Source organism: Pagrus pagrus (genome assembly GCF_965226575.1).
Source record: "Pagrus pagrus genome assembly, chromosome: 6".
Taxonomy (NCBI): domain Eukaryota; kingdom Metazoa; phylum Chordata; class Actinopteri; order Spariformes; family Sparidae; genus Pagrus; species Pagrus pagrus.
This window is the reverse complement of record NC_140190.1, coordinates 30059377-30181272: the sequence shown is the minus strand read 5'-3', so window position 1 is coordinate 30181272 and position 121896 is coordinate 30059377. Positions and strand designations below refer to the sequence as shown.

The following is a 121896-nucleotide window of genomic DNA, read 5'->3' as shown; positions in this document are numbered from 1 at the left end:
GACTGCACTGTGCACAGGAGGGCTGGGCTCTGTGGGAATAAAATATTTGCTGTTAAAGTTATAGCTAGAGATTCAAGTTCTGTCAGTGTTTGCCTGCATTTTAAATGGCAGCTTCACTGCCAAGTCTTAATCTAACCGACACAAACGTATGAACCCATAGACCATAGACATTTTGCTTCATGTTTTTTTTTCTTTTATTAATTAGTTTTTCAGATTTACCTGTGAAGAGAGATAATGAGGTTGCTTTGTTTTCAATTTCCATTGTCTGCAATACTTATGATGCTTGTTAACCTTTGTAGGCAGATTATTTTTGATTAACGGGGTCGGGGTTGTTGTGTTTTTGTGTTTTCCCTGTCTGTCTTCCCCCCTCCCTTTTTCCTCACCTGCTCCTGTTTACCTGTGTCTGTACCTGTGGGCGTGGCAGCAGTGTCGACAGTAGCATAGAGGCGCACCTGCAGATCATTCCACCCATCATCCCCTGCTAAAAACTCCGGTCTCATCTCCACTTCGGCGCCAGATTGTTCCGCCAGTTACGGTGAGTGCCTCTAACCATTGTGTTAGCTTTGTGTTTTCTGTGTTTATACGTTCCACGGATCTCTTCGTGTTATTTCTCTGTGAGCTCCGTCTCATGTGATTGTGTGTTTTACTACCTCGTGAGCAGAAAACTCCAGTGCTTCTCCACTCACGCTTCCAGAGTTTCACCTGTGCAGCTCCCAGACGACACTGCTTGCAATGATTTCATCTTTTGTCCATATTGTAAGTCACAGTGGCAAAATGTTTACATATACTCACAATATCTTCAAACTTTTCACCTTTATATACAGTATGTGACTATTTCTGATTCTGTTCGTTTATTTATTAATGTGTACCGCAAAATCCAAGAAGGGCAGACTGTCTCCTGACATCTTCCCACATGAACTTGGTGTTATTGTCCATAGCATTTATTTGTTCTGTGAAGGCTTCCACTTCCCTTGTTCTGATTTTGAACCAGGTATCATCCACATACCTGAACCAGTGGCTGGGAGCAGTTCCTGTGACGGTAATCAAGGCCCTGCTCTCAACTTCTTCCATGTAGAGGTTGGCCATGGCACAGCCGTGCTTCTGTCTGTAAAAACCTTCACTGTACTAGAAGTAGGTGGTAGTCAGACAGAGCGATTAAGATGGTGAAGCCACGCCTGCTACAGGACAGCACTCTGTCCAGCAGAACCAACTTCACCCCAGACCACATTTGTGCCTTACTTACGAGTTTATGCTGTTCAATACAGCCAGGATTGCACAGATTTGTACATTAGGGAGACAAAACAACCTCTCCATAAACGAATGGCACAACACAGGAGGGCCAACTCCTCAGGTCAAGACTCTGCTGTCCACTTACATCTGAAGGAGAAAAATCATTCCTTTGAGGACAACGATGTAAACATCTTGTCCAGAGACGACAGATGATTTGAAAGAGGAGTAAAAGAATCCATCTATGTCAAACTGGAACAACTGTCTTTGAACAGAGGAGGTGGCCTAAGACATTACTTATCACCCACCTACTGTACAATGCAGTACTGAGTTCCCTCCCCAGACAGCTTAACAACCATTCACACCTGGGCTCAACAACCCACATGAAGGCTGGTTGAGTCAACGACCCACTCACAGATGAGAGGTGAAACGTCTTCAAGAAACTGAAATAAGTCCAGATGCCTGCAATAGAGCACTTAGAAGTCTGTCAACAAGGTTAAGTGAAGGATAGCTCTGGGCTAAGAATATACAGTTTGAAAAAAGTCCAGTACAATCACTCTTTCTATATAAGTCTTAACTAAATCCACAAAAAATCCACAAACAAACAGCGACATATATATATATATATATATATATATATATATAAATAATATGGCACATTTTCAAAAATGCCATATGTATAATGTTTACATTTGCAGCTTTAACTCTAGTAGATTCTATGAGCTTACAGATGAGACAATAAAAGCAGGCAATAAACAATAACACTTTTTAAAAATTAATATCACCTCTACTTATCTCAACATCCCCAAATTCAGATACATAAAACATTTATTTACATAAGAAATTAGGAACTTTTATTGGACTTAATTACTGACAACACATTCAATGATAAGGTTTCTAATCTTAAAAAGATGAGATACAGGAGTTTGACCACTGTACTGTAAAACTTGAATGAATTAATAGCCTGCAGTTGCATTAATGAGAGAACTGGATTAACTAACCATCATATTACCTAAATTGCCTTTTCGTACCAAAATAAAGAAATGAATCTAAGTAGCTTAATCAAAGTCTCTGGAGGCCCTGAGATCCAACATATTTTAAAAGACTTTATTTACACCCTCAACACAAGCTCGTGCACCCACCTCAGACGTTTCTTCAGACTTCCTTCAGCTTTGAAGCTACAGTGAATATTGCTCCTTTAAAAAGGGTGTAAATAATATCTTTCAAATCAATTTGGGATCTCTGATCTTCCAGAAACTTGGATTACACAGGATGAGCTGTATAGAGGCATTTTATGTTTTTGATTGGTTATTCTTTATGTTTTAAAAGAAGTCTCCAGCTACTTCAGTTGTTTAGGACAATGCTACAACACTGTTTTGCTGTGAAGCTCCAGAAATGTTTTGTGGACTACGAATCTTCAGCTGACTTTCCATCGAAATAACTACATTTTGATTTTTAGGTGTCAGAAGTGGGATTCTGTTGATGTGAGATGGCTGGACTAAAAGGAAGAGTGCACGCTCCCAGCACCTCCCCAGAAACAAGGGTGAGAAGTGGGACCTGGAGGCCTGAGGTGGGGTCGCCACACAGCAGGGAATTGAGTGAACTAATAGAGAGGACTCGGGAGAAGTGTCTTTCTGGTTAGAAAATTCCACTGTGATTCTCAGAATTATAACTTGATAGGTTATTGGTTGATTCTGGGGAAAGACCAGGGTAGGAATAAAAAAGGATTCTGGTTTTGGTTGTGTGCATGTGTGCTTCAGCCAGAAACATTGCATGTTGATGGTTGAAGTGTCCACTTGCAGGTGTTTGAATAATGAAAGACTACTTTCTCCTGTTGTCGGTTCACAAAAATAGTAGTGGTCTCAAAAGGCCTCTTCATCTTTCTTTGCCGTATGATAAATGACAAACCCTCCAGAAGTTATCAGAGAACTGTGACATACACACAGATGCTTCAAACAATTTATAGGTATAAAACATTTATTTCACTTGGCTGAAAAAACATCCAAGCCACCAGTTAAACAGCCCATACCATAACCATCTTACTCTTCATTAAATAAAGTATCAAAGCCAGGGGCCTCATTCATAGAAACGTTCTCACAATGCTTATATTTGATTCATAAAAGATACTGAAGATGAAAAAAACTTGCCTAAAGAGGTCATATTATGCTGATTTCCAGGTTCATACTTTTATTTGGGGGTCCTAGTAAAACAGGTTTGCATACTTTTTTCAAAAAAAATTCAAAAAACACATTATTTTTCTCATATGGTGCGTTTCTGCATCACCCCTTTTCACACTGTCTTGAATACTCTGTTTTAGCTACAGAGTGAGTAAGTTATTATTTTGTAACTGTCTTTAATTGTAAATTACATCACAGTAGCAACTGTATGTCTGCTGACTGACTGGAGTGTATATATTTTATAATACATATATAAATATATATATTTATATCACGCCCGTTACAGTGATGCACATAAGTTAAGGAAGTAAAGGCTCGACTGTTGACTAGGCGTTTAGGCAGTGCAGGAGCAGTGTTCTCTGTAGGAGACAGTAACTCCCTTTGACGTGGACTTTGCAGACCTTTTACATCGACAAAAATGTTACATAGCACAATAAAGGAAAGGCAAAAACCCCAAAAGCATCATATAACCTCTTTAAGCAATTTATGCACATGTGATATAACTCTCTGCACAAATGAGGGTTTAGTCAGAAACAGCCACAGACCAAAAGAGAAAATCTAACTTTTTGGATGACAGGATCACAGCAATGTTAGAGGACAGTGAAGCCAGGCAACACGTATCATACGCTGGACTAAAGATTGGGTTTGGGGTTGGGGTTGGGTTGGGTTTTGTTTGAAGGGTTTGGGATTGGTGTGTAAATGATCCATACAACCAAAATGTTTGGAATCAGTCTTGCAGATCGCATCAGCTGGCAGCTGCGACTTGGCTGCAACATAATCCTTTGGGGCAACTCAGACCATCAAAGCTTCATCCACTGGTGTTTTAAATGTCTGGCAACATTACATAAATAACAATTCCTTTAAAACTGTTAAAGTGCAGCCACTTTTTAAGTAGAACAGTTTAAAACAGTAGTGCAACAGCAACTTAAATAAATCTAGGAATAATTAATTCCCTAAACTTACTCACAGAACTTGTTTGCTTGCAGCACCACACTTTGAAGGGCAAATCTTGGTGGCGATACTGTGTCACCCAGTGTGCAGACTCAGCAAAGACATGGGGCACACGTCTGAGGTCCAAATGTCATTAATAAAGCTGACTGCCTGCACGTCTTTCAGTCTACATGAAATTTGTTCCCTCACTGTCTCCTAAAGTTTGGGGAGAGCAGTTTCGTCGTTCTCTTTCGCTTCATGTGTCTTCAAATGCTTAATGTGGTTGCTGGTGTTGAAATTGGCAACGCTTGAATGCATGGCCCTTTAGTACGGAAGCCTTAAAGGGCCATACATTCATACATTTTATTTCCTCCTTTTTCCCGTGATAACGAGTTAATTTTGTTTGTTTTCTCGAGATCTTGTGTTATTATCTCGAAATAACAACAGCCGTTTTCCTGAGATAACGATATAATTAATTCAAGATCTTGAGATAATGACTGTGATATGATAGGCCTTCATTAGGCCCTAATGAAGAAGAAATAACCTACACAGGTAGATGGCCATGGTAGGTTTAACCTTTTTTAATTATTAAATATTGTGTAAGTAGGAATGGCCTTATAATGAGACCCTTTGAGGAGGTTTGAGCTGTCCATTACAGAAAGGATTATCTGGAACACCAGTTCGGTACTGAGCACCACCAGCACAGCATTAAATGCCAAGTGTCAGTTCAATCGGGTATTTTCCTTGTGGGAGCTGTGACTATTTCCTCAAGCTTAAAGTAAATACTTGCACAAACTTTACAAACTTGATTTTGTTCAGCCATTATACATTGATGTAAAACTTTTACTTCTTTCCCAGTGAAAAAATACAGCATTTTTTTCATATTCTGATTTAAAGGTTGATCACAGGAACAACTACCGCTCTCATCGCATTATTGATCAGATGCTGGAAATCCTTACTGAGGTAATCGAGGATACTCTGGCGGACCCTGCTCACAGTGCAGCAGCCCTATCAATTTTCTGCATTAATAAAGCTTAACTCTGTTTGAAAAACCCTACGTTTTGCATCTCTGAGCTTCTACTGTAGTTGGAGCAATAGAAGCTAGTATAGATATAAATAACATGGTATGGGATGTGATTATACATTGTTTTAATCGAGATTACCGTATTTCAGACTTTCCCCTTCTCAGAGCCTTTTTTAAAGTTATCTACATCAAATCCCTTATGATGCTATACTTACTGTTGTTTTTGTTTCATTCAGATACGTGGATAAAAAGGGACTGGTTTTTAATCAGTTCCTTGACATTGTGACAGTCAGTGGCTGACACCATTGACACTGCTGTAAAAAATGTCCTGCAAATCAAGCAGGTGCCAATAGAGAGAATATATGGGCTCGGCACTGATGGCGCAGCAGTCATGACTGGAATGATCATTTGACTATTTAATGTTAGTGTGTTTTAAGAAAGAAATGTAAATGCAATTTGTCTTGTTGTGTTGACATGTAAACACAGGGCGTGTAAATGGGGTTGCTAAGCAGCTGAGCAACAGCCACCCCACAATCGTTGCCGTGGCCTGTGCCGCTCATCGCCTTGCCCTGGCCTGTAAGGATGCCTCAGATGGTGTGAAGTACATGTCAACTTTCCGGGACCACCTCCAGGAACTGCACTTGTACTTCCACCACAGTGCTAAACAGGACAGTACATATGCTATCATTCACAGTTGGTATTTTCCATCTAGTCAGTACTAACCAGTACTGTCAATGTAAACTGACATAACACTGGTTTATTTTTTCCAGGAGGTGAAAGACACAAGGTGGCTGTCTCAGTACCTGGCCATTGAGGCCCTCCAAGAAAACCTGTGCTGGCTACATTGGCAGAGGGGCAGAGCTTCGCTGATGCCTGGTTGCCAAGGGCCTGTACACCCTTTGTGCAGCCTACAGGTTTGTGGCATCGGTGTACCTTCAGTCAGACATCTTGCCACATCTGACACGGCTGTCCAAAATCTTCTGAAGGCCCAATGTCAACTTGCTCCACATCAAGGAGCAGGTGTGTGATGATTCATTTTTAACTTTTTAAGTCTATGTTTATGTTACGGCCTTCCATATTGTTGTTTACCATTGTAAACATTAAACTGTAAGTGGTTATATTCACAGTAATTTAATTGCATTTCTTTAACTTAAAGTTCCCATCACAATTGAGACCCTTAGACGCATCAATGATGCAGATGAGACACCACTCACTGGGTCCTTCCTGTCCTGTCTCCACCAAGACCTTGATAACCCCCTTATTCTTGACACCTTAGCATCCACCATGAGTAGGAGAGGAACAGGAGAGGATAGGGTTTTGAGGACTTGCCACGGGAGGACCAGTGGACAAGATTTGTGAGAGAAGTAAATGTTTTCAAATTATTTTTATTTATATATCCGAAAAATCACAATGACATTGCCTCAGTGGGCTTTACAATCTGTACAGTGAATGACATCCTCTGTCCTTAGACCCTTGATTTGAGTGAGGAAAAACTTGCCATATTGAGGAAAAAAAACTTTTAACGAGGAAAAAAAGATGGAAGAAACCTCAGGAAGAGCCACAGAGGCGGGATCCCTCTCCCAGGACGGACAGACATGCAATAGATGTCGCATGTACAGAACAGAACAACAAAATCACAATTTACAAATTGCATTGACAGAATATCTGATACAAATTATATAATATATGTAAAGTGTGTGGATCCAGGAGATGACGGAGCAGGCTGAGGCATCGCCAAGTGGTGCCCGAGGCACACAACCTCCTCTCCACCGTGGTGACCTGGAAGAGGGCAGGCCACACAACATAATTAGCAGTAAAACAGAGAAGATCAGAGTGAAGAAACATCAAATTTTACAGAAATACAGATATAAAGAGATAATAAAACAGAGGAGAGCAATGATCCAGTGGAGCCCAGAGTATGATGATCCAGATCTGTCAATATGTGAGGCAGCAGGAGCCAGGAGAGAGAGATTTTCCCAGAGGCCCGTGGTCCATCAGAATGGAGTCTGAATGAAAAGAGAGCAGGAGGAGGGGAAAGCTATAGAGAGTGGACAGTGAGAGGGCGACACAGCTTGCAGCTTGTAGGAACAGAAAACAAAAAACTAAATGAGAGAAATGCAATGTTAATCAGAATAAACAGATTGTTTCTCGTCGGTCGACAAGAAATGTTTGTGTTTGTTTGTATTGTTTTCACCCAGATTAGAATATCAAAGTGTGTCAGGTCTTAGATTGCATGTGCTCTTTGATTTGGGATTCAATAGTTTCAAAAAGAAGAAAGAGAATCCAAAGCACTCCTCCGATGAATTAAATACCCACATTGAAATGAAAACTTTGTTTGGAGTCTGGTTTTAAACTTGTGCATTTGAACATGCCATTTTCAATGAGGGTATTTTAATTAATTACAAGAGTGCCTTAGATTTTATGCTGTTTGGGAGGTTTATTTTTCTTTTCTGCTAATTGTAGATTGCCTTACAATCAGCCTTACATCAGTGGACTGATACACAACCTGGAAAGCAGGTTCCAGAGTCTGAATATCATGTGGTCCCTAAACACTGAAGATTTGGGACCACTGGCAGCTGCACTCAATGATGACGACAACAACTCCCACCTTCAGACCCTTGCTGAAAGGTTTCTCTCTGGGAAGGAGACCTTAATACTCCAGGAGGGGCAGTCCTTCAATGAGCACATGGAGGAGGGGCATTCAAAGTAAGTGAATGATACTGAAATATTGCACCGTGATCTTCATCATAAACATTGTATCATGTGTCATTCTTCTGCTGTCTACAATTCCCCAAATCTACCTTATGCTCATCATTACCATAAACCTAATACACTTACCATTATACTCACCTTCTGGGAAACTTCTTATAAAAAAAGATTACAAAACAAAAAAAAACCCAACGAACTAAAGACTTACCTGTAAAGAGAAATCCAAACAATCCTTGCACTTGGTCTCAAATGACTTTATATTCGGTCTTAAGTGAAGTCTTAATAAGTATTACATTTTACTTGCACACCTTGTTTAATTTGTATTGTCTTATTTTCAGACACACTTGCGGGATTGAGAGATTGAGATTGCTCTTCATTTTTTATTTTTCGGAAAAAAAAGTACCTTTTTTAAAAATGTTCTTGTACAGATTGTGTATATATTTTTAGTATGTTTTAATTTCTAAAAAATAAATCGGTTCAAAGGTCAACACTTTTGCTTCATTTGTTTGATGGCTCAAATTAATGCTTTTGATTTTGTGTTTTGTGTGAACCTCATTGTATACTTAGCTTGCTGCTGACATTTATTTTGGCTAGAACACTGTCACGTACTTGCATACTAGACAAACCCACTTAAACTGGTTACCTTTGTTTTTCTTATGCAAGTTCGTCAATCTTTTGTTTGAGAAATAAGGTTTATCTTGTTTTTTATTTGGTGTTTAACAGCTTCTAAGCAGGGTGGTGCAGCAATGTTTGTATCATTGCTGTTGTCACTGTATATTTTCAGGTTAGTCTCAAAACAAAATATTGTTAGTTATTGTTGCCACCTAGTGGACAGAAGGAGAGACAGCCAAAGAGGATTCAATCTCACAGATCTAACAAGAGTTTACAGGATATCCAGCAGAGACCACTGACCTTTTTGTATAGTTGGCAGCCGTACTTGTTTTGGCTAAAATGATGTCTCAGACCTTATTTGCATTGGTTTTGGCTGTGTGTTTTACTTTGACAAGTGTGTTTTCTCACAGCTTACTGGAGTTATGCATTAACATTTGCCAAAATATTATTATTATAATTATTATTGTCATGAACCAGCTCTGAGTTCAGACAAAATATGAGAGACCACACCAAGGTTTCAGTTGATTAACAAAGGAGTTTATTGTACAAACTAAACAACTATAAAAGAAAAATAAAATAAAGTATGTATGTCAGTATTATCAATGGTGTTTGAAGTGTATGTAAGTGTAGTGCAGTGCAGTGTAGCAATTAAATCTAACCAAACAAAAGCCCTGCATGTTTGGAAGGAGAGAGAGGCAGAGATGACTTGATAGCCAGGTTATATAGGGAGGAGGAGCCCTGATGTGGATCAGTTTCCGGTGAGGCATCTCCTCCCGACACGCCTCCTCAATCACCTGCACAGAAATGGGTTAACACACAACAAACTGGACAGGGTCATCACATTATTCACAAAGGAATTAATAGATTACAACAAAAAGTCTAGCTTTGTCATCAAAGCAGATACACATACTAGACTACACCACTTACCAGCATTCAGTTTTAATATGCTTACACATCTTCAACAAAAAAACAGATATAATTCTGTAAGTCAGAAATAATGTAAAGCCCAAAATATACAAAACAAAGGATCAATTTGGCCACATTAGAAACATTCTTCTCCTTCCACCTTCCAGGTATCTTAACTCAAGTAGAGGCATCGTTTTGTGCACTGAGGATTTGAATTTTTATTTGCTACCCCAATACAACTGAGTTGAATTTTGGTTGTTATGCATAAGTCATTGAAAATGGCATTTCAACAATGTGCTTTTCAAGAAATTGTCCTAGATCCTGTGGGTAATCCAAAAACTTCATTGTGAACACATTTCATTGGGACTACTGTGCTCTGAAGCAAACAGAAACAGCCCTCTCCATTTTTACATTGTAAGCATATTAAAGGTCCAGTTTGTAAGAAAGCTGATTTTTGAGTCTCTTCCCAGCCTCAAACCAGCAAAACTCAAAATACATGCATGCTTTTTTTGAATGTTTACACATACAAATGTGAACTTATAACTTTCAAGAACATCTAGAAACTCATGTACGGGAGATATAAGACTTGATCTGTAAACCCCTCACATTACCAGATAATCTGGGCTGAACAATGGTATTAACGAGGGTCGCAGACCAGTTTTCTCTTCCAATCTGAGAGAATAAGTATGAAATTGGTCTTTAACACCCGTAGTCTGAGCTCGGCCTTAGGTTATGCAAACTGCTATTCCTTGTATCGAGAGTGCTGTTTGTTTATAGGCCTGTAAAAATGTTGTTTAGTGGATCTTTAAGAACAACAGAGTAGTATAAAGGCTTTTGTGGCTCCAGAGGAAGCTGCATGTAATCTACTAAATACCCACCAGTGGTGTCACTCATGGGCTAAATTGCTTTGTGAGTAATGAAGGCGTCAGGTTTTGAAGAGAAGAATGCGTGGAATAAAAAAAACAGGGGAGATTTATATGCCTTTTGCTGACAGTATTTTCAGTGACCTCTGTTTTAATTAAGTGTTAAATATCCTTGTGACCCATACGCTCCTTATTCCACTTCTCCTGAAAAGAAAGAATGTGATTCTGTGTATTCTACTGAGACTTCACACAGAAATAAACAAATCTTGGATATTTAGTTGAGATGAGGCTGTGAAATGATTTAGGTTAACTAACTGAATTTTGGTTAGAGCTGGATTTACTCTCCTTTTCCTGTTCCCAGAGCCTTTGCTTGCTTCAAAGGTTTGATGTACACTGATAAATGAGGCTTGTTCAATGTGAAAATGTCGATGAGAAAAACAAATGTAAAAACATTACATACAAAGCCTTTATGTAACAATGCAAAACCAGAACTAAAGTCTGTTTTCTGGTATTTTTTGGGGGGAAAGAAAGCTCTGTTTCTCAGATGGGAAGCTGACTGGAGAAGGAAGTAGTATTTGAGTGGGATAAACCTTTCAAACTATAAGTTGTCAGACAGGAAGTAGTATTTTGTAGGAATGAACCTTTCAAATTATAAGTCAGGAGACAGGATGTAGTATTTTGTAGGAATAAATCATTCAAACTATGTTATTAGACAGAAAGTGGTATTTGAGTGGAATAAACCTTCCAAACTATAAGTTGTTAGACAGGAAGTAATATTTGTGTGATATACTCGAGGATTTCAAAGAAATGGAATCTAAGACACATCACAAGTGTTTTCTGGTGTGCTTTATTTATTTGCTTATTTATATTCTACATTGATTAATGTCTCATTAAAAGAAAACTTGAAAAAAATAAAATCATAAATTCAGAGAAACAGATTCAAATTCACAAAGCTTTTCCCTTTCCAAATGAGACAGCCAACAACCTAGTGACAAACATTAACCAAACTACCCATCTCTCAGACAGAACGAGGGCAGTTAAGCACTGACTGTCTTCTCTGCTCTGCCGTTGGCTCTCCATCAAGCTGAACTGTGCATTTACACATATGTGCACAACTAAGTGAAGTCCTGTTTGTTACCCCTGAAAATAATCCCATCTTGAATAAAAGCTTTGCACTTCAAGTACAGTCTGGTGTTGAACCAGTTAATAAATGAACATAAGAATCCACTTCAGTCATAAACATGAATCATTCATAGGTAGTATTCTGTTGTTCGTTATGCCTTCATGGAAGGTGAGAGGGCTACTCCAAACTGCCGAAGCAAAGGCGAGCTAGTGGCACGAACGCATACAGAAGGAAGTCCAGTCTACAGTGAAAATGTACCAGAGATGTGGCTGAATGTGGCACGAGTGGGGAAGTATTCAGTCATTGAGATATTCTCACTTTTCAGGGGAATGAGAGTATGCAGCGTTGTGTTATATACAAAATAAATTAAAGTGGTGTGACTCAACCAAGATCTACATGTATTTTTTTTAACCTTATTTCCCAGAAAGAATAACATTTTTATAAGACTTGTACATTAAAAGAAAGAAAGAAAATCTGTATTCACAAAAATATATAATTAGAATAATAGCATTCAGTCTACATTTTGTTTAAAGTTGTTTGCTAAATCTTGAAGAAATAGGCCAAAAAGTGCATAGCATGCAACAAACCAGGACATGACATGACATGACAAACTGAACACTGGCAGGAGAATAACAGCATCTGTTTGATGCTAAACTGATTGAACTGAGTTTTACCTTCACAGTGATATACATGGAAGTTGTAGAAGTGATGTTGTAGATTAATCTCTAACATTTTGGATTCCCAGTATGATACAGGTGGTTCTGTGACCCTGGCACCATAGAGCTAGAGAGTCCTCATGGGTTCAGTCTGAAGTTTTCTGCTCTACAGGACAGTGAGCATGCTAGCAGGTGGTTTGTGCCTCGAAGGCAACAGTAAAAAAGTCTCTTTTTAATCCTGCGGGCGTCACACTGTTCAGGTCAGAGCTACGAGCTGTGGAGCTAAGCTAACATCAGGATGCGAAGCAGAGAGTAGTTATCCAGTAGCCATACAGGTACAGCAGCATTGGTCCAGTGTTGGGCTCCAGGGCCCTACATTGTCAAAAGGCATGCTGAGGGCCTCACAGTGTTTCTGAGAAGGGAACGGAAAAAGGGAGATTCAGGTTTGAGCTTTCCAGATGGTGAAGATTTGGTGATTTACACTGAGAATAAATAAATCTTTATGTCGGCTAACAGGAACATATTGGTCTTACCTGTCTAGCTCTCTGGAGAAGGAGCATGTGTGGAGTGGCACTTGTTTTTCTGCAAAGAGAGATAATTGAATGAACGGTTTGTGTGCCCATTTATAAGGACCTCCTAACCTTTTTTTTAAAACTTATTTACAATAACCTGTGTTGTGTCACACATGTTGTTCCACAGGTGAAGAAAGATGTTCCTTGCTCATAAGTCACACCAGTATCAAACATATATTGAAGGAGTTTTATGGAGTCTGGAATTATTGTTGAGAAAAAAAATTACATTTGAAATTGATGAATTCAATTTTTAGTTAATTGATGCCCAATGTCGGGGGTGTCCAGGTGACCTAGGGATCTAAGACATTGATATTTCATCTCAAAGCCTCTTCAAGTGAAATTATGTCTCTCCCTCTTCACTAATGTCCTGTCACGTCTCTACTGACTGTTAAAGTTAAAAATGTCCCCAAATACTAAAAAACAAACATAAATACATAGATTATTTATGAATGCTATATTTTACTTTTCATGATTAAATTCGCAAATGTTTTTGCATATCATTCAGTTTAATCTCAAAGACATCTGTGTTTGGCTTTCACAATAAGGGCCTGTTTATACACAACACAACTGTTTAACTAGCTTTAACTCTGTCAGTTCACACCTGGCATTAACATGCTTCTCGACATGCATCTCAAGTGACCACTTGTGATTGGATCTCGCTGTCCTCTATATGCAAATAAACACGTTCATCCCTGGCACAAACAGACAGTGTTTCATAAAGTTCAAAAAGTTTCTCAACTCAACAACTCAAAAATTTAGCAATTTTTGAAGGGAGTCTGGGGACTTTCTCCATGGACATCGAAGAAGAAGCCTATATTGGTTACTGTTTACTGTAATTGTAAAATGTCACATGTTTACTGTCAATAAAATGTTTCTTCCTTTATAAATTTAATGTAAATGGAGAAATAAGTGGAAACTATTCAAGCAGCTGCTAAATGTTGGCAGGTAAGACGCAGACAGGCTGGTACAGCGACAAAACTGACACTTTTCTACAAGAAAATAAAATATATTGTGTATTGTAGCGATTAAAAAGAAACATGAATGATTTAGAATTTGCTGTAGCTGTTTTGCAATGTTTGTTAAGCGTCTCCTTACTCAACAACCCCCAGAGAAGCAACAAAACCTCTGATTGGCCAGCTGTTGTGTTTTGTGTTGTGCTATTTGGACAGGAATCCTGTGTGTTCCAGGCAGCAACTCTAGTTAACAGTGCATCTTAATTAAAAACACTGATAATCACCTTCTGATTTAGTCGATAGTGCAGACTCCGGTCTGACAGCCAGGGGTGTCTGAGCGACTCGGCCGCACTCATCCTCCAGCTTTTACTCTTCACCAGCAGGCGGGTGATGAAGTCTTTGGCCTCGTCAGAGATGTCCGTAAACTCCTCCTCCTCAAAGTTCCACTGACAGGCCAGGATGTTGTTCAGCGTTTCGTTGTCATCATCCCCCAGAAACGGTGACAAGCCACTGAGCCTGGACCAAGAGGAAACACAGGTCAGGGATGCTACTGTGTGTCTTTTTATGCTGTTTGTGTGTGTGAATGACCATGCACAACTCACAACATGTAAGTGATGACGCCAAGGCTCCACATGTCTGTGGGGAATGAAACAAACTCGTAGTTGATGACTTCAGGAGCTAAAAATTCAGGCGTTCCAAAGTTGACCCTCAGCTTCTCCCTGGGTTTATACCTGTCAGAGACACAAGAGCAGAAACATAAGAGACATATCTCAGACTGAGAAAGTCATCTAATGAAAGCTTTAAACTGTAAATATATGATAGATTTTACCTCCTGGCCAGGCCAAAGTCAATGATTTTAATCTTGTTAGTCGCTCTGCTCACGCAAAGAATGTTCTCAGGCTAAAAAAGAACAAAAGAGAATGATTATAGATAAGAAACACATATAATTCAGTTAAACTGAGGGTTTAGTATACTGCTTCTTAGACAAATTCCTCTCTCTGGGGTGACAAATAAGAGAAATATGTATGTATAAGGGTTCTAAATAAAAGCAGGTTTACCTTGAGGTCAAGATGTAGGATGTACATCTTATGCATGTACTGCAGCCCTTCACAGATCTGCCGTATAAACAGCACTGTGTCCAGCTCCGTCAGGTTGTAGTTCTCATCAATGATGCGGTCGAACAGCTCCCCTCCCTCCACACTACGGCACAGAAAGAAAAAAGGCTTGTAAACTTTGTTGTACTCTTGTAAATTTGTAGTACACCAGCACACCTGATGGCACCCTGACTTACTATTCCATGACCAGAATGATGTCATGGCGCGACTCAAAGGCGGCGTACAGCTGGATGAGGTTGGCGTGGTTCAGCTGGTTCATCACCTGGATCTCATTCCTTACCACGTCCTGAGAGACAGACGGGACACATTGTCATATAAGTCTTACAACACACAAATAGTACAGTAGGGATAGACAAACAAAGTGTAGTAAAACATAGAAGTAGATTGGAGTGAATTTTGGTGTTTAAGACTCACATTTTAGCACTTTTTAGTGACAAATCAGAGTTAGATTTAGCTGAAGATGAATTGAAAAAGGGAGAAATTAAGATCTGCTGAATGCATCACAGGCTCTAATCATTTTACACACTACTATGTTCAATTTTGACATCAAGACAGACAGACAGGCAGACAGACAGACAGGATTTGACAGTTTTGTCACGGACGATCACAGACAGCAACATGAGCCAGCAGAGGATTTGCCGTGTGTTTGGTGGGCTTTTGGTCGGCTCTGAGCTTTGTGAATGTCTCAGATGATAATGTAACCACAGAGCTATGCTCAGACATCTGACCTCCCTCACATCACTTTCAGATGACCCAACGCAAAAAAGACACAATGAGGCTGACAAATTGCCACGTGCCCACATCCTCTGGACTGTTGAGCTGCATCTATTTTTAAGATGATCCTTTATGGTGCTTAGCAATGATAAAAGTAACCATCCATTAGACTGTCTGGGATAACAGGCATCCCAGTACCATTGTTGAGCATGTACTCTGTTTTGTATGCAGCATTCATCGGTCGATCGTTACTGCACCTTCTCTTTCTGGCTCCTGGCTTTGATGATCTTGGCAGCCAGTGTCAAACCAGACGAGTTCTCCATGCACTTGTGCACTTGTCCGAAACGCCCCCTAATGAAAGAAAAGCAAACACAGGTCAGTCAAACACAGACATACCAGAGACAGAAGTAAATGTGCTAGAAATTGGAATTTGGATTTACAAAACATTTATTCTAGCAGTGAAAGGATTATATGATCAACAGGAAATCATCGACAACAGCTTATGTCTTACGAGCAGTGTTGTTAAAACTACGCAAACATCATACTTGAGTAAAAGTAAAGACATCATGCTAAAATATTACTTGTTTGTTTAAGAGCTTGATATATCTGATATATATCTTTTTTTAATTTTTTTTAATTTTTTTTATTTTCTGACTTTTATGGACCAAACGATTAATTGTAAAAATAACTAAAATGAAGTGGTAATGAAAATAATTATTTGTATACACACCTCATCATAATAAGCTCCTTCAGTCACACAGTGATTAGGCCTCTATACTGTGCCATTATGTCAGAGATTTGAGAAATGTGTTTGCGTGTTGAGGGGTAATCTCCAGTTTGAGAGACAGGATTTAGCACTGGTCTATTACATCAGAGCGGCCCGCTATTTCGCAAGTTCCCCCCTGCGGCCCTTTAGGGGGCAATAATAAGGTCTTGGAAAAAACTATTAGGCATCCCTTCGCAGGGTGTGAGATCCTCTGTTATTTCATTAGAGACGACCGATGTGTTGAAGTGACTGCATGAATAAAAATAAACTCTTGAGAGCTGTGGTTCACCCTTCTTACTCACCCTCCCAGGACCTCGTCTCTGTTGATTGTGTAATAGGTGGCTATCTGATGGGGTTTGGGAGTCACAATGCGGTGGTCGAAAGGTGCTAACGGAGGAGGGCTTGAATCTGAAGAAAGCATAAAGACATATAGACAAAGATTAACACTGTTTCACACTGAAAACAGTGTGAAACAGAGATGGAGGAAGAAGCCTCGGACCCCCAGAAACAAAGTGGATCAAAAATAGCAGCATGCCAATGTCTCATTATCTGCTCTGCCAGCTGTGCCGACTGACATGTTAGTGATGCTTCAACAGGCATGGTGTTATGACATTGGATCTGCTTCAAAGTAGGAACAAAAAGTCAAATGTCACCAACCGAGTTATATCTACATGGAGAGCCTGCTGCACACAAATATGGCACAGAAGAGGATTTGTGTCAAACAGGGCCCTATCCAGAATTTTGGACATAATGAGGTCAGGAGTCCAACATACATCTTTTATGGATAAAATGTGTTGACTAAACTGCAGGCGTACAGTTGTAGTGTTTGATAAGTTGTGTACGTTTTCGATTGAAGAAATGTATCTTTGTGTTTAAAGATCCTGTATTTCAATGTAATCAAGCCTTATTTGTGACATCACAAATTTTTGGAAGCTGCACCGGCACAACTTTTGAAATGACATATTTTTGCATAATCATAGATTCTGGATTTCTTTAATAAGAATAAAGGAGTAGATGTAATTTTAAGGATTTTTAACAAGATAATAGAACTTTATTTTGTAAAATCCATATCAGAAAAGCATTAATAGCCGTAAAGTCAAGTACAGTGTTTTTATACATCTTAAAAAATGTGTGGAGGGGATCTTTAAGCAAGAAACTGCATTCAAACCTTATAATATTCCACATCTTTGATAAATTATGAAAGTAGGTGATTTAAAACAAATGTTGTTTAACGTTGAAGTGTAATACATGTTAATATATCACCTTTTCCTTCAACTACACCAAAAGAGTTTATAAAGTTATATCAGAAAATAAACAGGATTGAAGCTTGAGCCAAATGTTTTTCTTTCAAAATAATTCTGCAACCGTTGTCATCAAAATTGAAGCTTACACAAGAAAACAAATTGCAAACTTGAATTGTTTCACATGCATTCATGCAAAGTAAAAATGTCTCACCGATAATAAATTCCTTCACTTCTCCCTCCTTCCCCTCATCTTCCACCTCTGTCTTTACTTCTTCTTCAGACTTGGAGGCCTGTGGCTCGCCCCCCTCCACCACCTGTCCATCAGCATTTTCCGCTTTACTGTCCTCCACTCTGCTTTTTTTGAGGTCGTCCTTCACCAGGTCTTCTTCTGTGACGCGACGTTTGCTGCAGGTGGCCACATCGCCGACCTCCTCAGAGCTACATGTGTAAACATAAAAGAAAACATTGAACACATATTTTACTTTATTCAGTTTTGTTTTATTTTTCTTCTCCTTCCTCCACAGAGTTTGCTCTTAACTGATCCCTCTGACGTGCATGAATAACATTTTAAAAAGAAATAAAAAAAACAGCTAGGAATACCTTTCCTGTGGAAGGAGAGAAGTCTTGCAGATGTCTGCGATGACACTCTGAGCTGTTTCTGATTTTGATGACTCTTCTGCCTCTCCTTTATGCTTTTTCTTCCCATCATCCTCCTCTTTTCCAGCCTGATCTAGACTAACATTGTCTGTCTTTCCTTCTTCCTCTGAGTCCTCAAAGACATCCTCCTCCTCCTCTTTCTCCTCTGTTGCCTTCTTCCTCTCCTCTGACTGGGCAGTGGAGGTGTCCAGGATAAGCTCCTGTCTTCTTCCTTCACTTCCTCTGTCGTCCCCCCTCTGGTCGTCAGCCTCTGCTTTTCCATGGGAATGCTCAGTGTTCTGCCTGTTGAGCTTCTCCACCTGTTCCGGTTCATTCAGCGAGGACGTGTCTGATGTGGGAAAAACAAACAACAAAGACATTTTTAAATGAATGACCCTGGCATGGATACAATAATTATTCAGTTATTTATAACCACACCAGTGGCTCTAGGGATGCCAATGTTAGTCCATCAGTCAGTCAGTTTTTTGATCCATATTGAAATAATTCAAGAATTACAGCAACTTCTTGTTACCCAGAGAATGAATGACTGTTTTGATTCGTGGATATTCCATGTGGCGCCATTAACTGGTCAAAAATTCCACTTGTCAGACACATAGCATAATGATGCCTGAATGCCTGAATCCATTAGTCTGTGCTGTATTTTAGATCTTTGGTTCTCAACCTCAGGAGATAATGTCCAGGGGTCACTAGATGTTTGTGGAGGCAAAAATAAATTCACATGTTTTAGATTGGGGAATAGTTTTTATATACCAGAGATGTAATTTGCCTCTTAATAGATTTTATTGAGTGTGTTTGTGAGAGTCAGGGTTTGCTGAGTTTCTCGTGTGGACACACACACACACACACACACACACACACACACACACACAAAAACAAACCTTTTTAGTATTTTGGCACTTTCAGGATTTTGTGAGTTAAAAGTCTGGGGTGGAGGTGGTCATGAACACCAGCCTGATTTTTCTGGGGGGTCACGACATGAAAAGGTTGAGAACCACTGTTTTAGATTAATGCTAACACTACGTAGCGTAGCGTAAAGAGCTACACATCACCGTTAAGGAGAAGGTCAGGGTGGATGAATGGGTCAAACCAACACTAGACTTCCTGTTCGTGTCCAGTGTGAAATTAAGAGTCAACTGTAAGTCAACATTAATTAACATACTTATTATAACCCATTATTATAACCCACTCATGTTGTTTTAGTAACAGTGACAGTGATTTTGGGAGTCGTTGCTGACCTCTTCAGTCATTTAGCTTTAAGGATGTATTGATTTTGATTTCTGTACTGGCTTAAAAAAATCTCATCTCGTCCATATCTAATCCAGCAGATAATCAAAGAACAAACGTCTCTGCAGAAACTGTTTGAACCTACCTGAAGTGTCCTGAGGTCTCCTCTTCTTCTGGGCCTTTAAGCCCTTCAGGCTCAGTTTGGCTTTATCCCTGTCATCCTTTGCCTTGTTGAAGAGAAAAGAAACAAAGATCAAGTATTAAACAATGAATCCACACAGTGAGCGATGCACACAACACTTGCGTGAGGTTTTATATTTCCAGCAATTATTTTTCACTTGTCAAAAGCGCCAAGAGTAATCTATGGTAATGGAGCCAGTAGTCTGATTTCTGAAGGGAACAACGTAGTCCTATACTGTACAGGTTTCCATTTGCATGCCGAAGTGTTTGTTAGTGTTTCTATGGTTGCCCCCATAACTCAATGTTCTGAGGGACAGAGGCCTCCTCCTGGAGCAAGAGGAAAGGTCACATATCATCTGTAGCAGACGACACGCTGAACCACACAGGAAAATGTTTTATTCACACTTTCCAACATATATTTTACAGTTATTAAAGAAGATAATACAAAGGCAATATCAATAAAAGATAAATCTTGATGAATGACGCTGATATTAATGGTGGAAAAGAAGTTCAGGTGACCCCTTCTGGAGTTTCCATGTTATTTGATACGTCTGGCAGAGGCTGCCGGTAATGTAATAAATCTGTTTTCTTAACCACAAAGCCATTCCTAAAAACAGCTTCTGAATCAGCAGAATTCAAGTATGTAAGATATTCCATCCCACACACAAACATAAACACACTTCCTGCAAAGGCATGGCAGTAAACGTTATGCAAAAGTCCTCTGGACATTCTTCCTATTACATCAAAGATAATAAACATGCACAATGTGACGCAGACTATGTATGGCTTCATAAGGATGCCAGGCCGTCTAATCAATCAATGCACTAGTGTCAGAAGAAGCCAGACAAGTGCTACTCTGACGCTGTGCAGCTGCAGTCCAACCTGCTGCTGATAAAGTCGTAGTTTGGATAAGATAACCAGTCTGACTCAAATCATTTACACCTCAGAGGCAAATGACAATCACTGCATGAAGGAAAATTACTTAACATTACAGCGAACGATGTGTTAAAGTACAGTGAAGCTATTTATAGATTTACAAGGAGCCTTATCAGAGCTAAGAGGAATGAGCAGCTTCATATGCCAAGACAGAATTTTAAAAACCTGTTAAAAGGTATTTTAAGATGTACTGTTTGTACTCCAAATGATTAAGGTTTTAGAGCCACGTATTTATAATATCACTGCCAACAGGTCAAATATTATTTACAACCTCTAAGACAGCAGTTAATGCAGCACAATGCAATTAGTTCCTCTCACTATTTTACCATTAACGACATAGCACAGTGTAACAAAACCATGGGGACATTTCTCTTCTTCAAAATGTGGGAGAAGAGAACAGAAAACAGATGGAAACACCTTTGACTTTTTTTTACCACTTCTTGCGGAAAAGCTTTGCTTGTTATTAGAGCAGTTTTTTGGGGCCAATGCTGATATATTGGCAGATACACACACATTTTTTGCAATGATCCCTCAAATGTGGTTATCAAGCACTTGTGACAAAGTGATGTAACAGAGGCAGGATATTTTAACAGATTAACTATAAACTTTAATGTCTAAAATTACATCATTGCACTGAATAATATAAATGATCCCAGGCATCTTTTTCTGCGTTATAATCTCTAAAAAAAATAGTTTTCATATCGTTGCATATCGGGCATATACCAGATACCGATATATCTGTGATACTACCCACTAACATATTGGTCGTTCTTACTTGTATTGTTGTCAAACCTCTCACCTTCTTATTAGCCTTGCATCCAGGCTGTTTAAACAACAGCTCCACCAGCCTGGAGCTCTTCACCACTTCCCCAATGAAGCTGATCACCTGCTGGGTGCCCTCCACCAGCTTCTCCACCCCCTCCAGCCTGCGTCCCTGACTCTCCATCCGCTCACTGGCCCTCTGCATGGCCCCACACAGCTCCCTGCACAGCTCAGCGCCCGACCCGCGTCTCACCCCATGGCCCTCCTCATGCATGGAGGCAATATCTCGACCCATACCACGGACGTCCTGCGACAGGCCATCCAGCCGGGTCAAAACGGTCTGCTGCATATTGAGCAAGCGCTCCATCTGGGAGCTCAAGGAGTCCATTCTGGTCTCCACACAGCGCAGGGCGGCATCGTGAATGGAGGAAGCTGATGATGAGGAAGAAGAAGGTTGGGACTTGTCCGATCCATTAAGAGAGAGCTTCCTTCCACCAGGCTTCTGACCGTGAAGAGGGTTTGGGTCGTAGACTTTGGCTAAAGAGTTGACAAGGCTGGAGCTCATGACTGATTTACAGCAAATGTCCTCACAAACAGCAAAAACTTTTCACTCACAAATTAAGTCTGTTCTCTTTCACGCAGCCTCAATGGAAACAAAAACCATATTACCAAGACAAAGCCACAGGTGGAAGAAAAGAAGCAGAGGGAGAACAGAGGTCTCTCCCTCAACACTGCACCACAGAGATGAGTTTTAAGAATAGCAAATGGCTGCTCTCCAAATTAAAGTGCAGCCCCCTGTGGACGTCAGGGATTGAGTGGCCAGTGATAAGAGCCGGGGGCTCGGGTGTGCAGTTGGGGATTGATGAGGGTTAGGGGTAAATGCTGGAGAGGAACGCTATGTGACATTCGAGACACTTCAAAAGCCCTTCAGTCAGGTGTCAGAATCCCAAGAATCTGGGACTGAAATATGAAGCTGTAAAAAGTAAGACAAACAAATAAAATGTACAGCCAATAAAAAAGAACAGAAGATAGAGGAACAACAAATCTGATCATTAACTGGTACAAGTTTCTGCAGATGTACTAGCATAAAGTGTATATTGCTCCACATGGATCGTAATTTCAGATTCAATGCAGACGTATAAGGTTTTCACATTGTTCCATAACAGGAAGTTGGGTGACAGGTGCAAGCGTGTGCAAGGCCCCAAAAACTTTATTAACCAGTTGTACCCCGCCCTGTTAAAGACACAAGCATTGAGGGTATTTCTGAACCTCGTTAAATGCCACACGGATCTCATGACTGATTTGTTTTTACTCAGAGGATGTGTCAGCAGAAGGTTGCGTAATTACCAGACCGAGACTTTCTCACAAAAAATAGTTTTTTACTTTTTAATGTTGGGAAATTGAATTCATTTTTCTTTAGATACTTATAATAGCACTTTTCATACTAGCTACTAAATCACCCCATTTGATTGGTATATTTGTCAATGAGTTTTTATTATATACCAAAGGTCAAAAAAGTTTTGCCAACCAAACTATTATTTAAGGCAATACCTAAATCCCTTGTTCTTTGGTCTCAAGGTTTGGAAACCTATCTCCAAAAGACAGAAGCTCTCAGAATCAAATTGTTAAATGGTCAAGTTGGCTGATTGGTGAGTCACAGCTTAACCCAGAGTCCCTGTACATCAGACAGTTAGAGCAGTTATCCAGTTTGATTTCACACAGTGAAGTTCAGCTTCTTCTCTCTGGACAGATGTTTTTGTATACCCAAAAATGACTTTGTTCTCGCAGCTATCACTCAGGTGAATAAGTCAGAGTATCATTTGCACAGATGCAAGAGAAGCTTAGTTGTTTGTTTTTTCTGATTTTTAAAAAAAATGTATTCTTGTGGCTATTTTAGTTGTTTATTGTTAATTCTGTCTTAATTAGTAGAGCCATGAGTATCTTTAACAGGTTTCATAATGCTTCTCTATCACCATTATTGATGTAAAATTTGTGTCAAGGTGCCACCCTTTGTCTTCTTGAACAAACTAAATTTACCTATGGCTACAAATAAAGTAACATGAACCAGAATTTTTTTTTTTAGCTTATGATTTTGTTATTGAAAGGAACAAGTACACAAAATGGACCAGTGCTGCATCTCACTGCGCTGTAGTCTAATTCAATATCGACATATAGGGTTTTTGGTTTTACGTATTTTATTTATTGTTTAATACGGCTGTAAAGATGTACGGCTGTACTATGTTTGTTTGACACATTTTGGAAATCTGAAAAAGATTGGTGTCATTTGGAGTCGGAAAGAGTCGACAAGCTTGCCAGCATAGGCTCACTGTCCATGCAATGTGAGGGACAAGACAACATGAAGAAAACCGGAAACAGCTGACACCACTGACACCTAAGAACTGCTGATACACAGGAGAAGAGGATTGTGGGAGAGGAAACTTACTGCACATGTGTTGTTGCTGAGACTTTAAGAGGTTGAACTGACACAGATACACACATGGATACGACACATCCCTTGGTGTTTTTGTACAGACACAAACGATTGACGCTCATTGAGACGTGTCTGACCGTGCACGTCAACCTCAAACCTTTCCACGTCTCAGTGCAGCGATATCTGGAGGAGGCAGGGTGACAAAGAGCCGGCGCCTATATACTGGCTACCATCTGTCAACACCGGAAAAACCTGACCTATACTCTGTCCCTAGCACTGTTCCCAGTACAGACAGCTCGTCAGCTGTCAGGTTTAACACTTGTGTCCCCTGTGCCAATTTACCAGCTAAGGTGAAAATGACAGAGGACACTGTGCAAGTGCAGACAAAGTACAGTACATACTGTGGAAATACATGTTTTTTCTGTTGACGGACAAAGGAGATCACAGATCAGGAGAGGAGTTTTCAGAATAACCTGGAGTGTAAACATTAATAATACAACGCTTTTGTTTGTCAGAGTTTGACAGTCTGGTGCACTACAGCTATCCAGGGATTTAAAGGGCCACTTCACCCAGACTTAACCCTAAAGAATGTATTCAACAAGGCAAAACATGTCTGTCCGAATGCAAAAACACAGTAACTATTAGCGATAATTCACAGATCCTTTTGTGAATATATTTACTGAAAACTACTTTTTACTGATATTTGCCAGCCAGCTTCTCTCATTGAGTTATGTGGATTACTGCAAGTAAACATTTTCTATTCTATTTAGAAAAGACAGTGCTGTTGAGTGGTTTCAAGTGCCATCTGTTGTCAAGCAACGCAAACTAAATGCCACAGATCTACTGTATTTTGATGAACATACTGTAAGCAGCAGATCTCCAGCTTAGTGAAACTAAGCACACCAATTCATTTGACTACTAACACACCTAAACGCACAGTATGTGATTTCATCCACAAGGGGTTGCTCAAAGAAACAAACAAAAAAACAGTTTGATAATGTTGTGAATTAGCATGGGATTGTGGGAAATGTTGTCTCATCGTTAAACAACCACCATTGCTGATGAAAATCTAATCAGACATGCTCATAGACAAGGTAGCCTCAAATGGCTACTCACAATTGTTGACCTTCCTCACTCTCTGACGTATCATCTGATGTTTCCCCAGATGTTGTTTTGACATTTCAAAGCAGCGTTCATTTACTTTTTGGACACTTTGGGTGAGTGGAACAAGCTATAAACAGAACATATAATTACTATATAAAGTTGTTACGGCAAACAAGTTAGTAAGCAGTTGGCAATTAACACCTCTAGCCGACACGATGCAACATTAGCATTCACTTGGAGTCAAGTCCAATATTCACTCTTCTTTTAGCTCTGTTTTAGTCTTCATCTTTAACCTATCTGGCTCTGTAGCTGCTTGCTGCTTTAAATGAGAGTGATGAAACCAGTGATACCGAATCAAAACAATATGCGACTGATCACACAGAGACAGGTTGCTAGAAACATCACACCACCAGTCATGCTGTTCCTATGGTACAGCATGACTGGTGTGCTTGTCTCTAGCACCATGTGTTGCATTTTCTAGCGGTTTTAAGAAGTTAAAATATTCTCCACTTTTTCGAGCAAGGCCGGAGTCGTTCATTAATTATACATTTGATCACCAGTCCTGCATGCAGTCGTTCTACAGAGGTCGTTCTATAGATTAAGTGTCTGATCACTTGTGATAGATGGCTGATACATTTATGGACACATATTTGCATAATTAAAACAATCCAGCAGAATAGATGTTATAAAGAGTGATGAGGGTGGTTGTTGATTGAGCAGGGTGGTGGTTGATTAGTCTGGGTCTGGTGTTGAGGGCAGTGGGAGGTTTAACTGTACCCTGTTGGACACTCTCTGAAATCTCCACTCAGAAAAGGTTACATGGTAAGATGACAGCCGGTGTGGTATAGAAGCAATGTTTAGGAATGACACTGACGCAGCCTCGCCACTCTCACTACATATAGAGTTACTCAGCAGGAAGACACAGACAATACATAGTGCTTATTCTAGCGCCACAGACAGTCCAGTCATCCAGGATCACTTCAGTGCAATGTCCTGTACAACACGAATGCATCAAGCTTTAGACCAGAGACACAATAATAGACTGTGTGACACGCAACAAACATGGCTCAGGCTAATAGCTGCTGTTATGGAGTCCATATTCAACAGTCAACCCAATCACCAGAGTAAATGCTGGCAGTGTATGTTTCTGCAAACCAGATATGTTGAAACTTTACATTTCTTTAGGTTCAACTTTCAATTTTATGTTGTGACAACACTGTGCTGATGGTGTGGTTAGGTTTAGGCACAAAAACCACTTGGTTAAACGGTTAGGAAAAGATCATGTTTTGGAAATTCTGATGTCCTATTAAAAATATTCAGTGGTTTCATGCTTACAAGTTTTAAGTAAAAAGAACAATATTTGCCTCTGTTGATGTAGCAGAGAAGCACAAGTAGCTAAGTATAGTACTTGATTCATGAACTAAGTTGCATTCTACCGCTGTCTAGTTATAGACTTGCAATTTTGGTCCACCTGACAACAGCTCAGTGACAACTCTCCGATCTCTGCCTGGGCCCTGGTCCAGCTCTGGGGCCCCTGAATCATCCCGGGTTTCCCTTCAAATGGCATCCCTGCCCACAAAGAATTTACCACACCATCATCATGACTCAACCCACAAAGCCCCTTACAGACACCCAAAATAAGTGCATTCAAATATTCCTTCTCGACTTATAAAGCCCATCATTCTCCAAGTTCACCGCCAGCCCGTTTCACTTGAAAGGCAAAAGAGTGCCAAATACTCCAAGTAAACTCAGGTGTCATGGACAACTGTGTGGAGGACAAAGTACTGAGCCTGATTATATTCCTCTACTTCTATTTCACTGATTAACAACAGCAGAAAAAATATCATTGCATGCACAATTTTAGAATTTATAGTTTTCTTTAAAAAATTAGATTTAGTTTTTTTTCTCTTTCTTGGTGAAATAGCATGAAAAAATAGAATAGAAGAGCATAGAAGACAGATAAGATAGACTTGATGAACAGGTATAAAAGAAGGAGAGGGGAGTGACATCCTGGATTTAAGGCTGCTCCTGGCTTATGTCCAGTCGCAGAAAAGGAAATGGTCAAAAAGACTAAGGCTCGGATCAAGCTGTTGCACTCGACTCGGCGGACCGTGTTCTGAGCTGACAGAGTGCAAGAATACAGCTGGAAGAAGAGAGGCGGAATCTGTGTATATATCATTGATGCTTGGTGCTCACACACAGTCAAATGGACAGTGTTTAACTGTTGTCGAACTTTAATGTAAAGAATGTAAAGAATTTGATAACACCATTGTTATCATCATCATTTTGTTCCCGCTGTTTACAATTAACAATATTTAAATGCACATTATGTAATTCCTGCAGCTGGAGGTCTCTCAATCAAAACAGAACAAAATAAGTAAGTGGTGCCAGATCATGTTGTCTTTTTTGTAAATAACAACAATTGCAGAAATGTTCATAGACGAGGTAATGCTTTAAAGTTTTATAAATGCAATTTTCTTTATAATTACTGTTGACAGGTTCAGTATCTTTGGAAATCTCTGTGACTAGACTAAAATTCAAATAAAGTTAAATGGGTTTGAACATTGCAAAAGGTCAGTGAACAGGACTTTTTTGCGACATGAAATGCTATTTATGGAATGACTGGAAGGTTGTGTAGCTGCAGAGTTTACGTCAAATTTCCCTTTACATGACGTATAATTCCTTGGCCCTTTTTCCACAGCTGCTACATGACAGATGTCTGGTGAGTTCATCATAATGGAAAGAAGGCTGCACATTATCTCTGTAGCTCCACCTGCTGCTTTACTATCTCACAAACCTGCTTGTGTCACCCCTGGCTGATGACAGACTGTACTTTCACAGTTCAGCTGCTGCGATAACGCTCGTTCAGCTCATGCTGTTATGACCTAGGACAGATACAGCGAAATTCCTTTCATGGAATAGATGTGCTGTGTGGCGTCAACAAAGCGCCACACAGCGTGTGTCTGTGTCTGTGCTGGTGAGGGTGATTTGACCCTGCCCATAAATACATACATAATTACATAAGCTATACACGAGTATGTGCAGACTCCTAAGTACATGAACACAAACCAGCTTCCCTCGGTTATTGTGAGTTTGCTCCTTGCAGTCAGTGTTACATAACATGAAGACAACTGGGTGTGACGGGACTAGTGTTTGAAAGAGGATTCAGGATAAATGGTGACATCTGACCTGTTGGAATGAGTGTCAATCCCCCCTGCCCCAAAACACGCACACAAACTCAGGCAACACAAAAACCGGAGCATAGTGGAGAATTTAAGCAGAGGATCTCATGTCCACCTCAGTCTCTCAGTGTCATGGTGTAAGCACAAACTGCTGGTGAAAACTTGCAGCTTGATTAAAATAATTTAATCGAAAACTTGTGCTACTTTAACTTTAATGAAATCATGCCCAAAACTTAGATTTTACCATTACTTCAACGGTCTGGGGGTAAAGACAAGAGGACCAAGTTTTGGTCTTTGGGTAGACAGGACTCTACACAGCTGCACTGCCCTTGAGCAAGACACCAATTCTGACCTTTCAGCCTGACCTCCCTAGAGGATTGAAAGCAGAAAGAAATGTATGCCAAACAGCTTCTGACTGTCTGAGAACACCTTGTTTTGTTAACAAGTACATAATCTCTATATTATGTAGAGTAATTTGTAAATTGTACCTCCTTAATGCTACAAAAATATACAATATAGAGTAATTCATATACACGTAACAAAGGGGTGCATTTTTTTAGTTTGCGCTGGGGTGAATTTAAACAGCAGCAACAAGATGATGATGATAATGGGTCTGCATGTTCATATTAAAAGTTTGACATCAGGTTAACACTAGCCATCAACTGCGTGTGAGAACCAAGCATCAGTGATGTAAACACAGAGTCCACCTCTTTTCGTCCTGCTGTATTCCTGTGCTGGCGGGTCATAACACAATCTGCCAGTTGGGTGCAACAACTTGATCTGGGATGCTGTGGTGGAGACAGGTCTCTCTAAAGATGTGGGCACAGCAGCCTCTAAATTTCCGGTTGCTTGGCCAGCCTGAGTCCAATTTATCTATTTCTTTTGGAAGCTGGATTAGGGTCCCATCCTGGATATTTCCCCTCTCCTCCCTGGGGGGGTCCTGCTGGTCAGGTTGGGTGGTTGAAAGATGCCGTGGGCACCAATCGTCTCAAAGTCCGCTGCTCTTAATCCATAACCTGAGCATTCTTCTGTTATGCTAATAAATGTATTTGTATCATAGGTAATACTTGTTTCAGCAATAAAGCCGAAGGAAAAAAAACTGTTCAAAAACAAAAACGTTGCAAAATTTCACTACTACCACTTTCTACTTAACTTTACAACATCTGTGCAAGAAATAATGTAATTTTACTCCATTATATTTATCTGGATTTAACTGACAGCTTGAGTTACCAGTTGCTTTACAAATAAAATGTTATACCCACAGAACATATGGAAAGCTTATCAAATTTGTCTTGTTATAAATCAAACTAGCCAACAGTTAATGTAAGTGCATTTGAAATGATTAGTTGATTAATCCATGTATTTATTGACAGAAAATAAATTAACTATTAATTGTAACTTGTTAACTGCAATTTTTCATTTTGACATTTAATGGTTTCAGCTTCACAAATGTGCAGATGTGTTATGTGTAATTTTTCATTTTGACATTTGATGTGCATTTTTCTGATGATACTTTAACATTTTCAATAACAGGACTTTTACTTGTAACAGAGTAATTTTACAGTGTGGTATACTTTTTACCGAAGTAAAGAATGTGCGTACTTCCTTCACAACTGTTAATCACCATAATAATCCATTAATGTATTTCTGTAATCTTCACTGTACTTTCCTTTTTCAGTTGAGCATGCGTGTTTGTTTCATATGCTATCTCGTCAAAGTTTTGTTGGTTTATTGAGCCTTTTTTTTTTCGTTTTTACATAATTTGTGAAGTGAATCAGTCAATATGTGCAAGATTATATTTGCACGATGGGCCTTATAAATGTATTGCACTGTCTGTACTGCATACAGTAATATAGCTCTGACAACAACAATGGCAACATGATGTTCCTTGTACATAAATTGTCATTTCAAAAAGATTAAGATCCCTTTTTAAAATTTAAAAATGTGGTATATTTGAAAAAAGGCAGCCACAATGCCAAATGTAAACATGCAAATCATTCATGGGCTATGGCGTTGTAATTACAAGGAAGAGGCATTTCTGTCTTGCCACCACTGGATGGCAGAAGAGGACCACAGACTCCCAACCCTGACCCCAACAAGAGAGCCTGCTAAAGAAACGCCTGTGAATCCAGAAGCAACGGCAGAGCATTTTGTTGGAGGGTCATGCCCAGCCGTTCTCTTGTTACCTTGAACCCTGACCTACTAACCCCCGACACACACACACACACACACACATTTACCCATGCAAATCCAACATGTCAATCTTTGCTATGTAAGATCTACTGTACATGGTGAAAGATAATAAACACCACCTGCAGTCAAATATTAGACTGCCAGCGGTGACAACACGTTGGCTTTAAGCTTAATTCAGCTTAATTTTATCCTCTCTCGTTCACTACCTCTGTATTAAGTAACAATACAAAAAACCTGAAGAAGCATACTTTGGTTTCTGTTTGCCTCAGCTCCTTTTCAACAAATAACACATCCTATTCATGCTTACCCTTTTAAAAACTCAAACTCAAACGCTGTTTTTCTTTCAACTTGTCATTCATTTATCTATGAAAATCAACATGCTCCTATACATTTGCCCAGTGAATACTGTGTCTACTCATATTTTTATTTTTGAATGATGCCTCCATACACATATTCTTCCCACTGCAACATATATCCAGTGCACATTTTATAAAAGGTCTAATTACCAGTAAGCTGACTTAAGTCATACTTAAATGTATACCTAAATGTTTTGGCTAAAAGCATTTGAATGCCTTTGAGACAACCTTATCCAGACGTTTAACTTTTACCAAATGTATCTCAGTTTTAACACGCCTGCATATAATCCAAACCGTGCTTAACATAAGTGGTGGAAAGCAACTAAGTACATAAACTCAAGTACTGTACTTGTAACCTAATTTTGAGGTAATATTGTTAGGGTTATGTTAAGGATAAAGGTTAAGAATTTATTTTTTCTGCACCTAACTGCTTACCTAATGCTTCTACTCCACAACAATTCAGAGAGAAACTTTAAATTGTGACTGCAGGACTTAGCTTGCTAACTTACTATAGCTATGTCAATGCTTGTAACAGAGTAAGCTATTTCTACACTGTTGTAGTGTTACTTTTACTTGATTAAATAAGTAAGAAGTACGTCTTCCACCACTGATTGCTGTTATACAGGTTTTTAGCCAAGAGTATAACATTTTCACCTGAGACATTTTGTTGATGTATTTGCCAGCCTCCAGGATTCTGCTACCTCCGCCATTTTGGATTCCAGCTGATCTCGTTAACGGTCCGCGGGCTTTTGCAGACCTTTGTTTATCAGTTTTGGCCACCTCCTCCAGACAGGCCACCTAGCAGTCACTGCATTTGGTGGCTAAGACTGTTGGACTCTTCTTCAGGATTTATTCACCAAAGGGAAACTCCTTCACTTTACTAAGCTAAGTACATCTGCCAGTACTGACATTTTTATTTGACTGAATGTCTTGGCTCAATTCCACTGATGCTCCTGAGCTAACCTAGCATACTGCTAACGCTAACCATAGCATTTTCACAGCATGGGCGCTTTTAGACGTTTGACAACAGGAACAGCTCATTAAAGTCACAATTATTTCATTTTTTTACTATTGCTTAATAATCATTCTTATTTTCCATTCATTGTGGTGTAATTGCTATTCAGCTCTCTACCCAAGTCATGGTTATTTATGCTGTAGTAGAAATCACTCATTTAATCACAGAACAAAATATAGGGTTACAACATTAACGCATAGAACGCTTTCCCCTGGAGAAATAAGGACATCAACAACAGAGCACATCCAGACGTACAAGACAAGTGGGTGTAAAACTTGTCCAACAGAGGGCATGTCCTTGCCAAAGGATTGAACTTTGCAGTAACTCCAGAACAGATATCGATAGTAGATCTCATCACAGCAACAGAGTCAGAAACAACAAGTTGGCAGACACAGAGACAGAACAGCAATGGTTGAAGGTATCAGCCGCTCCTGTTAATGCAAAAGCACCCCCTCCAACCTCGCTTCTGAGGAAAGGAAGGCCCTGGCGTCACTCAAAGAGACTGGAACATCACCATCTTGCCGGCAGACAAAGAGAGATGCACTTTAGTGCTAAACACAGCAGACTACCACACCAGAGTCACTGATCTGCTTAGTGACACTTACACCTATGAGACACTGAGGCGAGATACTACCAGTAGCTACACAAAGAAGGTCATAGAATATCTGCAAAAACTGGAAAAGGACAAAGCCACAGGCCATTATATTACCGACTGTACCCCGGGGAAGCCATCCCATTTATCTATGGACTCTCCAAGATACACAAGGAAGGAGCACCGCTCAGACCCATCATCAGCAGCATTAACTCAGTTACCTATAACATATCCAAGCACCTAGCCAGTATCCTAGCTCCTTTGGTAGGTAACACTCAACACCACATCAAAAACTCACAGGATTTTTTCCAACAAGGTGAGAGAAATAACACTGGACTCAGACAAAACAGTGGTTTCTTATGATGTCACCTCACTTTTAACATGCATTCCCACTCAAGAAGCTGTTAAGATGGTGAAGAAACGCCTGCTACAGGACAGCACTCTGTCCAGCAGAACCAACTTCAGCCCAGATCACATTTGTGCCCTACTTGACCTCTGTCTGATGACCACCTACTTCCAGTACAGTTAAGGTTTTTACAGACAGAAGCATGGCTGTGCCATGGGCTCACCGGTGTCCCAGTAGTGGCCAACCTCTACATGGAAGAAGTTGAGAGCAGGGCCTTGATTACTGTCACAGGAACTGCTCCCAGCCACTGGTTCAGGTATGTGGATGATACCTTGTTCAAAATCAGAACAAGGGAAGTGGAAGCCTTCACAGAACATATAAATGCTGTGGAAAATAACATCAAGTTCACGCGGGAAGAAGTCAGAGGAGACAGTCTGCCCTTCTTGTACTGCGCAGTACACATTGAAGAAAACAGAAGCCTCAACATTGAGGTGTACAGAAAACCTACACAAACAGAACAATACTTGCTGTTCGACTCTCCTCGCCCACTGGAGCACAAGCTGGGGGTCATCAGAACCATAAACCATCGGGCTGAGACCGTGCCCACAAAGGAGGAGAAGGAACAGAAGCACATCAGGGGAGCACTTAATACCTGTGGCTACCCAAATTGGACCTTTGTCAAAACCTCTAAGAGCAGACAGAGAGGAAGAGACGGGAAAATGTAACAACATCATCATTCCTTATGTTTAAGGAATATCTGAGAAACATCATATCCCAGTTCACTTTCCAGTTGTCTGCGATACAGCAGTTAGAATGACCATGACCTGGATGACTGAGAACCTTCAACAACAAAATTTAAAGTGTAAAAAATACTCTAGTTTACCACACAGTGAGCAACATTATTAAGAATACATTTCTGACAAAAGGAAAGCATTGAATAGAGTGGTTTAGTGACGGCGTATTTTTGTCAGCTAACCCAGAAGTTAGCATCACCCAGATTCCCTCTAGAAAAAGTCTGTGAGATTTTTGAATTGGATTTTGGATTATCTCAGAAAACAAGCTCTGTGGCAAACAAAGTTTATGATATTAACACGCTTTGTTCAGTAAGATAATCTTCACAGATGAACACCACTTTTGAGATTTTGAAGTGTAAATTAAGTTATTAAGGTCTTATTACACAATTAGTATACATGTTGTCTATAATTGATAATTGATACATCTACATATTGTAAACTTAGAAATAGAATAGTTTGTAACTGAAGTCGGCCTGTAAAGACAGATTAGTAGATGAGTCTCCGTGTTCGGTGTGATGACGTCTGATGTTTGTGACAACTTCTGTAGCTAGTCTCATTTAGCCACTTGTAAGCAAACGCTGTTTTTAAGACACATAAGCGCTTTATAATTCAATTGTGGGGTATTTAATGATGTATTTTATGTCATTTGTGTGTGTGTATTAGGCTCCATTGCACTGTGCTGGTAATGAGTTATGCAAACGGCTGAAAGTGGACACCAGCCGAGACGCCAGAGGAGTCCAGGCGAAAACAGCACATTCCTCCGGAGTCCTCATACCAGAGGAAGAAAAAGGGAGCCAGCAGAGCTAAGTAAAATGTAGGTTACATTTCAAAAACAGACATACAGTCTGTGTGGAAATGTAAGAGCAAGATGCGTCCTTCACACTCTCAGCACTGAATCCATTAATGTTTGCCTAAGCCAGTATGAACTTAAGGAAATACAGTATGCATGTTTAAAAATACAAGGTTAAGGACAAATATATATACGTATAAAAAATAGGTGTGTCTGTCAAAGGGGTAAACTGGTAGAATAGGTGTGACATTAAATAAAGAATCTATGGTTCACTTTGCAAATTTGAAAAAAACAACAACTTTGATTTGAACTTGATTGAATTCTATCATAAAATACATATTTCATTCATATTTCACAGGCGTTCATTTATGCCACTGTAATGAGAATTTCTTTATGGTGAGTCATAGTACAGGTTATCTTCATCAACAACAGCTTGGAAAAATATAAGTCTTTGCTTACTTATAGAAGATTACTAATTTAGAAGATCTTTATGTTTTAAGTGAATGTTACTGTAATAAAAAAAAAAACCCTTTATTTTTTCTGCACATTTTATACGTATCTACATATAGTACACTCTTGGGATTTTGGTCATTCTGTTTTCAGGCATACCCTGGAATTGTGGATGTCCTCCTCACTGCCCTGCCTGTCCAAATCATCCAGTTTCAGCAGAAAATACAGACTTAAGATGCCTTAGTTTCAAAATGTGAGGTGTCTGTCATTTGTAGGATCTATAAAACAAACATTACATCAATCCATCACATGAAACTATCACTGGCTCAGTTTGTCTATCCCTTGTCTAGTTGTTTGTGTGCTAATTTGGTCTGAGCTATGTGAGTGTGAGAATCTGAGGCAGGAGAAGCCCTTCTCACATTAGTCATGCTCACACGCATTAGCACAAGCCACAATTAACTCTCTACAAGCCTCATACAAAACCATTTGTTTGTATACTGTGTCTCCCTGGTTTAAGACATGCGTGGAATAGAACTCTTTAATGAGAGAGTTTCTATTATTTGTTTATTTTTAAGACAAAGACTTAAATTATTTTTTATAACACTTTTCAATGAACAGTTGAGCCCATATAAATGACACAAAACTACAATAGTATTCTTCTGTTGCTCAGTTGCTTATGTCTGTTATTGAGTGTTGTCTGCCTGGATATGATATGGATGTTAGAAAAATATAGATCAGGACAAAGATAATGTAGAATGATTGTTAAATGCTGCACCGCAAAAACAGGAGGAGCTCAGTCTGATCTCGTTCTCAACAACCCACAAAGATACATAGAAACCTATGAATGAGACATGGCTTACAGAAATACAGTTTAAAGTAAGGAAGGTTAAAGAAGTCAGCTGAGGAACAGGGTTGTTTCAGCACCTTGGACAGGTCCCACAGGATTTACCTGTTCTGCACCCAGGTTTCAGAAGCCTTACATAAAAATTCAACCTTTACTTTGAATGCGTTCAGACCCGTCTGATCTATTATTTATCACAAGTAAATTCATTATAAAACCTGCCCTGACAACATATTGTCACATTTGACTTAAACTGTCCGGCTTAGTAGAAATGATAAATAGAGTTATAAATCTAGTGGCAATAAGCCCCCTGTCAGCTGAGGCAGGAAGACTGAGACTAATAAAAATATTGAGCTGACACTGACAGGCTTTAACTGCTCAAAGCACCACAGCTCTCACACTTTATGAGGAGTCAATTACATCTGCTTCCTACTGGATTATGTTTACATAATAAACCAGTTTATATCAGACACAGTATGCTTAGTGTAGAGGGCACCAGCTCGTCTGGATGAAGTGGCACAGTTAAGTGCTGTTGGACAGAATTTAGATGTCACCGCTGATGACAAGTTTGTGACGCATGTTAGGTGACGTTATGTTTTCCACTGACTCTCTTGATGGATGAACTACTGCTTCACTAGCCAAAGACTATTGTTGTTGCATTGTTCTGTGAAAGCAACATTTTAAGTACACAACAGCAGAAATGTTATAGATGCCAGTGATGATCGCCTCAGCTGATTTGAACTGTACTCTGATTAGTCAGTGAAACTCTACTTTATCCAGGGAAAGACCAGTTCTGAAATCTGTTCACATCACAAAAAACAGAACCCCTCTTCTCAGAGTGAACGCAGGCGAGGCCACCCACAGACAACACCAGACACTTAAAGATATCATACAGAAAATACATCTAATTGTAGACAACCATTTTTGATTCAAGTAAGTAAATATCCCTGGATCGGGATCTTTTGCAAAATTGCCCCAAGTGGTCAGCCAGATTTCCTGCTACCCCACAGACAAACAAAAGGAAAACATCAGTAACAGCTTTGGTCAAATCTGTCAAAATTGCAGGAAAAGGAATGATCTAGATTGCATCACTTTGGCATTAAGATAGCATTAGTGTCGGTGATAATTTGATAACATACTTTACTTCCGGTTCATGCGGGCCTGCAGCATGTCAGTCTCTGCCATTATCCTCAACATGACAGCTGAGTACAACAGCTGTAGTACCTGTAAATCTGCAGGCGATGCGGTCTTTCCTCTCTTCTTAATGGAGAATAATTTCCACCACTGTCGCCACAGGAAAGTGGCAACCAGACACACACTCCCCAGTATCCAAATATCTTTATCCCTTAGGAAGTTCTCCATGATGGAAGCCTCTTCCTGTCCCTGTTGTCCGCCTGCTGTCTGTCTTATTTCAGCCTCTCGGCCGCCTGTGGTGTAGGAGTCTTAGGTGGTGAGCAACAAGTTGTTGACATGGGGCGAGACAGCAGGCGTTGATTATGAAATACCGGTAGTTGGGCTTCTGTAGCTCTGCATTGAATGCTCAATCTCCTGCTCACTACAGACTTGGACAAGTACAGGGGGGTCTGTGCTGTCAAATCACCTGCCCACCCAACCAACCATTCACTCTCCAGCCGGCTTCTTCCCTGCCGCCCACCCCAGGACCAAAAAGGAGAGAACACGCTGTCTCTGAGAAGTGAACGTGACAGGTGGTGTTGGGTTCAGGGTGTCGTTGCTGTACGCAGAATCAGATGCCTGCTGCTGCTGGTGGTATGTTAGAGACCCCTGCGGTATCCTTTAACTTCAGACACAGCACTTCATGCATGCATGTAGCCTCCTAAGTATATCTGTCCGGCAGTCACTTTGCCTCTCTATACCTCACAAACGCACACAATCATGTGCATGCACAGTTGCAGATGCATACAATTGCAAACAAGGCAACAGTCACGTGGACATGTAAACAAACACCTGCATCTGTGTGGGGCTAAGTTTATCCTTTCTGTGGCTACGTGCAGCGCCAGTGAAAACACAAGTGTGTTTTTCATTTAACTACTGTGTCCACAATGTGTGAAAGACAGAGAAAAAAATGTAGGACTTCTAAATGTTATTGTGCATTAATGATAACAACTATAGAGCTAGGTTAAAGAAAGTAAAATGTTTGACTCTGTAAAATGATTAACCACGCTCTGACGTAGAAGGAGAAAGAGATAGATTGCTTAATTCTGATATTAATAAATAAAAAAATTAACCCAAAAGACCCGACAAAAACACTCCAGACTACAGTCAAGCAGACCGGATCCCTCCCCATGCACTGCTGAATTTGTCTGTTAACAGTATGAAGGACTTTTAACCTTGGAGCCTTTACACTTTATCTGTGGTCTTTGAAGTGATGTGCTTTTTGTTTAAATATAAGATTATACATTTTTTATATTTCATATTAAAAATATATATATATATAAATAGCAACTTATATTTTATTATTTTCACTTGCTGAGTCATTTATTAACATTTAGAAGTCCTACACTTCAGAGAGTGGAAACAGCATAATTGTAAAGTAAAATGCGAAGACAGCCATTTTTAGCATGTTGTCAGAAATGTGCTTGCTGTACATTTTTAAGATTTTCAAGATCGGGGGGTTCAAGGGTCAAAGGGGTTACAGAGCAGGAGCCCTGGGAGGAAAATTATCCCCCAGTGGGAATCTGAGGAGAACCTCTGCAGGGAGTGACAGTTTGTTAATGAAGCTGGTGGATGACCTCCATGTCATGGATCACTGGGTATTAGTTAAATTATGAAGAGGTGCGTGGATGAAGGAGAACAGAGGGAGTAGCCGGACAGGTGGTGGGGCAAAGGTGCAGCTGAGGTCAGAGTTCAGAGATAGGTGGCAGAGTTGTTCACTGGGCAATAGGCTGAGGGTCTGAAATTACACAGGTGCCTCCCATGTAACTGGAACAGTTCCCTGCGTGCTGGCTGGTGGTCACTTGGAAAGCACCACTGATTTATAGCTGGACAACACAAAAGATTCCCAACATAATGTAGAAATACCAACATTTTCTGCAACTTTCCTTTACTTACGGTATAACTAATCAATCAATCAATCAACTTAAAGTGTAACTCTCACCAAAATGCAACCTAGGCTTTTTTTGTGAATGTACACCAGTCAAACCTTCGTGTAAAAGCATAATTACAAGGAAAAAGCCACTTTTAAGATTTAACATATTTTTGTTTTCGGGGCAAAATCATTTTCAATTGCGTGCTAGGGGCAGCTGTATGGTAGCATCAAAATCGCTATTTTTAAAACACTAAGAAGACTCGACACAACATGAAACTTTGCTCGTAGTATCACCAGGGTCTCTACACATGAACACGAGTATTGAGAACATTGTTTGTGTACACAGAGTTTACTAAAAAGAAGGTTAGCAGTCACGTTAGCAGTACTGTAGCTTGCTCTGTTCGCCACCGTCCTGCCAGTCAAAATGCGTCGATCCCCGAGTGCGACGTAACATGGAGGAGAAAGCTCCATGTTACGCCGTACTCGGGGATCGACGCATCTCGACTGGCAGGACGGCTACTGCTACTGCTAACGTTAAAAATAGCGACCCGAAAACAAAAATATGGTAAATCTTAAAAGTGGCTTTTTCGTCGTAATTATGTACTCGGGTACATTCACAAAAAAAGCTTAGGCTGCATTTTGGCGAGAGTTACACTTTTAATTTGAAGTGCAGAATCACCATGTGGCATGGACCCAAAAAACTTTAAAATAGGATAAAACATACACGCAACAGCTACACTGATATTAAGCAGCTTCTGGACTCTCTATGGAGATATATAGTGTGCAGGTTCAAATGCCAGGTAAAGGTTTTACTTTATATGTTTTAATATATTTTCAATAAACCTCTGAACTGGTAACTTAAAGTGGAAATTGTGATACTGAGAACTTCAGCTTACATTGTTTCTTGTTGAAAAAAAGAGGCAACTTGCTTTGGAAAAATCATATTTACCTTCATACTGTATATTGAATAACTATTGCCATTTTTATACTGGACAGCAACCCGCCATTTTGGCTGTCCTTTTTGCGGCTAGGTCCGCGAATTTAGACAGACCGCGGCATATTGGGGGTCTGTTTTGGTCCGCCAATATGACGCCTCGGAGGGTACACTTTTTGCCGCCTCCATTGCTATGTAAATCCAAGGCGTCGATGTGCCGGCAATTGCATGACATGGGCGGAGGTGTCGATGACGTGCACTGTTGTGCGACCCACAGCCGGGAGTTTTAAAAGCAGGAAACAGCTGATCACAGCAGTCAGTTCATCACATCATCAGTGGACATCAAGATGAGCAACTGGAAAACCGCTGAGATCCTGGAGATGCTAACCATCACAGCCGAGAGAATCGTCAATAACCAGATCACTCGTCACTGTTCACGCCCGACTTCGTGCTTCAGGTCATGTCACATGTTTACGCCTACCCCAGTGGTGGCTTTTTTGCAAAGGAGGAATATTACACCTCCGTTTCACATAGACAAGATGGCAGTTTGCCGCCTCTACCTGGCTGCAAATGTGGCGCATTTTCTAACTAAAAGGGGCTTATATCTAGGTAATTTTAGATTTTGCCTTTGGTTCTTTGCAGCTCAGGTACCTGTGTAGGGAGGACTAAAACTGCCAAAATCAAAAGTAAATAAACTAATATGCGATTAAATGTATCAATGAGTAACATTATAAATGAATGTAGGTATTAATTAACTTATAAAATGTGAGATAAATTGATATTTCTGTTTTAACTGCTTCTATTATTATAAACCTTATAACCAATTCCCTTATTTATTTACTCTCCTATTTCACTTTCCATTTTATTGATGTATTCAATATTTTAAATGTATTTATCAATGTATCTATTTCTGTATTTCTATATTTATTTATTTATTTATATACTATTTTCCCTTTAAATTGTTTTCCCATTTACGATTTATCCACAACTTTTTAATTTCTCGATTTTCTTTTTACATTTCTGTATACATTTTCTGATTCATTATGGCAAATGAGGGGGGAATAAATTTAAGACTGAACACATTAATAACACATAGAAGGAAATGGGAATTTCATAAATATATATATATACAGTAGCATATATTTATGTCAAAATATATGAATTAATGCTTACATTTATTTTTCATATATTTGATGCATTTAATGGCACATTTATTTATTTATTTATAGGGTCGTTTATTTATTTATTTATTTATTGTATTTGATTTTGGTTTCAGTCCTCCATACCCATGTGCTACTGTTTAAGCACTGTATAAATAGCTGTATATTTTGATTCTTAAATCGTAGTTGGGGGTTCACTGTTTACAGTCACTGCACTTAATAGTTTTGGACTTTGATAACAACATGAGTTTCTGAAATTAACATGTTCTCTTGACATTAACAGCAACTCATATCACTGACCTCTGTATTCATTTTCTAAATGAGTGAAGCAAACTGGCCCAGGGTCGCCATCTTGTGGCAACCAGATCTGTGTTGTTGACCAAGCTCCAAACATTCATTTCAGTCTGCGGTTTGTGAGTTGAGAGGGTTCAAACGCACACGATAAAGAAACATTAACAGATCTGCAGCGCCCTCTAGTGAGCTTGTTGGACAGCACTCCACCTGTCTGGGCATGATGTGCCTGTCAACAGGTGCCAAGAGCCAGAATAGTGTCTGCTGTTGGTTATTTCAGTTCCCTTCTTCCTCCCCTCTGCACAGACTGCTGCTGATTGTGGTTCAGGTTGAACACATGGCAGCATTACCCATAGGGGGAATGACACTGTGACACGCATTCTCACCCAATGACACTCCCATAAATACCAGCTTTATGATGGACTTTAACAGCTTAGCAGTCCAGTTAATTCAGTAGCTAATTATTTGATGCTTAACTGTCAATAAAAGGAGAGTTTAACTTAAGATTGTGAGAAATGTACAGGTGTATTTTCTTTGTTTGTTTTTTTTACAGATTGGGTATATTTTTCAAAAGCATTTGAGTTGTGTTATACCTTACAGGTAGCCACTGGTTTCCATTATGTCCACTATGGAACAGAAATGAACCAAGTCTGATGTGTTGTATGACTTGTGTCAAAATTTGATCAAGTATATCCAATTAAATACTGCAGCAAGTTGGGAAAGTTTAACTGAGTAATATAGCTGCAAAGATTAATCAATTAATTAGTCAAACAAATAAATCGCGATCTATTTTGATAATCAATTCATCGGTTTGAGACATTTGAGGACATCGTCTTGGGCTTTGGTAAACACTAATAGACATCCTTTTTTATTTTTATCATTTTCTGACATTTTATTGACCAAACAACTAATCAATTAATCATGAAAATAAGACACAAATTAATCAATTTACTGTTTCCAGGAATCAGTGATGTATCTCTTCGCCCTGTTCAGTTCTCGGGGAGTGAGTGTGGTTCTGTGTAGTCGATAACAGTGCGGAGAATAAAGGCGGCGCATGTTACCTGCTGGTTTCCTCCTTCCAGCTCCACATGTTTAAGCTCCCAGAAGCAGCGCATGGTCTCCACCTTCTCCAGGTGACGGTAGAAGGCCAGTCGGCCCAGACGGAGGCTGTTGCTGCGGTTGCGAATGGCCTTAAGCCCCTCCATCTTTTCAACAATGGGGGACATAGGTATCGGTGGTGGTACAGCGGATGATGGGAGTTTTGCATTCTTCTTGCCAGACTCATTACACAGAGTCTTCTTGTCCGACCTGAAATAACAAAAAAAAACAAAAATGTCTTTATTAAACTTTATCCATTAAAATATATTATTACATTCACCAGGAATCCTTCAGCACAACACTTTGACAATTGTCTTTTTCGACACAAAACTTGTGTGGATACAGCTGGATACAGCTTCTGAAATGTGAGAATTTTATGCTTTCAATGGTTTAAATCTTTATACATTTTTTTTAATAGTTGAACTTGTTCAAAGGGTTCGATATGAAAAGTGTGAAGTCATAGTTTTTGCTGTGATTTGGCATGGTGATGTTAAACTTTAGGAAACTGTTTTGATCATTTGGAAAATCAATAATGAAAAGAATCTTTAGTTACAACCTTAATCTCGGTACCAATATACCACCCTGATTCCAAAAAAGTTGGGACACTGTGTAAAACTTAAATAAAAACAGAATCATTTGCACTTCCTTTATGATAAATAAATTGAAAACAATACAAAGACAAAATATGGAATGTTCAAACTGCTAAACAGTATATTGTTTTGTAAATAAATGCTCATTTTCATTTAAATGCCAGCAACACACGAAGTTAGAAGAATCACAGCGTCCCAATTTTTTGGGAAATGGTGCTCTAACATGTACAGTATAATGTGATGCTGCAAATAACGTTCAACTGAGAAAAAAATCTATAGATAAACTAATTAGTAGGGAATGTCTGTTTTTGGCTATCAAATACATGAATAGTCACAATACTTGATCCTGTAAATCCAACACTGCCATGAAGCAGACCTGCTCACTGATTCACAACATTGCTGTCACTTGCTTAATGCCACCAATAAAATTAAAAGGATCTCTGCTCTGATATATAGCAAAATCTCTTGCCTAATCTCTTGCCCAACTCTCATCTACACTGTTGAAATAGCAGTGCGCTCCATATGCTCCATAGTGGTTCAGTAGCTCAGATCCAAATGGGATGACTGATGATGTGCCGGAGAAATCCACCCTGACGCCTGCTGGCGACAGCTGGCTTTCTGCTGCGCTCTACCTGTTGAGCCTCTGGGGGAGTCATGGAAGATCACTGGGGATATTTATACCTCCAGAGTGTAAATGTCCTGCCTTTGCTTGACAATTACAGAGGTCAGAGAGTGGCTGTAGTTTCAACATGTTGCATGAGCCCCTAATGCAGACCTTATGTAGCAGCCAGGGCCGTTCTTCAGCATCAGGGGCTTTCTCAGGGTAGGATTTCAACTCCAGTGCTATAACTGAAAGAGTGGCCAGGGATGCACCTGTCACTGTTTTTTATGTCGGCCTTTTTACATTTGGTGATTTATTTACAGTTGTCACCGCTTCTATAATTGCTTTTTACTTTGATTTTTAAATGTATTTTCCTGTGAGTATGAAGGAATGAGTATAGGCTGCAGGCGCATCAACTGTGCAGACACAGTTGCACGACTCTATTTTCTAAAAATGCATGACACAAGGTAGAATTATTGCGTTCATGACAGGATATTTTCATAATAGTAGATTTATAAAAGCTATAACAAGTGTCTGGACAAAGTTTGAAAATGTAGTGTAGATTGTAGCTGTTTATGAGACCATTTTTGCAAAATGTCTAAAATGAATATTTGTGTAAACTCATCTTTGGTTGGAGGCGTTACCACAAGAGGTCAAATGTACCCTGCAGATTTAGAAGTAGGCACTTGATCAACAATATACTGATTAATTAAGATGTTTGCCAGTGCCGTGATGCATACAAACATGAAAATTATTCACAAGTGTGCACCTATAAATGCCATAAGTTCAGTCGGTTTTGCATTAAGTGCAATAGATAACTGCAAGCAGAGGTACGAACTAAGTTAGCTGTACTCATGTATTACTTCAATATGCATTTTGGAAGACTTTCTACTGTTGCTTCAATACATTACAACAGTAATTACTGTACTGTACTTTATTTATGTGATAATATGTGATTTTACCACAAAGTTAAGTGAGGCCAAAAAATGTTGTTCAATAAAAAACATCTTTGTAGCTTGATGTCAGTGTATCTGGCATGCAATCTTCCAACTAATCCCCAGAATTTTAATGAGTGATGTACTATATGTTCCAGGCACGTTAATGCAAAAACAATTAAACACTTTCAAAGTGACAGTTTTTCATTTAACATGCAACATTTCTACAATTAATTGTCTATGACTAGACCATTGCTAGACATTTTGTTGAGTTGTGTACTCAAATGATCCCAAATGATTAAATGTTCAAACCCAGCAAATTGCATCATTTTACCCAAGATAATGGTGCAATTCATTCAAGAGAGAATCAGGTAGTGAGGAAGGCAGTCAGCAGACATGACTAAACATAACTTGAATAAAACTTTAAAACATTAACTTGAGATTTTTATCAGCAATTTTTATGAGAGACCACTAACAGCAAAAATGGGGTACTGTGTGTTTAAGTATATTTTACTGGAAAAACATTTGAAATTTTCTATGAAAAAGATTCAAATGCAGGTGATTTATTTGTAGTATGTTTACATTTATGTATTATTACTTTTCCTTAGTAAATGAGCTGAGCACTTCTTCCACCCACAGTGAGACACAACAGTTGTCCGACCTGACCACCACCCAGCCTGTTTCTTTAAATTTGGTGTTTTGAAGAAGGCCTTTCAAGAACTCTCATGCCTGTTTTGACGGTGTCGTCTGGAGCTGAGAAGGCTCACTGGAAAGCCCTGATGCTCCTGGGAGGCTGGGTGACCCGGGGTCACTCACTTTAAAGGGCTTTATTTTGGGTGCTCAGTAAAACAGGGCGAGGGTCAGAGGGCACGCTATCACCAGAAATGGAAAACCTCCATCAGTGAAAAACCGTTAGGGGGCAGGAGGTGTGTTGCCGGGCAGACAGGACTTAAAGCTGAACAGATCGCTTTCAATTTTGGTCACTTTGAGTAATTGCAGTTGGGGCTTTAACCACCCGTTACATAAGGGTATTGTGTATGGTATGTGGCTGTGTTTTTTGTGTTCATGTGTGCTAGCAGTCGGTGTGTCACTGTCCAAGCAATGCTGTAGTTTGTGTATGTTTACTTTGCTTGGCGGCCCTCAGTAATCCCCCTCTAAAAAATGGCAAGGGGGTTCCTGTCTGTCTTCTCCATCATAATCCTTCCATGTAACTGATAGGAAGATCCGCGTGTGTCTCATACCTCTTAAAGTAGCAATGAATCATGAAGACCCTGAGGACTGTGCGAGTCCACTGGTGTATGTTTGGATGAGTAAAGATCAGTTGAAAAATAAATGGAGGGTGTGCATCGTTCACATCCCCGAGACATATAGTATAACAAAAACATGTAATAAAAATAATATAAAGATAACAATTAATGTTATACTTTTCAAAAAACAGTCTAAAAATGCTTGACGGACATATAAACAAAATGGGATAAGTTAAATGCAGTCAATAAATAGAAACATTGATAAAAGACAGCAAACAATAATCTTAAGAATAAATAAATGAATACAAACATAGAACATAAAGAAAAACTCTAAACGGCAGTTTATAACATTTTAAAAGAGTTTCAAAAGAGGACACTGTGGTAGCTTGTCTGATTTCCCATGAAAGTTTATTGCAACTGTGGACCCCTATGGCAAATTCTCTACCACCCTCTGTCTCAAGCCTTGCTCTAGACACGGAGAGCAACAGCTGGTCCCTTCAGATCTGAGAGTACAAGCAGGGGCGTAAGGGATGAGAAGGTCAATAATGTAGGAAGGGGCAAGGCCACTTTTAAAAACGAGCAATGAAAATGTCAATCCTGAAGACCATGGTTTACCAGGATAATGAGGCGAGAAGATGGGAAATGCACTTTTATTTTTCAAGTTCTTTTAAGAACCCTAGCTGCAGTATTTTGTACAAGTTGTAGGTGGTTGATTATTTTCTATGGTGAATAATGAGTTGTTCTAAAGTAGATGGCTGGCAACAAAGAGGAGACATTCCTGACTGATTCCGAGAAGGTACTGGCACTAAAGTAAGATATTAAACAGTCAGGAGCAAACAGCCGGCCAAGTTTTCCAGTCAATCAATCAATACATCAGGATCAGCTGTTTCTAATGCAGCAGAGATGTCTAGCGGCACCTAAAACATACCACAACCAGGATCTTAAGTCATCCTAAATTCATAGTCAAGGTGAGATTTCTTCAGAAGGGTTGAACAACAGCCAGTTTCAAAGTTGGAGGAACAACTACTGGAGATAGGCAGAAACTTGCTTTTCAAACAAGAGAGGAGGACGTAATAATCACCCCCAGTAAATCTGACCGGGATACCAGATAAAATGAATTTTAAGTGTGATACGCCTTAATTTGTGATGCAATAAACAGAAGTGGCATCATTTGGTCTGTAATGCTGGAAACTTTATAGACCACAAAGGACAAAATGTCTCACGTCTCTGAATAGAAGAGACTTCATTGCAATTACATGACTATTAAAACCTGGCAACATGCATCAAATATCCGAAAATCTATTTATACTAGTTGTCTTTGGACAACTGGTCTAATTGGAGGGTACATCAGGATCAGGATACTTTTGGTGTTGAAGAATTATTTCTACATGTTCAGGACTGTGGCCAAATGCTGTATCAAAGCCTGTATATAGCTGTGGGTTCATTGAAACGAACTAATTGTACAAAGTACAAGCAGGGAACAATGGAGAGTGTTAAAAACAGACACACTATGAAAGATGGTAGCAACCAGTGACAACACAACAATCCTGTGTCCATTTTGTGTCCATTACAATGTCTTGTAAAGGACACAAAATGGGACTGTTATAAAGAGTTTAATAACATGTACAACTCCCTTGCTTGCGCTTTTATACATTATATCATGTGTATTTCACATGTGCAGTAAAAGAAAATCAGGTTAAACAAGCAGTTTCAAAGGTAGGTTTACACAATTGTGCTAGTTCTTGATTATCAACAGCTGTTTGCAGAAACAGCTTTGCTTTACAACTTCCTAACTCTAACGCTTGTTTGTGTTGTTGACTATCTTTATAACTTACAAGATAAAACATAACTAAATAAGAGACTTGTGGATTTTTTGGACGGTGTGTTTTCTTTACTGTTGACAGACATTTGCCTATTCCTGCTTTCACTCTCAGAGCTAAGCTGGGGTAAACAATGTCTCGGGTAATGTATCTCTGAATGTCTTTACCCTAAAATATGACTAAACCCTTAACCCTAAAAATATCAGTCACATTTTGAAGGACATCATTTTGTCCTTTGTGGTTTTTGTGGGATATTTACAAAGCTAATGAGTTAATGACTTTAGAAAATATATTATTAGTATATAATTTATGTACATGAGCAATTATTTTGGTGAGTATAAATGATTCTTACATAATTGCAATCTCACTATCAACCAAGATTATGATTTTAGCCATAATTAAGCAGCCCTAACCTTCAAATCTGTGTGTATATGTAAATGATTGTAATATTTATTTTAATCTGACACAGCAGTGGGTCTCGGTGTGGAATAACACCAGCTTCAATATTGCACAATGAGTCAGGGTGAACAAGTTTTGCCCAGTCAAAATTCCATGTAGCACATTCTGAAATGAAAATCTAGGAATCATCTCGGCTTCTGCTGTGTGTATCCACTGCTAGGTAAACAGACATAGCCATCGCTCTCAGCTAAGATAACATGAAGTGGCAGGGGGAGACACAGAGTCTGCTGCACGCATGTTTGCTAGTGTTGTGTGCACGTCTTATGTAAAAGTAATCCAAGGCCTAACTCTGCTATGGTTTGTTTATTACATGTGAGCATGGCACAGAAACAGCAACAAGGCAGATTAGGGGCCTTTTTTAAGTATCAGGCCATGACAGAGGGTCTAGTCGCATATGGCCTGAGTAGGAGGGGCAGCCTCGAATGGGCAGACTTCACCCCAGGGTGCTATCTCTCTCTCAGGGGCCTCTGATGTCCTGGTTTAGTAGTCGCATGGAAACAGCCATCAAAGCCTATAAACCATAGGAATGTGGAGGAGGTGTCTCTGAGTGTGTGTATGGAGAGAAGAATAGACTAGTACAGAACGTCATCATCCAACCAAATTTGTCTTTGATCAGGCAACGTGAGCAAAGATCAAAGTTTAAATATCAAAAACTAAAGTCATAAAACATAGTAAAGACATACAGTACACATGAGGGGAAAATACATTGAAAGGGGCCTCGAATCTAGGTCTCTAAATTCCCTCTGCTAAAGGACGCGATGTTCAACTGCAACCTCGTTCACCAAAAAAAAAGAAACATGTTTCCCAGCTCACATTCCTTCATTAGAGAGGATACTCAAGTGACAGTAACCACTTTTCAAATTAATAGGACTTAGATTAAACATGTTGACTGACCAACACGATAATATCAAGTGATCAAAAGGTTTATTTTTCTCCATCTATACTCGGCATTCCCTCCTTTCCAGCCTGCCAGCCGCCGCAGCTTCAAAGCCAAGTCATGATCAACATATCATCACCATTGCTCTCTGAGGTGTCCAATGGAAATAGTTGGACTGAGGGTGTTCTCTTAGGACTGGGCCAAATTGATAATGAACCCAGGCAACCCTGAAATTCTGCTTTATGTGCTATAGACCACACGCACAAACACTTAAGAGAGAACATATAGGTACAGTAAATCTATAGAAGTCTCAGATACACGTGCACACTCACACAAATACGCACACAAGCTGCAAAGCATGCACAGATATTGTGTGTCATTTGTGTCCTAACAGACATATTCGATGCCCACAGCCCCTCCAATCCTTCACACTGACAACAACTCAGCAACCTCTGCAGAAGAGTGTAACTGTAGAACTTCCACTCAATGTACTTTTCCATTTCGCCAAGAACAAAGCAGGGCTCTTATTTTAGTCCACTGCGGATAGAATTGCATTCTGTTTTGCACCACAATTATGCATGAATCGGCAGTGTATCAGCGACTCGGTAACCTATAATCTATCAAATGATTTTCTTGCTCTTTTAATTTGGGTGATGATAGATGATGGTTTTGTGCAGTTTGTTGAGCTATTGTACACAAACCTACATAATGACACATCTCTAACAGAGAAAATCTCTTATTCGATGAGTTCCACAATCATAATATCAAAATATAGATTGAAGGTTGTTTTGTTTTTGTCTTTCAACTTTTTAAATTAGATGAGAAGAAAAGTCATTATTGCTATTATTTCAAAGCCTGGAGTAAATGTGCGCTAAATGAGTCAGTGTGTCGGGTAACTTGACAAGTGGCACCTTGCACTGGGTGAAACTGATACCACAGGGAAAAGAGGTGTTAGAATTCAAAACATGGTTATTATGCGGGTTTAAGATTGCTTTGCATTTCTGAAGAGTAACACAAATAGTGACTGTATGCAGGTCAAAAATGTCTCTTGAACGATTCCAATTATGGACTATGATAATAGTCATAAAATAGAGTTGCACCAAGACTTCTGTCAGCATGGTAAAAAGTAGAACCCCAGAACACTCACCCTTGGTAGTTGGGCAGATTTGCAATCACCAAAACCTTCTTCTCCTTTCCTCCCATGTCTCTCATGGGTGTGATGGAGTCCGTCACTCCAGGTTTCGTTCCACCACAGGGTTTATGCTTTAGGTCCTGGTGTTGGATGCTCCCTCCTCCTTAAACAGACTGATCCAGTGTGACTGGCAGACAGACAGATCAGGAGAGACAGCTCAATGGGAAGCTCTGGCTGCTTGTGGCTCTCTGTTGTGGGAGCCACAGACGCCCAGGGTTAAGCACCAAAGGGGAGGGGGGGGGGGGGTTGGTGCGTGAGAGGAGGAGGAGGAGGAGGGTTTGCTGCTCTGGGACCCAGGGACCACAAGCAGGGACAGAGCAGAGGAAGTGTTCCAGGGAATGTGGCTTGTTAAAATGGAATGAGTGGCATGCCAGAGTGCCATGTGTCTCTGCAAGAGGAGGGATGATAGACTGAGAGGGGGACAGAGATACAGCATGGGGGGAGGTTTTTTGTTTTTTTACAGATATTATGAATGAGATGTGATTCATGATTTGTGGAGATTATAATTTTTGCATCACGATTTTCATGTTCACCAAAAAAACAACAAAAAAACAAAACAATCTCAACAATGTGACGTTTGTTGAGGTCTGTACCAAACATCTGGAGAACAAGATTTGTAGACCAGCATCTCAGCAGCGCTACAGTATATCATTATAATACTGTTTGTCACACAGTTTACATCTTGTGCAATTTGGATATTGCACTTAGCCATTTTGCCATTTTTGATAATATTTCCATTAATTGGGTAGCCCTGATATCCTCCTTGTCATTTACTTGTTGGTTGAACAGGTATGAACTGATGTTTTGGTCACTTGAAAGCAGTAGTAACAAGCTGTAAACACAACAGTGGCATATTATCACCTTTTAAATTGGTATGGCTAACTTGTGAGCAAACAGTTGCTCATTTAAACATCCCACAGACACGTGGGACATTCGCAATCATTTAAGTCCAATATTCACTCTCTTTTTAGCTCTAGGTTTCCACCAGCTCTTGGTCTCACTATGTTCACTAGTTAGTCGCTATCTTTGTCTGCCTGCTTTTTGGTTATAAACACTGCCTGCTGTGGCTTTTCCTAACTATGCTGATGAGAGCAGTCAGAGTGAACCAATACAGTAAAGCTGCTGACCAGAAAACAGACACAATGACCTGAAAGACACTAAAAAACTCTATAGAGTTGATGGGAACTGCAGAGTAGGGTGATAATCTGTCTAGTCATTTGAGCCATTGTCGACTTGAATAATTTGAATAGTTATCATAGCTTCTTCTTCAGACCTATTTTCAAATATTGATTAAACAGTTCAGTACCGAATCAGCCTCTTGGATGAGAGGTAGAACATGCTCATGAAACTCAAGCAAGTCCAGTTGCCTTCATATTGAACTCAGATAAAGCATGACCTGGATGACTGAGAATCTTCACCAAACGTCTGCAGCTGTAATTTAAAACTGTTTAACCAGGATGGAGGGACAAGCATTGCAAATTTGCTTTGAATATAAATGCTATTATACATTGCATCAGTCTATTCATCTGTCCCTACAATATAAATATAAATCAGACCTCCAGACTAAAACTCTCTATCTCCCAGAGTCAAAATGTTGGTACCTTACTTTTTAATTGTTTATCAGTCATAGTTGTTGAAGCACCCTAATACAGCGCTCAGCTCAGTCTGTCATTTGCTAAGTGAGAGTTATACATATTATACATTCAAAAATCCCTTTCATCCCAGACGCGTTCTGGAAAAGACCTCTGTTTGTCCTAAACACATTTTCTGTCGTCCCAGGCACAGACAGGACGATATTAGTCTCGAGCCCTGATATAAATAAATAGAATAATAACAAATAAACACATGAACGTTTACATAAATTCTTAGAAGATCATATAAGTTCCTTGTGTACTGTAGGTGTACAAACAATAACTGTGTCATATTAGTTAAACCTAAGGATGATCTCACAGGACACACAAATACAAAATCAAATTCACTGTGGGTGATTATAATGCTCATCAAATAACTCAAAATCTTGCTAAATATTTTAGTAGTACTTAATTTCAAAATTCACCAACAATTAAGAACATTTTGGAATGAAACACAAGTTTCTCAGATGCACTGGCCTCTCACAGGATTGTCTCATTATCATCTGTTGTATTTGTCATCATTATCTGTTGTTATCCCGACCTTCCAATTAGTGAGCTCAGTCTTTAGTCTTCGGTCCTGACACCGAATCCCCCTTTGCTCCTCTGTCGCCCTCCTGTCCCTCTACCTTCTCTCTCTGTGCTAATTGGTCACACTGGTGCCTGTTGCTGTTGGGTTTAACAGTGCTTTACGTCGTTGCAAGAGTGTCGCCCTGGGCCAAATGTTTGTATTCCACTTGTGCTATATTTAGCTTACACTCAATTAGATTATCTTGGGGCAACAGTACTGTTTGCCACATGAAATGTGACCTACACAGAGTACTGTCACTCTCTATGTATGTCACAAGGAATAAAGGTTTCTAATTCATTCAACTGTAAAAAGATATTGTGACTTTTTCTGTTAGTTGCAGCTCTAGGAACACTCTGCCTCATAACTCACTGTGAGATAAGACAAATTATGACAGACACTCTTCTCTCAAGCCCTGAAAAGCAACATACTGTAGTCTATGTCTGAACACCATGATCAGACTAATGATAACACAGTTAAAAAGACAGCTGCTGGCTGACCTGACCACCAACACCTGCCTTTGCCCCCATAGTCTGATTTAAACTGGGTCTTTCAAGAGGCAGCATGTCTGCTTTTACACACAGCCACAAAACATCTGTTATTCATTTATACATTCATACATACAGTAAATACCATTACATACCAATTTGACTATAAATACCAAAGTTGTCAGGTGGCATGATGGTGTTTCTTCGTATTAACGTATTAAGAGTAGTCTATTACATTTAAAATGTAATTTATTAATGTGGATCAATGTAAATTAAGTTGAAAACTACTTTTGTAGAATTATGAAACAGGTCTTTTTTTCAGCTGCTGTCATTTATTGTTTTTATCTTTTCAGCTTTGCGCAGAGTGAAGAACATTTAGGATTCATTTTTGCATATTACTTATCCAAAAAATGTTTTTTACACAATGACAAATTCAAATAGATGCAAAATACTATAAAGGAAGGAAGTTTAAAAAAAAAAAAAAAACGTGTGACATTACAAGTTTATAATAAAAAAAATAAAATAAATTAAACAGATTTTGCAATCATACATTGTATGACAGAGCCAAACCATAGTTTCCCAGACAGGAAGTCATGGAGCAGACACACTGGGTGACATGCAGTGTACAGTCAGAGTCAGAGTTATTTTCAGCCTTATATTCTGCGTAAACCGTCTGGTATGGTTGCGGCACAGTTTTAAAGATGTATCATATCACGACTTTTTGCCACTGACATCGCATGAGGTGTAAATCTCTCAGGCGCTGACTGCACGAGAGCTGCAAAAGAAAACATGCACACTTTTGGAGGCTTGACGGGTGACACTGTACACTTGACACAGATTTCCAGAGGCTGCGCTTAATCTTACCTGGAATCTCAATCAGGAAGGCAGATTCCTTGATGATCCCTGAGAAGGTCACAGCTGTGTGGGCACACAATGAGGTTGGCATGCCAGCAGACCACAGCGTGTTGCAGAGGCTACTTCACTCAATAGACAGAATTGAGGGCATCCATGTTTGCCTTGACCTGAGGTGTATTCATGGAGGATGGTGATGATCAGTACAGTACACTGACATGATCTCATGTCTCGAAATCTGCAGCATATTTATGGTTGTGCTGCCTGGTTACAGTCCAGTGATGAAGGAGTGGTAAATAAATAGACGGGTAAAGCAGGAAGTCCATTTGGTGATGAGTGCCTTTAACAGAGTTTCCTCGAGTGATAGTTGGTCCTCCATGTCGGAAAAAGACAGTTCTTGGGTACATTGATTTCTAAATTACCAAATTGCGATCAGGATGAATACATTTATATGTTATGTCTTGATATTGTGGACAAGAGACAAAACAGGAGCCAGCACTCCTCTGTAAGCACCCAGTATTTAATACCTGCCAGACTGCCACAGGGAGGAGCGGAGGAGTGTTGAGATAAGAATCATGCTGATCTAACTTGGACTTAAGGCTGCTCCTGGCTAATGTCCGGTCGCAGGGAAATTAAATGCATGACATGGGACTTAAGCAGGCTAAGGAACAGGAAATTCAGAGACTGTTGTGACACCTGTCTCCACAACACAATCCCGGATGAATGATGTTCATTCTGTAAATTATGGTTCATTTAGAGTAAAACTGATGATAAAGCAGGGTACGCTTTAGGGTGTGGCTACCTTGTATCTGAGAAGTCGCAAGGGTGGCTCGTCAGGTTCTCAGTCATATCCAGTCAGGATATCCTCCCCAGCACCACCCTCTCATCTAAATATGATCCCTTCTTGGTCCAAGATGGCGATGACCAAAATGACAACCTGGAGGCTTCAAAACCAATGGATGACATCACGGAGGATTTACACTTAATGTAAACACTCCTAACCTCCACATGTTCCTGACTTTCTAATGATGGAACACTGTGCATTACTGCTTACTATACTCATGTTAACAAGAAAACCTATACTATAACTTATACTTGTAATACGTGTAATATACAAAGCGTCTCTAGCTGATTGAATTGACACTGAACTCTACAAACCAATGCCTCTCTAAATCATAGACACATATTGCACGCTTGTGCAAGTGTTCAGTTCGTTCTTGGACCAATTTGGTTCTTGGCTTTGGACCTTGTGCTTTGCTGAATAATCCTTTGTGGATATTGCATATAACTATAGCATCTGGCAATGATTACTGATGGCACAAAATACCATCTAAGGTACAGTATATATTCTGTTGCAGCAACATCAGATGTAATTCTACAAATAAGAGCATGTAATTACAAACAAGCTCTTTGACGCATGTCTAAGTGCTTTGCTAAATAGCCAGAGAAATCTGAGCAAACACCGAATTAGCCGGTACACAGTGTTCACCCTCTGTTGGCTCACCCTAGGCTGCTGAATCATTCCAGAATCTGTATCAAATACATGACACCGTATTTAATTGCATTGAAGCGGAGCTTTAACGCAAGAGTTATGCATTAAGATGAGATCAGTATTGTGAATATGCAGCTAAGGTAGCATCTGGTGATATGTGGAGAACTATTCATGGTACCATGTGTTCAGCCTGTATTTAGTCAGATATTAAAGACACGCACATACTAAGTTGCACTAATGAACCGGCCATACATGAACTTTTCACCCTAACTGCACAAATTTAAAATCAAGCTCCACAGAGTAATGTTTTTATGTTAACAATAAATCAAATGACTTCATGTAATGTGACCAGGTGATGAACCACCAGAGAATTATCACCAGACTCTGCAGCTCTACATTTACTGTATGGGTCGGTTTCAGCCCTCCATTTCCAGAAGTAGCGGGCAGTTTGTTTTTTGTTTTTTTAGCAAAATCCACAGTACGCTACCTGCTCAGTACCAAGTTAGAGACAAGCTGGTGAGGAAAGTGGAACATCTAGCAGAGACAGAGATTTTTCTCAAGAGTTAATAGAAGAGTGAATTGACTTGGTTTTTATGATGACCTGGCAAATATAAGCAGTCATGGAATGTAACTAAGTACATTTAATCAAGTTCTGTACTTGTACTTGAGTATTTCCATTGTATTGGCAAGTATTGCACTTTTTATTCCACCACATTTATTTGATAACTTTAGTGACTATTTACTTTAGAGATAATATGCTGCATCAGAGCCAAAGTAGCATATTTTTATCTCATTTTATCAGCAACCAGGGGAAAGAAAAAAGTGATTCCCATATTCTAATGTATATACATACTTTTCTCTGTACTCAAATACACTTATTGCTTGAAAATTATTTAAATACTCAAGTAGATGTAATATCAGTTTCCGTCAGACTTTTACTCAAGTACTATTTGTGTGGGCAACACAAATTACTAAAGTAATATTTGAACACAATATCTTTACTTTTAGTCAAGTTTAACTTTGGGGTATTTTTTTATTCTGAATCTAAGTCCATTACTTCAGTACTCCTGAGGGAAATATCTGGCTCTTTACCTGCTAAATGCTCCACTATGTTCCTCATAGGCTCAAAAGTTGTCTGACTGCTGTTTGGTGCTGAGCAGGTGGTGTACAGTGGATTTATACAACTTTTGTTCCTGAGAAGAGCTGCCTGCTGCAGCCAATAACGTCACTACGACTACAGCGATCACTTTCATGTTGTCACATTATTTTCTCGTTGTTATTTAATACATTGTGATTTTAAAAATATAGATTATCTCTGCTTTAATTCACAGACAAGGTCTGATATTGATCTGCGAACACCTTTCCAAGATGTTAAACTACTCCTTTTGTCTAGCTTAAAAGGCAAAGTAAGGCCGGAGTGGGTGACAAGTCAAACTTTGTTACCTCTGGCTTTGTCCAAGAACTCAGACGACTGAGGACAGCTCAGGGTTGGGATCAAGTTATATTTAATGTCCCATAAATTCATGTTCAGTACAGGTAAGCTGTTAGACCTTGACTTAACACTGACAACAACCATTGTTGTGGAACAAACAACTCATCACATTGCATACATTTACTTCTCTCATGCATTTTTTCCATAACACCACTTTATTCAGACTTGTGTTTTCCCAGCTGAGGCCTCCTGTGTCGCGGCTGCCGCAGCCCAGCAGGCAGGCTTTAGAGGATACAGGCCTGTATTTGTTTTGTAATTGTGGGCCATGGTCCTGACGATTTATAACTGTTTAGCTGTGGGTTTGGGGCATTAGAGTCTCTTCCATGTGCCCCCTGAAGGACAAAGGTAAAGTAAGTTAAACAATGACACACACACACACACACACACACACACACACACACACACACACACACACTCACCGCTCACCCCCTGCCTTCGAAAGCTGGTAGGCTTTCATCTCACCCTCGTAAATAAGTCAGAATAACAATGATGAGATTTATGAAAGGTCAGATACCAACAAGCCCTCTCTCCTCCTGTAAGCTGTAACATTATGAACATGTTGTCCAGAGAAGTGTGCCACCTTGGAATTGTAGGTCAGTTAAAGGCACAGTATGTAAATCCAAAAAGCAAAGTATAATAATAGACTGAATAAGACATCTTCAGTGTTTTGATTCTGTTTTTAAATGCATTTAATGTTAAGTGTGATTGACAGTCGTATAATATCTTCTGTTGCTGTTGAGGAGCATAAAAAAAAATTACATCTAAAATCATATATTTCTCATCAGTTTGGTGCCCTTTGGTCCTCAAAGTTTATAAGATGGAAAAATGACTTTATATGGGTTTTTAAGTTAAACATTTAAAAAACGGGTCAAGATAACAGTTACTTTCCGGTGGGTTTAACTTTTACTAATGGAGCGTAAATTGCTTTGACTCTGAAAACTTTAATTTAACTTTCGCGGAGATCCCAAAGTTGGCACACGATATGTAGAGAACATTTCTTTTGATGCACTGGTGTGGCCATAAAAATGGGTTTATGTAATAATTCATTCAGCATCATATCTTTAAAATTAAGTGTTGGAACAAGCAAATACAGAATATACACAGTGACTTTGTCAAACATTGTGAATATTAGTGTTTTGCTTGAAACCTACATAAAATAAAACATAAAATAACAACAAGCTTAAAATATCGATATATATCAGTGGTAAAAATCACCCTTGACAGAGTTTGTACATCGGGTGGTTACATTTGAGATCCTGACACTACAGTTAAGGAACAAAAATAATATTCCTTAGCTGTGCAACAAGTAACTGTAGCATTTAGCTGCACATGCACTTTTCACGTGTATTGACATTGTCTTCAACCGCTTCAAGGCTGTCTTTGGTTCCATGTACAGTTTCGTCTTACGAATGACATGGCTCATATGTATGTGAACAGCTCGGGGCCTTGTGATGATGGACCATGTTGACAGGACGAAAAGATGCTGCTGCTAATGGAAATGCCAATGTCAACTTCAAGAACAGAACACCTCAGCGAGAGGGAGGGACTGAGACTGACGTGTGAGTTTCCCACTCACTCAGAGGGGAGTAAAGGGGAGGACAAGCTGGGTCCTCCCCAGCTTGTCCTTTGGTGGGGGCCCAAAAAATCTGCAAATCTGTTTATCCACATGACACAGCCACTCTCAACATCAGGCTAACAAATTACAAATATTGTAAAGATGTTGTAAAGCATGTGTGAACGTCATTAACATATGTGAAATATAAGATACTTCACCCTTATGACCTTTATGGTACCTTTATATCCAATTAAAACAGTTCCATGCTTACTGTGGCAGTGTGAGATGATGCACTGATAGTTTTGTAATATTCAGATGCACAAAGTATGTACTGAGGAGCAGACAACTCGAACACACACATCTTGCCTGTGACAGCACACCCCTCTGGCTACCTCTAGTGGAAGACAGATGTTAAATCCTCTCCATATGTGCACTTCTTCAGGCTGATTTTTGTCCCCTGCAGCCCCCAAAATTAGCACAAAACACCAAAATACTTTTTTCACTTATTTCAGACATTTTAATCATAATATTTTAAAAGAAAATGATAATTCATTTCAATGTCGTTTTCAATTTCTGCTTAAGCAATGAGTACACTTACACCTTGTCTGATCATTTTGTGATTATTTAAGCTTTTTTTTTACTCTTCTTTTTCCACTCTCTGATAGAAGTACATGTATGCAGTATTGAGCACCAAAAAGCATCAAGTATTGCATATTGTTTCAAGTTTTCAAGTTTCAAGTTTTAATGTCAGTTTCTCCACATGTATCAGATATACAGAGGAATCGAAAAGACGTTTCTCCCTATCCCACGGTGAGAGAAATAAAGAACAAAACACCGCACAGTCGGGACAGAGAGGGGTCGCTGCGTCTACACGCGCCACCATCTTCTTCTTCTATATTGGCATCAGATACTTGGTCAGATTTTTTAAGCTACGCATCGTAGCTCTTTGATTAAATATTTCCTGCTCTAATTTAGGAAACCTCTTCAACTTCAGTGTTGGGCTGCACAATATATTAGAAGAAATGTGATTATTTTGACATATATTATGAAATTATTACGTTAGCAAGAATGATCATTTTTGTATTCTGAATTCGTGCTCGCTAAAAACTGGCAATTAGTTATATAAAAGCTGCAATTTGTAAGAAGGCTGTTTTTTTGAGTGTCATTCCCAACTTATCAGTTGACACTCTGGGATTGTAGGTCTTATAGCGTCAGTATTTGACAAGTTGGGAATTCTTACAAATTTGAGCTTTAATGCATTAAGCAGTATGTGTCATGGTCCTGTCATTTTGGTTTCATTGTGTGTGCGTGTGCACGCGTGTGTGTGTGTGTTATATATGTCTGTTCTGGTTTTGTGTGGTTTTGGGTTCCTCCGCCTCACCTCATCCCCTCATTGGGTTTGTTTGTATTTAAGCCTGTGTCGTTCCCTCACACTTGGTTGGTCTGTACCGTCAGACATGCAAAAGCAGGGCCTAAATGCAGGCATAGGAGCAGGGCGCTTCAAGACAAAAAGCGAGCTTTAATGAATGCTGATAACCAGTCCAAATAATAAAAAAAAAACAAGAAGTGCAAAGTACAAATCATGACAAAATACAAGGAACAGAAAACCCAGAAACATACCACGGGGAGACACAGGAACAGGCTCAGGTGAACAAAACAGAACGAACTGGACAGATGTCCCTCTTTAGGTTTGTCACAAACGGATGGGGTGCAGGTGGAGTGAGGCAGAGAAACAAAGGTGAGGGAAATGAACGTAAAACCACTAGAAACAGGAAGGGGCTGATAGGCTTGAAAAGCTGTAAAACACTGGAAGGAGGGAAAGGCAAATAAGGGAGATGCAGTGCAGGAGTGGAGGGAGAGCAGACGGGGAAAGAACTTAGGTAACAGGGCTGGGCTAATCAATCACATTCAAGACAGATGTGGAGGGAATATCAGGCTGGTGAGGAGCACGAGAACAGGAGAGAAGACTAAACACTGGAAAAGGGCAAAAGACAACACAAAACCAGAAAACACATAAAACAAACACACAATGAAACCAAAATGACAGGACCATGACAGTATGGCATGATTTGTTAAATAGAACATGAATATATTTCACAAACTAAAGTGGGGACGAGTATTCATTTGGTAAAGATATGAAAAGCTCAAGCATCACATTGGTCATCATAAAAGAAAAATCAGGTGTAAGGAGGGAAGGTAGGATAGTGGGATAGTTTCTATAGTGGGCCAGTCTATGGGAGGGTGGTGATGTAACACAGAGTCCAAAGGTCGCATAGAATCAGAAATGTTTATCATGTGTCAGTGGTTGCCAAGGCTACACTGTAAGCCCTCGTGACGGGTGGAGATGACATGTAATCTCTACGCAGTAAATCATACAGACACACCTTTCTACACATGAAGTGTTTCAAAAGATCAACCTCTGATCTGTCATGGCTGAGGCGGCTTACATTTACCCTGCAAGCTTATGTGCTCTTTATGAAGAAATAATGCTTTTGTACCTTGAGCCAAAGTGAATAGAAACACTTGCACTAACTGTCAAGTCTAGTGAGTGTAGGACTAAATGAAAAATCTGCAAAACAGAAATCATAGAAAAAGAATGAAACGTTGAGGAAAATAACTGTACAGACAAGTACAGATACTCGTGTAAAAAAGACTGGTAAAAATAGAAGTACTGATTCAACTTCTTTACTCAAGTAAAAATAAAAAGTATCCCTCTGAAGGACATTTCTACCGGTCATTTCTCGTCAAAGCTAACTGAAGCTCATGTCATATTAATATAATTCAAAGACTATTAAACTTAAAGGTAGAATCAGTGGAATTTGTCCCAGCTGTTCCTAAACGCATCACAAAGACAGGTGATTGTTGAGTCTCATTCCCAGGACGTCAAATAGTCACATTTGTGGTTGGAAAATCCAGGCTGAGCGCTGCAGTGTCTCCGCAGATACAAGACACTAATACCCCTTTTCCACTGGTCAAAAATCCCACTTAAACCTGCAAAGATCAGGCTTTTGTGTGCAACTGGAATGTGTAAACGCTGCATTTACACCCGGGTCAATTGACTCTGCATAGACCCGGGTTTTTATCACCTCAGCTCGGCTCAGCTTTGATCTAAACGTAAGACCCGTGTGAACACTCTAAATTCATCTGTGCGCAGTGATGGTGCGTTATCAACATCTGGTGGTGGCATGTAAATAAAGAAGGAATTTGGGATGCGGTCTATCAAGGACGTTTTATTACTGGACAGTGTTGGAGGTGGAGACCCGTTCATTCCTATGAAAGCTGCTCAGTGGTGTTATGAAGCCAAAAAACCTCTGCTTCCCGGCTTCGAAAATACCTGCATCGCCGACTGAGCCGGCTAAATTCTGGTTTAGTGCCCGGCTAACTTGAAGGGGGTTAAAATAATTGAATCGTGCAGTTCTTCTAGACTTTCCAAATGTTACTGGACCAACTGGCTCAAATCATGATAGTGAAACAAGTCATTTTGCTGCGGTTGGGACGCTTAAAATAATTTATCTACCGTTTTACAGACTCTTCTTTTACAATGGCTCTATTGTTGTTTTCTCTTCTGTTATAACTGTTTCCGGCGCATTCGTGACGTGAAACATGACGTCAGTGACGTGCAACGTGCCGCTTCAGATAAAAAGTACAGACGGGCTGCCGTGCCTGCTGATGTGGGAATGGGGTCAATAGGCGATTTTTCGCGGGTTGACCCGTGTTTATAAAACCTGTGTAGACCCGCTAATTTTGGTGGAAAAGTGGCATAACACGCATTCTCTCCCCATTCCAGTCTCCCTCTCTGTCTGTTTCGTCGTCTCGTCGTTTCGTCTCGCTACCTTTGCTGGCCGTGATATGCACTGATAGGTTAAAATCAGTCTTGTGATGTTGGGAAGGTGGCGTACAACGAAGCAAGAATAAAAAATAATAATAATAGTATAATTCCCCTCAAATGCATTCAAACTAAAGTAACGAAAATGTAAGGAGTAGACAGAACAGATATTTGTATTCAAATTTAGGGAGTAAAAGTAAAAAGTTGGAAGAAAATAAATAAAATAAACACTTGAGTAAAGTACAAATACGTGAAAACACCTACATAGGTACAGTAAAGTACCAGTGCATTAGTACTTTGTTACTTCCCACCTCTGGTGATTTTTAAATACACTGAATTTTGTACAGTGTGGCTGCACAGAAATGTCAGGTGGGTGGGGCTCTGCTGGGGGCAGTTTGGACCAGTGACCTCGTATTTGTCAAATCCTGTTTACGCCCCTGCCTTCATCCATGTGCAGTCATTTGAAGGCACATATAACCAACCGCAATAAAACCTTTATCATTTCGACATGAGGAGTTGGCCTATAGCAGGCAGAAATGTGTCACATGTTGCGCAAACCTTTCCGCCGCCCTGTACGTGCTCATTTGTCTCCTCCTAAGCCATGATGGCATGTATTGTCATCAGCCAGTGCCTTATCGCGCAGTCACGCGTCCCTCCCACAGAACTACCAGTTCGTGTTCTGTATAAATGAGCAGCGGTGGGTTCCTGCCGTTATCCGCAAACTCTGTCCCGGGACACTGGCAGTTTTCAGCTCTCAGGGGAATTTTACGAACTTCCGCCTGCGTTTACTTTCTGCTTTCACTCTTCCACTCGGTGCGTGTGTGCGGGCAGAGCGTGCTTCAGACGTTACTGGAGAAAAATCAGGTAGGATCGTTTTATCAATCGGACTCCGTTCCACCCGCACAGCACACGCACTGGGTTATATACAGCATATCTAGACGGGCATGGTGCGTTCACGGTAGCATGTGTGCTCTTTAAAGCTCGACTTGTTTATTTCCGGGTTTGCTTCAAACACTCAAGAGAACACTGATACTATTCAGACATTGGTAAATTGAACATATGAGGGCAATATTGTTTATAAATGTGTTAAAAAATCTAAATAGGGAGGTTAAAAGTTAGATAAGTTTAACAAAGTACCGTAATGATCTTTGCAGACGACACCCACATTGTGGGCTGAACTTCAAGGGTTGTTTACCATCACTGTGTCTTGGTTGCGCATCCATGTGACCATAATGCCCCTGGAATATATATATATATATATATATATGTATATATATATATATATATATATATATATATATATATATATATATATATATATATATACATACATATATATATATATATATAAGGGGGTTATTAAAATGAATACAAAAGTCTGTGTTGTGGGTAAAATTGCAACACCAACCCTCAGGTAGATTTTGTTGTTACATTAACAAAAGTGGAAGAATAGATGAGATGAGCCTGCACACTAGATAATGCTTCCAAGGATATGTAGTGTGAAAATTTAATGTATTACCTCCATCTGTCTGGGTCATCCTGCCAACACACCCAGGCACTCCTCCTTCATATCATGGGCTGTATTGAAAAAAAACAACTCATGTAGAATCTTGTATCAAATTTATTGGAATTGGTACCGAACATCCAAGAAACCCTCAGGATACTTGGCAACATGTGTTCTTTCAGAAGTTGTTGCAAAATGGTCACAAGCTTTAACATGATTTTGGGTGTGTTGGCATGGAACGACCCATTTTTCTATTTTTCACCTGTGATTCTGTCCAGAACCTACAGTGTTCAGTGTCTTTGGAAAAAGTGTTCTGGGGGGCATTTTTGCCTTTATTTGACAGTTGACAATAGAAATAGACAGAAAACAGGGAGGGAGAGAGCAAAACAGATGATATGCAAACATGGAAAAGAGGATTAACGTTCTATTACCGCTTAATTCACATTTCTTAATGTGTGATGTTTTATGGCTTTTTAAGGAAAATATATCAAAGTAAAAGTTTGTGTCAGATAGGGTTGCAGCGGTGTGATATCTTAACTGTACGATAACCATCTCAGAAAATAGGTTCATGGTATCACCATATATGGTATTACACAGTATTTATTAATATTTTCATAATATATCGGTTACAATGTCATTTTAAGAGAAGGGAAACAGAAGCTCACGGTATATTATGTCCTGACAGTCATGAAACTTGATATAAACTTTAAATATATGTAGAATAGAATACTGTGAATAAATTTACACGTACGATTAATGTCAGTTTTTTGTACCATGGCATAGCCAGAAAGACACGGTTTATCACTGCAACCCTAGATACTAACACAATTTAGGCATTTAAATCTTTCTGAAATATATTTTGCATTTGACATTATGTACTGATGCCGTTTGCTTATTACAGGAAAGCTGTTCAATATCAGTCATGGCCACCATCAGCAGCTCAAACACAGCCTTTGCCTTGAAGCTGTTCCACACTCTGAGTGAAGCGAATCCCACCGGAAATATCTTTGTTTCCCCGTTGAGTATCAGCTCAGCCCTTGCTATGGTTTACCTGGGTGCTAAAGGAGACACTGCTGCACAGATGGCACAGGTCAGCACACTGACTATTTATTGCATGCATGCACTCACATCATCACATGACGTCTCTGCTTAACTTATAGCACACATATAAAAAGTGTCCACAATAAAATGTAGTCACCCTGGCCTGTATCCATAAATGATCGTAGTCCTGAGGTTCAGGCTATTGCCCCAGGTGTGTCTGCAGACAGAGAAAGTCTCATGCCACGTGTACTTTGTACTTCTAAAGAAATGCCTCTAAAACAAGTATTGCACTATGTCCTCAAAAGCAGGAAGTTGTACAGTCAGGCCAGTTCCACATTGGCACGATTTCAGTTCATGAAACTTGTTATTCTTTTGAAAGGGCGCTTTAAATCCTCAGAGCTTAGTTCTTCATTTTATTTTGATTGATGACTTCTGTGGTGACAGCTGTAGTTGTAGACTGACGATGAAGAATGACTTACTGAGTAAATACAGAACACAGAGCAGCTTTGAGAATTAAGACAATGCACTGTATTGTCAAAGTCATTCCAAAATAATAGTTGTAACAGCTTGATGCTGTCAAAAGAGCATTAGTGAGGTCCAACACTAAAGGTGGGACCAAGTATCAGTACGACAGTATATTTTATTACTTCCTCTTGTGATACATTACTGAGAGAGGAGAGCTCACAGGAACTGGGAAGAGCTGGTCTCTAAACTTCTGGCTTTGAGGCAGGAACCAATCAGCTCCCTGGACAACCTACACTCACACAACCAACCACACATGCAAACACACATGCAGGTAACAGAGGGGCATTAAAGCACATACAATAGAAATGTTTATATGACCTCTAGGATCATAACAATTGATATTTTTATTAAAACATGCAGGTACTCTTAACAGATTCCCCTGGCAATTTGACTTACCAGAGTCACTACTCCACAGCTCCTTGTAGTGTAAACATGATTTACACAGATTGTAAAGATTTAAGTGAGCCCAGTTGTATTCTTCCTTTAACCATTACAACTCCACAGCTATACTGCTTTCTGGCAGTTCAGCCTTTTGCCAGTTTATGACTGTGTTCCATTGGAATGATGACACACATGGACAAGCTGCAGTCGGTGTGCGTGTTAAAGAGGCACTAAGCTAAGACTATATACACTTTTTCATACCTTGTTTCATCTCACTCAATTCTGTGAAACTGACACCCCAATGCAGCGAAGGTTCATGACGGAGGTGTTAGGTGGGTTTTGTGCACAGGAAGGAGCCTGGCCTAAGCTGTCGACACAAAGTTGAAAGAATACTGTTGTCTAAAAGATAATTATATACTGTAGCAGTTAGATTTCCCTTTATTGGAACAGAGGGGCCTAGCTCAAACAAAAGAAACCCTGCCCCAGAACCAAAGTACAGAAAAGTATCGGGACATGCCTATCTTCATACTTTTGTACAGTTTACAGAGCAGGCACATAAGTTAATAACATTAAAACATGAGACAAGGCTAAACATGACAAAAGACAACCATTAAGTTGAAGAGTTTTTTAAATTTCATTTTGCCACTGTCTAATAAACAGAGGGCCTGGCTCATGGCTCATGGCTCAAGAACTGTGTAATGTCCTTCTGGTGTGGTTTTTAGCTTCATTTTCACATTATATCTGTAACACAACTTTTTGATCCCAGAATAAAGTCTGTTGCTCCAACCTTTCTCACAGGCACTCTCATTCAGCTGTGGTGAAGGCGTCCATACAGATTTTGCCTCACTCAACGCTGACATCAACTCACCATCTGCATCATACATCCTGAAACTAGCCAACCGTCTCTATGGAGAAAAAACAGCCAGCTTCCTCCAGGTGAGTTTTCCGTTTACACTTATCACAGAAGATACAGGTGCTTTGATTGAATCTATATGACAGCATTGATAAGATGTTATATGCTTTCTGCAGGAATTCCTCGATGCCACACAGAAGTATTACCAGGCAGACCTGAAGGCTGTGGATTTCATCGGGGCAGCAGAGGCGTGCAGAGGGGAGATCAACAGCTGGGTCGAGCAGCAGACAGAGTGTGAGAATCTTAATTAGATACAAAATCATTCTAAGACAAACTTGTAGAGCAATCATTTGATAGGGTGAGTCAGTGTTCAATGGTTGCTTTGTCTTTGCATTTCCTTTCAGATAAGATTAAAGATCTTCTGAAGCCAGGTACAGTCAGTGCTATGACAAGGCTGGCTCTGGTTAATGCCATCTACTTTAAGGGAAACTGGATGCACCGCTTTGATGAGGCAAACACCAAGGAGATGCCCTTCAAAGTCAAGAAGGTGAAAACTAACATCTAAATTTGCAGATGTAGAGACATACATTTTGAATGCCAGAAACAGCCAGATGTACAGCTGATCACCTTCAGAAACTACATATAGGCTTTCTAACGTGCTCTGTTCACCTTGATTTTCTGTATATCTTGCATGTCAGAATGAGAAAAAGCCGGTCCAGATGATGTACCTGATGAAGAAGCTACCCTACAACTACATCCCTGAGCAGGGTCTGCAGATCCTGGAGCTGCCGTATGTGGACGAGGAGCTGAGCATGTTCATTTTGCTGCCTGAGGAGTCCAAAAACGGCCCTGACCCTCTGCTGATGGTAAATAACCTAGAAAACAACTACCTCCATAGAAAAGGCAGTTTTCAGGTTCACTTTGCTTGTAGAGTTTTCTTGCAAACAAACAAAAGTTACCAAGACGAGGTGGTATCATTGAGCCTATTTTTAAAGAATTTAAAATCCTGCATTATTAACATAAATGTTCATAAGTTGCAGTCTACTTCTACAACGACTTAATTTGTGCATTGCAGCACATGTATTTTGTGGTACCACCACCTGTTGATAAGTGGAATAGTGTGCCACCATGGGCAGGGTTGTCAATTGGGTCACCCATTTGAGCACACATATTAAATGAAATTGCAAGTACCCTCATTATTTTAAGTGTTCACTATAAAAAAACAGGGACCCACTCTTAGAATAACAGCTCTGTGGCTCTAAAACTTAACAATGAACCTTTAAAGATGCTATAATCAATATTTTAGATGAACAATGGATCCAATGTGTAATGTAAAATGTGTCTTTTGTAGTAAGCATAGTGTTTCTTGACAAGCTGACATTGTTTAAAGTTTCTCTTCACATATTCCTATACCTTCAGCATCAACTGCTTCAAAAATCCAACTTATATAAAACACTTTGAGGATCAGGTGATTTCTTCAGCCAGTATAAAGCTGCCTTTTACAGCTGCATCATCTTTTGCTTTAACTCCTGTGAACATATTCTGTTGAATAAAAGGCAGGCTGCCTTTTAAATTCTTGTACTTGTTGATCCTCTTGGCAGGTTAGGTTACTCGGCTCTGTGTTTGGTGTGAAAGTGCCACCACTTTGCTTTGGCACAGCCACTGCCTCATTACAAAGAAGTCATTCAGCTTACCTTCATCAAGCACAAACGTGTATTTGCCCTTCAGTCTCTCATTATTACCTTCTCTGTTCTCTGACGTCTAGTGGCTAGACACCCTCAGCGCGCAGATAACAACATCTTGGTGCACACATTTTATGGACACCTTACTTCCAAACCGTTTTGTGCAAATTATATTTTTTGTAAGTTCTCGCGGGAGACAATGAGGGAACAATGAGGTGCTAAGTCAGATTCAGTCAGCATGGCCTTGAGTTTTGGAAAGCAAATGGAAGTGAATACCGTATTTCCACTCATGCAGCTCAAGGCAAACTGACATTGGCTGCGTTTCCCAGATTCGTTAAGACGCTCTTAAGTGCTAAGATCTTCTTAGGAGCGCTCTTAAGAACGCTGTGAAAGAAGGATGTGTTTCCCAGAGTCGCTCTTAGCTTAAGAAGATCTTTCACTAAGAAGGAAATGTAAGATCGAGCTGACCCACTCTTAACAGCCTTCTTAGCGACCAAATGCTCAGTGATCAAGCCGCGTCAGGGAAATTTACATCCTCCACTTTTCGAAATAATAAAACAATGCTCAGTGTTGAAATGCGCTCATAGCTGCGGACCACTGGCGCAAGAAAAAAAATAGAAAATGGTAGATGAAAAAAAACCTTTTTATTGAATTACACGTTTAAGTTTTCCACACACATCTGCATATATGAGTTTATAGTACTACACATAAAAAAAACAACAACCCTGTGGCATTTCACAGATATCAAGGGAACAGATGTATTAAACTCAGCTGAACCTCATCCAGAGAGGCTTCACCTGCTACTCTATAGGCTATATATGCGTTGCCAAAGTCCGCGCGTGTGAGAAACCATGGTTGCAATACAGCACATTCTCGCTGCGAACCAACAGCGTCGCCGTGCGCGAAGCCAGACGGTTTACATAAATGCATACGTGCGTCACACTTCTCCGCACCGGACGTGCTGTCAGACCGGGCTGTCCAGGCAAAGTACCGGCTGCCCCGTGCGGAGATCCAACGGCTGATCACTCGGTGTCTCCACACATCCAGAGAGCAACCCGCTGCAATTTTGCCCTCAGCCCGGAGGTGCAGCTCCTGGCTGCGCTGCGTTTTTACGCAGTGGGGAGCTTCCTGGAGGTGGTCGGGGATGGCACCGGCCTCAGCAAGGCATCGGTGTCACGGAGTGTGGCAGCTGTGACACCGATTCTCCTGCGCCATGCCCGGACCCACATAAAGCTGCCCACCACACTGGACGAGACAACAGCAACTCAGTCAGTTATTATAGGATTTCAGAAGAACCTACAAGCTGATGCATACAACCTCTTATCATGAGATTAAATACAGTGTATGTTTTTTGTTCCAGCTGGAGAAAGCGCTAACACGCGAGAAGCTGGATGAATGGACCAACAGGGAAAACATGGACGTCCACTCAGACGTCATCGTTCACCTGCCCAAGTTCAAGCTGGAGGAAGACTACGAGCTGAACGAGCCCCTGTCTAAAATGGGCATGACAGACGTGTTCTGTGGGGCGAAGGCAGATTTGTCCGGCATGAACGGTGAAGGAGGACTCTTCCTGTCTGCAGTGGTCCATAAGGCCTTTGTGGAGGTGAACGAGGAGGGGACCGAGGCAGCAGCAGCCACAGCAGGTATGGTGGCATTCTGTATGCTGAGGGAGGAACACTTCACAGCGGACCACCCCTTCCTCTTCTTCATCAGACACAACAAGACCAAGTCCATCCTCTTCCTCGGCAGGTTCTCGTCTCCTCAGTAGACAGAACCAGAAGAGGAAGACGTTGGATCAATTCAAATAAAAAGAAATGAAAAATCCTTAAAATTGAATGCCTTATATTTTGGGATGTTTTGTGAATTAAAAGGAACGGTTCAGCCCAAAATGAAAATTCAGTCATTTCCCACCAACTCCCATCCCGATGGGATGCAGCATTCTCCTAAATGTTTAAAACATAAAAACAGAACTGATAAAACACGTAAAAAGGCTCCATACAGCTCCTCTGCTGTCCTCCAAGTCTCCAGAAGCTCGTTATCCCAAACTGCTTTGAAGAGACACCACTAATGCGTTTATCTTAGCAGCTACAGTAAAGATTTCATCTTAAAAAGGGTGTTAATAACATCTTTTCAAACAAATTTGTGAACTTTTTTTTGCATTTTAAATGTCAAAATGATTAATGGACTACAAAACTTCACTTGCCCCTTTATTGGCAGGGGGATGAGTTTGACTGAATTTTCATTTTTGCGTGAACTCTTCCTTCAAGAACGTGTTTGTTTTTTGGGGGGGTTTTTTCTGCCTTTGCACTGAGATCATAGATGTAGCTATTCAAATAATTACTGAGTGAGTTGGAGTGGTTTTTGGTTGAATTAATGGGTTGTAATACTGGAATTAAGTCAACTGATCATTCTATGTAAGTGAAAAATAAAGCGCCACACGTTTTGAAATGACTACAGTGTAAAAATGGAGAGGACTGTTTCTGTTTGCTTCAGAGCACAGTAGTTCCAATGAAATGTGTTCACAGCAAAGTTTTTGGATTACCCAATTACCCACAGGATCTGGGATAATTTCTTGAAAAGCACTTTGTTGAAATACCATTTTCAATGATTTATGCATTACAAACAAAATTCAACTCAGTTGTATTGGGGTAGCAAATAAAATCTCACAGACATATTTCAAATCCTCAGTGCACAAAAGATGCCTTTACTTGAGTTAAGATACCTGGAAGGTGGAAGGAGAAGAATGTTTCTAATGTGGCCAAATTGATCCTTTGTTTTTGTATATTTTGGGCTTTACATTATTTCTGACTTACAGAATTATATCTGTTTTTTTGTTGAAGATATGTAAGCATATTAAAACTGAATGCTGGTAAGTGGTGTAGTCTAGTATGTGTATCTGCTTTGATGATAAATCTAGACTTTTTTTGTTGTAATCTATTAATTCCTTTGCAGTTTGTTACTTGATTTACAATATTTTGGTGAATGTTAATGCATAACTCCAGTAAGCTGTGAGAAAACACTCTTGTCAAAGTAAAACACACAGCTGCAAACTATACAATGAGGTCAGTGGTCTCTGCTGGATATCCTGTAAACTCTTGTTAGATCTGTGAGAGTGAATCCTCTGTGGCTGTGTCTCTCCTTCTGTCCACTAGGTGGCAACAATAACTCACAATATGGTAATATGGTAACCAGTTTAACCAGAGCTTGTCTAGTATGCAAGTGCGTGCCAGTGTTCTAGCCAAAATAAATTAAAAGTCAGCAGCAAACTAAGTATACAATGAGGTTCCGGTTCTCTGTTGTACAGTATGTCCTGTTAACCCTTGTAAAACCTGTTAAATCAGGTTTGGTGAGATGTGAAAACACACAGGCTGTACCTCCCTTCATTCTACCGAGGAGCAACAAGCTGTTGTCAAAGGAAAATAAGGTCCCAAGAGCACTGTTTGAAGGTGGCAGGGTCCGCCTAATAAAAATAAAAAGTAAAACAGTATGAAATTGTGTTGTCCTTTAAGGTACGTTTGTTTATTCAGTCATGAAAACAAAGAGAGTTTGTTTATTTAGTTTGTTTGGGCATAAAAGGTCAATGAAGATCTTTCTCTTCTGATTAACATCTCGTCCCCAAAACTACATAGTGCTGGGCCCTTACATAAATTGAAAAAAGAAGTTGTGAGTGTTGAGGTTGTGTCCTGTCCCTGTCCTGTTTTCTTGCTATGCGGAAGGGGTATTTTTTATTATAAAAATAAAAGTTGAAATCATATCAAAATACTGTAAGAAAAACAACTTAGGAGCGTGTGTTTTGTTCTCCCACTTTTATAATAATTAACGCCTTTTAGAATTTGAGCCATTTTGCGTATATTTGAGACGTGAAAACGGAAAAGCTCTTTATTTTGAAGGGACTGACCGGAAGCCGAGTTTTACATTTCATGCCGTCTTGTTTCCTCCTACGTGTTAAGTTAGGACACAGCTAACGGCTGAGGACAACGTTTGTCCGGCTCAGAGTTGTTTCACTGCACTAACGTGTCACTCAGAGGAAAAAGGAAACACGGTTATTTAATTTACCAGCGGTATCGTTGTCACAGTGTATCGAGCTATATTAATATAACACTCGCTGGGAGGAATTGAGTTGAAAGCGGATGCCTGCTAGCTAACATTAACTTTGGCTAATAACGTTACCTAGCTGCAGTTCTACGGAGACCGGTCACCTGTGATGAGAAGCAGGTAACAACTGACAGACGAGCCTTGGGACGTTGTTGTTGTACATTAACCGAATAAAGAGGTAAGCTAACCGTTTTACTTTGGCCTGTCTCACATTTATTTAGTCATTCATTTTTTACTCAGGTGAACACAATTTCCAAAACAAGACTAATAATTAACTAGTAATTGTTAAATTACAAAATAATGGTGAACTGTTTCAGTGCACTGATTTGGGCTGTACAATAGATACAATATTTATCGTGATATGAGACTATATATCGTCTTATATTGTGGATATCATTAAGTCGTGCTATGTCTTTTCCTGGATTACTTTACTACAGTAAAGTGATGTCGTTTTCTAAACTTACCAGACTGTTCTACAACTAATACTCTAATGCTTGCCTTTACCCAGTCATTATATCGCCATTTCCGATTATTATTGATCAGGAGTCTCTGTGAAAACTGTCAAATATCCTGCCTCCATTACCAGTGTTGTCACAAGTGTAATATTGAATTACAGAAAACCTTTTCTAAGAAATAAATAAATACTGTAAGTACCGACACAGCAGTGCCTGAATGTAGGTTGTGCAAAATGAAACGGGTTGAAAGATGAACAGATGAAACAAGAGTCAGTGCAAAGCTTGGTCATGTAAATTTGCATTACTGCTCAAGTGCTAAAAAGCTGTCTGAAAAGAGCAGGCAAACAGTTCCATATGACTAGATTTGGTTACACAGAAAATGTTGAGTGAATTGTCAGAACAGTCAAATACAAAAGCATCTTGTCCGTTGCGTGTTTGAAGCGCTTTATAACTGTGTTTTTTTCAATTTGCTACATCAATAAAGCTTCACTTAATAAGATAGCAACAGTAAGTTAGTGTTAGTTATGTACTATTCATTCATCAGGGTAAGAAAATGTCATCTTTATCCACAGACCTGTATTGAACTGCTGAATGATGTAGCATTCTGTGATCTTTATCTGTGCCTGAAATACCTGTACCTGCTGCCAGGGATCCAGCAGCACCAAAACCAATGTATCACTGACTTTTCAATGCGTCATTGTCTCTGAGACGTTCCAAAACCTCATTTGACAAAACAATATCTGTATGTGAGTTTAGATCCCAAGGAAGTAGAAAAAATGTAATCGTAATTTGGCTAACCAGATCCTTTGAAATATTTATAAATTGAAATTGAAAATAAATAAAAGTAAAGCATTAGAAAAATGAATGATGACGATGGTCTAGTCTAGCATGTGTTCCTGCTTTGATGATAAATCTACCAGACTGTGTTGTCGTAATGTCATAACCATCACTCATTTGTGTAATGAAATATAGCCTGACTAGAGTTGTTAGGATTCCGATACCAGTATCAGACCTGCTGTCGATACTGCCGAAAATGCAGGTATCGGTGAGTATGTGAGTTTATGCACCGATCCGATACCAAGTAATATAGAAATGAGACCCTGCTACTTCCCAGTTAGCTCCGTTAGCTCTGCTTAATGTTACACATTGAATATCAATTCTTATTCACTGCTCTAAAAGCCAACACAGGAAGTTGCGCTTTTACTCTGGATAACCCCACCATTAAAATGGCGACATGTTCAGTATTCAAGGTTGTAATTTGTAGGGGTGGCACGAGTGTTGCCAATTTCAACACCAGCAACCACATTGAAGACGCATCAGGCGAAAGAGAATGACAAAACTGCTCTCCCCAAACTTTAGGAGACAGCGAGGGGACACATTTCATGTAGGCTGAAAGACGTGCAGGCAGTCAGCTTTATTAATGGCATTTGGACCTCCAATGTGTGCCCCATGTCTTTGCTGAGTCTGAACATTACACACAGTATCACCACCATCATTTGCCCTTCAAAGTGTGGTGCTGCAAGCAAACAAGTTCTGTGAGTAAGTTTAGGGAATTATTTATTCCTACATTTATTTAAGTTGCTGTTGCACTACTGTTTTAAACTGTTCTATTTAAAACGTGGCTGCACTTTAACAGTTTTTAAAGGAATTGTTATTTATTCTTCTCTTTCTTTATTTGTTCTTTTTCGGTTCGGACTGTCAAAATAGATAATAAAAGAATGTTGTATGGCAGTCATTCTGTGCAAGGTTTTACCTGAGACAGGCCAACAACAATGATAGCAATTATATCACATCCATACAGGGTTAGTTGTATATTTAGCTTTTAAAATAAAAGAGATCTTCTTTTTTTTGTTAACACACACTGGTGTTGGATGGGTAACAGGAAGGAAAAAATGGTATTGGAACATCTCTTATACCCTCTAACATGCCCTGTTTTGTTTGGATTATGTTTATTCCTAACAAAGTATTTGTCCGTCTTGCTTTTTCTAGATGAGCTGTCAGGCCAATCACACCGCTCCAATGAGGGTGCTGGTGACAGGAGGATCCGGCTTGGTCGGCCGGGCCATACAGCGCGTGGTCAATGAGGAGGGGGGAGCCAAGGAGGGGGAAGAATGGATATTCCTCTCGTCCAAAGATGCCAACCTCTTGTGAGAACATCCTTCTTCTAGCTACAACTAATAAGCAAACCGGTTTTGATAGTAACAGAGACAATTCAATTTGTGTTTTTCTTGGGGTTTTTTTTTTGCCTCTTTTCAGGAACACGGAGGAGACGATGGCAGTGTTTGAAAAACATCGGCCAACCCATGTCATTCACCTGGCTGCTATGGTTGGGGGACTTTTCAAAAACATGAAGTCCAACCTGGACTTTTGGGTATGAGAAGGTTGTTTTTCTGTTATCACTGAAAATAAACTAGCACAGGTGTTATTTTCATATTTGTGTCTGTCCCCTCCAGAGGAACAACATCTACATCAATGATAACGTGCTGAAGGCTGCACATGCAGTTGATGTGGTCAAGGTGGTTTCCTGCCTATCCACCTGCATCTTTCCTGACAAGACCACCTACCCAATCGACGAGACCATGGTAAAAGGCATCAGTGTGTTTGCTGTACGCTGGCATGTGTCTGTAAACTAGTGAATGGTGACTAACTTTACTTTGCCTCTTTACACAAGGTCCATAACGGTCCTCCTCATGACTCCAACTTTGGCTATTCCTATGCAAAGAGAATGCTTGATGTGTATAACAGGTTGGAACTCATCAAACATCTATAGTAAATTCACACTATCATCATCCGAATAAGAATTGTGTGTAAAACTGTGTTTACATCTCACAGGGCATATTTCGAGCAGCATGAGCGTCCTTACACGTCTGTGATTCCCACAAATGTGTTCGGTCCCCATGACAACTTCAACATTGAGGACGGTCATGTGCTGCCAGGCCTCATACACAAAACTTACATTGCCAAGAGTAAGTCACAGTCTCTTACATAAGATAGTACGGATGCACAGGTGTTGTCGTTTTTCCCCTTAAATGATAAGTTCACCCACAAATCAAAATTTAGTTATTTCGATGGAAAGTCAGGTGAAGTTTCATAGTCCACAAAACATATCTGGAGCTTCACAGCAAAACAGCGTCTCAGGACATGGACATGTTTCTCTGGAAGCCCCAAGATCCTAAATTGAAAAGAGGTTATATATACCTTTTTTTAAGCTAAAATCGGTGCTATAGCTGCTAAGCTAAAAGCGTTAGCACGCACTCTGTAAATAACGTCTTTTCAAATCAAATTAGGATCTCTGGGCTTCCGCAGACTGGAATTACAGCGAAGGAGCTGTATAGAGCCATTTTATGTTAAGTTTGTTGTTTTGTTACCTTTTTAAAACAAGTCCCCATCTATTTCAGTTGTTTAGGAGAATGCTGCCACGTTGTATTGTTGTGAAGTTCCAGAAAGGTTTTGTTTACCACAAAGCTTTACCTGACTTTCAGCGTTGGGGGTGAGAAGATAATGACTGAAATTTCATTTTTGGACAATACCAAGTATTTATCAGTGTTACTTTTTTCTTTTTTACTTTAAAATAAATGTTTTTGTTTCATACATTCTCTTTTAACTGCTGATTTTAGTTATTTTGTCATAGACATTTTATTTAGTTGTATTGTTCCAATTTATTTAATCACTGAAAAAGTATTTACTTTGGCTTGGTAAGTTCAGTAGTAGCACTGTTACCAATCCACCATATAAATTGTGTGCTCATTTGTTTCTGTCATTAGAGGAGGGGAAGCCACTGGTGGTCTGGGGCTCCGGCACTCCCAGAAGACAGTTCATTTACTCGCTGGACCTGGCCCGTCTCTTCATCTGGGTCCTGAGAGACTATCATGAGGTCAATCCGATCATTCTCTCCGGTGAGTCGTCGTACACTGCACATCAGTGGTGAAAGCTGAGTTAAGTTTATAGTAATGTCTGTGTTGTGTTGGCTGTTTCAGTTGGAGAGGAAGATGAGGTGTCCATCAAAGAGGCTGCTGAATCAGTAGTGCAAGCACTGGACTTTAAAGGAGAAGTGGTGGTATCCTTTTAATCATGCTAAGCCAGTTGAGTGGATGCTTACCAACAGGTTGTTCCAGGTTTACTATGGTCCATGTCTCAGTTTGTTGCTCTTAAATATAATCTTCACTGTGATGCTACAAATTCTCTACAAATGTATTTTAATAAATTACTTTAATGAGCTCAAAGAACTGGATGTCTGGAAGGTTAAGACTTGTGGTTTTTCTTTTTAAATGTTTTGCACTTCAAAGACTTTTGAAAGAAAGAAATGTTTTGCCCGAGTTCCATGCAGTTTCCTTGACCTTTGACCTCTAGTATGATACCAGTAAATCAGACGGCCAGTTCAAAAAGACAGCCAGCAATGCAAAGCTGCGCCGCTATCTGCCAGACTTCACCTTCACACCCTTTGACCAAGGTGGGACAGGCTTTTTGTTGTGCTTGTGTGTGTGCATGTGGCTGGGAGTAGAAATCATGAATACTTGATAAAAGTAGGAGACATATATATTGATTAAATCTGCTGTTGATCTTCACTGATTCTTCTCAATCTCACTTACAGCTTTGAAGGAAACTTGTGATTGGTTTGTTGCCAACTACGACTCAGCCCGGAAATGAAACCTCTGGCAAACAAGCCGGTATCAAGTGTGTCCATCCATGACCCCTTCTGTTGGAAGAAAATGATGGTGATGGAGAGGACTGGAAGAAATGAAGGTGGTTCATCTGCACAGGCAGATACATGACTGAATGAAGTCCGTCTGATTCTGTCACTCCTGTCTGTGCACTCTTTGAGATGGGGCCTGTTCCATAAAGCAAATTCCTCCTAGTTCAGGTTCGGCCACTAACCTGATACCTGGGGAGCATCCCAATTCCATTAAATTGCATTCATGTTTTCCTCACAGGGATGTTAAGACCTATTTCCCACAATTTTTAACTTGATTGTGAATCAGAAAACAAACTAAAGATAGAACTTGTGAGTGATACAGCTCAGTTTCATCTGTTTTCTGTCTTCACTCCTGTATGACACTCCAGTGATGTTGTTATGTATCAGATCATTCCGTCAACTGCAGCATCAAATCAATGACTAATATCCAGGAACAGAGCCTGTCAGCCTATTAAAAACTATCATCGCTCCTCAGAAATCCCTCCTCAATCCCCACTTTTCGCAGCATGCTTTATGGAACAAGCCCTGGATTAAACATCAAACATATTTACATGTTTGAGTGTGTAAATGATTCATACTTAACAAAAGTTTTGCTTTAATCTTGGAATCCAGGTGTTGGTACAGCTGAATAATTTTAAGAATTGTCTAGTTAGTACAAATCTTTTCTAGCAGAGCAACATTATTGAATTACTGTCACTGTTTGGTTGAAGGGTTTGGGATTGGGAATCTTAAATGACCAGGTGCCTCATTTATAAAGTAGAAAAAAGAATGAAACCCATGTTCAAGTGGTTATTTATAAAACCTCTCTGATTTGGAAATGATCTCATCTCGAACAAAGTCTAGACTTGATGCAGTGCAATTTTCCTGCTGGTTTTGTCGGTGTACTGCAGTTTTATGAACACTGCAGTGGTGACACGATCCCAAGTTGCGTGTTGGGCTTGTTTATCAACCCGATCTTTAGTCCACCGTATGATACGTGTTGCCTGGCTTCACTGTCCTCTAACATTGCTGTGATCTTGTCATCCAAAAAGTTAGATTTTCTCTTTGGGTCTGTGGCTGTTTCTGACTAAACCCTCATTTGTGCAGGCGTTGTCAGTTTAAGTTGATTTGAGAGTTATATCACGTGTGTAAATTGCTTAAAGAGGTTATATGATGCTTTTGGGGTTTTTGCCTTTCCTTTATTGTGCTATGTAACATTTTTGTCGATGTAAAAGGTCTGCAAAGAAGATGTCTACTCTGTAACTAAAAGTGTGTTCAAGACAGTGTGAAAAGGGGTGATGCAGTATGCAAACCTGTTCTACTAGGACCCCCAAATGAAAGTATGAATTTAGCATATGACATCTTTAAGCAAGTTTTTTTATTCTCAGTATCTTTTATGAATCAAACATAAGCACATCATCGAAAATAAGGAATACATCTGAGAACGTTTCTATGAATGAGGCCCCTGGCTTTGATACTTTATTTAATGAAGAGTAAGATGGTTATGGTATGGGCTGTTTAACTGGTGGCTTGGATGTTTTTTCAGTCAAGTGAAATAAATGTTTTATACCTATAACTTGTCTGAAGCATCTGTGTGTATGTCACAGTTCTCTGATAACTTCTGGAGAGTTTGTTATTTATCATACGGCAAAGAAAGATGAAGAGGCCTTTTGAGACCACTACTACTGCTCTTAAAACGTGCAGACAGTTTCATAGGTAAAGACATAATTTATTAACTTAAAAGTGAACAGTTAAAAACATGACTAAAAATATATAAAAAGATTTTTACAAAATCTAGAGCTCATATAGCAAACATAACATTCAAGCAAAGCAGACACAATGACAATACAGACACAGCTGGTAACAGTTTTTTGCAGAGAAGAAAAATAAAACAAAGGGAAAGTTGATGTTTTCAGGAGTGAACGTAGGAGGAGTGCCCTCCTTCGTGGACTCTGCAGTACTCCTGTCCTGGCACGGCTCTCTTCTTACAGGCCTTCCCCGTTTTCGTGATACCGTTGCACAGCTGACGGCCTGATAGAGAGCTGCCACAGGAAAGATGGAGTGAAAGTGTCACGTGGGGAAAAAAAGGCCTCTTCAAAATGTATTTTTAATGACATGTTTGAGTTTCCCCTGACCTGTTGCTGTATAGTGACGGGGTCGGACTTGCACTTCGTGAGTCGCTCAACAAATCCCGCGAGTTGTTCACTGCATCAAAGACACCACCCAGGTTCCTTGGGGGGATGTCATCAACCAGAGCCTGACAGATGAAGCCACAAAACATATTAATAATTCAAAAGATACTGAAAATGCATCCTAAGGTCATCGTCATATGATACTCTAGATTTGCTCACTGCTGACAGAACTTGCTGTGGTATGAGCCTGGGAGTCGAGTGATTGGGTGTGCCAATAATCGGCATGAACCTGGACTCTGGCTTCCTGTGAGGGGGAGACACGACTGATACGCCAAAGTCACCTGAATACAAAGACATAAGTGAGAAAAAATGAGGTCAATCTGAATCCACTTAGGATTTGAATAATCGGAAATACTTCTCAGATATCTATAGTTGTACATATTTCAAACCTGTTATGAAGCTGTCCTGATTCAACAGGTCGTCCTGCTCCAGGAAACCGTTCTTTTCCTCTCTGAAGACGAAAAGGATAGGACCAGCGACATCAAATAAAACAACTACAACAGAATTAGGAGCACTTATCTTCCACGATGCTGCTCAATTGTTGAAATGTGTTTTAATAAGAGAGGAAAAATCATGCGCCTCCATTATTTTGGAAAGAATATGTATGGTGAAGAGCGAGAGAAATAATTTTTTGATCCTGTTTGAATTTTTAAACTCGAGACAGCTGCAGTTTGTCATAAAACTGATCAAGTATAAGACTGAAAATACATCATTAGAGAGACTACACATCCAACAGGCGTGTTGGTAACATCACCTCATTTAACACTCACTCATAACTGAAAGTTTGTAGAGCCGGTCCAAAATATTAGATGGCTCACAGAACTGACTTACTCTTTTTATATAACTGCAGCTGTCAGTAGAACCAGACTTATTGTGATTTTCACCTTGTCTTGATACTTTTGCTGTGCTGAGTTTGGCGGCCATATGTTGATGTGGTGACATTACACAAAACTAAATGGTATTTTACTGTGTATATAACAAACTGCCACTTTCATGACTTATAAAATGAACCTTTTAAATTGACAAACATTTGTATAAGTCATGGCACAATTCAAACAGGATTAAAAATACATTTTTGGACTCGGTTAGACAAAACACGACATTTTGAAGATGTTAGGTTGGGTTTTTTACTGGGCATTTTTAAAAAAGGGACAGTTCACCACAAAATCCAAAAACACATTATTCCTCTAACCTGCAGAATAATTTATATAATTAGACTGATTTGGTGTCAGTGACAGAGTTTTGGAGATATCTTCTGTAGAGATGTCTGCCTCCTCTCTGATTAAAGGGAACTAGATGGTACATTTGGAAAAACTCAACAGCAATGTCTCTTAACAGAAATTATGACCCGGTTACTCAAGATCATCCACACACCTTGTTGTGAGAAGTTTCATGTAGGAACTATTTTTTTTCTATGGAAATTCATCCTTCCTACCGAATCACACACAGAAGGAAGCATGCATCTACTACTACTACTACTACTACTACTACTCTGCAGCATAGACGGTATACAATGAACTCTGCAGACTCACTTCTGCGGTGTAGAGGATGGTGGGTAGGAGTGACAGGATGAAGCTGGCGGCTTCTGTGGCTCCACAATTTCACATGGGGCCAGAGGCAGCGGGGCAGCGGGCATTCCTCTGTGTTTTAAGCAGGCCCACAACTGATTCACAAACCAGTGACCTGCAGATATACATAAATAAAATAGTATTATGACAAATGTAAGAGAATACTGAAGTATTTGTCTTGTAAGCAGCTTTAAGCAGTTTGTACCCAGAGAGAGAGCGAGCAGCAGCAGGCTGAGGCCGGTGAGATCCAGCGCTGGCTGCTGGTTGACCTCAGCCACAGCATTAAGAGGCACAGTGAGCAGCAGCACGGCTCGAGAGAAACCTGGACAACGCAGGAACGTCAGCAGGACGGCACACAGCACGAAGTAACCTGTGTGTGCAACACACGTCCACATGGCTGCCAGGCTCAAACCTGGAATCACAAGAAGCACAAAACGACACAATTATCAGTACATAAAAAAAATTGTTAAATGCACATTATGTAATTTCTGTCACTATGGGTCTCTAAATCAAAACAAAACAAAACAAAACATTTAAGTTGCATGGAATCAAGGGAGATCCTTCTTCATTGTTAAACAACCATCGATTTCTATTGAAGTCGTGTGGTTGCATTGGCCGACTTTCTTCCTCAGTTCCGACTGGAAGTTTTAGCAACAGGCGACCAAACAAAACTCACTGTTACCTTGAACAAAATATTGATTTCTCTTAGTTTGAACATTGTTGGAAATGTTTGGAATAGTCTAAAGTACACAACTTGACAAAACATATAACAAAAGGTCTAGTTGAATCAAGACATTCTTAATGCAGAAATGTAACATATTATGTCCTTTAGTAGCAAGGCAGCCCGTCTGATTTTTATCTGAAGCGTTACATTGTACGTCTGGTTTCACGTCACGAATGCGCCGAAAACAGTTGTAAAAGAAGAGAAAACGACAATAGAGCCATTGTAAAAGAAGTGTCTGTAAAACGGTGAAACATTCTTTTGAGCATCACAACCCCCGTGAAATGACTCGTTTCACTATCATAATTTGAGCCATTTAGAAAGTCTAGAAGAGCTGCACGATTAAATTATTTTATCTCTCTTCAAGTTATAGCCTGCTCGGTCGGCGATGCAGGTATTTTCATAGCCGGGAAGCCAAGCTTTTTTGAACGGGGTTCCAACTCCAACACTGTGTCCAGTAATACCACTTCCTTAATAGACCGCATCCCAAATTCCTTCCTTATTTACGAGTTAGCACCGGATGTTGATAGTGCGGCAGAATTTAGCTTGTTCACGTGGGTTCTACGTTTAGATCAAAGCCGAGCTGGCTTTGCACACAAAAGCCTGATCTTAGTGGGTTTAAGTGGGATTTTTGAGCAGAGGAAAAGAGGGCGTCCTGCACATCTCTAAAATGACTCTATTTTAGTAACGTTACAAAGCACGAGTTTGAGGAAGAGGGTGGGAGGGACTAGGTGGAGAGAGAGTGGGAGAGAGAGAGGGCCTTAATGTTCTGATAAAGTTAATACCAAAGATTGTTCAATTTCGACAGTGTTACATTTAAAACATGAATATAGATGACTATGTTGGACCCGTCTAGCTTTCACCAACAAAAAATAATCCCTCTCTTTTTTCTGAAAGTGACTCCATCGTCCGATGACTTTATTCAACTGATCGAGAGAATAGTGTGAAATGTAATTTTGAAAATGAGTGGAAAGGAAGCCCATTATCATTTCTCAAATTGTTCAAACAGTCCAAAACTCAAAGATAGTTTATTTTATGGGACATTTGAGATGCTGGGAACTGAGATATCAGACATTTTTACTTATGAAAATTAGAATAAAGATCAAAACATTTGCCGATTCATTTTCTGTTGCTCAACTGATAATTTCAGCTCTATATTGGAAAAATGTGGATTTGCACTGTAGACACTGTGAATTCTTATCAATCTGGACAAACGTGGTCACTGCACTGTGGGTGTCACGTCTCACCTGCCCAGCCCAGGTAGCCCTGGATCATGTGAAGCTTTTCCTCGATCCGGCTCTGCATGTTATCAAGGTAGTGTAGCGTCAGTCCCAGCGTGCTGTTCATGCGCTCCAGTTTGTTCATCAGGTCTGTGTAATACTGAGACGTCTGGTCCTGGTACTGCAGGAACTCCAACATACTGTGGTCTGATCAGCCACAGGGAAACAAAATACAGAAATCAAAGACAAAACAGTTTTTAAACAACACGTTTGTAATTCATTTGGGTTTGTGACATGTTTTAAATTACCAATCTTTTGGTAGATGTCCTGGGCTTGGTGTCGGACGTCTGCGAGGTCTTCAACAATCGCCTTGTGGCTGTCCTGCATCTCCGAGCCTTGGATCTGCAGGTTTTCACTCACATTCTCTAAAAAAAAAAACAAATAAAAAAAAAAAAAACAGATTGTAAATATAATTTCATACAAGATGAAGGAACATTAGCTAGGTTATTAAAGTTTACTTTTGTTTTTAATTTGTATTGTTAAATTCTGTTTAGATTCACTTTCTTTCCAGAACGGGTTTACTTATTTCAGATACAGTTTTTGATATGGATTTTATCCTTTTCACTATTAGTTTTAGTTTAGATGTTTATTATAATATAAGATGTATTTGTCAGGGGCAAGATTGAAAAAACAAAGTGTTTTTCATCAACAACAATAGAAAATAATGTAAAAGAGAAATCACAAATACCAAGTGCGAAGCATATTCAATACAAAAAAAAGTAAACGTATGTGCAAACACTCAAAGCATACAGGTCAAGCCTCATTTGAAATGTTTGAAGCAGTGACAGGCTTCACCTTTGTGTACACTTCTTAAAAGCAACATCGTGGGTGATTTCCAGAAAGCAGGCTGAGTGAAACCTGTTAGACCTGCTTTCTGAAACATTATCTATAGGGCCTCTTTGTGTCACTAATCTCTAAACATTCCATGCAGCTGCTTATTTACTGTTGGGCTAAATAATGTATTTGGCTGGTTTTACTTTGACTGTTCTCAGGGCTCCATTATGCTCCATATATTTAGATTAATTATTATGTTGTATCTCTGTGGGGACCCAATATTGTACTTGAAAAACATATACAATATGTCTGTTCCACTGTGACATCACAGTTGGTTATGATTGTTCCACTGTGACATCACAGTTGTACTGTTTGATCCACTGTGACATCACAGTTGGTTATGATTACAGTGGAAAAAACAGTACAACTGTGATGTCACAGTGGATCAAACACAGCCAGCTGTGATGTCACATTGGATTAAACAGTACAACTTTGATGTCAGAGGAACAATCACATCCAACTGTGATGTCACAGTGGAACAATCACATCCAACTGTGATGTCACAGTGGAACAATCACATCCAACTGTGATGTCACAGTGGAACAATCACAACCAACTGTGATGTCACAGTGGAACAATCACAACCAACTGTGATGTCACAGTGGAATAATCACAACCAACTGTGATGTCACACAGTGGAACAATCACAACCAACTGTGATGTCACACAGGGGAACAATCACAACCAACTGATGTCACACAGTGGAACAATCACATCCAACTGTGATGTCACAGTGGAACAATCACAACCAACTGTGAAGTTACAGTGGATCAAACACAGCCAGCTGTGATGTCACATTGGATTAAACAGTACAACTTTGATGTCAGAGGAACAATCACATCCAACTGTGATGTCAGAGGAACAATCACATCCAACTTTGATGTCAGAGGAACAATCACATCCAACTGTGATGTCAGTGGAACAATCACATCCAACTGTGTTTTCACAGTGGAACAATCACATCCAACTATGTTTTCACAGTGGAACAATTACATCCAACTCTGATGTCACGGTGAAACAATCACATCCAACTGTGATGTCACAGTGGATCAAACACAACCAAGCACGAGCTTGTGTTGAGGGTGAAAATAAAGTATTTTAAAGTTCTCATTATTGGGTGAACCTATATGCACAGTGAGGAAAGAAGAGTAATTAAGTCCAATAAAAGTTCCCAATTTCTTATGTAAATAAATGTTTTATGTATCTGAATTTGCAGATGTTGAGATAAGAAGAGGTGATATTCATTTTAAAAAGTGTTATTGCTTATTGCTTGCTTTTATTGTCTCATCTGTAAGTTCATAGAATCTGCTAGAGTTAAAGCTTCAAATTTAAACATCGTCACCTTGTCAATTCTTATTGTCAATTAACGATCCACACATTGCACTTCTTTTTATGTCTGTTAGCATATGTGACTAATGCTTACAATATAGAATGAGGTGAGACTCTGTTTACTTTAACCTGTTGGACACAAGCAGCTGAGTTGATTTTCAAAGTGTAATGCCACAAACTCAGGGCAAAAGTCTGGGTTGGCACACTTTGAAATGTGCCAGGACTGTCAAAGCTCACTTGGCCTGAGGCAAATAAGGTTCCAAGACCCCTTTCCAACTGGTCAAAAATCCCACTTAAACCTGCTAAAATCAGGCTTCGTGTGCAATGGGAATGTGTACACTTTGCATTTACACCACGGTCAACTGACTCTGCAGTAGACACAGGTTTTTAATCACCTTGGCTCGGTTTGATCTAAACATAAGACCTGGGTAACCATGGACCTATAACTACAACAAAAATGTGAAGCTCCAGAAATCCTTTGTGTACTGCAAAACTTCACCTGACTTTCCATCAACATGCGGGCAAGGAGATAATGATTGAAATTTCATTTTTGGTGAAACTTATTCTTTAAATACTCCCCATTCAGGAGGTGGATTCAAAATTTATCTGGCACTACTTTACCGCAAGATACTGTTCTCAAGATTCCCTCACACTTTCAAACTCTGATGCGATGTTCCAGACGAAGTCAGAGGGTGGCATTTTATTGTTGACATTTCAAACTTCCAACAACCAAAGCGTTCCAGGTGCACGATGCCAAAAGTTAACGTGGCTGTATGTAAATGTTCCATTCACTAGCCTCAGGCCGATACTGTAGTCTACAAATAAATAAATAAAGTAGGGGGAGGGCACACATTTTCAACTTCTGAGGTGCAGCATTTTTGTTCAGTGATGCAAAACACAACAGCTGGCTGTCAACATGTGAAATGCAAGAACACATGCAAGCTCTCACCCATTCTCTGTGTGATGCCCTTGATGAGCTGAGCCACCAGTTCCTGTCCAGAGGCGATGAGGGCTTTCTCCTGGTTCAGACGCTGCAGGTTGTCCCTCAGTGAACTCTCCATCTGCCCCTGGCCTTCGTACAGTTTCCCCTGTTGGGCCTGCAGAGCATTGTGACCGTCCAGCAGCTTGTCCAAGGAGGTTGCAGTCAGTTCCCTCAGCTCCAGCTGACCCTCCTGTTAGAAAACACAACTTGATCTTTTACTCCATACTGTACACATGAAGGTAAAAAGGTAGAAGAAAACTAGGGCTGCACAAATTTGTCAAAAATAATCATATTGCGATTGTTTTGACTGATACTGGCATATCAAATCAAATCAAATCAACTTTATTTATATAGCACCTTTCATACATGTTAAAATGCAGCCCAAAGTGCTGTACATTAAAAGAAAAGAAAAATGAAACAAACCCCGCATAACATCCCCATTCATGTGACACAGATACACACGCATATGGGCACACACACACATGCGCACACACTCACGCACACGTACACACACACACACATACACACACACACACACACACACACACACATATATACAAAATAAAATGTAGTATGGCTGAGCACCGATAGACCAGGTGAGGAAACGCCAACCTGTTGGAGCCATCCCCACCGAGAGCCCCCCAAGGCCACGACCACAGGGGGGGCGCCGCCACAGAGACCATCCCGACCCAGACAGCCAGGGGCCCCTACCACGGCCATAAAGCCCTGGGGCAGGACTCCCTGACTATCCAGGCCCGGACTATCCCCAGGATGGCACCCCCGCAGGCAGGCCAGACAGAGCTCCCGGAGTGGAGGGCCCCCATGAGGAGAACAATGGAGCTGGAAACTAAGAACCTATAAACTATTAAAAGAGATGGAAGAGCGTCCTAAAACAACATAAATGAATGTTAAACCCATAAATGCAGTGTTAAAATAGATACATGAAAATATAAATAAATACATAAATAAAAAATAAATAATAAAACTTTTGAGAGGAAAATAAAAGACAATAAATGAGTAATACTAAAAGTAAATAGATAAAATAAATAAAATGGAGTAAAATGAGTTAAATTAAACTAAAATAACAATGATAAAAGGGAGCTCAGTTAAAAGCTAGATTAAAAAGATGAGTCTTGAGCCTACGTTTAAAAGCATCAACAGACTCCGCGGCCCTGAGGCCCTCCGGCAGGCTGTTCCACAAGCGAGGGCCGTAATGATAAAATGAGGCTTCACCAAAGGTTTTGGTTCTAACCTTGGGAACAGATAAAAGACCAGTACCGGAGGACCTCAGGGTCCGGGAGGGCAGATACGGTAAAAGCAGGTCAGACAGATAAGAAGGGCCAAGGCCGTTAAGACACTTGAAAACTAATAAAAGAACCTTAAAGTCGATCCTGAAGCGCACAGGGAGCCAATGCAGCGATTCTAAAACGGGTGTAATGTGGGCCCGCTTTCTGGTCTTCGTCAGCACACGTGCAGCTGAGTTCTGGAGCAGTTGAAGGTGTGAAAGGCTCTTTTTTGGAAGACCAGAGAGCAGGGCATTACAGTAATCTAATCGGCTGGAGATAAAAGCATGCATTAGCACCTCTGTGCTGGCCAGAGAGAGAAACGGGCGGACTCTGACTATATTTTTGAGATGGTAAAAACCAATCTTTGTAGAGTTTCTAATGTGTGGAATAAAATTAAGCTCAGAGTCGAAAAGAACGCCCAAGTTTTTTACGCATTGTGAATGTTTAAAAGCATTTAATTTTGGTAAAAGTTTCTCTCTTTTGCCTTCAGGACCAATAATTAAAACCTCTGTTTTGTCCTGGTTGAGCTGTAAGAAGTTTTCTGCCATCCATGACTTTATATCAAGAATACAGTTTAAAAGGGAATCAATAGGTCCCGAGTCATCAGGAGTCATGATTCTGGATTAGTGAAAATTATCATTTTAGGGATGCACAATACACATTTTTTACAGTCAATACTGATAATTACCTGCTTCTCATGGCCGATACCGATAAGATCAGTTCTCTGATAACCTGCCTAACAAGATTTTTTTCTCGTGAAAAAAAATATTCCCCCCCCTCGGCTTCACATGTGGAAAAAAGAAAATTATCCTGAATTTTTTCCCCATGTTTTCACAGATGTAACAATTATGGAACTTGAAAAGATTATCCTGGTAATTTCTTTTCCCCCCACTACTTCAAGTCATAAACACAGGAGAAAAAACTATTTCGATCAGAATTAGAAAATAGATTACCACAAAATAAAGTTTCCTCACTTTGTCGTTTTCTGTGGTTGTATGTGGGATACAATTATATATTACATAAATCCTTTGTGTAGGTGAATGTGTGACACAACAGCTCTGTCAGGTTAACCCAGGCTGGCACCCAAAAGATATAATATTCCATATCTCTAATCAGATTTGTTTTGTTACTTTTTTCCCCCTCACCCTGACATCATGAGCACAACGAGCTGCACTTCTTCCTCTCCTTGTTCCTCTTCTTGTAAATGCTGCCCTAATCAATAAAAGCAATTTGGCCTCATATTATCAGCTAGCCTTTCACTGACGCTGATAATATAAATTTCCCAATATTGCATCCATAATTCATCGGTCTGATGTATATCGTGCATCCCTAATTAAAATAATGATGATGTGACATTTGTTTGGGTTTTGTAACAAACAAACAAACATGTTTTGTTACATCTGGAGATCAAGACTTGTAGGCCAGGACATCCCTGCAGCTCTAATGAACTTCATTATAATGCTGATTTGTCACAAAAAAAGTGTCCACTTTCTGCAATTTGGATATTACACTCGGCCATATTGTGTTTTTTTTAAATATATTTTGATTTATTGCTCAGATCTGAAGATAACTGAACTCTACCTTTAGGTCCTTCATTGCATCCAGTTGGCTCGTGGCTGTTGAGATGAGAGCGTTGACAGTGTGCTCGGCTCGGCGTCTGAAGAGCTGCTGGCGAGTTGCGTAGCAGACAGAGCGCGCTCTGTTGCTCACTATGTGGTAGGCATTCCACGTGTCTGGGTCCATGCCTGCTGTGCACTCTTTTATTGTCTGAAACAGCAAAATTAGATTAAAAGGAGCTCCATAGAGACAAAAAAAAAAAAAAAGTCCTTTTACAGTATCATAATGTTATATTCACCATTTCCTCTGTACACGGGTAGATCGGGCGCCCCTCACTCTCTGATTGGCAGTTGAACAGAACGACTCCAAGTTTAGCGAGCTGCTCCTCTGAGAGGCTGCCACAGCTTGCCTTCAGCTGGGCAACCACCTACAACAGAGCACAGTGCTTTATTTATTTATTCTTAATTATTTTTTTGGCCTTTGTCTGACTTTATTGATAGGACAGCTTCAGAGATGACAGGAAAAAGGATGAGAGAGGGGGGGTTACACACAGCAAAGGGCCCCAGGCCATGACTCGAACCCGGGTCTGCTGCAGCAAGGGCAAAGCCTCCACACATGGGACGCCCGCTCCACCAACCAAGCTAATGGGTGCCCGACAGTGCTTTATTGAAGGGTTAAAGACACACCAGTGGGACTGTACCGATGTTACTGTGACAGTATTATAGTGAACAAAGTTGTGAGACTTCTAGTATGTCCAAACCGATGCATATATCTGAAGCTAGAAGAGGTGTGACAGAAGTGTTTCTCAACTTTTTCAAGACTTAAGTCTCAAAATATTTTATGACATGTCTCAAGTGGTCATGTGATTTCAAGTTTACCCATGGACGTACGAAGTAGGGGTGCTGAGGGGGGTGCAGCACCCCCTAAAACGAGGCATTATCCAAACCATCAATGATTTATAAATCTAAAAATAAAAAAAGTGTAATTCTATTTGCAGCAGAGAGAGCACTCATGTCAATGAGTGAGAAAGAGGAAACGTGAGAATATGAAGCGTCCACGTGATCTAAAAACTCATGAAGCCGAATGTAGCTCTACAATTCTGTGGTTTATCAATCAAGTGTATGAACTACACTGCAGACTGGAGGCTCTGTTAACAGTGACAAACAGGCAGAGGCCTGAATGGTTGAGAATTTTTCAATGACGGCATTTCATAAAGTTTATAAAACTTCTCCTTAATCAACAACTCACAAAGTTAAATGATTTTATAAAAGGGAGTCTGGGGGATTTCTTTCCCTCTTCATCTCCTTGCTGTTGTTGACAGTTGCTGCAGCTGCTTTGAACATCTGATGTTCAAGTTCACTGTCTGCTGTGATGAAAACTATTCTCAAACTGTTAGATACAAGTCAATAACTTGATGTCATTACATAGACTGAGCACTCAGCACTCCATAACTGTGAATGACACCCAGCTACCATGAGTTTACCACAATTTTAGCAAAAATCCCATATCTGGTTCTGGTTCCAACATTTCAAAACTGAGGATTTTCTATCTTTTCCTGTCTTTGTTTTCCTTTGTAAATATAATCTTTTTGGGTTTTGGACTGTTGGTTTGTATGAAATTGTGATGGAACCTTTTATTCTATTTTCTGACATTTTGAAACATTTTGAAACAGATCGAGCAGACAAGGATAAATTTCAAAATGTGAAAAGACCTAAATATCAAGGACCACAGGCGCTCAGTTTCACCTTATAATTGCAGCTGTCTAATGGGCTGATCTCCATATTTTTTGCCTCAGCTAAAAACTTCTCATCCGCAGTAGCCATCTCAAACTGAGCATCCCTTGCTAGAAGTGCTGGGACTTCAGCCGCTGCAGGTGGAGGTGGTGCGGCTGCTGCCGGAGGTGTCTCTGTCTGCCTCAGCCACTCAAACAGCCCGCTGACTGCAGGACACTGACAGGCCAGCACACTGATCAGCAGGAAACACAGGTGGTGGATCAGCAGATGGCCCATGTCTGGAACAGAATACAATGAAGCTGCAGAATGAGTTCATTCAGCTTTCTTGTCACTTAAATCTTTGTTGGCAGGAGATTTGCATCATTAATAATAATAATAAAAAACTCAGGAAAACATTCATATTTTCCCAGACATTCTTACAATTATGTTCAGCCTGTTTTTCCATTCAGAAGATTTACGAAACAAAAACTAGCACCTGGTCCTGTGTTTTTGGAGCCATTTTAATTTAGCTTTTTTACTTACTATTCCTAGTATCTTAGCCAAATATATGTTGCTCTTTATTACTGAGAGAAATAACAGAGCCATTAAGTGCCACACAACTTTAGAGTACTCAGCGGTGGAATGTAACTAAGTACATTTATTCAAGTGCTGTACACAAGTACAATGTATATCATTCATCACTGTTCTTACACTTGATACTTTTTACCTACTTACTTGATTTTAGATTTTGTGTGTTTGAGTCATCTATCAATTTGCTGTGTACTGGTGTTTTTATTTGTAGGACCACTGAGGAGTTACACTGCAATTTCATTGTATATTGTGCACTTTGATTTTAGATTGCATTTTTAAGTTAAGTTCTTTTATTGGCAATCAGATTAAAAAATAAATAAATAAATAAATAGTCTTACCAGTCTAGTCAGTCAACCCATAGTACACAGTATATACATACACATACGACTTACTTTACTTGCACTTTTGGTACTTTAGTACACTTCTAACAGTTTTACTCAATGAATTTTCATCAGGGTGACTTTCACTTTTACCAAATAAACATTTTTGACAATATATCTGTACTTTGACTCAAGTAGGCTGCTACTTTTGGGTACTGGTACTTAACTCTTTACATACTACTTCCAAATACTGTTACTTTCTTACTTTCCAAAAAATATGTCAGAGTCCTTAAATGATCCACACTCTCTACATCAAATCTGACATCAATAGTATGGAACTGCTTACCTTTACCTTAGATGTAACAAAGATATGAACCAGATTATTTGACATGGGAAATTCCCTTTATAACATCGCCCTGACATGGTGGATGTGAGGTGGTGCATAGTCCACATATCTTACTAATCACTATCTGAATTCCTAAGATGAAGATGTTGTTGTTGCTGTTTTAAACTGAGTAGGGTATAGCTATAGACAGAGGGAGTTAGACAGACAACAAATAAGTGTGAGTACTGAAAGTGAATAAAGTTTGATTTATTTGACATTATAAAGAAGTCTGTTGTCTTGAACCAGTTAATGTGGGCTTGACAAAGTGTGCAATAAGTTATAATTTATAATTAAGACCACTGTGTATACTGACAGTGAATTGCCAGGATGTACGCTGAAGAGGCCTTTTTCACAAGACGTCCTAGTGCCAAGTATTAAAAAGTCTAATGTGATTATTGTCCTCCTCTTTCTTTAAAGGTCCAATTGTGATTTTAAGTGCAATAATTTGTTTAACATTTGTGTTGTGAACCCATAGCGTGATTTGGAACGCCAAACTGTGTCTCGACTTAATGACTACTATAATTAATTCTAACCAACTTCAGAGAATGATAAAAGCATGTCGATATGATCTGTGTCTGTCAACTATGTTTAATCACAGGTAGCCTATTGTCATCAGTGTAAATGCTTGTTTAATACTCTGCTTTACCATTTTTATATATCTTAAATAATCTTCAATTGTGCCAGCTGCCCATTTACCCCAAAATTCTCTTTGCTTTTCTCTCGTTGAAGCCTGATGGACTGGAAATAGTAGGCTATTGTTAATTGTTTCTATCATCGTGCTTGTGCAATATATATATTTAATCTGCCCCTAGAGTCATCCTTGTGTTTTGCCTTTTTCTTGCCTCAAAATATCTGGTTGAGATCTAGTCAAGTTAATTTTATTTATAATCACACCAAGTCATAGTTTAGAGTGAGTGAGGATAATTAACGAATTCTGCTAATTATACAAATTGCAAGTCTTGGCAACCAAGGTGAATTGCAAGTATTATTTGGATGGAAAAAGTCTTTAAAACCATAAGTTCTTGGAAGGAAGTAGTATTTGTGGGGAATCAACCTTCAAACCTATAACAGAAAGTAGGTGGTAGTACTAGGGTTCTGAAACTGCGGTCCTGACACTGCCGCCTCCGGTACTGCAGGAACGGATCGGGGGGTTTAAACCAGCAAGCGAGGGTGCAATATCCAGGCTGTCGCTAGATGGCGACAACGAAAGCCTATATTATTGAATTAATGTTTTTAAAATACACATACAGCCTTCTAAATCTGTCTTATATGAATGTATGGTGTCCTGTGAGCACATGCGGGATGGACATTACTGTATGCATGACACAATAATAACAACTTGTATTCATTTATCATTCATATGAATGAAAACCACTGAGAGGCTTTGCCCAGGCATGTCTGCTCTGCTGCACAACACATGCACTCAGTACCTACTACTGTGGACAACTACATCATCATTTATACACTTCAAATAAAACGTTTTGCTTCATAATTTTATTTGATTTTTTTACTTTAGACGCAGCAATAGTTGATGAACGGGGGTAAAAGCTCACAATTTAAAATCTACCTGGCGGGTTTTTTAAACCTATTCTCCGTCTGTTTTAAGCACTAAGAAGCAAAATGCACATGCCTTCTTCAGAGTGCAAAAACAAAACAAAACAACGATATAAGAGAACACATTTTAAACTTCAACGCACTCAAAACACCAATTTCTTGCAGCAATATATGCGAGTAAAATAATACATAATAACTCCGGGTTAAACGCTCTACATGTAATTATCTTTAAATCATGTACCTGTTGTTAAATCCTGCAGGAGAGTCCTCGGCTCCCTCACACAGCTGATTGGAATGACAGTTGATTACTCTGCCCACCACCTCTCCGCCCTATACGACGAGGACGCAGCCAATGGAATTACTCGCATTTTTGGGGCCGGACGCGTGGTGTGTTTGATTTCTATCACGGCTGTAGCGGAATGTACCTATGCGGAGTCTTGTTTGGAATGCGTAGCTGATGGTAGAGAGGGTGCCGCCCAGCTGGCGCAGCCACAGAGGAGTGAAAACAAACGCACCGATGGTTCAGTGCAGCTCAGCAGGTTGGTTTGTGGTTGTCAGTGCAGCTCAGCAGGTCGGGTTGTGGATGCTCCGGATGTTTCCGACCTGAGAGTTTATATTAAACTACAGTTTGAGCATTTTTAAACGTCGGACATCAACAAAACTGAAAAACATCAGGTGAATAAATATCCTAGAACCAACATTTGCCGGTGTTATTCACAACATCGCCTGACAGCGTGTTTATGTCACTCCGTGTTATTTTATGGTTGTCCAGTCAACAAACACGTGCATTGTATGTCTAATCTAATCTGTCTGGGATTATTTTCAAGATATCACTAGCTCGATGCAGAAGCAGGGCTCGTATCAACTATAAACGGGATTGTAACATTTTACCGGCGCGGTTTTCACAACCTGTAGGCTAAACTCAGCTACGGTATAAACTAGCAGCAGCGCAGCTCTGCCCCTGCAGCTCGCACTAGACATGCTAGCATCTACTTAGCAACCTAGCCGTGTGAACATTCACCCGTTGGGCTAACGTTTACTAGCCGCGGAGCTAACGAGGCTGCGTCGCCACAACAACAATGGATGACTCTGGTATCAAGAAGCAGAACTGGGACGTGAAGGAGACGGAGTTATTTCTGGAAATCCTCAAGGAGCTGGACATCAATAAGTGCTTAGACGGTAGGAAAGTGAGGAATAACAAACTCTTCAAGGTGGCGCACAGGAGGATGACAGCGGCCGGTTATCACAGATCTGTGGACCAGTTGAAGTTTCGCTGGAAACTTCTCAAAAGTGCGTATTACAAGTGCAAGAGGGAGCCCGACTCCACGGCCCCCACGAAGATACAGGGCTGGTGGAGGTATGAAAAGACAATGACGGCTATCATGGAGTCCAGACACCCGCTGGTCGGAACTGGGGTCAACTCAGACAGGAACGATGAAGTGACAGAAGACTCTGATGGGGAAGCATCAGTGCTGCTCTGGCCGCAGCCCTGCCCGGACCTTTCCACTCAGAACCTGGATTTAATTGTAGGGGTGATGCCGTGGATGCGATGTGTCATTAGATCATAATCTGATTCCTCCCATGTGTTGTGTAGATGCATGCGTTCATCACTCAACTGTGTGCCCTTTTGTGAATATGTCTCTGGGTTGTTCATATTCACACTCATTCATTCACTAGTTAAAGTCTTAATACAGCAGTCCTGCAGGGAATCCCATGTTTTAGAGAGGCGGTGATTTAGTTTTATGATTTAGGAGAAATGTGGTATACACTACTCAAAATGAGTTAGCTATAGTGGGATATTTTAGTGATTCACTTATTTATTCTGTGACATAGCTGAATTTTTATTTTGTGTTTTGTGACTATTTTTGGTCCCCAAAATCCCAATATCCCTAACTAATTTTGAGTAGTGTAAATTGAGAAATGTTTCAAATATTCTGTCCCAGGGCTGCAATAAATGTAATTTTCATTAAGGTAAAATAAGATAATCCTTTATTAGTCCCACAACTGGGAAATTTGCATTATTACAGCAGCAAAGGGGATAGCAAAAATGGAGCGCATCATTTCAAACAAAAATCATAAATAAGTCAAAAATAAAAAGTTATAAGAAGAATATAAACAATATAAAAAAATATAAATAAAAATAATAAAATAAAATAAAAAATATTCACACCATTGCAAATTCAGATGCTGAAAATGCCCATCCGGATTTTGAGATTGGGTCTACTGGGAGCAGCCAGAAGGAAGGACCTGTGATATAGCTCCTTCACACACTTAGGTGTCACTGCGTCAGAAAGAGCTCTCCACTGCTGTCAGAGTGTCCTGCATGGGGTGGGAGTCATTCGACATCAGGGATGATGGCTTAGCTTTCGTCCTCCTTTCTCCCACCACCTGCACTGAGTCGAGGGGGCGTCCCAGGATACAGCTGGCCTTCTGAATCATTATGGATTATCGATAAATCTGCTGATCATTTTCAGGATTAAAGGTGCAATATGTAAATATATTCAACCTGTTGCATTAATACTAAAAACAAATGGAGGGCAGCACATCAGCAGAGTAACTGCTACTGTAATTGGTGGCAACTGTAGCTGCAGTTAGCTCAGTCAGCCATAACATTGCTTCTTTTTTCCAACCAACAATCCAAAACCCAAAGACTCTTCGTTTACTTTCATAAATGAGGTAAGGTCATACAATTTTGTTCAGTCCTTGATTCAAACAGATAGTCTCATTGAGATCTGTCTCTTTTTCAAGAGAGAATGTATGTACAAGAAAAACATTTATTATACAGAACAACACAAAGTATACACTGATCAGTCACAACATCAAAACCACTGACAAGAGAAATTAATAGAAGCCTTGAGCTCGTTCCTTAGACCATTTCTGTGCATTTTTTTGTACTGTGTTAGGGTGCATTCATTGTTCTGCTGTGAGGGATACTGTTGCCAATCAAGGGGTGTACTTGGTCTGTGATGAAGTTTGGGTGAGTGGCAGCCACATGAATGCCAGGACCCAAGGTTTCCCAACATAAAAATGCATTGTAACAAGATGACCAATGTTTTCACTTCACCTGTCAGTGGTTTTAATGTTGTGGCTGATCAGTGTTGCACTACTGATATCCGTATCTATTAGCCTGCTGTATTGTTTTCCACTATTGTTTCAAAGGGCCATTATTTTCTTTTAAAGATACAATATGTAAGAAATTTACATTTCAAATTAACTCAAATTATCAACAGAATGTGAGAAAAAATGCAGTTTTGAGGTTATGTCAAAGAAGTCTATGTATTGGGTTTCAGAGGTATCTACTAAAGTAAGCATGCTAACCAGCTAGCCACAGGCCTATAACCTCATAGCAAGCTTAGTGCTGGCAGTGTAAACAGCCCGCCTTTCTGTTTTCTTGGCTGCAGATACCAGCTTTCTCAGCCCTGTAAACTCTAAACTGGGTTAAGGATGCAGCTGCATGACAAAAAGACCCAGAACAGGGAAACTACGCTCTGGGAGCTGTTATGTGGGGAGGGGCAGAAATCTGATTACTGTCAATCAGGAATTAACATGTTATTTGATTTCTTCACATAACCTGATTTCTCACAGTAATCAGGTTTCATGTGGACATAGTCAACGGGCACAATGCATCTCTCTGCTTCTATACGGTGTTGATGATTGGCAACAATGGTCTCTTAGCTTTTGTTGTTAATATAATAGTATTTTATAGCACAGTACGATAAAGATATTTACAGAATAGATGGATCAATTGTGTTTCAACCGATTATTCTTTTTCACATTGAATAATCTGCTGCATTTCAGTTAGATTTTCTGCCGTTTTTAGCAGTACAAAACCCTAAAATAAAAAAATTCAGTTTACTTTCATAAATGACAAAGAAAACTGTTCACATCTGAGATGGTGTTACCAGTGAATTACTTGGCACATTTGCTTGGAAAATAACTAAAACGATTGCTGCTAATGACATTCCATTATCATAATAGTTGCAGAATAATGTTCTGTTTATTGACAAATCAATTAATTGACTAATCGCCACAGCTTTAACTGTCCTGCAGTTTTATTGTTATTAACAGAATGTGTGAAAAAGTGTGATACCATTGTTATTGTGGAAACGACAGTATTGTGTCATAGTTTGTTCTGTGATTCACACCCTGGTTATTAGGTGTTAGCGTGTTGTCTATGTTTCACTCAGATCTCTTCTCTCGTGTCCTATAGATCAAAATGGACCCTGAGATGGACTCCCAACTGAAGATTGGTTTCATCGGTGCAGGGAACATGGCCTTCGGCATTGCAAAGGGCATTTTGTCTGGTGAGTAAGGAGAGAGGTGTTGAAGCAGAGCTGAGAGGTTTCATAAGTACAGGAGTTAACAGTGTCTTGTGTGTTCCTATTAAAGGAAATGTTCTTCCTGTGAACGTCAAAGTGGGCGCACCGTCCTCCAGGAACTTGGGACGCTTTCAGGTACGTGTCTGTCAGTTCTCAGTGGGGTGGGTTGGATTGCAGTCCGTGAGCAGTTAAGGGCTGTGGTCACTGTTTGTAAGATCAGGTTCCTCTTGAATGGACGGTTGTCCTGCAAACTTATCCATGGTACTTTGTCCTACAGGTTTCAAGTTTGTCATTATATAGTAACTTGAGGGAAATAATTAACATATTAGCCACACTGTGTTCCCAAATAAGACATTTCTGAGTTTATCCCACGTTGGCTTTCAGGAGCTGGGGATTGCCATCACTCACTCCAATGTGGAGGTGGTCTGTGGGTCAGATGTGGTCTTTGTAGCAGTTAAACCTCACCTGGTTCCACCTGTTCTCAATGAGATCTCACAACACGTCACTGACCGACACATCATTGTGTCTGTTGCAGCAGGAGTAACACTGGCAACACTGGAAGAGGTGAGTGTCCTTGGCCCTGTGTAATGTTTTTTTTAACTAAATAGTGGTTCTGTGGTGATCCAAAGAGGAGTAATGTTCTGTTTTTTCTCTTTTTGTCAATCCCAAGCTCCTGCCAGAGAATTCAGTTGCCATCAGGCTGATGCCAAATCTGCCATGTTTAGTTCAGGAAGGAGCTCTCCTGTTCGCTCGGGGATCTCATGCAAAACCGGAGGATGGAGCTCTGCTTCGCTCCTTGTTGCACCGCTGTGGTTTAGTGGAGGAGGGACCTGAGGCCTGGATAGACATCCACACTGGACTGAGCGGGAGTGGAGTCGCTTTTGTGAGTATTCAGGATTGTTTGGTTGGGTTTAGAGCTGCCACTGACGATTATTTTCATGGTTGATTAATTTGCAGATTATTTTCACAATGAATCAAATTATCGTTCAGTCTGTGTGCTGTCAATAAATTGTGAAAAATGTTAATCATAATTTCCCAAAGCGACGTCTTCAAATTGCTTCTCTTGTCCGACCGACAGTCAAACACCCAAAGACTTCATTAACAGACTTAAATGACCAAGAAAAGCAGAAAATCCTAACATTTAAGAAGCTTTGTTTGAAAAATGACAATTGATTGATTTTCAAAACAGTTTGCAAATTTCAATCGCTTGACTAATTACCAATTGTTGCAGCTACAGTGTGGTTTGCAGGAAGTCTTTGTAACTGCTTGCAGACTATTGTAATAAGACTTGATAATGAGAATCAGGACACAAATATGTTGTGAAATATTTTAATAATCCTGTCGATTATTTCAGTTTCTTTCAGTATTTAAACTTGTTTGAACTCATTTCACCACAACATGAAAATCAACTTGTAGAGACCTGAGCTATGTTACATCATCACAATGAATCTTAGATCTGCTTTTATTGTCAAGGTAGTTCCTTCATTTTTTGTGTAAATGAGATTTTTTTCATGTGTAAAACTAAGTGAAAACTTTATTTATGAGAATTATTTTTCATTTGTGAAACCGAGGGGGATTTTTTTCCCCACTGTATGACACCATGCTATGAACCACTCCGTTTCACACGTGGGGGGAAAACAAATTCAGGAGGATTTTTTTTTCATGTGTGACACCGGTGGGGTATATGGCAGGGGAAAATAACATTTCAGAGAACTTTTGGGGGGGAATTTCAGGTAAATGTTTTTTGTACTTGGTTTCACACACACAAAAAAAAAATTCTTGTGATTTCACATATGGAAAAGTAATATTAAACTTACAAATATTATCCTGGATTAACCTTTTCTCTTAGAACCTATGAAAAATTGCCCTGGCAAAACTTTTTTCCCACCACTTCTGAAGTCTTTAACACAGGAGAAAAAACAATTTAGAGCAGACTTTTTAATGGATCACCAGAAAAACATTTTTTTCCTCACTTGCCCCTCAGGGCTTCCGTAGATTGCTGTCAGTGCTGAAAAAAAAATGTGTAAAATAAAATTGAATTACCTAAAAAATCAAAAGTCAAATCCAATCATGGATTCTGAGAATTTTGACACACCTACTTTAGAGTAACGTGAATGTAATGTTGTTTTTATAGAACAGCCATGAAATAGACTTTGTGATCCCTCTCTGCAGGTGTATCTGTTTGCTGAAGCGCTGGCAGAAGGAGCTGTTAAAATGGGAATGCCAAGTGCTCTGGCACACAGCATCGCATCTCAAACTGTTCTGGTCAGTTTTAATGTGTGTGTTTGTGTTTGTGTGTGTGCGTGTGCGTGTTCAGTTCACTGTTGCAACACCAGCAGTTTTAGTACACTGCCCGGCCCAAAAAAAAGTCACACACTCTAATATTTCGTTGGACGGCCTTTAGCTTTGATTACGACACACATTCGCTTTGGCATCATTTTGATAAGCGTATGCTATGTCACAACATTTATTTCCGTCCAGAGTTGCATTAATTTTTCACCGAGATCTTGTATTGATGATGGGAGAGTCGGGCCGCTGCATAAAGTCTTCACCAGCACATCCCAAAGATTCTCAATGGGGTTAATGTCTGGACTCCAATCCATGCGTGAAAATGATGTCTCATGCTCTCTGAACCACTCTTTCACAGTTTGAGCCCGATGAATCGTGACATTGTCATCTGCAAAATCCCCGTGCCTTCAGGGAGGAAAAATCCATTGATCGTAAAACCTGGTAATTCATTATATTCAGGTAGTCAGCTGACCTCATTTTTTGGGCACATAACCTTGCTGAACCTAGACCTGACCAACTGAATCAACCCCAGATCATAACACTGCCCCCACAGGCTTGTACGGTAAACACTAGGCATGATGGGTGCATCACTCCAGCCACCTCTCTTCTTACCCTGATGTGCCCATCACTCTGGAACAGCGTAAATCTGGCCTCATCAGACCACATGACCTTTTTCCATTGCTCCAGAGTCCAATCTTTATGCTCCCTAGCAAACTGAAGCCTTCTTTTCTGGTTAGCCTCACTGATAAGTGTTTTTTCTTAAGGCCACAGGATATGTCTTGGCCCCACCATCATTAATTTGGTTTCTATTCAATGTGTTTCAGGGTGCTGGGAGATTGTTACGTGAGTCTGGGAAGCATCCAGCCCAGCTGCGCTCCGAGGTCTGCACCCCAGGTGGAACGACTATCTACGGGCTTCACACCCTGGAACAGGGCGGTGTGAGGGCGTCGACCATGAGCGCCGTGGAATCTGCCACAGAGAGAGCCAGGGAGCTTGGCCGAAAGTCAGCAGCTGGAGGCAGGAAATGACTGCTGCTGTTTGCCTTTTAATAACCACAGTGGACCTTATTTAAGTCAAGTTTTTGGCTCAGCCAATCACAATGGAACACACAGACAAAACAGGACTTGTCACTTTTTTTATTTTATTTTCTCCTTTTTAATTTGTCACACTTCCTCTTTTTTTGTGTCTTTGACCAGGAAAAAAGGAAATATTGGCTTAATCTTGACATTGACAATTAAATTAAATGATCATGACCCCGTGATTTATTTGAGAGAATGGCTACTTTTACATGCACACCAAAAATCTTTCCTCTTTTATGATTTAGGCATAATGCCAGTCAGATGTAACCCATATTTGATTACCATATTCACAACTGTGGGTATAATCACAAAAAGAGATGCACAGAACTTCTATTTCAGTCGCATTCAGTTAAGGTCATTTTAGCCTCTGTGCTTGAATACAGAAGAAAACACTGATGTCACTGTCATTATTTAATATATCCTCTCTGTAGCCTCGTTCAGTCCAAGAAACACTTTGTATAAACTTCAAATTTGGAGTAATGCCTTATTAGCCACGGTTATTATGTACATGTAAAGTCGACTATAGAATAGAAGTTAGATGTGTGGATGTATTAAATTAGAATATTTTATATTTGGCCAAAGGAAACATCAAAATTAAATTTGGAATAATGTGAGAATGATTGTAGTCGTGCAGCTGCTGGTGGTTTCTGTCCCAGGTGTAGTTAACATCTAGTTGCTGGCTTTGTCTATGTTCAGGGTTTTCATAAAGTGCCATGTGAACCGGCGCCCTTTGTGCTTTGCCTTATTTTTAATGGAGGTCTTGAAATCAGGCATCAATGCGTCTTTGGAAGCTCAAATAATCCCCAACGAACAAGAGCGAGATAAAGACAGTCAGTGGGACCCTTAAGGGGTAAATTTATTCTTCATGACAGCATAAAACAACAGACCTGTACGACGGATGGATGAACACTTTGGATGATAAATTAAGTCACATTTCAAGCAAAAAGTCAAACATTTGCTGCTTGTAGCTTCTAAATTCTTTCCTTTTTCTGCCTTTCTCTGTTTTATATCATTATAGATTTAATTTGGGGACAGACGGTCGGACAAAACAAGCAATTTCAAGATGTAACATTGGGCTACAAGGTATTTTACATTTACTTTGTGTTTGTTCACAATTTCTTGATTAAAAGAAAATTAAAATAACCCTTAGTTACAGTCCTAATCTCACCACAATGTGAATTTAGTAGCAGTTAACTAAATCAAACCAGCCCTTGGTAAAAATGTAGTGTTTTTATTTGAAGCTATCTTGAAGAAGTAGTTCAAAATATTTAGTAAATAAAAAAAAAAAAGAAGATTAAATCGACAATTTACATGTGATAGGAAATTATGACAAAATACATTTCAAAAAAGTCACATGCCAAAAAAACAAAAAAAATATGCCACAGGTGAGTTAATTGCAGAAAGTGCCAACTTGTTCACAGGTCATACATAACCTGAATACATAAATCGCCCTGTTCATGGGCAAGTGCAGAAATGCCAGCTTTGGCTTTGTACACAATGCCCATTAGCCGGACATCTTCCTTCCAGCAAGTAGAGTTCAGCACAATTTTATTAACATTCAGTTTTTTTTATTGTGTCTATTTTTCATGACTGTATTTTTATTTTACTTTTAATTGTCTTATCTTATCTGGCATAGCTGCCCAGACTTAATTAAGGGCTTTTATGTGACAGATCGAATGTTAAAGAATAGATTAATATGGATTTTTACCAGCCCCTTGTGGGATTTACTTCAAATTTCAGTATTTTTCCTTGCTATTGTTTTTTTTCTTTTACTTTTCTCTGGGTTTTTTTGGACTCAAGGTCATTGTAAATGAATGATAATCCCTCAATGATGTCTCGAATATAACATAAAGGTTGATTAATTGATTGAACTTTGCAAATAGCATGCAGTACCATCTCTGAACATGTGTCAATCATTAGAAATAGTCAGTTATGACTACTTGTCACACCTAATATATTCAAGTTTTTTTTTTACTCACTCACTATGTCAATATTTAGTTCAATCAACTACCAGCAAGCTCCTGCAAAATGTAAACTATTAGTTCAATTACATGTAGTTCACTACTTTCTAACTCTGATTATATATCATGATCTTAATCAACCTATGCTTATGAACTTCTGCTGATGAAGGTCATCAAATATGATTGTCACACTTGTGATTGTTATGGAGACATGAACAATAACAACAAAAGCTTCAAAGACTTCAAAGTATTAGTTCTGTTAAAAGAAAACAAAAAAAATTAAAGACAATCTTATTTTCTACTTTAAGAGAATAAATTATGGGCCAAAGGTCTTTCTTGCTACTGTGTTGTCTGTCACATTACCAGGTTTAAGAGGTGGGGAAATGAGAGAAGTTTTACAACAACACATACTGTGTCACAAACAGTAAAAGCTTGTCATAGTAGGACAAAGGTTGAAAGTACAGAGAGTCGTCTTTTAAACTAAATCTAGATCCTATCTTTGTCTTAAGGGGCACCATGTAGTTTTGTAGAAACTCAGAATTTTGATATTTACAATATTAATGAGGTAAGAAATATTAATGAGGTAATACATTTCCCCATTTGCGGGACAAATAAAGGAATTCTGATACTGGTAACAATTCATTATATATTTATTTTTCCCATAACTGAGTAACAAGCTGTTCATAGAGGAAAATAAAGTCCCCAGAACACTGTCTGAATAGAGAGAGTGGACCCTGCCAGTAGTCACTGGGGGAGACATATACAGACAAAAATACATTTTTGATCCCGTTTGAGTTGTGCCATAAATCACACATCATTTTTGTCAATAATTTTTTAGTCATAAAGTAAAATATCATCTAGTTTTGTGTTAAACCGCTCAGTAAACTGCATTGTCTCGCTCAACACACAACACTAACATGGCCGCTGCTTCGGCACAGTAAACGTACTAACAAAGAATAAAATCACAATAAATCTGGTCATATTGACAACTGCAGTTATGTGAAAGTGTAGTTCGTCAGTTTTGTGAGCTGCAAATATACAGGAGCAGCTCTACAATGTTTACGTTACGGGTTTTGGTAACCGTTCAACAAGACAATGTCACTGGCTGTGTAGTCTTTATATTTCATTAGTTTTATGACAAACTGTGACTTTGTTGACGAACATCATATGTGTGATTCATGGCACAATTCAAAGGAATCAAACATTTTTTGTCTCTCTATTCACTACCATAAGAAGTGTTTCCAAAATATGGTCCAATGGGGTCCACTGGAAGGGGGGTGACATTGGCACTGTAGAGCTGTGGCGGGGTCTGCCAAACATAAACAAAGTATAACAGTCTGAAACTGTGTTGTCTTTTAAGGTCAGTTTGGTTTTTCAGTCATGAAAACGAAGAGAGTTTGTTTATTTAGTTTGTCAATGAAGATAATTCTCTTCTGATTAAAATTCCTTCCCCAGAAACTATATGGTGCACCTTTAATAAAACAGTAGTAAATGACCCCTGGAGGTCACAATCCATCAGATTTTACCACATCAGTAACAAACATACATGCTATTTAACATGGGTCCTTCAGGAAACGTTAATGATTTATAACTCCCCTCCCCCACCCTCTAAGATCACACAGTCACCGCTGCTCCTTGCTTCCTCCTCCTCCTCCTCCTCCTCGTCTTCCTCCTTCCCGTTGTCACTCACTGCCAGAGAAGCACGCGTTTTATCCACCGGCCTGGTCTCACACCGACAAGACAAAAAACACAGCAGTAAGTAACGCCAACGCTGACTGACAAGCCGGGGACTCAGTCCGGGGGATTCATGTAGAAGACATTTTGGTATATTAATGAATATTCAGCGGCAGAAAGGGGGACACGGCTTGTGTTAGCCGATGCTAGCTAACGGCTAATAGCTGAATGGGGCAGCTTGCTAGTGCTAACGCGGCTGTCACGCCGGTTGAACACCGGCTTCAATGGACCAGTGGCCGTTAACGTTGACATTTTATATAAACGTTAAATGAAAAACGAAAGCTTTAGTGTCCAGTTTAAAACAAACCGCGTGTTCATGGTGTCCCATTAAATGCTAAACTAGTGTTTCATCCTAGCTAGGAGGACCTAGTTAAAGATGAAAGATGGCTAATGTAAAGGTTAGCAGGGCGCACCTTTTGATGATGACAGCTCTGCTAATGTCTTTCTCAAACATCTGGCTTGACAGGCTTTTCTTCATGACATAAGACGTTTGAACTTTAGTGTTATTTTCAAGTGTAAAGTCCTTCAAACGTGATCCTGTTATCTCAATGAACCCAAACTGATAATTTCAGATTTGAGTGTCAGGATTGTCCTGTTAAGAGACTCGTAGTATTGTATCTAGAATATATAAAATAAAATAAAAATGAGTCTGTCTTATCAATGGTCTTTAGCAATGTATTAATATATCAATGGTATGTTCTTGCTGAGGTGTCCATGAGCAATCACTGCACCCCACCCTTCCTGAGGTGTTTGTCCTCATCTGACCTCCTCGTGTGTGAGGCAGCTAAACTGCCCCATAGGTATCAATAAGAGAAATCATTATGATTATAGTAAATTATAGTTAATTGCATCAGCCAGCAGTATTCAAAGGTAACAGGAAACAAGCCAGAGGACATTTGGCAAAGGTCATTTGAGGTGACTTCCCCAAATCATAACATTTTGTGGATATTCACAATGAAATATGTAAACACACATGGACAAATGAAGTTGAACTTTAACTTTTAGAGGTGCTATTTGTTACATATTACCACAATTTAAGTTGAAAATCTTCGAAAAATGTACTTGCATTACCAAAAGAGTGTGAAGGAACAACATCATTGCAATTATGTCAAATCCATATATGCAGAGTGTTGCGGAGATGTCTATTGAAGTTAGCATGCTAACCAGGTAGCCTCAGCCCGTCCTGTCCCCTCATACGGCTTTGTACCCCAAGAGGCGATAGTCTGATAGCCCCCCATAGTTTCAGCTGGGAAATATAAAAGCAGCAACTTAGTCTATTAAGTAAACAAATTAAACTCAAAAATATATAAAGGAGAGATATTTTTACACCTATTATCCTTACTTAACAGCCAAATGCAACCGTACACAGTCTAAATTAAACTTTCTCGCATTAATCAAATTAAAATTAGCTTAATTGCCTCCTTAACTCATCGTAAATCAAACCTAATTCAAACTCGACATTAACAAAATAAAACTCCCCAAAACAGTCGAGGTTTGCCTTTCCACAGTCGCCTCTGGTTTGGTCTTAATTAATCCTCAATTCACCGAGTAAGGTGTGACAGTACTCCCGCTCTCCACTCAGTTTTCGCCCACTGCTGATGCCCAATTCTCTTTCTTTCTCTGTCACTACATGCCTCTTGAGCCCACTCCTGCCTAGTCTTACCGTCCTAAGTCATTGTCCTGGTCAGAGCCTCTTTAAATCGCCGCCATATTCCAAACTAGCATCGGTCTGTTTCTGAGATTGTGTGTTCATTCCCTGCCTGACTCCCTAGCTACAAGGGGCAATTAGCTCCACAGCTAACTGAGCTACTTGCTAACACCAGCTAGTTACTGCAGACAAAGATAGCTACAGCAAAGAGTTTAGTGAGCAGCAGTAGGCGGCTATACTGCCACCAATATTTTGGAGCTACCTTTGACTTCCGACCATTTCTTACTTAATTTGTTTTATTTGTAGAGGGACCATGTACAATATAAAACATAAATGTTGCCATTTGATGCATTGTACCTGAGTCAGCTCGGAGCGAATTTACAACTGCAGTCCCTTGGCAGGTCATAATTACAAAGTGTACTTTTTTAAAGGGTAAAGCTGGAAGTATACTTTACTGCTTTATGTTCAATTTCGACGTCAAGACCAAAACTGATCCTACCAATAAGCAACATCTGTGCCATCTAAAGCCTAATATTTGTGCCATAGAGCTTCATTGTTGTCCAAAAACTGTTTAAAAACACTTCACTGAGCCACACCACTGCACTCAGTGACATTTTCCTTCATTACGATTAACATGGACACTGTAGTTTATTTTTAGTCAGTCCCACATACACCATCCTGCTGCCAGAAATACTCACTAGTACAGCAAAAATAGCCCACTGTTTCCTCCTATTTGTTAAAAACCACAGGGAGTGCACAGCTGTTATAGGAAATAATTTAGCCTTTCTTCAAAATCAATATGTGTTATTTTTACGACAGTGTTACGACAGGGAGGCGTCAGTTAAAGATGACCGGGAGAAAAAGTGTGTGAGCAACCGAGAGAAAGAGTTCCTGAGTTATATATATATATATATATACATATATATATATATATATATATATATATATATATACACATATTTATATATATATATATATATATATATATATACATTTATTTAAAAAGTTCGACATTTCTGTCACAAAGACCTTTCTCAAGACATAATGCTCCCAAAGTGACAGTGCTTAAACACAGACAGCAATTACATGACGGGCGTAGGAACAAATGGGTTTGGAGCAGAGTGCCACAGATGGTAGAGAAGCTGGAAAGTATTTAGGGACAGAACTACTGCATTGTTGGTTTTGGTGTTCAAAGGATTTGTTTACCATAATAAAAATATAGAATAGCTTCTATGGCACCCTTTTAAATAAATCGTTTTTGAGTTTTTACACTGACTGTCAATAGAGCTGCATTACAAGGGGTGCATCCTAAAAACTCACAGAAGAAATTATCAAATGTGTCGGAGCAGTCGAGCACATACATGCTTTTGATTTGAAGGGAGGGGAAGTGCAGATAAATTGTTAAAAGTTTTGGGATGCATCCAAGTTGTTGCTAGAGGTTCTTGCTCAATACCAGAGCCACAGTTTCATGTTGAAGTATTTATTAAGAGAAATGTTAACACCTAGCTTCTTTCCCCTCATTCTGCATTCAGATTTGACAAGTAAGTATTCTTTGTAACACTGACCTCTTGAGTTTTGTCAAGCCATTTGTTCATAGTTCTGCCCTTTAGTATTAGTTTCAGTGTTTTGCAAGGTGGTGATTGTTAAATTTCTTTTTCAATGGCTTGCGGTTAACTGGATGAAAAGAACGCGTTGAGCGTATGACTTTGATAGTAGTTTAAGCTCAACATCTTTTTGCCAAGAAAGGTGAGTTAAGAGCTTGAATAAGATATTTTAATGAACGTTAAAGAGGAAATGCCTTTTCAAAACACTCCCAAATCAATTTCAGTGGTATTGCTAGATATTACTAACATCCTCATGGTGAATCATTAAGTGAGTGCATTTCCTGTTTTGCAACAGAATAATGCACATCATAAAAACAGCATGGCTTTGTGCTTAATACCCACTGAATTAATTAGTTTGTTTGCGTGAGCATGTCGGTGCTTTTCACAGTTCCATAAATGTCAGCTAGTGTGTGCTTCTTTTTTAAACATTTTGCCCTAAATGTGTCACACCCTTGTGTTTTTTTGTTTTTTTTTGCATGTTCTCATGTCATTGTGTCAAGATTTGTCAAGTCTTGAGCTTCATTTGTAAAGGTAAAAAAAATGTAAAAAATAAATAAATCGCAAAAATTTTGTGAAGGAACCCGAGTCAAACCTTCGTGTTTAAGCATAATTACTACGAAAAAGCCACTTTTAAGATTTACCGTACTTTCGTTTTCAGGTCAAAATTTTCAGTTGCATGCTAGGGGCAACATTACAGAAGCATCGAAATCACAATTTTTAAAACACTAAGAAGACTCGACACAACATGAAACTTTGCTCGTAGTATCACCAGGGTCTCTACACATGAACACGAGCATTGAGACCATCGTTTGTGTACACAGAGTTTACTAAAAAGAAGGTTTTTGAACAACTCACTCTAGCAGGAGCTTGCTCCGCTTGTTGCTGTCCTGCCAGTCGAGAAGAGTCGATCCCCGAGTGCAATGAAACATGGAGGAGAGTAAAGGTGGAAAGCTCCTAAAGCGTTGCAATCTTAAAAGTGGCTTTTTCGTCGTAATTTTGCTTTTACATGAAGGTTTGACTCGGGTTCCTTCACAAAAAAAGCCTAGGTTGCATTTTGGCGAGAGTTTCACTTTAAATATAGTTATCGCACAATTTACATATTAAAAATGTCTCTAAATTAGGTTATTTTCATGCATTTGATAATTTATGTATGGATACATATCTTTGCAGAATGAGCATGGTCAGGATGGGCTATAGTGTTGTAATAGCACCTATACAAAATTGTCACTTTAAAACATACTGTTTTCGAGCTGAAAACAAAGAAACTGCATGATAATGCATGATTTTTTTAGTCTGGCTAAATATAGCTGAATAGTTGTTTGCAGACTATTTTTTTTCCATACATATTGTTGCAGCAATGAATGTTAAAAAATGTACTTGAACGATACTTCCATAAATCAAATACACAAGCAATGTTGCATGTTAGATCAGAATTTGCATTTGTAGCAATTTCGACTGGCATTCAGGCTCAAAAGCACGAAAGCTAGTGATAATTTTCCATCACTTCTTTCACACATTCTTGAGTTTATACCATGTGAGCTTAGTTGGACGCTCTCCTAACTTTGGTAGGACTCTTTACCTGATACTGACTCTTGACAAATCACTAACAAGTTTCTAAAATAATTTCTTTCCTGTGCATGAGTTTCTCCCAATTTCATGCATGCTTCTTGCTTTTTTCTGGAACTGTTTTGTAGTCTATTATTGTAGCTACAACTTTATGTGTGACACCGGTTCATGGGCAGTACTGAGTCTAATAGATCAATCCCTTTGTGTCTCTGAACTTTCCTGCGTCTCTTTAACTAATCCAATAGCGTGTACCTGTTATTCTCTTTTTTTTTTTTTTTCCTGCAACGGATCAAAGATGATGTCTAAGAAGATGCCCCAGTGTTCTGCAGTGGATCAGTCGGAGCATGATCAGCCTCCCAGCAATTGTCGGGTGGACCGGTCCGCGAACGCAGCACTGGGGTGTAGGAACAAGGCTGAATCGGGCCAAAGAAACGGCGAGAGGGTGTCCTCATCCCCAGAGAGTGGCAGCCTGAACGGAGATGGAAAGCGTAGTGGGAAAAGCCGCCGCCGCAAGAAACGTTCATCCAATCCTGAGAGTCGCTCTGAGGGGAAGGTTGACAGTAACGCCAAGAACAAGGAGAAGCCAGACAAAAGCAGCAGCCAGTCACCTGACCCTCATGGCGGGCTGATTGGTCTGCAGTCTGAATGTGCTAACGTGTGGTTTGAGCGCAGCATCTACGAGCGAGCCGAGAGCCTCTACCAGTGCTGGCTGGCGAGCTCCTCCAATGGGACAACCCAGTCCAACCGGTCACCTTCAGCTGCAGGCAAACCTGTAAAGTCTCCATCCACTGTGGCTCCATCTTCTTCAGGACTGGTGTGCTCCCATGGCGATCAGGTGGCCTGCCATCATGTCGTCCAGACCGTGTGGGTGAACAAGATGACCTTTGACCAAGCAGAACGCCGCTTCATTGAAGAATCCATGCCATCCATTCCAAACTCTCTGAACCTCCCACCCCAGCTTAACCACTCCATCGCACCCAGAACACCTGATGAAGGATATCAGTCTCTAGCCCCGACTCCTGCGACCCCGGTCATCCAACAAGCAGCCATTACGCCAACCAATCGACAGCCGATTAATGGACTGCCCCGCATCCCTGTGGAGCTGCTTAGAGATGTGTGGCTGGAGAAACCGCTGTACGACCGCGCCGAAGCTGCCTTCTATCAGAATCTGTACGGTAACAACTCCTCCAAACGTTCCAGCTGCGCCTCCACTGCCAGAAGTAACGACCACCCTCAAAGCCTTGTAGAAGAGGAGGAGGAAGAAGATGAGGAAATGGCGGTGGAGGAAAAACGGGTGGTCCCACAGGGCAAAGCAGAATTCTTCCATGCTCTGCTCCCTATTCAAGAGGAAGAGGAGCCAGCTGAAGTCCCAGAGAAGGAAGAGCCGTCAGGGGCTGGAGTCTACTTCCTTCACCCAGACAGCGAGCGGGTGTGGCTGGACAAGTGGCGGTTTGACGCTGCAGAGAGCCGATTCCATGCTTACAGTGGGAGGGAAGCTGTGGCGGTGAAGAAGGGTCGGAGGCCAGAAGCAACCCCATTGAGGGACAAGTATGACCAAGCCGGGAGAGTGGAGCTGCTGCAGATGTTTCAGTTCTATCCCTCATTGGTTTTCTTTGTGATCATGTGTTTCCTTTTTTGTTTTTTGAATGCGTGAACATTTTTCTTTTCCATTTCTCATCTCGTTTTTTCGTTTGTCTTGGTTCACTGATTCTTTTTCCCGTTTAGGTCTATTTTAAAAATTTCCTGAATGACTGTTGTTGTATGAACCATTGTTGCATTTCATTCTAAGTTTCTTTTGTGCAGTTGCGTTGGATTCATCTGCTTGACATTTAAGCCATTTTCCAGCTAATAAATCTGACATTGTGAACATAGATCTCATATCAGATGATTTTATGCATTTTATTTTAAAAAGTAATACAGATTTTTTTGTTTTCCTTTTTCCCTGACCTCCTGTGTCCTGTTCATACATCCCTCTCTTGTCCTTCCTTGGTCTTTTTTCAGTAGCACCATGAGTTCAGTGGACTTTCTGGCCCAGGAAAAGATCTGGTTCGACAAACCTCGCTACGACGAGGCTGAAAGACGCTTCTATGAGCGCATTAATGGCTCCTCACAACCAACAAAGGTACCTGCACTGTCTCAGAGGTTCAGTATCTATTGTCTATCTATTAAGTTGTCATCACTCACATCTGAAGTAGCAAGATATCTCCAACCTTTTTGACCAATATTAATATACACCAATATTTTTTTCCATTCCAAAAAACTGACACTGCAAAATGTAAATGAAAATATGATGTAATGATTTGCACATCCTTTTCGATCCATTTTCAACTAAAGACTTCTGTTCATTTTCTTTAAGGATGTTGGAGCCAACAGCATTCTGCAAGACATTGCTCGAGCCCGAGAGAACATCCAGAAATCTCTAGCAGGAGTAAGTACACACTCCCTGCTATATCTGCCCCTTATCTCATATTTTCCACCCTTACAATCAAGGTTCCACTGGACCTACAGTATGTAGACATTTCGATTTTTCTTGTAGGTTACATAATAATTTGCTTTGCATACAGATTAAATTAAGGTTAAAATAGAAGAAGGTTGGTGCTCAGGCTCAGCTGAAGCCAAGCAAACCTTCCGCTGCAGAGATGTGGGATGGAAATCGAGAACCTTATAGTATGCCTCCAAGCAGACAGTCGGTCGCAAAACAATGACGTCAAAGTCATGTGACTTTGCTGCTGGAAACTTGCAGAAAGGAGTCATTACAGAGAGGAAGAAAGTCCAAACCAAGGTTTTATTTCACAATAAAAGGTGACAACAGTGCTAGCTGCCATATTTCTAAAATGATCATGTCGAAACCTCTCTCTCTCTCTTTATGTATGTATGTTTATATTTTTATTTATATATATATATATATATATATATATCAGGCAGCACATGTGTTAGAGGGTAAAATATTCTGTGGTATAATGATGCTAAAGAAAACCTGATGTAAACGAATCCTTCTACTCTGTTCAGACTCAGAGATGGCCCAGGTATCAGGTTCCCATCCTCACAGAGACGTGTTGTGTAGACATACCTTCTTCTTCTTCTTACCTTCCCTAACATCCACCCTCTACAGTGTGTCCTTGGTTGCCCTGTTTGCTTTGTTTCAAACCCCCTCTGCAGCTGTCCTTCAGCATTTTCTCTTCCTCCTTCCCTCACTTTTCATACTTGAAATCCCCTCCTTCCTTCCCACTAGCTGAAGACCACACTGTGTAACAGAGGATCTGGTGAACCTGCCCTGAGCCAACAGTCCCAGATTGTAAGTGCAGAGCCTCATGTGTCCCTGGAAGCATCTGGCTGACACGCCCGCTTCAGTTTGACTTTATTAGAGTTCAACCTTTAGTCAGTTTATATGTTTCTGTGTGGAGTGTTGCAGGCCGAGTAGCTGCTTATCACTTATATTTCTGTCTGGCTCCATCTAAAGCTTTCTGCTGTAGATGCTGCTGAGATGGACACTAGCTGTGTTTTGTGTGTTCACTTTTGGTGTCCTTGGCAGTCCTGAGTTTGAAGACGGGGCTGATACTTTGGTTTGACTATTAAATGCTGCTCTCAGATAACATTTCTCTCTGTGTTTCCTTTGCAGAGCAGCAGCAGTGTAGCTGATCAGGGAGAACTCGTCTCTCGCATCAAGAGCCTGGAGCTGGAGAACCAGAGCTTACACAAAGGTTTGTTTGTGTGACGACTTTGATTAGATGGCTATTTTTAGTGTCCTTAAGCGCTGTGTGGATATTTTTAGAGCAACTGATTGCAAATCATAATCGTCAAAAACAGCCATTAGTTTGATAAATACTTAAAATAGTTAGTTGCCGAACATTTGAGGGTTCTAGTTTCTGTTTTTTCAGGAGAAATGTTTGTCTTAGCCTGAACAGCTTACTTTATATGACCAACTAGGGCAGTGGTAGTTTAAAGGTTAGAGAAGCGAGCTTGTGACTGGAGGGTTGACAGTTCAAATCACTGGACTGGCATGAAAAATTTTGGTGGGGAAAGTGAAAAGGCAGCTGGAGCACAGCACTTGATCTACATTTTTCAATATTTTCTGACATTTGATAGACCAAACAACTAATTGATTAATAGAGAAAATAATCAGCAACTTTCATTTTTCTCTCATCCCACTGTCATCTTTACTATATGATTATTTTTGTATTTATTTTCCTGTGTATTCCTTGTTATACACAACACTTTACTACCATGGTGTCTTTGTGAAGTTTTTGTTTTGATGTAAGACTCATTGACTTTGTTCCTGTGTCTTAGTGGTGGATGACTTGAGGGCAGCACTTTCCAAACTGGAGTGTCGGGTAGCAGTTCTGGAGAAATCTCCTGCAGCAGTGACCCCGGCTCCCACTCCTTCCGTTCCCTACACAAATGTGAGCTTCTACAGACTGCTTTTATTAAATCACTCATGCTATGTTTTAGTGTTTTTTGTAGCTCTAGTACATCACTGTAGACCCTTGTGTGAACATGTCATTATTTTTTCTCTGTTCAGGGCACTACCGTCCAACAGAAGAGCAGCGCCCCAGTTAAAAAGGAGGAGGAGGAAGAAGATGATGATGATGATGTTGACCTGTTTGGGAGTGATGAAGACGAAGAGGCAGAGAAACTCAAAGAACAGAGGTTGAAAGAGTACGCAGAGAGGAAGGCAAAGAAGCCCGGCATCATCGCCAAGTCATCCATCTTACTGGATGTCAAACCTGTTAGTCTGCACTTTGTCATTTAATCAAAATTCTTCTTCAGGAGCCTAAAATTCAGAATATAAACAGGCTTATTACATTTTTATTCAAAGTCTGAGTTGACACCTATCTTCTCTCGTTGGCTGTCTTTTTTTTTAGTGGGATGATGAAACTGACATGGCGAAGCTGGAGGAATGTGTGCGCTCGGTGCAGGCTGATGGTCTGTTATGGGGCACATCCAAACTGGTTCCTGTGGGTTATGGTATCAAGAAGCTCCAGATTGCATGTGTGGTCGAGGATGACAAGGTGGGGACAGACATGTTGGAGGAAGAGATCACCAAATTCGAAGACTTTGTAAGTACTGTGGGTCTTTTTTTTTTTTGGCCTTTTCATGGCTTTATTAATAGGACAGCATTGAGAGGTGACAGGAAACAGGATGAAAGAGAGGGGGGATGACATGCAGCAAAGGGCCACAGGTTGGACTCGAACCCTGGGCCACTGCTGCAAGGACACAGCCTCTGTACATGGGACGCCCACTCTACCAGCTGAGCTACTTGGGCGCTCGAGTACTGCGCAATACACTCAAACAAGTGTTTGTGCAAAGATCACACACAAGTCATAGACCAGTAGAGCGACAGAGACATCTAAACATCTGGAATAGATGATGAGGACTTAACATTCACCAAAACGTGTATATATATGTAATCCCCTTAATGGCATGATACCTGCGTAGTAGTAGTAGTAGTAGTAGTAGTAGTAGTGCTAATAATAATGATAATCTTATACTTTATTTGTATAGCACTTTTCAAAACATGGTTACAAAGCGCTTCACAGGTGAAAAAATAAAAACAGCACACACAGCCAATAAAAAAACAAGAAAACAAAATGGTAATCATGATAAAAAACAATCATCATGAATAAAAATATTAAAACAAATTTTTATCAAATCACCACATAAAGTACCAGTAAGACAGGAAGGATAGAAGCCAAACCAACAACAGATTTACTATAAAAAAAACACCCTGTCCTACAAAAGTAAGTTTTGAGGCAAGATTTAAAAGAAATAACTGACTTTACGAGGAAGGGAGTACCAAAGTTTAGGAGCTCTAACAGAAAATGCCGTTTCCTTTTGTATCGAGGCGTGCTGAGGGGACAGGGGTCTTGCTTGAGGATCGAAGCAGCGGCTAGGCTCATAGCACACATGAAACCGGGATATTTCCACAGACTATAACTGACCATCATTATCTATAATCAGTGCATCCCTAGTCTGCAATTAAATTCACCAATTTGAATAAGTAAGCAAAACCAGTATTTCTCGTCAATAAAAAAAGATTCAACAGTAATTGTGGTTGATTTTTCCAATCAAAAGTTAACATTCTTCTGCTTTTGTCTGTGTTAACTTGCTTTTTATTGTCTTGTTCAGTATTAAGACAACTAACCAAATTGAATATCCTGACAAACAAACTCCACTCAGCTCCAGGTTTGTTCGTTACGCAGAGCTAAAACTAATGCAGTCTTTATACAACATTCCTACAATAAATCTTCTCTTCAGGAAGTTATGATTTGGAGCCTCCCTGGAGTCAGCTGAGGAAAAAGAGCCACTAATTGGTAAATTGTAATAAAGTCAGTCAAAAAGACATACTGTGTATTATTAAAGGTTGAGGAAGTGACCAAATAATCTTTGGTTCTACAGAGGCTAAAACGACTTGCATGGGATTGAGATAAGCATCACCACTGAGCACTGTGTGATCCAACATCGTACGCTCTCTGTTGTTTTAACCCGAGGCTGCTCAGTTTGTCTTGTAAACAAAGTGGTAGCCTGTGGTGCGTCACACCATTTTGAGAATTGAACAGTAAGTTGGTGTGTAGTCAGTGTAACAAAATGGATGCTATGTGCTCTGTGTGCATGGATTTTTAACCTGAGAGTACAGATGCACTCAGCTGACCACAGGGGGGCTCTATAAAAGTAATGTTAACTTTTTGTTGAAACTGTTTTATTGATCTTTATGAAACTAGTCGGTTAGAAGGCTGCAGCTTTTGGTGCTGTTAAATTGACTTGTACTAACAGGTCTCTTATACTTTGTCCATGCATTTCAATATAACACGATAGAATTCAGCAGCACCACAAACTGCAGCTTCCAAAATGACCAGAAAGTTAAATCAACAAACTCTGAACATTAACACCTTCATGAAGGGAGGATTCATTGCAGGACTGTTTGTGTCAGACCATATTACCTTTAACTAGTGCAGTTTTTCCACTCGCATTTTCAAGTCCAACCAAGCCATGCTGATATGCTTTTCCATCCCCATTTTTACTGCGCCAAGTTGAGTCGAGCCGAAGCAGCGATGGACCTGCACCCGCCTCTAAGCAGGCCGCGGTGACATCTCGCAACTGCGGCCGCCTCGCAACAAACACCGTCTCCTCCTAAAATCGATACTCAACTCATGTCTGTGCAGGAAGAGAGAGACTATTTAAAAGCCAGTGTGTTCAGCTCTCAGTTCTTTTGTAGCTTCCAACTGAATCCCTGAAGTTTCTCTCAATTTCAGACATCTGCTGTGTTTTACTGTTTCATCGTGTTCATTTTCAGCTGTTTCAGGAGTCATGTTAGTTACTGCTACTGAAAACACAATGTTTCCTGTGATGCTGCTTCATAATAAAAGTGTTTAAATGACAGGGGGCTTTTATTGTGAAAAAGTTCAAAGGAAATTAAAAACGTGTTTGTAAATGAATAAGCGGAGCCACTTTGTTAGCGGTGATTCTTTAAAAGTACTGCAGGGATAGAGACAATGGCGTCATTGCTTTAAAACACACCTTCAAGCAGGCAGCCCAGTTGTGGTGAAAATGCAAAACCCCAGCCATGTCGGGCAAACAGAGTATAGCCGAGCAGATGCAATGGAAAGACAGCATAGGTGTACCAAATAATCTGATACATGTCAGTGAACCAGCTCGCTAATCACTGTGAGCTCGTTGCTACCATCATGTGGTCAAAATGGGGCTGAAAGATTGTAGTTCGTACAGGACCAGAACAAACAGTTTTTCAAGAGAAATCTGAAATCTCAGTCTAATTCTCCTGATGTATGGGAGCCCCTGCTACTACTGTTACATTTATCCTGGTTTCCAGTTGTCAAAGCGTTTTTCCTTTTTCTTGGTTTCAGGTCCAGAGTGTCGACGTAGCAGCGTTCAACAAGATCTGATTCCAGTGTGTCTCTGTCTGTCGTCAGCCTCGTTTCTCTGCTGATTGTGTCAACGGTTCATAATAATAAAAAACAACTCTTGCACTGAATCTCTTGTCTCATGGGTTATAATTTGAGAAGATGAGAAACGAATTAAAATTAAAGTGCACAGGATCAGTTCATCCAAATCACTTACTTGCCTCTAGCGGGATGAAGGCAAACAGGTAGTTGTAGTTAGTTTGTCCAGATTTGTATATTTTTGCTTCTACTTCAAAACAATAGATGAATGCAAGGAATCTAGTTTGTGATACAGCATTTTAAAAATAGCATTTCAACAGCAACATCTCTTTTTAATAAAGAGGTATCATCGTTAATGTTTTAGAAAGTCACAGTGTGATTTAATCAGTCCCACAGACAATTTTCCTCCTGGGTTGAGGCAGAAATCTCCGATTTATATCTCAACACCTGAACAAATTAAACCACAACAATCTGCATGGCTAGATACCACTTTGATTAAAGTTACTACAAGGAGTTTTAACTGGTTATGAAAAAGTCTCAATTTAATACTGATGCCTCTATATGATCAAACGAGACCATTAGCAAGAAGATTAACTATTTCTGTTTAGTTTTTCTTAATGTCTGCCATCGGGTCCACATGCAGACTGGAAAACCTGAGTGTACATTTCCCCAGATAAAGTTACAGTGAGTAATAAGTTTCTTTAGATAATTTTGTTTGACGTATGTTGTGGTCTTGGCAGTGGAAACACTACCACTTTTGTCCACAGGGGCCTTAAAAATCTACAAAATATCAAAGTACCTTGCAGTAGCTTTAAGATGGATTATTTTTTTAAATTTGGGTCAAATTAACCTTTTATTATGTACAGTATGATGAATAATGTAGGGATCAGACTACATGAACATGTCTTTTGAAATTGGCAGTAGTTGTGGTATTCATAATTTCTCCTGTGATTTGCCATGACAAACGTCAGACGCTCTGATCAATCATAGCTGAAAGTGTTTCACTTAATGCAAAGATGATGTCTCCTGGACACACGTTTTAATGTAGAAACCATGGTTTATAAATGTCAAACTAATTGAGTGCACTAGTGAGACCTTGTGATTCAGAGACATAAAGCTAATTGTTTCCACTGTGTCTGTGTAATGACACGCTACACAGGACAAAATATCTGTCTGATGGACTGATATCATGTAGTCTGATCACAGCAAAGACACATCACTCTCTGAGGATCCAGTTTTACAGCCTTCACCTGTAATGTTCTACTGTATCCAACTAGATTTCATTGAAGGAATTATTGAAATTCCCAGAAGTTCACTGTTTCAGTGCACTGATGTTATTTTTGACAATTAAATTGAGAGTTAAACTGTAAAATATCCTGCCTCCGCTACATATCTGTGTTTGACAAACACATGACAGATCATTTTTAAAAAATGTGTGTATATTGGCTGATTATATCTATCACATTTTTTTCCTCCCAAAATACAGCAAAATTGCATTGAAGTTCAGTACAATACTTGGTTACAGTGCCTATAAAAAGTATTTGCCCCCTTAATTGTTTCTCCTTTCATTGCTTTTATAAATGGACAATCATGGTCAAGATACTAAAAATATACAAAACATGAAATTTACATTAAAAAAACTCTTTAATGTCAAAGTGTGAACAAATTTCTACAAAGTAATGTCCATTAATTAAAAATACATAATGTAAAATAAGTGATTGCATAAGTATTCACCCCCTTTAAAGTGACTGACCTAATTCAACAGAGGTCCAGCCAGTTGATGCTAGTAGTCTCACAGTTAATGAAATGGAGATCACCTGAGTACAGTGAATGTGTTTCAAGTGATTGTAGTATAAAGACAACTGTGTCTGAAGGTCCAGTCACTGGTTAATCAGTGTTCCTGGCTTACACCATGAAGACAAAGGAACACTCTAAGCAACTCCGTGAAAAGGTTATTGAAAAGTATAAGTCAGGGGATGGCTGCAAAAACATTTCAAAGTCACTGATCATCCCCCAGAGTTCAGTTAAATCCATCATTAATGGATAAAAATATAAAGATATAAAGTAATGGAAGGAATATGACGTGTAAATCTGCCTAGAGCAGGCCGTCCTCACAAACTGAGTGACTGTGCAAGAAGGAGACTAGTGACCACTCCTATGACCACTCTGAAGGAGTTAAAAGCTTCAGCTGCTGAGGTGGGAGTTGAAAGTTACTATAGTCTTCTTCTTCTTTAACTCATTTAATCGGTCACTTGGCATCACTGTTGATTACCTAAACAATATTACACAAAGATGATTAATTGTATTCACTGTTCTGCAAACTTTATGGTGTGTGTCAGTTTTATTTCACTCACCTGAGTGTCTGTTAGCAGGTGTGGGAGGAACAGGAACTTCAAAAGAGGATGAGACAGAACGGGGATCAGTTTGAGTTCACTGCCACCTGCTGGTGAGCTACAGAACTCCAGCGACTTTGAAGAAAACAAACAACGAAAATAATGATCATATTAGTTCCACATCCACTGAACTCATAATTGACAGTTTTTAGAGGATTATCCAGAGAAACAATGTTTCTGGAAAGAGATGTTCAGTTAAATTTTCTAAATGTATTTTTTTTGATGCAACACAAACTAAAATGCATTCACCTCCACTGTGTTGGTGAAATTTCAGAGAAGAGCATCTCAGATTGAATGTAGCTGTCTAAAAGTTCAGATACCTCCACTTAGGAGCAGAGCATTTTCACGGTTTGAGAGTTGACTGTCATACTGACAGAGACTCTGGCCCACTTTAACCTCTGCCTCCTCTGTTTGTGAAGGTCATGCTGTTCTGTTTCTACGTTTACAAGATCATCTCATCTCGAGGCCCATTTAGTAGCTGCTTTCAGTCACATCACATGATCTTCAGCAGCAGATACAGTTTGCTCAGCTGTCACATTTTAGTTTTTTGAAAGATAGATTGAGGGTCAAAGTCGGGCAGGATTGCAATATTTTTAGGTTATATCGCAAAACACAATATATAACATGATATTTTGAAATCTCTCAAAAGCAAATTATAAATACTCGGACTGAGTGACAAAATCAAACATCACAATGTTTTTGACCAAACACCTTGATATCAATATTGCAATAACATTGTAGGGATGACTGTTGGTACTGCAACAAAATATTAACACATAATAATGACCATGACGATGATGATGATGATGATGATGATGATGAAGACAATGTGACAAGTGTTGTAAAGTGCTTTGAGCAGTCAGTAGACTGGAAAAGCGCTATAGAAATGCAAGTCTATTTAATAATAATAAACAACTTTATATTTATGGCACCTATAAAAAGTGTATATAGTGCTTTGACTAAAAAGCAAAAGCAGGAAACTCAGGAAGACGATTTTACAGAATAAACACTCAACAGTCAAGGAGTCTAAGGTGAGTTAAAAGAAGAGGGCGGAACAGAAAATGTAAAAACACAAAAAGACAATATGAGTCATTACAAGGAATATTAAAAGAAATAAAAGCCATAAAACAGGCAAAATCACAGAAAAAGAAGGAGAGCAGAAAAGTAAATGCAAAAAGAGATTTAAAAAAAAGAATAAAATCAATAAAGGACATTAAGAAGACGACAACACAGTGAGATTTTTGATCAATAATCACCAGTAATGTCTAAGTCCAAGTGTGACAGTCTGGTAAGTTTAGAAAGTGACATCACTTTACTGTAATGCAGCCTTTAAAACCAGGATAAGTCAACACTTACTGTTTGTCACAATATAACAATACCAAATATAACAATATTTAGTCTCGTATTACAATAACCATATATTGTGTATACATATAAAGTTCATTCTTGACTTTGGAAACTGTCAACAGGACAATCTCTCCTTAAAGTGTATTAACTGTTCTGGAGAATGCTGCTGATTCCACTCAGTGTTGGTTCATTCTGAGGCTGAGGTGGCTCTTTGTACCTACTGTCCTTCTTAGAGAGTAATTATATAACATAAATGAAAATAATTGAAGTAGAATTGATCATGAAACACTGATTTAGTTTAATCAAAATAGAGTTAATGACCAATTAAATGTTATTCTGGGTCAATGGGTCACTTTGACTTTTAAAGATGTAATGACTTCAGTTGCCCACTAGAGTGAACTGTTTAGTCTAGTGTGATACTGTGGCAATGTTTTTTAGTTTTACAGATGAAGGTCTCCACAGTGTTACAGTAAACAAAGGTGAATGATTCATTTAATACAGTCAGCCAACAACTTTGTTTCAGATCACCAAAGAAAGTGGTGTTTGTTGAAGTAAACAGAAGGCGGTGTGTGGTGAGTCTGACTCACAGTGAGGGACTCACACCAGAGAAAATCACTGTTTCCATACAATCCTTGGAAAAATCACATCATAAAAAGGCATGAAAAGGCAGACTATACTGCAGTGTGGTTGTCCATGTTTTAAAGAATGTGTCCTCTTCATTTCTTTGACCTCAGACCAGCATTTTTACGCTACTGTGACTGTATTGGAGCTACGTTTAGGACACAGTTTGATGTTCAGTCGACTATGAAATGACTCCTTTTGAACGTATATTCTGAGATACACATTTAAATATATCAGTGAGCAATTAAACTTTATATAGAGCTTTTTAAAACAGTAGTTATAAAGTGTTTAAGAGAGAAAAAGAGACCATAAAAACAGACATGAGC

At 39.7% G+C, this 121896-nt stretch overlaps 5 protein-coding genes and 1 long non-coding RNA gene across 17 annotated transcripts; 4 read left to right on the top strand and 2 right to left on the bottom strand.

The window, feature by feature from the left end:
• Positions 1–475: 475 nt before the first annotated feature.
• On the top strand, positions 476–8555 carry LOC311259124. 5 transcript variants are annotated; one of them, XR_014622828.1, is made up of 8 exons: positions 476–535; positions 662–756; positions 992–1039; positions 2687–2770; positions 5232–5297; positions 5845–6378; positions 7822–8064; positions 8406–8555. It is a non-coding gene; the product is annotated as an uncharacterized lncRNA (long non-coding RNA). The 5 variants fall into 5 exon arrangements; XR_014622829.1 differs by having other exon boundaries at positions 992–1077; XR_014622827.1 differs by lacking the exon at positions 5232–5297.
• Positions 8556–11279: 2724 nt separating this feature from the next.
• On the bottom strand, positions 11280–49843 carry mylk4b (myosin light chain kinase family, member 4b). Of its 3 annotated transcripts, XM_084354252.1 has the most exons (14): positions 49650–49843; positions 41937–42183; positions 19618–19699; positions 18192–18576; positions 17803–18029; positions 16650–16755; positions 15839–15932; positions 15044–15153; positions 14811–14952; positions 14582–14652; positions 14355–14483; positions 14037–14268; positions 12761–12809; positions 11280–12639 (listed from the first exon to the last, which is right to left on the bottom strand). In XM_084354252.1, exons 1-13 carry the CDS (start codon positions 49712–49714, stop codon positions 12765–12767), a joined length of 1935 nt encoding a protein of 644 aa, XP_084210378.1. In that variant the 5' UTR covers positions 49715–49843; the 3' UTR covers positions 11280–12639; positions 12761–12764. The 3 variants fall into 3 exon arrangements, with proteins under 3 accessions (XP_084210378.1, XP_084210379.1, XP_084210377.1); XM_084354253.1 differs by lacking the exons at positions 41937–42183; positions 49650–49843 and adding an exon at positions 36669–37007; XM_084354251.1 differs by lacking the exons at positions 41937–42183; positions 49650–49843 and adding an exon at positions 21388–22218.
• serpinb1 (serpin peptidase inhibitor, clade B (ovalbumin), member 1) lies at positions 34044–71051 on the top strand. Of its 2 annotated transcripts, XM_084354255.1 has the most exons (8): positions 34044–34177; positions 57652–57773; positions 64001–64189; positions 65845–65982; positions 66076–66193; positions 66304–66446; positions 66598–66765; positions 68942–71051. In XM_084354255.1, the coding sequence occupies exons 3-8, from the start codon at positions 64022–64024 to the stop codon at positions 69347–69349; spliced, it is 1143 nt and encodes a 380-aa protein (XP_084210381.1). In that variant the 5' UTR covers positions 34044–34177; positions 57652–57773; positions 64001–64021; the 3' UTR covers positions 69350–71051. The 2 variants fall into 2 exon arrangements, with proteins under 2 accessions (XP_084210381.1, XP_084210380.1); XM_084354254.1 differs by lacking the exons at positions 34044–34177; positions 57652–57773 and adding an exon at positions 62191–62459.
• A 435-nt stretch (positions 71052–71486) lies between these two features.
• On the top strand, positions 71487–78761 carry LOC311259183 (GDP-L-fucose synthase-like). The gene is made up of 10 exons (XM_084356140.1): positions 71487–71854; positions 74121–74278; positions 74388–74502; positions 74585–74713; positions 74803–74876; positions 74964–75097; positions 75896–76027; positions 76109–76188; positions 76482–76581; positions 76723–78761. The coding sequence occupies exons 2-10, from the start codon at positions 74121–74123 to the stop codon at positions 76776–76778; spliced, it is 978 nt and encodes a 325-aa protein (XP_084212266.1). The 5' UTR covers positions 71487–71854; the 3' UTR covers positions 76779–78761.
• On the bottom strand, positions 78512–93461 carry bmb (brambleberry). The gene is made up of 13 exons (XM_084356139.1): positions 93356–93461; positions 90298–90563; positions 88851–88979; positions 88577–88762; positions 85677–85899; positions 82813–82929; positions 82532–82711; positions 80769–80975; positions 80528–80678; positions 79385–79446; positions 79155–79276; positions 78939–79060; positions 78512–78845 (listed from the first exon to the last, which is right to left on the bottom strand). The coding sequence occupies exons 2-13, from the start codon at positions 90559–90561 to the stop codon at positions 78716–78718; spliced, it is 1893 nt and encodes a 630-aa protein (XP_084212265.1). The 5' UTR covers positions 90562–90563; positions 93356–93461; the 3' UTR covers positions 78512–78715.
• A 198-nt stretch (positions 93462–93659) lies between these two features.
• On the top strand, positions 93660–117301 carry LOC311259181 (uncharacterized protein). Of its 5 annotated transcripts, none has more exons than XM_084356137.1 (17): positions 93660–93789; positions 97325–97418; positions 97504–97568; positions 97818–97997; positions 98104–98316; positions 99606–99698; positions 100547–100739; positions 101820–101884; positions 109610–110862; positions 111316–111436; positions 111671–111742; positions 112547–112609; positions 112934–113015; positions 113602–113714; positions 113834–114040; positions 114177–114371; positions 117174–117301. In XM_084356137.1, exons 2-17 carry the CDS (start codon positions 97331–97333, stop codon positions 117210–117212), a joined length of 3042 nt encoding a protein of 1013 aa, XP_084212263.1. In that variant the 5' UTR covers positions 93660–93789; positions 97325–97330; the 3' UTR covers positions 117213–117301. The 5 variants fall into 5 exon arrangements, with proteins under 5 accessions (XP_084212263.1, XP_084212261.1, XP_084212260.1 ...); XM_084356135.1 differs by lacking the exon at positions 93660–93789 and adding an exon at positions 93868–94640 and having other exon boundaries at positions 111319–111436; XM_084356134.1 differs by lacking the exon at positions 93660–93789 and adding an exon at positions 93868–94640.
• The last annotated feature ends 4595 nt before the right edge of the window (positions 117302–121896 follow it).

What these genes read in the sequence shown, in the direction of transcription:
- mylk4b (XM_084354251.1), bottom strand. Translation starts at nt 21,915, where the DNA reads ATGAGCTCCAGCCTTGTCAACTCTTTAGCCAAAGTCTACGACCCAAAC. An exon ending in AGTGAAGGAATTTATTATCG is followed by an intron (nt 16,756 to 17,802) that starts GTGAGACATTTT and finishes TGCTTTCTTCAG; the next exon opens with ATTCAAGCCCTCCTCCGTTA. An exon ending in AGAGACGAGGTCCTGGGAGG is followed by an intron (nt 15,933 to 16,649) that starts GTGAGTAAGAAG and finishes TTCTTTCATTAG; the next exon opens with GGGGCGTTTCGGACAAGTGC.
- serpinb1 (XM_084354254.1), top strand. Translation starts at nt 62,283, where the DNA reads ATGAGCAGCGGTGGGTTCCTGCCGTTATCCGCAAACTCTGTCCCGGGA. An exon ending in AAACAGCCAGCTTCCTCCAG is followed by an intron (nt 65,983 to 66,075) that starts GTGAGTTTTCCG and finishes TGCTTTCTGCAG; the next exon opens with GAATTCCTCGATGCCACACA. An exon ending in GGTCGAGCAGCAGACAGAGT is followed by an intron (nt 66,194 to 66,303) that starts GTGAGAATCTTA and finishes ATTTCCTTTCAG; the next exon opens with ATAAGATTAAAGATCTTCTG.
- LOC311259183 (XM_084356140.1), top strand. Translation starts at nt 74,121, where the DNA reads ATGAGCTGTCAGGCCAATCACACCGCTCCAATGAGGGTGCTGGTGACA. An exon ending in CAATCCGATCATTCTCTCCG is followed by an intron (nt 76,028 to 76,108) that starts GTGAGTCGTCGT and finishes TGGCTGTTTCAG; the next exon opens with TTGGAGAGGAAGATGAGGTG. An exon ending in ACTTTAAAGGAGAAGTGGTG is followed by an intron (nt 76,189 to 76,481) that starts GTATCCTTTTAA and finishes TTTGACCTCTAG; the next exon opens with TATGATACCAGTAAATCAGA.
- bmb (XM_084356139.1), bottom strand. Translation starts at nt 90,561, where the DNA reads ATGGGCCATCTGCTGATCCACCACCTGTGTTTCCTGCTGATCAGTGTG. An exon ending in CCATCCTCTACACCGCAGAA is followed by an intron (nt 79,447 to 80,527) that starts GTGAGTCTGCAG and finishes TTTCGTCTTCAG; the next exon opens with AGAGGAAAAGAACGGTTTCC. An exon ending in CCGTCACTATACAGCAACAG is followed by an intron (nt 78,846 to 78,938) that starts GTCAGGGGAAAC and finishes TTCCTGTGGCAG; the next exon opens with CTCTCTATCAGGCCGTCAGC.
- LOC311259181 (XM_084356134.1), top strand. Translation starts at nt 94,194, where the DNA reads ATGGATGACTCTGGTATCAAGAAGCAGAACTGGGACGTGAAGGAGACG. An exon ending in CTCAGAACCTGGATTTAATT is followed by an intron (nt 94,641 to 97,324) that starts GTAGGGGTGATG and finishes CGTGTCCTATAG; the next exon opens with ATCAAAATGGACCCTGAGAT. An exon ending in TCTTACTGGATGTCAAACCT is followed by an intron (nt 114,041 to 114,176) that starts GTTAGTCTGCAC and finishes CTTTTTTTTTAG; the next exon opens with TGGGATGATGAAACTGACAT.